The sequence below is a fragment of the Saccoglossus kowalevskii genome, chromosome 4 (genome assembly GCF_978046115.1).
Source record: "Saccoglossus kowalevskii chromosome 4, keSacKowa6.1, whole genome shotgun sequence".
Classification (NCBI taxonomy): domain Eukaryota; kingdom Metazoa; phylum Hemichordata; class Enteropneusta; family Harrimaniidae; genus Saccoglossus; species Saccoglossus kowalevskii.
In genome coordinates this window covers 30,958,910-31,069,746 of record NC_140644.1, presented here as the reverse complement: position 1 = coordinate 31,069,746, position 110,837 = coordinate 30,958,910, and the positions used below count along the sequence as shown (strand labels likewise).

General features: G+C 34.1%; 1 protein-coding gene across 1 annotated transcript; it reads right to left on the bottom strand.

Moving 5' to 3' along the window:
* Positions 1–11,534: 11,534 nt before the first annotated feature.
* On the bottom strand, positions 11,535–99,430 carry LOC100370723 (cGMP-dependent 3',5'-cyclic phosphodiesterase-like). Its single transcript, XM_085498062.1, has 31 exons — positions 99,311–99,430; positions 98,891–98,993; positions 79,014–79,103; positions 67,882–67,985; positions 52,814–52,923; positions 48,737–48,792; positions 44,550–44,609; positions 40,820–40,975; positions 40,417–40,491; positions 40,207–40,245; positions 40,052–40,117; positions 35,063–35,193; positions 32,506–32,617; positions 32,135–32,174; positions 31,102–31,165; positions 30,674–30,749; positions 23,898–23,958; positions 23,330–23,446; positions 22,695–22,736; positions 22,413–22,486; positions 21,770–21,847; positions 21,511–21,633; positions 21,071–21,264; positions 19,759–19,846; positions 19,586–19,633; positions 19,251–19,325; positions 18,039–18,138; positions 17,754–17,866; positions 17,568–17,606; positions 17,129–17,235; positions 11,535–16,761 (listed from the first exon to the last, which is right to left on the bottom strand). Exons 1-31 carry the CDS (start codon positions 99,331–99,333, stop codon positions 16,527–16,529), a joined length of 2,799 nt encoding a protein of 932 aa, XP_085354188.1. The 5' UTR covers positions 99,334–99,430; the 3' UTR covers positions 11,535–16,526.
* Positions 99,431–110,837: the final 11,407 nt, after the last annotated feature.

The window sequence follows — 110,837 nt, the reverse complement described above, 5'->3', positions numbered from 1 at the left end:
GACTGCGTCAAACGTCGACAAGAAAGTGTTACATTGTGTAAACTATTATTACGTCATTAGACGATGTATATTAAAGCTGTATTATCGGATATATTTTGTTAGTGGCATTTGACGTATTTTGGGAAATGAAAAACTTTGTCACTGTAACATTTACCCGGCGAAACACGCACGTCCAATCTTTGTCAGTTCATTTTCTCTGCAATTATTTTTTTTTTTCAACTTGTAGTTCACGTTTCACATCTGTCTCGTAAAGTACTTCTAGATGCCCCTTTTGTACCCACTCGCGCTCACTCAGCTATACTTTGACAACTTTCAAATATGCTGCTATCTTCGTCATGGGTTGTCTGTCCACTGTTCTTTTGACTTTTTAAATTGTGCCCCACCCCACCCGTTGTTAGATAGGTTACGCATGTGCAAAATAAATTGCATCGCGTCCGTCGGTAATTTCCCCAGTACCTCCGATAAACGCACTCGTATTTGGAACGCGTTTCGCGCATCGCATCACGGGAAAAAGTCGACCTAGTACATTTGCATAACACAATTGAGTACTTGGTTGACGTTCTTCAGAGTGTTTTATCAGGTATTGACTTGTCAGAGGCTGTCCAAAATATGTTGAAATATTTGAGCGAATGCAAATGTTAATCTTATAACTTAGTTCTACCCATTTTAGCCGCTAGAAACGTGAAACAAAAATAGTATTAAGACAAGATAAGTCGTAGGTGGGCAGAAACATAAATGGGCATTATCTGAACTGACAAGTTATAAAACAGGATGCTGAATAACACATATTTTCCCGGAAAAATAAGTTTATACGAGCAAACAGTTCCCATTCGGATTCTCTGTTGAACGAGGGTACTAATAAGAATTGTATTTCCTAACATTACTGGTATGTTTTGAGGTTTAATATATTGGCCAACCAGTATTCCATACATTTTGATGAGTTGATGTGTTCCGGTGACGTGTAAAAATGTACAACACAAGTTTGAATAGAGATGACAAATTTAACATAAAACAAACGTTGAAAGCACATGGGAAGAAAGCTTGTTGTGCTGAGCGTTTTCTGAAGCAGGATTCGAAACATTGCATGTCGGGATAGATCGGGTTCTAACGCGTGAGCGCATTCTCTTTCCCAGAGTTCATTGCGGTTAGATCACCATATATTCACTGTGGGCTGTCGTATATTCGGAGAAATAGAACTCTGCCTGGAAGATTGACGTGAACGCTGTAAATGCGGATTCCAATTTATGGCTCATTTCACTACACCTGTTCAAGACTACAAATAAGTTTTAAAGCTTTTAAGGTAGAAGCCTACTCGTAAATGCAAATGCCAAGAACTTGTTCATTTTCCAATAAATTGTACTTTTGAACAATACAAGGATATTGACTTAAACAAAGTTGGTCAGCAGCTTAATTTTCGGTAAAATTGAGGTTGTATTTTAGTGGATAGTGGCCATTTTGGCAGTATTATGGATTGTTCTAAAAATAGCGATTTTTTTAAAAATAGGACAAGTTTTTTTTCAAAATACGTCACTGTAACACACAAAAGAATGCTATTTCATGGTGCCATGAGACATTGGATTCACGATTTCACACTATACCAATGAACATTGTCATGCCATTTATGACTTTCTCAAAAATGAGTAGGCTTTACCTTAAGGCAGTTAATCCGAATTCAAATGTTACACAACTAAGCGTGTAACTGCACATATACGCAATGCATTATGGGAGATAACCTTTCATTGTATATATTAAAAAATGTTACTCTGAAAACCCACTAAATTGTCATTTTTTTCACAATTTTAGTATTCATGTCAGTAATACGACTTTTTCATCCCTAGTCACAGAGCAAAATGTTAAGATATGATGAAATTGCGCCATAGAAACCAATGTAAAAATGAGTTTTTACCATTTTTCGTGACATTTTGGATTCTGGTGTCTCCAAAATTTTTCAGTGACCCTGTTTTTTATACTAACTTAAAAGGAGCACCTAATCTCGCTTTAAATGTTCTTATTGCCAAAAAAAACAAAAATATACTAGTATTGTAAACAATATATTGTCCTTATTTACATCACAATGTTTCTAATTCTAACTGAATTTTCAGTTTTAAAATCTTTCTCTGTTACTTTATTACAACCGTCGACTAGAAAAGTTTACATTTCTAAGTGACGTAGCTGATTTTTATTGATACAAGAAAGATTAAGTGTGTTCATGGGATCTTGATTTTGTTTATTAAATGTATTCAGATAATTATGTATTTATGTTTTTTTAAGTTTTATATTGAATTGCTCGTTCTCCTGTTTATTTGAAATCTGAGTTTATACTCATCAATAAATCCCTTTGTTATGTAAATAAATTGTATTGTAAATGCTGCACTCATTCTTGTTATTACATTATTCCATTTGTCGGTCACCAGAGTTTTGGGTTGTGTATATCGTCCTCTCAATTGCTAGTTTATGGCACCTGATTCTAAACTGTCAGTGTCTTGATCTGTTGTCGAGTATTCTAGTGTATTTTGTTTTAAATATGCTTGTAAGTACGTAACTGGGTTGATATGGTTGCAAGTTGTAAACAAATGTTATTTACTTTGTTCTAGCGACAGACCCTCCACTTCCACCCATGGAGCTACCTCCATGCCTACCCTAAACACGAGAAGGGGTTCTCAAAAGGGGTTACCCATGAACGTCCTATATTTTTGTAGCTCGTTGTTCTTCAGATAATGAACGTCATGATAGTACATGTGATCTAGTTGCCATGGAAGTGTGTATTTTTCATATGAAACTTTTTTTGATATTTAAAAAAAAATACAATATTTGAATACTCTTATAACTCTGGGTCGGCTCATATTGCGCTTTTATTGAAGGCTGAATTTAGGAGCGGTATATATAATTAACATTCACTAACTGCAGCTGCACTTCCCAGACATCGACTGAATCGTTTGAACCTTCAACTTCACCACTAGACTGACCCGGCCATGGTAATTTTATTTTCTGTTCCTAAATCGTGGTCCGACACGAAAATACCACGCCTCAACGCAGAAGATTCTACAAACTCGTTCTAATGGAAATGTATATAACAACAAAAATGACAAGACTGGGCCAGCCTACCTCTCCAACAACGGCAGTTCTCAGGCAAAGCTTAGACCGGGACTGCGGGCAATGCATGATCTGCTGCTGAAAAAATAACTCTCCAAATAGCAAACCGCAAATATACTGAGGTTGACGACTCTGGCACATCTCTAAACGTGTTCAATGTAGGCACAGTCACACTACTAGGAGAGTGACTGTGATGTAGGGGATCGTGATATAGACTGTGATAAGATGAGGACTGCGTGTACTCGCAATGTCGTCCCGGTATGTCGTATGACAAAACAGTGAATTTTGATTTGATAACTGCAGACATGATGCACCTTGTGACAATGTTGTTAAACATTATTAATCCCAGTTAAGGATTGCACTATGACAAAAGACACTACAAGGAAATAAATAAATAAATAGTTTATCAACCTTTACATTGAAACCATCTGCTTTCATCTGTGTGTACCCCGTAATCTATGCGTGTTGAGGGTGGGCAAGGGGTATGTGTGTACCACGTAATCAGTAGTTTGTAATTGCGTGATTCTGTATTTTCAATAAATAAGACTTAATTCTGTATGGACAATGCGTGAAATGTAATCTACGAGTTTTATGTACTCGTAAACCGTAGAACGATTATACAATATCCAAGTTATAATCGATCACGTTAAAGTGTGTACGTATTAATCTTATTTGTTACTGAATGTTATGATTTCACGTGATTAATATATAATGACAACATCATATTCTGGTATAGTTTTGATTGAAAAGAAGGAATTTCGAATTTGTAAATCTGAGGTACCTTTCCCTGACGATATATGCGGTATATATGCAAATTAGGGGGCTTTATTTGTTTGTTTTTTACTGAAAATTTGCTTAATTTAAACGAAAAGTACTAGTAGTTTTCATATGTAAACCACATATCTTACCTTTCCATCAACGTGAAGTTAAAACAAATGGTTCAGGCGTATTCGGAGATACAGTGTTCGTGTTTTTTTAACCTAATATGCATAAATGTTATTAAAACCTACCATTATGATATCCATCACAGTCATTGGATCTACACAAACAAAATAATCATTAACAGTATTTGCCGCCCCGTGTGTTACCAAATTCGCCTTAAAGTGCCTGTGAAATGGCTGCTATTGTCACACCTAAAATTATCCATTGATACATAAATATTATTAATTTTTAAAAATGCGTTTTAAACTCAGTCTACAGCAACTTTATTTTTGTGTATTTTAAAACGAGGCTCCTCATTAGCTTCTAATTTGCGTACGGAAATTTACCTTGTGGCGTCAGAAGGGGAACTTGCTTGGCAGATTGCATTATTATTCAAAGACGTATAGTGTCTTATGTTTTGTCCGACATGTCGTACTTGTAAACTGTTATGATGCGAGAATAACTATGCATTTGTGAGTGGGATATTATTATACATATGACGTCATATTTGTATGATGCAATATTGGTAACAGGAGTTCAGCAAACCTACTACAGCTAAATTTGAGAAATCTGATTTGGAGGAGTGGCTACTCTGAGCAATCAGTGTATATTCTTCAATGCACGAGTCAACCTGCAAAACGTCTAACCTGCTTATGTGAGGCACAGTCCTGACTGTGTGTGAGGGCACCAAACATGTGAGGACACCAAACAAACCTGTCCGTGGAAGTTGACCTAATGGGCAATCAACGTTGAAATGTCTGAATATTGCACATTTTCTTAAAATTGAATTAAGCATTTGTAAATTGTACCCCTCCCATCCCCCTTATATCATGCTGACACTCTTGTTCATTGCCCTCTTATACGGGGGATTACGATGTTCGTGAGAATACTGTCATTTTTCACATATCCCGGTTTACAATGACTGTAAAATTACCGCATTTGAACCGTTTGACCAATCATATAGCTAATGTGCATTGCACTTCACCGTGACTGGTGACTGCGTTGTCGACCGCCATGGTCATTGGTCATTGTTGTAGCCAATCGCAGCTCTCCGTTTTAATTTGAATTTAACACAATTACGAACAGTTTGTATTTATAAAATCGAGGTATCATGGCTTGCCTGAGTTAAACAAAAAAAAAACCATGCCCATTTATAGGACACGATACATTATACTATTGTAAAAGCAGTAAAAGCTTTATACGTTTATATTCCCGCTATATGCCTCATTTCACACGTACATGTATCATCTGAATGTCAATCGTGTGTTGTACTATGGAATATTGTAGTTATATACAAATCGTAATTATACAAAAGTTATGTTTGCATCAGACGACTCTGATATAACTGCTGTATACGCAAGGTTGCCATAATTACGGATCACTTGCAATGTCATATAAAATGGAGGTCCCCAGTACATTATAGGTACTCGAGTCCAATGGAATTCGAAATATTGTAGTTTGTGTGGGATAAAAATATATAGTGTAGTGTACGTATTCTGCTGAATTGTTTGTTTCAATTTCATCACACGTGGGCGCTCACATAATTCAAATTATTGTAACATGGAATGAACACTGCGGAATATAAATATCGCGTATAGTATTTGTGGTTATAATAAGTGTTCATTTGCATTCGAATTTGCGGTGTACGAAACGTGGAATCCAGCACAGACTATTATAAATGGAGCGCTAGCCAATGATTTCAGTTCGCGGTTTCCTCTCCTTTAACAGTCAGGGTACACGTTTCGTACACCCACAGTCGCTCTATCACTGTGGTACACCGCAAATTCGAATGCAAATGAACAGTACTTAGTATTTGTTATCACCTTCTCCAACACGCATGGTCGTAACACGGCTACACAGTTTTTGATCTACTAGAAGTTGTAGTATAGTTCAGTATGGTGTGGCTGTCTTGTACCTGCTGCTCATGAAAATTGCAAAAGTGTGGTTTCTCGTTATTTCAACAGCTGTTGACAGAAGCATGGCAGAAGTAATGTATTTTCCTACAGTCACTCCACTGATTTTCATAAGAATGTGCACGTAAAAACAGGAAGTGTGTGGTAGAACCATTAACACTGGCCAATGTATGTGGTTTGGTGTGAGTAGCATCAAGGCAACGCTTTTCAATTCTAGTCATTCAAACGCAAATCGTGCATTGTTTTTTTTCAAAGCAAACCATTGTACACGTCTTTTCCAAATAGAAATATGGTTGACATTGTTAAAACGAAAAGACTTCCATTGTTGTGGCGATGGTGGGAGGAGCTCTCTGTATTTACGCAAAACTTCACATTGACTCCCCACGTGCCGGTAATTACAAGCGGCACGTGCCAGTCCGGATTACAAACCCTGTTACTCCTTTGTTTACTGTTGAAGTTACCAATATAACCGCAGATAACTGTTATATATATAATTTGTCTACTTTTCAGAATACATGTACTATGTACTTTTTGTATTCAATTCAGTTGCATCCCTTTCAGACAGAGGGTTATTGGTTAATGAAATATGATTATTTGAGAATTAGACGTCATCCAACGATTGATTGTACCGTGGAGCACAGTCCCTATAGAGGGACTGTGCGTGGAGGTAAACGACAGACTGTATTTTACCTCCATGGTTGTACAGTATGGCACAGCCAGGCGACACGCACACGTTGCGGTGTTCTCTATTGAGAACATTTGTAGAAATAAGAGTACTTTTAGTAACCGTGCCTTTTAATGTATTTCTTCTTGTTGGTATACAATCGTTATGGTATGTGTGTGTGTAATTCGTGGTCACTGTTTTGGGCGATCGCATGTACAAATGAAGCACTAATAAAACAAATCGCACGCTCTTCCACAATTAACCTTTAAACAGGCCGCCCATGACGCCACAGGAACTGTGTCAACCTATCCAGTAATTCCGAGTAGCGTACATGAGAAACCTAAAGTGTTCTAGATGGAACACACGAACTTGAAGTTTATTCGACATTACTCTATTACAGTACTGTTTGTTTTTATGGTTCCTACGTTAGTCGTATATGAATATAGCAAAATATCTCCACATGTAGTACATTTGTGTAACCACAGTCCCTGTGTAACCATGCTCCGTTAAACAAAACACCAATCAGAATATACAATATTTAAATGACACTTTACATAACAATTGTGGATAATTGTTCAACTTCGACTCGTCACTTTACAAAGTATACTCAATGGATCATTGTCCAGTCAAAAGTGCGTCCAACGCGTGAATGCGTTCCCTGTTGGATACAAAGACGGCCATCGACTGTTCAGTTAACTCTTGCAGGACATCCTTTGTATAAACATGTTTGGAATTGAAACAATGGGTAATGACCATGGAACTGGGCACATATACCGTTTGAAATGGCGTTTAACATTCAGTTTCTGAATTGCAGATGACTGACAACAAATATGGTTTGCCCATCCTTTAGCAAGGATGAAAGACTGGGCTTATCATCAATTATTCCCGTTGGCCAGCTTATGTTCTCTCGTGGAACTCAAAAGGCTAGAAACCACTACAAGACGGAAGACTTGATTAACGACGATATTGACTAATACGAGTTGTTTTTTGCACAATGTCCTCTCCCTAATTTTGGACGTTTGCGTGTCCTCATCGAAATGTTTGCATGCGATTGGCCACTGAACAACCGACAAAGCCAATCAGGGAATATAATGCTCGTTTCAACTTTCACTGTCTATTTGACTTTGAGTGTATAAACGCCTTAAACCCAATTTCACAATGAGACTATGACGGAACGCCATGGAAGTTATTTTCACGAGTGGTGCGGTGTATTCGCGAGTTAAAATAAAGTGTGAATACACCGCATCATGAGTGCATTACGTTGCGTTTTTATTACATATCACCCGGAGATCACTCGTGTTATTGAAGTATTATACTATGTAATTGGTTAGAAGCAGACACGTGACACGATGGTTTGATAAATATTACGTCATTTTGTGAATTATTGGTCTCTGATGGATGACACGAATGCGTTTCTCTACTGATGACTTATTTTGATTTTAACTCAGCAAGTTTTGGATCAGTTTCGCTTACTAATCTGTTCTCTTTTGGGATAAAAAACAGTTATAATTGTTCCTTTGGGTACGACTTGATAATTTTTGCCTAATAACTGTAATTCATTTGCGTAATATTTATATAGGCACCAACTTTTGGTGAAAATCACGGATCGGGATACAAAATCACCTTGACAATCGTAGTACAAGAAAAATCAACCCCTTATTACATGTACATTCGATAAAATTCATTAAAATCACGGTAAAATAAACCTATAATTGCCACATATCAACACAGAAAAGATACACATCACTTTGATTCCTGAAAATAAACGGGCCCCTTGCCCATTTAACCTAATTAATAGACCCCTTGGGTGCCCCGCATACCCATTGGTAAGATTCTACTCGTAGCTAAACCGGGGGGGGGGGGGGGTCACCAGAAAGGTCGTCCACCACTTTTGTCACGGGAAGTGACGTATTTTAAACACTGTCCATTGATTGGTTAATCCGGCGATCTATTCTATTTATATGCAATATATTGTCGGGCCCCAATAGTCGCTGCCAGTCGATTTTCAAACTTCTCGTTTCGATCCAGATTTTCGTTGCTTAAAAAGCTACACGATGTGTTTTTAATTTTTTGATCAATAAAGAAACGAGAGTTAGATGTGTTACTCAATTTATGAAGAAAACAAAGATTACAAATAGCAGAGGCACGTCACGGCACATGTACATCACTGTGGTTTCTACTAGTAGTTTGAGCTGTACAGGCCGTTTATGTCTAATTTGCAGTTATTTCTTCTTATTTTATCTTATTTGAATAATTTTGCAGTCACAATCTATATTATTGAGCAGGGTTATAACTATGAATGCCACAGTACATATGTAATAAATTAACAACACTTTCTAGAAACCTTTTGCCATGAAGAATTCATTTCACCAGCTAAACCACCCAAAGCTGAATTAAATCAATATTAAATACAATATTGAAAATTACTACATAACTGCAGAATATTGTCTGTGTTTCGGATTAAATAAAAAAAAAATGCTGACATCACTCCGGCGTGCACGAGTTCAGAATAAAGGGCGGTGGTCGTCGCATAGCGTGTTCGAATTTCACGCTATGAGTCGTATATCGAACAGAACGCGGCGCGATGACCGCCCCCCCCTTTAAATATAATATTAGCATTTGTGAAACGCTGAAGAAAGCTATGATGACAGCGCGAAATAACTGAAGAAAACCTGTCAACAAAATAACTTCCTGGTGCGACGCTCGTCAGTCAATGGGAAACCTGCCGATGAGTCGTCCGAGACTGTCATATCGCACTAGTACAGGGGAGACCACAGTCCCACAGTGGAGGGACTGTGGGGAGACGTATTGCCAGGATCGTCCATGTCACGTGACATACAGGCAATATAAAAGCGGGAAAACGCAAATAGTGTTCGCAGTAGTTCCAATATTTTTATGCTTGTTCATGTTTTTTGTTTTTTTTAAAGAATTTTTAAATATTCGCCCAGCAAAGGTGTAAATTCAGGGGCAGGCATTATTTGTAGACATGTGAGTGTGCGTGGTAGTTATTATTTTTACCATTATTGTGATGTGGATGATACATTAATAACAAACTATTTCGTTCAACTTCAGAATGGTTTTGCTGTATTGAAATGGTACATTCAAAATTATGACTGTCGGAATCCGAAATAATTGCACACAACTTAATCATTTACATGAATTGAAAATCACGGTTGTCGGATTTACTGAACGTAGCAAGTTTTACTGTAAACCTAATCTTAGCACTTATAAAAACCATGAAACGTGTGAACTGTTTTACGTTTAACGTGTTCTTTGACTTAACGTGTGCGTTTAACTGGTGGTCCTTACCTGATTTTGACAAAATGTCTTGTGGCTTGTATTCTCCCTAAACAAACCAGGCCAATTTGGAAATTGTTTCCAATATATGTGTTCAAAGAATCAACTTTACTATAAATGATACATTTGTTTCTATTTCTTGCTACTGACTTGAATGTTTTAGTTTAGCCTAATGGTAAATTAATTACATGATTGCATTAATAAATTGAAAAACATGATAAAACTCTAACATAACCTTTCATTTTTGTGACTTAATTGCAATAATTGACGCCGATTTCTGGGTTTTTGATTTGATATTAATTAGTGTAATAGTTAATCATGAAATTCAGATGAGCAACCTTACACAAAAAATAAGATTTGTAACATTATTGTTGATTGATTGATTACCACTGCTGCCCCAGATGATACGTCTTGTATAAAGGTCAGTCTAAGCGATCAGATTTATTTGATCACAGTAATCTGTAAGACCGCATCGTGTTAGCCGCACAATCTTATGTCTGGTCACCTTTATATCCGACATGTTTTAATCGGGGGGGGGGGGGGTTCATATACTGTGAAATACTTTATTTTCGCTTGGAATTAATTTTCGCTGAAAGAATGATTCAATGAAAATAAAATCTAGTGAATATACCTTTTTCCTGTATTTTACATTCAACTTGTCAAAAATCAGTGAAAATAAATTCCATACAAAACACCCAAAAGCCTTTTCAGTGAATATTAATTCCAGCTAAAATAAAATATTTTACAGTACTACCGTACCACCTCGTATAGCCCGCCTTGTAACGCCATGGGAAGTGCGCCCTCACATCAGGGCAATATTTTCCCGTATCACGCCCGCCCATGTGCGCTCGGTTTTCATCTATCAAGACAAAACGCTTCATTCTAAATTGTTCGAGGTCACGCCATGATAACATTGTAATTACACATATAAGGTATATGATAAAACCTTTATAGACCGGATACTGTCTTTTGTTTTGCAGCGTTATTCAATTCAAAAAGATTAATAGTGGTGGGAGTAAGGTTTCTTATTTACTACAGTGTTAGACAGATCCAGTGAATCTGTATGCACCTCTTTAGATCTAGTGACACTAGGTAGTTGTCTGAGTGTACACAATTGTGTGCATAGACTGGCGTTTCCATTCTGAAATGACCTGCTGGGATGTACCGATTCAGTCGGCTCAAGTCTATTAGAAAGTTGTGTGTTCTGCCTTGCTGGGAGGTTTTCTTCAGTTATTTCATGCTGTTATTATAGTTTTCTTCAATATTTCGCAGTTACAAATATGTTGTTCTAACCAAAAGACTCATTTCTCATGAAACATTTTTTTTCTCAGAACGTCTTTTATTCATTAATAATAAATTCAAATAAGTGTGACTGTATTTTTTTAATTACATTTTTATTACTATATTACCAGTCAAAAATAACTATTTTTAAAATGTTCTTTGTGATAAAATACATCTTGGATGAACGAATGAGTTAACATCTGTACAATGACCATTGGTGTAGTGATACGAGGGGAAAGCAAATAAATGTTTCCACAGCGCTATTTTTAATGTTATATAACCCTGAATGTGCTTGGCACCTAAAATACACACAACTATACGTAAAATTGTTGACCTGAGAAACAAGTTAAAACAAAAAAAAAAAGTTTTTAAATCAACAGGAAAGAAAGCTTTTATTGCAAATGCATAAAGATATTTTCAGATGAACTATATAGCAAGTGTGGGTAAAGTGATATGTCTCTATAGTTAATAATGTAAAATCTGTATTAGAAGCTGCGGCTTCTATTAAAATGGTACAATGCAACAGAGGGGATGCGGCTTCTATTAGAGCATCTACACATATGAGAAATGATGAATTTTTGGTTCTCAAACATTCAAAAAGAATGGGTGCGACTTCTATTAGGGATGCGGCTTCTAATACAGATTTTACGGTAATGTAATTAAGTGACATAAAATCATTTGACGTATCAATTCTCAAAAATCAAGTTCATAGGTTGTCATGTGTGACTGCCATCAAAGACCATTGGCACTCTTGATAGTCTTTACAGTACAATTATATGAAGTTCAAAAAAACATCTTTGCACGTTTCTCCAAGTTTCCTCTGAACTTGTATTTTGAAAAGAATATACAACTCAATGTGATACTGTACAAAACTTAATTATAAGGTAGATTTTATTTTTGCTGATAGGTATATGCACTAAGCCTGAAAAAAAAGGTTTTGCTTTGCGCCTGTTTGAAATCTCATTTTTGAGTACCAGTAAAGTGCGCCATGTACGACAGAATTGGAAAATGTTTGTAGATCAAAATCAAAATTGTATTCAAAAGAATTATTTGATAAATGTTACACATTGAACATATATCTTATTGTTGAATTGAATAATTTAATTAGTCGAGAAGTAAATTCATTTTTTTTGGCACAAATTAAAACATAGCTAATATTAAAATTAAAAAATAGAATGTATTCTTTGCTTCACAAACCAGTGAACTGAGATCACACACTATAGTTAGTATATATGAATTACATAATTGTTGAAAATGACAGTTCTTAAAATAATAGAAAGACATGCACATGACGTGACTGTCATAAAGATTCACCAGTATCAGTGAAAAATATGTACATATAAAATGCATATTTAAAAAAAAAAAGTTATAAAATTTAAATTCTGTATTGCTGGTTAATTAAAGAAACATGAGGGTAGTCAATGAAGTTGATGAGTGCAGGGATTATGTACGATACAGAGTATAAAAAATTACGTCATGTTCATGCTTGACTACCAGGACTGACAAACCCTAGCTTGATGAGTCAAAGTGTATTAACACATCATCATGGCTGTCATCTGCATTAGCAAAAAGAGATATCTTGATATCCCACTACATGGCTTTACTATGTTTTATTACATCATACATAGCTAAACTATAATAACCTTGCCCATCAACAAATCTTTGTATTAAAAATGGGAATAAGTATAGGGATTATTTAACTTCATGAAGATGAGAATTTCACAGCCCCCTTTTGTTCTTGTATTTTAAAGTACAACAATTTATATGCTCTGTTTTGTGCATGTACCAGTACTTTGCTGTGAATGAAATTCTTGGATTGCCAGAGTGAGTGAGTGAGTCAAAGAAAATGGCTGCTAGACAACCATTATTCTAAGTTTGAACAAAAATGAACTTAGGATAATGCTGCACACTTTTAAGGCTATTTTTACAATTAGACATTTTAAATCTAGTCAAAAATAAATCTGGAGCAAATGTAAATCTTATTGTATCAACTATATACCAAGTTTGAGAAATATCAGTTCTTGTACATCTGAGAAAATGAGATGAATAAAATGACGGAATTTAATTCATGGGACATGTATTAATAATGTTTTGTAACTTTGATAATACATTTATTATATTTTATTCAAGGTCCCTTATAAAATAACATCGCATGAAAGTTCCCAAATAGTATAGCAATATATCAAAACAAAAGTTTAAAGGTCTAACAAATATTTTATTTTAGCCATATGTTCATTGTATATTTTAAAAATTATACATGCAAGTCACACCAAAATTGAACTTGGTAGATATTTTATAGTAATTTATGAGACTCTCTGGTTTAAAGATGATCAGATACAAATTGTTCAACAATTTTAGCTTACATTTTCACAAATATCTAAATGAATTATACTAATCAATTGCAAGATTTTATACTGATTAATATGACATCCAAGTTTGAAGATGATCAGATAAGAATTATCGAGTTTATCAAAGAAACAACAATGAGAACCGAATTTGTCCATATACCATCCCATATATCTTTCCCTTCATCTAATGATATGGGCAAGGTAAAATAATCATGCTGCATAAAGCTAAGATTCGGTTGTCACTGTAAATATTATATGACTATACATGTATGTTAGTTAATAAATAATAACTTGCTGAAATGAAATTGTTGATAGCAACAGCTGTGATGAAGCGGTTAAAACAAACATATGTGTAGTAGTATTGCACTCACTTAGGATGTTATTGAAAGCCTGAGGTATTATTTGCGGCTGTTAATCAGGGCAGTGGGTTTTAATTATAAATTTAGTTTGTCAAGTCGCATCAAGCTGTGCAATCCTATGATTGGTGCACGAGTAGCTACAAGACTATGTTACATCAAGATTTCAATGCAGTTCATGGTTAAATAGAAACAAATGTAAATAATATTAACATAAATGTACGAAATGTCTTTCTTTTGAATTCAAATTAGCATTAATTCAGTATACATAGTCATGGCAACATACTGAAATATAATATTGATAGAATTATTATAACATAAATCAAAAAATAAATATAAATTCATTGAGTGCCCCTGTCCACCTTTAAATAAAGAGATAACAAGGCAATAAAAAGTTTATCTTACATATTAACATGGGCAGCGATCCCTATTTCATTTACAATAGTACTTGTCATGCAAATTACAATAATTACAATTAAAAATTAATGACAAGAAAATAATACGGATAATATAAACTTTAAAATATTAAGTACTGGGTAGGAAACAAGAAGGAGGGATGTCTTATTAAAAAACAAAACAAAAAACAATTTGGACCTTGAGTAAAGGAATTGGTAATAAATATGAGGTATATGGTAAGGTGGGAGTCTGAGACACAAGGCAGGATAAGGGTACAAATATGGATATATACATTAGCATTAACACATTGGAGGCCACACAATATTGACTCTATAAATTACAGACAACATACATTGCTAAGACTGTTGATGTGATAAAGTAGTATTGCCTGCAAAATTCTTTACTTAAAGCCTTTGGCATGTTAAGTTATAGTGTACTATATAAATGCATCAGCTACGGTATTAGCAAGATATCCATCTTGCCAAAAGCCAAACATCACGGAATAGTTCGGTAGATTTAATTGTGATTTATTTTTTTAACATTATACTGAGATGTACATCAGACTCTTGAGTTGTTTCCTGTAGAGACATTAGGTCCCTGCCTTCTGAATTTATAGAACAAATATTTTACTCATGTCACCACTGCAGACTAGCAAACTTCAAACATTACGTATTCCTAGGTTAGTTGTGTTTAGCATACTAGTACTCCCAAAGCAGAATTCAAACAGCCATGCCTGACAGGATTTACTGAAGTGAAAACAATAAATAACTTAACCAATAAACAGTGCAATGTGTCAGGTTTCGATCAGTATAATTTGGGAATGCTGTAAATTTCTGATTTGATTTTTGGACGAAAGCTCAAAAGCTCAAAATTGAAAAAGCTTTAACTAAGTTTGGCAGAGACAATTCAACTTTAACAGTTTTGCCCTTCACATGAAACTATACTATGTTTACATTTTAGACTAACAATGCAATCCACAACAACATGAAGTTAGTTGCAAGGTGCTTTTAACCAACACATCCTTGTGGATAATACAAACAACATAAATACATTTCATGAAACGTGAAATATGTTTTTGTTAACAACCAATTAGGAAATATCAAGGTTCTGAAGTTTTCGAAAGACTTTGGCATTGTGTGAAGGCTGGAAAATAACAAATAAATGAATACCATTTTGGCATTGTAACTTACAAGTGACAAATGAGTGCATTTATTACAATTAATTAACTTCAATTTTGATTTTTAATGTGAAACACAGACTTTAACCCCAACCTCAGCAGCACATCAGTCTGCCTTTGAAGCGGATGCTATTTTTAAAGTAGCCTGTCCCCATCTGAGCTTACCACACTGACGATGTGATTTACATTTTGTGGCAGGGTGATAGTTGTTCTGAATTTCTTGGGTCAGAGGTAAATCTTTTTTAATCAGCTCGTGTTAACATAACTTAGTTAAAAGTTCTAGCAAATTAATATACAATGAAAATTGGAAACCAAAATAATCGCAAACATCCATACATGCTGAAAATCATTGGAAAATGACTGTTTAAGTATTTCCCACAATTTCCACTTACTAAGACAATCAAAAATTTAAATAATGATTCCAAGGCCCTAATAAGGCTTTATGAGAGCCAGCTTTCTGGATAGTTTTCAAACATTTTGATTGAGATCTGCAGGCAATGAAAAATGTTTTGCATTTGGTAGAAAAAATAGGGTGTTCAAAGGGTTAATCATCACGCACTGTAATGGAACACAAACTAAAACGGAATTGTATACCAACCTCAGTCAAATACAAGTTCAAAATCACATCTCAAATCTGAAAGTGTGTTAATAGTGGGGACAGAGCCAACAAATAAATTATTGCGAATAATTTCAAAATACAACATGCATTGTACTAACCACATTGTCATTTTTTGACCCCTTTCCCTAACCTGGATAATAGCAATGAGTATTTGTGTGAAAATTCCTTGTGGTAAGCATAGTGAAGTCAGCCTACCAGTCATCACTGCTGCTATATATATATATATATATGTAAATAATATAATCTTGTCATAACGCAATTCAACTTTGATTGGTTTTTAAAAAAAGGCATTCTTAAAATGCCCAAACTTGTTCATTTCATCTTGTTATGCACAAAAATCACATTGCACAGTGTCTTTGCTTGTTATCACATGCACGCATGTTTAGTGCAGGAACAAAATTTTTAACTGTACAAACCAAGCCTCCTTTGTGAACAAAGTTTTAAATTGAACATTGCTAAATTTACTTTCCATTATTGACATCATCATTCTCCTCCTGATCATCAAACTGTTCTCCATTTTTCATTTTCATGATGCCTCTCTCCACGCTTTCCAGTTTCAGACGAAAAAAATCCAATGAATTGGTGCTACTCAGTTTTCTTCGCTGGGTCTCAGCTTTGACTTCTTTCCACATGGTCTTGTTGTTTTCAACAGCATCATTTAATGGCATTGCTTCAGGGAATAGTTGTCCCAGAATTCTGAAAAAAATGCAAAAAAATGTGCTATTTAGTGATAAGTTCTAGAATGGATATAATCCACTCGCCAATCACTTACCCAAAAATCAAGACCCAGAAGAGCCATTTATGCATCTCCCAATCCATTACCATTCTAATTGATTTTGAATCACTCAGGTAACTGTCTTCAGGGGAGCATTTTTAGCTCCTAGGCCATTTTCAAAAGGCAAGACCTGATTCCTTGCCGATAGAAGTCTGGAGGTATGTCACTCTGAATGTAGTTGCTCAGATATAGGCCAAGCTTGAGATCCCACATATATAATACATGTGCTGTGCCATCTATATTTATGACAACTGGCAAGCATTATATTACAAAGACATGTATACTTACTGAAACACAGGATGTGCAATAGTATCCAAGAAATTGATTTGTAACTCTGGTATACAAGCTTTCTCTCTATCCATCATTTCAATTGGATTGTTGCCCATAGCTTTCTCCTGTAAACATGCAATAATGATTGTATTTATCTTACTTAGTACATGCATAACCAGCCCAATCTATTAACTTCAAATACATGTTTATTGAAAAAGTGACTCAATTTTTGAAACCAGAAAAATGTGGTGGTTGACCAGGGTTGATGCTGCTGGTGTCAACAATGACACCATGCATAGGTTTGTTGCCTCTATACCATTCCTCCTTCATTGCAAGTACATTCATAGAATTTGTATGTTATGCTATTTTTGTGAAGTACAGAAAAGTCTCTAATGGTTATATTTAGATCAATAGGGTTTTATTTAGGACTGAAAAAAAAAATTAATGCATATCTTACCAGATCACCTTGTCTGAAAAATTCTTGATAAATGTTTTCCTGGAAAAAAATAACCAAAAAAATTATAAAAAATAAAGAATAACCTAAGACAGAGAATGAGATCTGTGAAAAACGACATCAAGTGATAATGTTATTTCATCATTAAATTAACATGGAGTTGAAATATGATTTTGTAAAATGACTTACAGCAACTTTCTTTATTGTTTGCCAGTTCTTTGTCTGGTCTGATAGATCACAGGCAGTCATAAATAAACATCTCAACAGCTTATGGCAATGTGGATCTTCCTTCTTATAACCCTCTGTGGGGAAACAACAACACAACATCAGTGCACAACAGCTCATAATAGAGAACCTCAGTAAAAGCAGCATCTCCTACATAAACTTTGATGGATGCATTAAAGAATACATATGGGAACATCCTCGATCAATGTCTACAATGGTAAGCTTCTAAGTGACATATTTATGACCTACCCACTGCCATTTTCTTCAAATCTTTGATAATGCGTAGATGATGGGCTAAATCAGTAGCTAAAATAATTTCTTGCATCAAGTCCAATACCTCTTGATAGTCCTACAAATTTTAACAGCAGATGGTTTCAGTAAAGTTTTGCTTTTATTTCGATCACCAACTTAAAAGGAACTTTGTATTTCAATTGAAACAAGTAAATTTGTGTTGTTATTCTTCTAATAGTTCACAATTTGATCTACTGAGGGTATGTACAATACATTATACAAAACAATGCTATTGAAAATTAAGAAAAATATTATCTCATTGAAATCACAAAAATTATTACATGACAAGCAGCCTGTGAGCTAATATAACTCAGCTGTTTAGATGCATAATGAGAAAGAAAGAATGAGAGTGGACATATGAAATATCGAAACAATCGGCTCGTGGTGTTCAAAAAAACGTCAAAAATATTTTTTTCTACAGAAAGTTATCAAGGTACCTACATATAAATTATCAAGACAAACAGGCTAGCTATTTTAAGTTAGTGTTCAAAAACGATAACAAATATTGACTAAAATTAGAAAAAATAAACAAATCTGATTGAGGTCCACCCAAGGTGTCTTCATATAAAATACTAGAGAATTGAAGGTATTATCATGAAATGACCAAATCTGAGAAAGAACCACCAAAGGTACATTTGTAGTGAGTATACAGCTGACCGTTTTTCAGAAATGAAGACTACAATGTATTAGCTAGGAACTACTTTATACTGTGATCTCAAACTAACCTGGTAACAAAGGTCATTCATATCAATTACCTGTTTATGGTTATAAACAAAAAACATTCTACACACTTCAAACACTAAATCACATTGTTGTTGGCAAAATGGCCATTTTCAGAATATCTCAGCCTATGGCCAATTTTTAAGATAATGGTAACTCACAACCCTCACATCCAGCTGATTGCCAGAAATCATGCCCTCTTGCAGTTAGCTTTCAAAGGTACTTTAAATAAACCCCTTTGGATTACACAATATATTTGCCTAATAATAGAGTTCCTTGTATTACATGCAAAAGCCTGATGTTGACCGACTGATTGATTGACCGATTATGGACACAGCAGCCAGAACTATCAAGCACACATTGCATGCACCATTGAGAGCGTTAAATAACTACAGTGTGGGATTAGTGTAGGACAATGCATATACTAACATTTAAAATACAACTACTTACCTTTGAAGTGATGTTCTCAAAGATATTACAGCCTTCAGTATTGAGAATACACAGAGCTTGTGAGAAGTGATGTCTCTGAAATGTAAACAATTGCATAGATACACTTCATATTGGGATATTATGCACTCATTTTTTAAGAGCTTAGTAGACAGAGGTTATTTACTAGGAAATTACTAAATAATAAAGTTTAGTTTTCCTGCACGGATATACTTGTTACACAACTAAGTGTTTTTTGCTCTTTAATTGTAAATATGTGCAACAACTATGTTTCCTGTTATATTAAGCAGAAAATAATAAAAGACTGTTGTAGTGTTCAGATAACTGTTGACTCTTACCTCTAAAACAGAACCTTCTGAACTGTATAAAGAAGCTAACACTGACTCCTAAAAAAAAATGTGATCGTCAAAACTTTTTTTTATTGGGATGTAATTTGGATAAGTCATGACATAAAGGATTTCATTGTAAGTATGAGAGGGTATTGTCAGTGAACCAGTTAAACAATACTTACTGATTGTACTTGAAAACTATTATTTGTTCCCCTGTGATCTAAATCATGACATAAACTAGCAACAAACAATCCAAGAATTTCAATCTCACTGAAAGAAAGAACAAAAGAAAACTATCAATAGATGTGATCAAACTTTCACTTCATTATTCTGCTTAAGGCCATTAGTGACATTTGGGCACATTTCATCACCCCCCCCCCAAAAATGGGGGGGGGGTGCTACCTGAAAATATTCATAATTTTACATTTTGAGATATATGTTGAAGCATGATTTCACAAAAATGAAGATTAACCATCAAAATTTCCACAACAAACTATTTTTTCATTAACTAAACAACATTTTTGAAATATGACCTAATATATAGAAAGCAATGGGGAGAGGCTCAAAAATAGATCTTACCGGTAGATGCAAATACCTGCCAAGTAAGCGAGAGAGCAACATGACCTGTTTTTGACCCTCAAAATGTGTTCCAGACACAGAACATCAGTAACAAGTCATTGAAAATGACACAGTCCCCGTTAAATTTTTGAAAGTTTTTTTCGTGCTCGTCATATTAAAGCAGAGAGGTTGTCTCGACCATGTCCTTGAAACTTGAGTTCCAAGGGGTGTATACAACAGATTGTTTATTTACATCAAAACACGTGCTCCGTGTAGTAGTAATATGGCCAAAAATAAAAACAGTCCTTATTCGGCCATCTTTGATCTGATTATGAAACACACTGATATGTCCGATGTATGTGCCAAATACGAATGAAAATGGTACATAAATTGTGGAAATATAGTAGTAAGGCCAAAAAGTCAGATGGCTGTCAATCGGCCATCCTTGACCAGATTTTGTCATGGACATGCATCCTAACATGTATAAAGTACATGTATGTGCCAAATTTGAATGAAAACTGACAGAGCACGTCCAAGATATCGCATAAAAAAACAAACAAGATGCCTGCCAGTCGACCATCTTTGATCCAATTGTGAAATAAATCATCATGGACATGTATCCATGTATGTATAATCTATGTACCAAGTTTGAATGAAAACTGACAAAGCATGTCCAAAATACAACATTTTCAAAAAACACGATGGCTGCCAGTCGGCCATTTCGAATTGAATCGCTAAACCACTGCATGTGCATATGTCCCACATAAGGTACTAGACACATGCAAAGAATGAACGAAATCGATCCAAGGGACTCTGAGATATGACTCCGAACGGACGGACGCACGCACGCACGGAGACCGAATTATAAGTCCCCGTTTTCGGACTTCGTCCGAACATGGACTAAAAACATCAACTTACATGTATGTCACAACTTACTTTAGCATTGACATGTTGTCTAATTGTTTATACAGAAGATAACAGAAATGTCCAACAGAGAATGCGTGATACCAATTATGGTAAGGTGGGTCTCGGTAGCCTCGTTTCACCTTCAGACAGAATTTGACTAACGTCCCCTTGTTGATGCGCCACCTTCTAATAAGTCCCATATCTTCAAACATACTCAAACAAGCCTGTAATAGGTGGAATGAAAAATACACATTGTAGGTGTCAACAGCTAAGCCAACGATTCACATGTACTAGTGTAAGTGTAAAGAGAATCTATTACTCTGACATTGAAATAGTAATAGGGACATACAATGCAATACCTTATATATTTATTTATTACTCATTCATAAATTAAATTATCAATTCTTGTGGCACATGTGGACAACTTGCAAAAATTGGAAAGTTGTTCATAATGGTAAGAAAGTAATTACCAAGGGTGTTTCCGATTCAGGAACTGCACGTGGTATACTGCTATACTGGGCTATATCAGCAAGGAATGTTTCGGGTTTCGGGATATCTGCTGCTATCAATTGTTGCAGTTCATCGCAGCTGATCTGAAACACAATGAATGACCAAACAAATCAGAATTCAACTTGATGAAAAAAATGTCAGTGTATAGTTAAATTCATCCTGCTATTGTTTTGGTTGCAACAACTTTCAAGAGATGTTATTTGGGAACTATAGCAATACCTGCATATGATACATCATCAGTTCATTTGACAGTTTACTGCGATACTGTGCATCTTTAACCTTCTTGTACATCAAACTCTGAAAGAATAATCAGTGAATTTTTAGATACAAATTAAAGTCAATTTGACAGTGAATATGCATTTCCAGTAAAAGTAAAATAAAGTACAGTAAAGTTTTTAACATTTAAATATGTGATGAAATTCACGCTGCTGGGAACATATAATTCAGGTTATAAATCATCAATTTTATTAATCCATCCACATCACGAGTATTCCTCTATTTCCAGAATGTGACATTACAAAATATTAGGAAGTGGTCTAAGAATGAGGTTTGAAACTGTGTCATAATGTAATTTATTAAAATTAAAAATGATACTACATGCACTGATCAGCCAAAATCAGGTTAAGTCTAGATCATGGTGCATAAGTTAAGCATCGATGGAACAAGCTTTGTGCATGGAACACATAGTAACCACTTAGGCTCATATTGAAATATCATTTTAATCTTATTATTGTTTTAATGACCATATTGATAACCATATTTTAGCCTCTGATGAAGGTCATCTGTAATTCTCCAAAATGTTAGAATATTAAGCATCATTTATGCGTAGCATGTGGGACTATATTTGCTAAAGTCTACTTACATGTACAATGCTAATCCCACAGTAGACAGAGAAGGCAAGTGCAACTTCTTCATCATGTTTTCCAAAATACGGAGCTGTAAATATGTTAACAATAATCACTAGGTCATAATTATATCCAATCGGAAATTTACAGAGACAATATATAGAGTTGCCACCTTGGAGTACTCTTACTATAGCTCGGTTAGAGTATTTATATCCAAATACCTTCCACCTGTAGCTACTCCCTGTATCAAATTGATAATGACAATACAATGCAACACATTTGTCAGACAGTGTACTTACCATTTATTTTATTGCATAGTTCAGCTATTCCAATAACTTTCCCTGTGAAGGCAAAATGAAACTAAACATTACTATAACCTGTAGAATCAAGTACTGGATATAACTGTGGGCAATATATTGTCACAGTTTGTAGGAAAACTGACATTTGATATCAGTAATCGGTTTATAGTTTGCCTTTGTTACTACCTAAAAACAGGCAATTCTTACAACTCAACATACAGAAATCCATGCAAAAAATGTGTCAGCATTTCTTGCATAGTACATCTATATTTCACGCTTAGTTGATTATCTGATGTTGTCAAATATTGAAACAGCGCCCTCAATGTAACATTCTTCACAAAACAAGATCAAGTTACAGCAGCAAAAGGTATGACACACTTTTCTCACTCAAACTGGAGTACAAAAATAACTGTAAGGAGGAAAGATATTCAATCTTATCTTATCTTATTTTTAATTCACTAGTTTGTGAAACAAACAATACATTATGTTGTAAATTTTAACAATCACTAGGTTTTAAATCAATGTGTTTTAGCAATCATTAATTTTTTTTAATAAAATCTGAGAATAATTGAGCCCTAAGTATTTTGTAAACAATGCATCATAATACTCGATGATATATTTACTGGTGAGATTACCTGATTCATCATTGATTGGAAAGCATAGTATATTCCTAGTTCTAAAGCCAGTCGTTTCATCTACACCTCTGTAGAACAGTGGATGTGAATAAGCGTCTTTGATGTTTAAGATTCTACCTGAATGTGGAAATAGTACAATTGCATATGATGAGTATATTTCAAACCTAATCAAATGATTCAAATTTACAGATTTCTATCACTTCTGATATGACCTTTGCTACTTGTCTCTTATCTGCATGTACACTTTCTCTACAATCATCACACAAACTCTGTGACTGAATAGAACCTAAAAACAGCTATTGTGAAAATGTATATAACAAGCAAAAGTCTGCTGAAATCTATATCTCAATGACTCTACATAATAAATCAATGTATATTATCATGTGATTTATGACGAGCTTTGTAAAATATTATGAGTATGCTTCTTCTACCTTAAAGACAATGCAGCTATGAGATGTTGCAAATTGAGAATAATACCAATAATTTAAATTACTGCAATCTACAAACAAAATGAGTGAGCAACTATACACATGTCAAAATGTAATTAACAACACACACAATGGCATACCTGATGTTGCTACATGACCTGCAATACCCTGATTAATTGGGATACGAACTTCACCCAGAACCTAGACAGAAAGAATAGAAGTACCAGTAAAAGTACCAGAATAAACAAATAATCATGGACATGCATCACTTAAGAGCAATAAATAATAACAATACTGCCACATTTAACACATTAACACCCATAGTGATGCATGCTTCCAATAATGTATAAAGTAAAATTAAGGTATTAAGGTGTGTGCTTCATGTGACCCTGAATAATTGGGATACAAACTTCACCTAGAATCTAGATAGAAATAGAAGTACCACTAAAACAAACAATAGAATTTGTTTCTGCAATTACAATTTACTGGAGTAAAAAACAAACATGGACATGCATCACTTAAGGGCAATAATAAACACTATACTGCCACATTTAACACATTGACACCCATAGCAACACGTAATGTATGGAGTAACATTTGTATGGCTTTCGGAATGTTAAGGTATGTGCTTCATGGAACATATTCACCACAAAAGAATACTCGAGTCTTCCTAGTTATACAGTGAACTCGTGATTGTGGGTACATTTTGGTATCTTAATTTGAATCCACTATTATGTGAAATTCAAACACAGATAACAGTAAGTTGGTGTGAGATTAATGGCACCTAGTTGTATTAAGATACTACTCAAATTGACTAAGTGTTTGAGACGTCCTAACAAACGGCGCTGGCAATGGTGAGCGTAGCCTAAACTTTTTGCTAGCTGTCAAACAACATCTAAATTGCAAGGTGAGAAGGTGCAAAAAATAAAAGTGAACCTGCCAACAAGAAGTCAAGTAGTCAAAGTCAAACAAGACAAGACAAGAAAATTACCTCCATTTGACCACAAGCTACATATAGCATATTGCTGCTGCAAAATTCTGGATATACCAGTTTACATGCAATAGCACAAATAATGACAAAAGATAATCAGAAATTTTTACTGGGAGCTCCAACAGGTCACAAGAGATATTTAATATACGAATCAGCCACATTACGTACACCATGGTCCTTCTACTGTGACCACAATATATATATATATTATGTTTAAACATAAAGCTCCTGATGAGTGAGGTACTTGTACCTTACAAAACAGTGCTGTCGAGTTTCAATATTCATGTAGTTGTGTATTAATTCCTCTATTACCGTATATATATATATATATATATATATATATCTATATATCTATATATATTTATATACAATTGAATTTCAACATTGAATTTTGGTCCCGGTCTTGCATATGCAACACATTCATGTATTTATCGCAATATGTAATACAGTACTGTAAATATCTCCCAAGCAATGGACATTAGATATTTGTATTGTGTATGCCTCCAGACATACAATGTCTCACTGTTTGTCCATTGCGCTAAAAGACACCTCTTCTTTAGTCTCATCACACTGAACGATGCATCACCCTGGGTAGTTGGCCATGGTATCTTAACAGGTATGCATGATTTCTCAAGACAGTCTGCTAGCTAAGCTTCAACAAGATCCTATAATCAAATAACTTGGCTGAGCAACTTTGTCAGCGGCTGCAGCACAATGTGGTTGACCGTGCTCTAACAGTTGACACTTTGTCTATCATTAATAGTTGGTCCAAGCTGTAGATGTAACACCTCTTGCTGCAAACACGTCTGCAAGACATGCTGTCTGCAAGTATTTCAATGTACATCTGTTGAAATAGGATCTTTCGCATATAAATTAAACATAAATGGCATCAAACCATTCCTGAAATGATAATGAGTCAAGACTCCACTATTCCATATAAACAAAGGTCAACAAGAGAACTAGGTGGTGACTCCTTAGGCAAAATTGAATTAAGGTGTGTTGTTAACGACTTAGGAATATATCAAATGATATATATCGATTACCACCCACCAAACCAACAGTCTGAAGAGATGAGGTCTCTCTGTACGTGTCTGTACTGACTCTGGTATCACAGCCTCAAGAGCCGCCATCCCCAACACACATTGAGTCCTGGCCACTGTATCAATCAAACAAACTGACTAAAATATCTTTGCTGCTGTAATTGATAATTTATTCATTTAACAAGCAGCCTATCGGCTGAGATAGCTCCGCTGTTAGCAATGCACATTTCAATTAAAGAACTGAAGACATCATTAGAAAATGAACAATATGAATAGTATCAAAGCAATCGGACTTACAGTTTTTAACAAGAAGTCGAAAATATCACTTTTTACCAAAAATTACAAAAATATTCACCAAAATAAATTAATTAGAGAATTGAAGATATCATCACAAAACGAACAAATTTGAGAGAGGTCCACATGTAGTACCTATATATGTAATATCAAAGCAATCGGACTTGCGGTTTTTAACAAGAAGTCAAAAATATCACTTTTTACCAAAAATGACAAAAATATTCACCAAAATTAGAGAATTGAAGATATCATCACAAAATGAACAAGCAGCCTATCGGCTGAGATAGCTCCGCTGTTAGCAATGCACATTTCAATTAAAGAAGTGAAGACATCATTAGAAAATGAACAATATGAATAGTATCAAAGCAATCGGACTTACAGTTTTTAACAAGAAGTCGAAAATATCACTTTTTACCAAAAATTACAAAAATATTCACCAAAATAAATTAATTAGAGAATTGAAGATATCATCACAAAACGAACAAATCTGAGAGAGGTCCACATGTAGTACCTATATATGCAATATCAAAGCAATCGGACTTACAGTTTTCAACAAGAAGTCGAAAATATCACTTTTTACCAAAAATGACAAAAATATTCACCAAAATTAGAGAATTGAAGATATCATCACAAAATGAACAAATCTGAGAGAGGTCCACATGTAGTACCTATATATGTAATATCAAAGCAATTGGACTTGCGGTTTTTAACAAGAAGTCAAAAATATCACTTTTTACCAAAAATGACAAAAATATTCACCAAAATTAGAGAATTGAAGATATCATCACGAAATAAACAAATCTGAGAGAGGTCCACATGTAGTACCTATATATGTAGTATCAAAGCAAATGGACTTGCGGTTTTTAACAAGAAGTCGAAAATATCACTTTTCACCAAAAAATGACAAAAATGTTCACCAAAATTAGAGAATTAAAGATATCATTACAAAATGAACAAATCTGAGAGAGGTCCACATGTAGTACCTATATATGTAATATCAAAGCATTTGCACTTGCGGTTTTTAACAAGAAGTCGAAAATATCAGTTTTTACCAAAAATGACAAAAATATTCACCAAAATTAGAGAATTAAAGATATCATTACAAAATGAACAAATCTGAGAGAGGTCCACATGTAGTACCTATATATGTAATATCAAAGCAATTGCACTTGCGGTTTTTAACAAGAAGTCGAAAATATCAGTTTTTACCAAAAATGACAAAAATATTCACCAAAATTAGAGAATTAAAGATATCATTACAAAATGAACAAATCTGAGAGAGGTACACATGTAGTACCTATATATGTAATATCAAAGCAATTGCACTTGCGGTTTTTAACAAGAAGTCGAAAATATCAGTTTTTACCAAAAATGACAAAAATATTCACCAAAATTAGAGAATTGAAGATATCATCACGAAATGAACAAATCTGAGAGAGGTCCACATGTAGTACCTATATATGTAGTATCAAAGCAATTGGACTTGCGGTTTTTATCAAGAAGTCGAAAATATCAGTTTTTACCAAAAATGACAAAAATATTCACCAAAATTAAAGAATTAAAGATATCATTACAAAATTAACAAATCTGAGAGAGGTCCACATGTAGTACCTATAGATGTAATATCAAAGCAATTGCACTTGCGGTTTTTAACAAGAAGTCGAAAATATCAGTTTTTACCAAAAATGACAAAAATATTCACCAAAATTAGAGAATTAAAGATATCAACATGAAATGAACAAACCTAAGAGAGGTCTACCCAAGGTACATATATACCAAGTATCAAAGCATTTAGGCTTGTAGTTTTCAAGAAGAAGTCGAAAAAGTAAAACATTGACACGGACGACGGACGACGGACGACGACGGACGACGACGACGGACAATCACTCATATGATAAGCTCCGCTCGACAAAGTCGACAGCGGAGCTAACAAATCTGAGAGAGGTCCACATGTAGTACCTATATATGTAATATCAAAGCAATCGGACTTGCGGTTTTTAACAAGAAGTCAAAAATATCACTTTTTACCAAAAATGACAAAAATATTCACCAAAATTAGAGAATTGAAGATATCATCACGAAATAAACAAATCTGAGAGAGGTCCACATGTAGTACATATATATGTAGTATCAAAGCAATTGGACTTGCGATTTTTAACAAGAAGTCGAAAATATCAGTTTTTACCAAAAATGACAAAAATATTCACCAAAATTAGAGAATTAAAGATATCATTACAAAATGAACAAATCTGAGAGAGGTCCACATGTAGTACCTATATATGTAATATCAAAGCATTTGCACTTGCGGTTTTTAACAAGAAGTCGAAAATATCAGTTTTTACCAAAAATTACAAAAATATTCACCAAAATTAGAGAATTAAAGATATCACGAAATGAACAAATCTGAGAGAGATCCACATGTAGTACCTATATATGTAGTATCAAAGCAATTGCACTTGCGGTTTTTAACAAGAAGTCGAAAATATCAGTTTTTACCAAAAATGACAAAAATATTCACCAAAATTAGAGAATTAAAGATATCAACATGAAATGAACAAACCTAAGAGAGGTCTACCCAAGGTACATATACACCAAGTATCAAAGCATTTAGGCTTGTAGTTTTCAAGAAGAAGTCGAAAAAGTAAAACATTGACACGGACGACGACGGACGACGACGACGGACGACGACGGACAATCACTCATATGATAAGCTCCGCTCGACAAAGTCGACAGCGGAGCTAAAAACAGCACATCCATAAATGGGATTTTATACACTGGATAAATAATAAACAAACACAATATAGTATAAAATAAAAATAACATTATGATTTCAGGAGATGGAGCTCAGATCTGGCGACAGAGATATGGTCATACATGCTCAGTTCACATTGAATATGGGTGACAAAGTTGATGATGGATTGAAGATTACTTTTCAGGGAAATATTACAGTTTGTACAGTTTGAGTAGACAGTATCACAGTAATCAAAAAGTGAAAAGATAGTTATATATCTTTGCCAACTTTCTCCGGAAAAGAGCAACAGCATCTTGCAAGACGTGATAATTGAAAACCAAAAACCTGCCTAGATAAGACACATGGTTGAACCATTTAACTAACCATCTAATCTTAAGCCTAATCTTGAGAAGTAGACTGTGACTCATCAAACTGCGATTGTTGGTTTTCAACAACGATAATATCGGTCAGGGGTTCTCGTCATTGTGACAGCTAAATGACCCCCATTTTCTCATTGCTTTTGCACCACAATATCGTCTGTGATGTCTGGTTGAATCGGAAATATCAGATTTTTGATGTCCAACTCTGGAATGGTGTCGGCGATGACTCTTCTTTTTTCCCACCAGTCTGATAATGAGCCATCCTTATAATGTTTGATATTACAATCTCTCTTGGTAGCAAGATGGAGTCTAGATCTTCAGACCACATCTCAGCAACATAGTGTACATGAATATTGCAACAAGAGTCTTTGGAGCAGTTTTGGCATTACTGAAAGGGCTACAAAGACTAGACTTACAAAAGTCAACCCGTAGTCAGCACAAGAACTTGAGTGGGGGATCCATCAAGTATTTTAAAAATGTCAGTATAGGAACCTGTCACACGCAACGTAATATTACCGTAATTGGTATAGTACAGGTGTGATGGTTCAAATACCAAAATGGCAACAGTAACAGAAAGACTTCCCTGGCGGCGATGATAAAATACGAACACGGAGCCAACAGATGAGGTTTCAACTGGTACTGGTATTATTATACTCTGCAAACATCAAGTACAATAACACGGTAAAACTCCACTACTCCAATGACTAGATACTTAAACTCCAATACAATTCAACGAGATCTCCGATCTGAACTCAGTGCTGAACAACTCCCCTATATATACCCCCACTGTCTATAAATGTCTATAAATAGACCATTACATCAGCATACATAATGAGTCTGGAACTTACTACAAATTTCTAGAATGTTCCATTACCTTCCATTGCCTCCTACAGTGTTCTATTACCTATTCAACCAGTTTCTAAAAAAAATACCAAATATTCCACCCAGACACAGTACGGTTCTAGAACATTCTCAGTGACACGGAAGTGGTAAATAAGTCGTATGCGACAGAACCCAACCTAAATTAACTATAATCAAATAGTGATTGTGATTGCCTAGTGACAACATAAATAATACCAAGTCAGGAAGCAACAAGAAATAGGTGTCAGTGAAAACGTTCGTTCACTGACAATATTGTAATTAAAAATCATCAAAGAAGTGCTTGAAAAATTGTATTTGCATCAAATGATTATTATGTGTACTGTTCTACCATTGCTAATATATGCACATGTAAATTTGGAGTGAGTACAGTAACTGTAAATTTGTGCTGAAATTTGTCACTGTTTCAAAGTTCAAAGGGTAAGTTTTGTAAATCCAAACCAACATATCAATTTGTTGAAATTCTACATCTGCTTTTTGAAATACAAATGAGGTGTTATGTTCTCAGAAGTTTATGTTAGGATTTCAGGACTCATAATAGAATGTGCACCAAACCAGCCAACATCAGACATACTCATGTTGGAACACAATGGTCACTCACCTCACCATTTTCTGTGACATTACCATCAAAAACCTTGGCAACCAATTCATTGTTTTCAACAAGAAACAAAGAACATCTGAAAAATAAAATATTTATACATTACAACACTAAAATAAGTTGTTTCAATAAAAAAACATCCATGACAAGATGCATGCTGCTACATTAACCTCTACCATGTCTTTGAATCAAAGTATATTATTTCAGACAGACAGGCAAGCAAATTTAACACTTTGAACACAATCATTTTCAAAATATAATTTTCAATATAATTTCTTCGATAATTTTGGATCAAATGGATAATTTATTATCGGCTTAAAAAATCTGCAGGTTCATTTTGCAAAAGGTTACTATAGTGATCAAATTATACATGTACAGATGTAGACAAGAAAATCATAACTGTCATTTTGTTGTGAGTTAGAACTAAATACCTTTCAGCATGTGTCATGTTCCTTGCTTCCTGCATCACTTCTTTTAATAATACACATACATCATCTGCAATGGAAAGAGATATAATATAAACAAAATATAATATTCATATAACATCACAATGGCTTACTGATGTGCATACTAGTCTAAACATCAACCTAGAGTTCCAGAAATTTGAATATATTAAATACAGAACAAATATATGAAAAAAGATCACAAATGTTGCAAAACTGATACTTTGAACAAGCCATGAAGAAAACAAACTTACAAAGAAATGTAACTCCAGAAGCTGGAATAGTACATATTTAAAACTAGGAAACATGATACTTGTATTAAACGAATGGCAACTAAGAATTATTAATTAATTAATATTAGTATTTTATAATAATAACTCAACTTGTAAGCCTTATAAGTATAAATACTACCTACTGGATATATCAGGGAAGTTATCTGCTGGTGGTGGTTCAGGAACATATCGTACACTTAAAGTACTTGGTGTCCAATCTAACTGCAGTGAGCTGTTCTTACTATGCAATACTGTCTGTCCCGCTTCACTATCACACTTCACTACAAACACTTCTTCAGACTGTTTACGCTCCAATGGGAACTTAGAATCATACTTATGCCACTGTTTGTTTTCTACATTCTCTACTGTGATACTACTCACAGTAGAGCCTAACACTTTTTCCTCTGTTCGTTGAATACTGGCTGACTCAATGCTTTCTGTGCTTATTTTAATATCTAGAAGTCTATCGGAGGCATCTGAAAACTCTTCAGCTATGGAGGAGTCACTGTCACTGTTTTCCACACTAGTAGTACTAGGGATCAGAACTCTAGGAACAATCTTTCTGGTAGATCGTTTGAATTTACTTATGAGCCATTGTAGTGCTGAGTTGTTTTGCTTGTCTGTCTCACTAGCTATATCATCATTATCCCTATCTTCATTGCTAAGTGACTGAACAGCTTTTACTCCTGTCTCTGGTAATTCAAATGGTGATGGTCTAATGACACTTATACATGTCAGACAATACTTACCAAGGTGTGTGAAAAGATTTTTGGCCATCTGAAGCAAAGCCTGTCAAATAAACACAAAACACCATTATATTCTCTGTAAATTGTTCAATAAATAGAATCATAACTGGAAATCAGCTGAATTTCTATGTATGACTAACTAGCAAATTGCTAGCTTCATGTGAATAGAAATGTATATACCCAGCCTGATACAATCATCTGTTAACTTCAATAAATTTTCTTCAAGTAACACCAAGTATATGTAAATGGTGGACATGGCTTGGGACACACACTAAAATGTATCCTCTCACTCTCAAGACAGATTGGAGAGCAAGATAATGCTGATGCTGAGGATGTGTTACTAGACAAACACAATTAATACTCAAAATGCTTACCTCAGTCTCTTTTTTTAACTTGTTTTCTTTTTGAAATGCTAAAGCACTGGCAATGATGCTTGAGGTATACTTAAAACAAAAACGAATTCTGGCTTCATCTTCTTCTGTGTAACTGTAATGAATGAATGAATGAACTCTCATTTATTACAAAACCTCTACCAAAATATTTTTTAGTGGCTCTGAAAGTTAAAATGTCAATATATACTACCGATATGAGCTGAGCTGAGCAAGGCGAAACAACCACTTGTCATGGACATCAATAGTGGTTACAGTGAGTGTAAAGTGATAATAGTAAGATCCTAAATCTGTTTACAGTGTACCTAGAAAACTGTAATTTATGGATGGTAGAAATATAACCGCTTGTCACGCCTGTTTTCACTGATCAAGCATGGGGATCACTAGTAGAAACTTACCAACAGATGTGTGAGGCACCCAAGGGTTCTATTAATTATGTTTCATTACTACATTTTCAATGATCACAGGGCTCCTTTTGACATTTTCAGGAATCAAAGGGGTCACATTTTTTCTGCATTGCATCTATTTACGAGTACCTCAAAAGTGTATCCGAAAATTAGTTATGTGGGCACGCAAAAGTCACTAATGTTCGCGTATTATTCTGCATGTACATTCTGAGCGAATGTAGATGAGATGGAAGTCAACTCTGCATGTACTACTGATTCTTTTCTCCTCACTATAAACAGGCTATATTCAGTTGGAAGAAACAGATCCTCTGTAGAAATAAGACTGGCCAACATTGAGAATCTATCATTATCAAGTACACCCAAAACAAAAAAATGTGGTTCCAATTCAAGTGACACTGTTTATATAATTTCAAATGAGCTGAAATAAACAACACTACTAATTTGCACTAGCGTGTATGAGCTTATTTTATGTTTATTTGACCATAAATTATGCAGATTCACTACATGATTTCATGAAATTTTTTTTAGGGCGTGTAATTCAAGTTTCGGTTCAGTAAAAGACAACCAAAGTCTATACTTATAGGGTTTGCCAATAAATATTCTCTGATTCACCTGCATTTCTAAGATTGTGTTTTGGCTTGCACTGATTCTGCGTGAGATTACAATGGTAGCTGCAGGTAATGTTAATAACCATTGAGTTTGATCACTAGTTTTTATATACAGAAACATTGTTGCACTATTGTAAACATCAAGTAGTGCTTATCAGGGAAGCAATCCTAATATTGTTACTTTATACTCATTGTTACCATCCCCAATGGTGAATATGCCGAATGATCATTACACTCGGCAGGTGCTACTGGTAGTATAAATTACCAACATATTACCACAGATGTGATACAAACACATATACACCAAACCTTTCAATCAAATCCTTAAAATCTCAGACAACTAATAAACAGACTGGCAACACGGGTATTTCTTTTGATCTAACGTGTGTCTCGTGTTTACATTTGCGATAACGTTTCAAGCTCATAAACAACTGGGGAGATAAAATATCCTCCAAGTCACGCGAAACAGCACGCCCTTGCGAGAAACTGCGGTGTTTCAACGGGAAGTGGCGCGAAAGGTGAAGTTTCATATTTTCCTTACTTAATGATTCCCACAGACATTCATAAAACAGGCCCGGGTAAACATAAAGTATAAAATAAAACAGAAAGTATAAAATTCAGTTGCAGATCAAACTAAATAGCAGTGGGAATAAATCAGGTGGAAGTAAGTAATAAGCTTCTCTCGACACAACATTGCGACACACATGTACAAAATCAAAACATCGCGTCAGTACTATTTCAAGACCATTATTTTAATTTAACTTCAATTTAGTTGCCCTGATGTATCATATTTTCAAAGGCTTTTTAATACATGATAGGCAAAATTTAATAACATAAGACAAGCTTTGATTGTAAACATGGCGACGTGAACAATCCTAGAAAAATCAAGTCACTATCAAAGAAAAATGCTGTGTTCCGGTAAAAGTCGTTCCTTTTTTTTAATTATACATTCAAGAAAATTACTATGAAGATAGTCTATACATTCAAATAATCATTACTTTCCAAAAATATGGTCAATTTTGCCTAAGAAATATAAAACTTTCGTTTCCGGGTGACCTAATCTGAACTGAATACTAGAAATGACTAAAACGTATACGAGACCGAGGATCACCGACGTGTGTACTTGCCATTTAGCAAAATTCGGCAAAGCATGGGCCACCAGAGTAACCGAGACACACGTTCATAGGGGATTAGGTCGATTGACACCTCTAAACAATAACGTTGCCAGTCTGTTTATTAGTTGATGGAGTTCGAATCAAACACTATTTATAGCCCATAGACATGCTTTTGCTGGGAATTTCTAAAATTCAAAAACCTTTTCTCATTTCAATTGGTATTTGGTCAAGATAGCTTTTATTGTATCTGCTTGCAGCTAGCTTCCACAGCCAAAACACTGTGCAGCAATGACCACTTTATGACATCACATTTTCAGACTGTGTAATCAGTGTGAAACATCAAACCACAAACAGCCTTAAATTTTATTTTGTTTTTAATAACTTTGATTCAAACTGGCAGTTCTCCACATACCTTTGGCCTCCTTTCTTGTTGAAAGCACAAACAATTGCAGCAATTTCAGTAGATTTCCTTTTGGTAAGGGGGACACACAGCATCGAGTTGATAGTCATGCCTAGCTTCTGACTCAGTTCAACAGCACTGTCCTGCAAACAAAAAGAAACATATGAAACACACCACAAATGATGTTACAGTACAATTTACTGTTTACAGAGTAAATTTCTCATATAATATGAGTTCATGCCATTCAGACACAGACAATAAAAACACACTGAGAAGTACATTGTTTTTACATTATATTCAATTTTCCTCATTACATACATGTAATCATCATGTTTTGCTTCTCCACAAAGTTGCAGACTGCACATCTACACATGAATAAGTTTCGCCAAATTTGTTCTTATTCCCCAGTTAATTGAGTATTTGTTGGCTTTTAGTACTTTCAGAGTGGCACAACCTGATTAAAATCTGATGTAGTGTATGGGCTTTAATTATTTTGGCTATAAACTTATTTTATTTTTTATTACTTTTGTTATTAATGCCCTTTTATTTTATTATTATTTTACTATTATTTTGATTTCGTGTTTTTTTTTAATTCCACCTTACATACATCTGACTATGTAACAAGATTTCAACGAGACCCACTATCGACGATTTTAGTCAACGAATCACAGACCTCCTTCTATAGCGCACATGATGACGTCACCGGGCAGAGTTAGGTGGCAAACACACTCAAATAAAATGGTGGATTATACCAACGTTAGCGACCAAGAAAAACACGGCTTTTCGGTAAGTTTATCATTGTCAAATGCAACGAAAGTCATTTTTCTGTTAATATTGTGGCTCGAATGGTTCGAATTTAGATCGTTATTTTGCGTAGTTATTCTGGGAGTCACGATTTTGTATCCACCGGTTTGACCGAACACCGGTGTCTTTTTCCAGTCGCTTGCCCTGGAGACGGGTGATGTTTTGTTGACGATCGGGCCAAAAGCATCTACGATATTGAAGCTGTAGCTGTAAATATTCATCAAATTGTATCAACATTTTGTACATTATTCAATAACTCTTTATTAAAGTAATTGAGCTGATTTGAACTGGAATAAAATATTTTTTATTTTAAACACATCGCAATTGATCAGGAAATATTTTTTTGCTCCAATTTTCTGCGTCGATGCCGTGGGCCGGTGACCGTTATACAATTTAAAATCAGTTTGCATTGTTTACTATAGCTGTTTACAGTGTCCTAATCATTACGATTTACTTATTTTTTTGCTTCCATTCTAGATAATTATGCTCAGTGTAAAATTGAAGCGATGACTGAATGAACGAACCTTGGCTGGCGAAGATGTATCTGGAAGTGTACACATTTGTTGGAAGTGAAAAAAATATTCAATGTAATGACAATCAAAGAAAGCTTAGAAAGAACTCCCATGTGCTGCGAGTATTGGAGACACATTAAATATAATTTGAAATTACTTAGCTGAAAACTAATTATGCAAATCAGAAAATTAACATGAACAAATTTGATTGTAAAACTAATGAGGTCTGCGCAATGTAACAAAAACTCTATGTACCAAGTTTAATTAAAATGTGACTAGAACCAAAAAATCATGAATTATTATGCTAATTAGGGAAATAATATGAACAGAGTTTTACCCCAAACTAATTAGGTTTGTACATTGTCCTAGAGCATCTTTGTACTAAGTTTCATTAAAATGGAAATTAGTACTTTAGATATCAGTGTGAAAGCTTAAAATTGGTTAATTATGCAAATTGGGTAATTAATATGTACAGATTTTAACCAACAATTATCCAGGTCTGTCTATTGTCCTACAGCATCCATGTATAAACATTCATTGATATGTGATGCTTAGTACCTGAGATATCAGTGTGAAAGTTGGAAATTGGTTAAATATGCAAATTAGGTGATTAATATGCACAAATATTTACCAAAAACTAATTGGGTCTCTGCATAATTCTAGATTCATTGAAATGTGATGATTAGTACTTTAGATATCAGTAGAAAAGCTGAAAATTAATTATGCAAATTAGGTAATTAATATGCACAATTATTTACCCTGAAACTAATCAGGTCTCTGCATAGTCCTAAAGGATCTATGTACCAAGTTTCATTGAAATGCGATGATTAGTACTTGAGATACCCGTGGAAAAGCTGAAAATCAACTAATTATGCAAATTAGGTGATTAATATGCACAAATATTTATCCGAAACAATCAATCTCTGCATAGTCCTTGAGTATGTAAGTACCAAGTTTCATTGAAATGTAATGCTCACTACTTATATCAAAAGCTGAAAATTAATTAATTATACAAATTAGGTAATTATATGTACTGATATTACCATAAAAACTATCAGGTCTGTGCAGTGTCATATGACATCTATGTACCAAGTTTCATTGAAATGTGATGATTAGTACTTGAGATATCAGTGGAAAAACCGAAAATTGACTAATCATTATGCAAATTAGGTAATTAGTATCCACGGATTATTACCAAAAACTCATCAAAACCTAGCATTAGTTCAGAGCATCTATGTACCAAGTTTCATCAAAATCCAATGAGTGGTTGTTTAAATATCAGTGGAACAGTCATGGAACCACTAAAAAATAACGAATTATCATGCAAATTAGGTAATTAATATGCACGGATTTTTACCAAAAACTAATCAAATCTGCGCATATGTTCAGAGCATCTATGTACTAAGTTTCATCAAAATCCAATGAGTGGTTCTTTAGATATCAGTGGAACAGTTATAGAACAGCTAAAAATTAGCTAATTATCATGCAAATTAGATAATTAACGAGCATGGATTTTTACCAAAACCTAATCAAATCTGCGCATTGGCCCAAAGCATCGATGCACCAAGTTTCATCAAAAACCAATGTATGGTTCTTGAGATAGCAGTGGAACAGTCGGACACACATACACACACACACATACAGACACACTAACTGCAAAGACTCCCATTTTGTGCTTCGCACATGGGAGTCAAAAATTGTAAAATGCTGTGGAATTTCTTTTGTAAATAAAAATATACTAGCAATTTTCTATTACCCCCCCCCCCCCTAATGGTTTATTCAAGTGGGCAAAATATAATGTACAGAAAGATTGCCCGTATAAACTGAAAAGTAAGCAACCGACAGCCTGTATAAAAGGGGGGCTGTAATTGGTTGTTACTTAGGCGAGATTTGAACGGGACTTACATAGGCGTCGGATCAGATGTAGGTAGGGCGGAATTAAAAAAAATCACAAAATCAAAATCAAAGTAAAATAATAAAATAAAAAGGCATTAATAACAAATATAATAAAAAATAAAATTAAAATAAGTTTATAGCCAAAATAATTAAAGCCCGTACACTATATCAGATTTTAATCAGATTGAGAGTGGCATGGAGCTGTTTACCTGGTGGTAGACTGCTGAGTGTGTCTAGCCATTTTTCCTTTCAGTTCCAGTTTTTGTGATTTTGTTGTAAATAGAATTATCTCTATTTTCTAAGTTTTCTTTTTATTATTGATTGCTTTGACAATAAAGGACTCATTCGTGATAGTTTGGTTGACTTGTGCATTTAGAAATGTATTTCTTTGCTGATTCAAGTTTTGCTGCTGTTAAGCTTCTAGAGAGCAGCTCTAATGATTCTGGCAGACGTGTGAGGAGAGGTTTGAATCTGTTTTGGAAATGTAGTTGGAAGGCTGCTTTGATATTAAACCTGGTGCACATGAGAGCTACTGTATCAACTCATTCATAGCCGTTTGCTTAAACAGTTAGCTTGCATGTACGCATAACTTTATATAAGATTTTGATCACTTGTGGTAAAATCTATCATGATAATTTGCTCACAGTGCTTATATTTGCTTATAAAGCAGAATTAATTTTGTCTGAGCTGATAGCTTTTATGTGCACCAGGCGTTGGGAGTTTTCAATTGTTCTAGATCAAGGTTTAATTTTGTCTGTTTGGGTTAGTACCAGCGAAAATCTAACTTGATTGTGGCACACACTAAGTGGTGATCTGTAATGTCTGGTTTGTTTAGGACATACATTTGTATGTGTTTTGAATGGCTTTCTGATAACACTGTCTGCTGTCAAAGTCAATTAGACAAGGATGGGTTCAAGTGTGATTCATACATGTTAGTTCATGCAAAGTACAAAAGTTGGCTAGCTTTTTGCATCATTTTGACCATAGATGCATTTACCAACTGCCTTTGGTGAGAAGCTATGGCGTTCACGAGCCTGCACATTCAATTTTATATATGAAGTCTCTTAGTGGTATTTTCTTAAAGATATTTTTTTAATTTTGGCATACACATGGTCAACATAATGGTCTTTTTAGTTTGATGTTGGGAAATATGTTTGGCTATATGTTATCCTGTTGAATTTACCATGTAGTATAAGGGTTACTGGTTGGTCAGATATGGATTTAAACTTCTGCACTGTATCAACAATTAATTTATGAACTATGAACCCAACTCCAGTTTCCAAAAGTGTAGAAGTAAAAATAGTGTGTGAAGTTTTTTTTAAATTTTTGGTCTCTGCAAGATCCACAGCATGCCATTTCATAGTTGAGAGCTCCTGCATCATGACATCTCTTTTGTCTTTTTTCAGATCAATAGTGTTTTGTGTATTGTATGTACAAATGGAGATGCCTTTTTTTTAAAAATATGCATTTCTCTCTGTTCGCTTGTACCACATTTATCCAGGACTGCAGATGCTGTCCCCTGTTCACATTGGATTGTGATTTTGTGATCAACCAGCTCTGCGAATTAGTTAAAATCAAGTGATACCCTAGTAATTTTTCTATCCTGGGACCAGCTCTGAGTGTCAAAAAAATCATAATTTTACGAATTATGCTTATGGCTCATCATCACTGTTATAAAAATGGTATGTCCTCGATTTGTTTTTCACCATAAAATGATAAAATGAAGCCTACATATTGTGACATTTACCATACCATATCATATAACTGTGAACAAGAGTAGGTTACTCACCCCAAGTTCATTTAATGTGGCAGCTTTCTTTGATGCAATAACATCACTTAGATTTCCATGAGTTAACTGTGAATAGAAAACACCATAAGCACAGACATAGGAAATTAAAAACTGATAAATATCACTTACAAGAACAGAATTAAAGGACAACTTACAATAACAATTTCATGTTCAAGAACTTCATTTCTAAGAACCTGAAAAGCAAAAAAAAGTGAAATAAAAGAATCAGAGATATGTGGATAAAATAAAAATAATCATTTCATTTAAATTATATCCTCCAATAATATTAATAATGGTGTTCTGAACTATTGAGCAGTAGCTATGTTAATCTCTTGACCTTTTCTTGTATGTAAAAAAACACATACCTGACAGCACATTTCATATTCCTCTTCAGCTCTTAAAAGTATAACACAAAACTCAGAATCTGTCTGTTCTTCAAGCTGTAGTCAGTTATGAATGAAAAAATAATTAGTTACAGCCTCAATATAAAATACATCAAGCACTATTACTGTGTAAGGCATAAATTATTTGCTTGGTTTTATTTTCGCATAATTGCTAAAGAAACTAATTTCAATAGCCTTCTTTAATTACTGCATAAATTTATTCAAGTTAAAATGTTTAGTATTCCAGTGATATCAAATTAAAACCAGCCAATTCTCAAATTCTCCTTTCATAGCATAAAATATCACATCATGTTATCATACTGGGCTTCTTAATTTGGAACACTGCAAATCAAATTATTGGAAATGCAACTCAATTAAGACTCACATAGTTAATAACTTTTAATTGTAACGAGGCTGCATCTCTGTCGTATAAATCTTCACATAATTTGAGGATACTCTGTGATTGTGACCATGATAACACTGATGAGGATCTTGAATATTGATAAGTTGTTCGAAGCAACCTTTGAATACACACCAGTATCTGAAATTGAGAACACAAAACTGACGTGTAATGAGACTGTGCACACATTAATTATTCACATGGTTTTAACTTTACTATATTTTTTTTTCCCTTGAGATATTAAGTATTATGGTCATATATACCAAATGCCATGGTTGGTGCATTTTCAAGATATTAGTCAGAAGCTCCCAGCCAATTGCTAAAAATTAACAAACAATTGGTTATTTTCAGCATCTTAGGGTGTCACCAATTCTGTTTATTTGATGCATATTTCAGATCATGAATTCAAATTGTCATACATATTGAACATTAAGAATGTCACAGCCCCTTTTCTTGAGTGGTCATATCATTTATATGCTCTGTGAACTGTGAACTAGTCAGAACTTATTTAGTTCCTTTGTTTATTTATAATAGTCACTGCCAGCCACTTATACTACCTGTCTCACTTCTCCAGGCATAATCTGTGATCTCTTTGGTTGCTTTGTCTGCATGAGAACTTGAGTGTCAGCACAGTCAACTGGCCCACTACTGTACAAACTGTTTATTTTCAACGCAAGGTACAATGTACAGCAATTTCACAAATTTTAGAATGTTAATATTTTATTTTTAATGTATCCTAATTAATTAATAAAATTTACAACTTTCTTTTTCAATCATAAAAATATCATTTTTCACTATAAATGATTGTGGTTTTTAACAAGAAGAAAATATCACTTTTTACCAAAAAAATTCACCAAAATTAGAAAATTAAAGATATCATCATGAAATGAACAAATTTGAGAATGATCCACATGTAGTACCTATATATGTAATATCAAAGCAATTGGACTTGCGGTTTTTAACAAGAAGTCGAAAATATAACTTTTTACCAAAAATGACAAAAATATTCATCAAAATTAAAAAATTAAAGATATCATCATGAAATGAACAAATCTGAGAGAGGTCCACATGTATTACCTATATATGTAACATCAAAGCAATTGAACTTGTGGTTTTTAACGAGAAGTCGAAAATATCACTTTTTACGAAAAATTACAAAAATATTCATCAAAATTAGAGAATTGAAGATATCATCATGAAATGAACAAATTTAAGAGTGGTTCACATGTAATACCTATATATGTAATATCAAAGCAATTGGACTTGTGGTTTTTAACAAGAAGTCGAAAATATCACTTTTTACAAACAAGCAGCCTATCGGCTGAGATAGCTCCGCTGTTAGCAATGCACATTTCAATTAAAGAACTGAAGACATCATTAGAAAATGAACAATATGAATAGTATCAAAGCAATCGGACTTACAGTTTTTAACAATAAGTCGAAAATATCACTTTTTACCAAAAATTACAAAAATATTCACCAAAATAAATTAATTAGAGAATTGAAGATATCATCACAAAATGGACAAATCTGAGAGAGGTCCACATGTAGTACCTATATATGTAATATCAAAGCAATTGGACTTGCAGTTTTTAACAAGAAGTCGAAAATATCACTTTTTACCAAAAATATTCACCAAAATTAGAGAACTGAAGATATCATCACAAAATGAGCAAATCTGAGAAAGGTCTACATGTAGTATCTATATATGTAATATCAAAGCAATTGAACTATTGGTTTTTAACAAGAAGTCGAAAATATCACTTTTTACCAAAAATGACAAAAATATTCACCAAAATTAGAGAATTGAAGATATCATCACGAAATGAACAAATCTGAGAGAGGTTCACATGTAGTACCTATATATGTAGTATCAAAGCAATTGCACTTGCGGTTTTTAACAAGAAGTCGAAAATATCACTTTTTACCAAAAATATTCACCAAAATTAGAGAATTAAAGATATCATTACAAAATGAACAAATCTGAGAGAAGTCCACATGTAGTACCTATATATGTAATATTAAAGCAATTGGACTTGCGGTTTTTAACAAATCTGAGAGAGGTCTACCCAAGGTACATATACACCAAATATCAAAACATTTAGACTTGTAGTTTTCAAGAAGAAGTCGAATAAGTGAAACATTGACACGGACGACGGACGCAGGACAGACAATCACTCATACATATGATAAGCTCCGCTCGACAAAGTCGACAGCGGAGCTAAAAAGCAGAGAGCACATTTAATTAAAGCCACTTTGGATGATATGGTTTATTTAACTCCTATAGAGTAGCAAACAATTAATATGGTGGATCCAATGTACAACTTCCACACAAATAATTCAAATTCTAATCAAGAAAATGATTAAATACAGGTTTCAATTTCCTGTCACCATGGCAACAACCGTGCTGGGTTCTTGCTGACTTTAAAATTCCAATCAGCTAAACACATTAACAAAATCACAGCTTGACTTCTGTACATGTGTATAGGTATCTAATTTTTTGCATCATAGGATTTCAAGCATGGAAACAAACGTTTTTTTGGTATTAGCAATAGACGCTTTTCCATGCACTACAAGATCACACGTTATGCATGAAATCGAACATATTTACAAGACAAACAAAGGTCATAGCATCATGAGATATAACGTGTGGAATTTGATGTATTTTTTGATGTATTTTACTTAATAATGTGCTGCACACTTTTGATGATGGCCAATTTCAACAAAGTAAGGGCATTTAAACGCAATATTCCCCTGTCAAAGATTGGCCTTTTGATGTGAGCTACAAAATAAAAAGATTCAAATTGAAAATCAAATCATTCACTTTTTGCGGCAGACGTTTGCGGCACTCACACAAGCAACCTGTCAGCTGAGATAGCTCCGCTGTTAACAATGCACATTTCAATTAAAGAACAGAAGATATCATTAGAAAATGAACAATATGTATAGTATCAAGCAATGGGACTTGCTGTTTTCAACAAGAATTCAAAAATATCACTTTTTACCAAAAATTACAAAAATATTCGCCAAAATTAGAGAATTAAAGATATCATTACAAAATGAACAAATCTGAGAGAGGTCCACATGTAGTACCTATATATGTAATATCAAAGCAATTGGACTTGCAGTTTTTAACAAGAAGTCGAAAATATCACTTTTTACCGAAAATGACAAAAATATTCACCAAAATTAGAGAATTAAAGATATCATTACAGAATGAACAAATCTGAGAGAGGTCCACATGTAGTACCTATATATGTAATATCAAAGCAATTGCACTTGCGATTTTTGAACAAGAAGTCGAAAATATCACTTTTTACTAAAAATGACAAAAATATTCACCAAAATCAGAGAATTGAAGATATCAACATGAAATGAACAAACCTAAGAGAGGTCTACCCAAGGTACATATACATCAAGTATCAAAGCATTCAGGCTTGTAGTTTTCAAGAAGAAGTCGAAAAAGTAAAACATTGACACAAACAATGACGGACAATCACTCATATGATAAGCTCCGCTCGACAAAGTCAACAGCGGAGCTAAAAATCTAGCAGTTGAATGGAAAATTCAAATTTACAGCCTAGAATTTCACTCCATGATCGTAAGGCAATATATATTAAACTGAAACTATCTTCATCCTGATACACTCAAATATTAAAGTCTGGCAGATATTTCATCAGATTTTCTTTTTACAGAATTGGATATTAATACTCACATGCTTCTCAAGTAAATTTAATTTTTTCTCATCCACCAATGTTATAACATCACATACAACCTGCAATTAGGAAAGAACAAAGGATTATATTATTTGAAATGTACATGTATTTAAATACAAACATACCAAATGATGTATCATTACAAGACTGACATTATCTTATGCCTTCAGTCACAAGAAAATATCCCATGGTTTGTAAAGCACTAATTGAGACGCATTGGAAACACTAGCATGGTGTGAAACAAGGGGCATAATCATTCAGTCATGATGAATTTGAAAATAATGAGAATATTTCACAGCATTTTGCTTGGGGCCAGTGAATACTGCAATAAAAGAAAAGTCAGTCTACTAACAGTCATTCATTTATAACATGATTGTGAACTCAACAAGATAGATGATAGGTGATTGTAAGATGACAAATTTACCAGCAGTACTGACAGCTATAGTTTAGATGGATGATTATGCAATAATGAATGGGTTAGAGCCATTCCCTAGCTGATAGAATTAAAGCTCCCCAGTTCAGAGTTTTACAGAAAATTAGACAGGAAATTGGCAGAAATTCAATACAGTCAGTTGAAACTAAATAGCATGGCGATCATGGGTTATACATGACATTCCTCCTGCTATGACAACTTAGGCTGGTAACAGCTTATCAGGATTTTACATCCTGTGTAGGGACATACTTAACACATTGCATTTGTATCCCTATTCAGGTATCACATGTAAACACTTCATCATACTGATTCATGGTGGTGCATTCACTATCACCTTCAGTATAAGTAATTGTTTTATAGTTTCTCATTTAAAGATATAGAGATGTAGAGAGTTCTTACTGCAGACCTGGAATACCAATTTGTAAGCAGGCACTGATCCTGAATGATAAGCACGCTAGCTCTATAAATAGCTGACATTAATTCTGACAACTGTCTGCCAGTATACACGCAATGATTAATGTCTTTATTACAGACTGCATATACACTGACTGGGCATGAAACACATGAAATAAACAATAAGCAGAAGAATTTTAAAAAAATACATTGCTACTGGGTTACAAATAATTACCACTATATTAAAGGAGAAACATTGACAAGATTAAGAAAGTCTTAGTCAAGAGATCATATATTAGATCAACAAGACAGATTTATCAATAATGGAAACTCATATAGTAACATACATCTATGCATTCATTTTTGGTAAATGCATGTCTACAATGTACAACTAATTATTTCATGTACCGTCAACAAATTTACCATGATAATATATAGTTGTGTTCACGTTAAATATCTTGAGACTTGCTGATCATCATGATCAAGACGACACATGTCAAAATGTGTGTGTGAATGGTAAGGACAGAGACACCACATGCCAAAAAAACAAAACAATCTCAGTCTTGATAGAGAGCTGGGATTCAACTTGGCAAATACATGTTCAAGACATGCTGAAATCATGTCTCAGTGGTGAACCTCAGAGAAAATAGGGCAGATAGATACAAGCAGAGTTAATTATTCAAGAATAAATATGGTCTGAAGCAGTAGTAAGGGCACTTCTCAGTGTCTGAAAAGAAGATGACATATAACCTCCCTGGATGTATAATGTATATAGTTAGTTAAACATGGAACAAGAAACATGTTAGTCATGAAGAACTAATTCAAACACATTGGATTCCATAATAAAAACATAGTTGAACTCTGGTGACCTTGCCCTTTGTTATATAATAAAATACCCTTTATCATAGTTTGTTTCAATATAAATATGCATTGTCATAATTAATTTTGAATACAAACAAGTTTTGGGAATGTCCTTAAAAGATGTAAATATCTTACAAAAACATTGGTGCCTTATTTGTTTAATTATTTTAAGGGACATAATTTCCAGCTTTATTCAAAGTAATTCAGATATTTTAGTATAAAAACAAATGCCTCATCGCAAAAAAAAGTGCTGCATTTAGACGTGAATAGATTCATGAAACATGCAAGATAACAGAAAATCTTAGCTGGCTTTTGTCCAAGTATTTTGTACAGATGTCTGTCAAAAATTTATGATTCACTGAGACAAATATGAACTGCCTCATTGTGTGACTACTGTATTACATGAAAAATAAAAAAAAAAACACTCTTTATGAATAGCTATCTTGTTGCAAGCTCTGCTTTGTATGCAAATCAACTTAAATAGTTAGTTGGTGTCCAGTGGAGGGAGAAGTCAACAGTACTGTTGCCTCCTGAGAATCTACATCTTCAAACACTGCAATCTTTGAAGTGCGTTTTTAAACTAGTATTATAAAAACTCTATCATTCTGTTCTAATAGCTGAAACATATTCCTATGAGTTTTCATTTGTCGAATGAACTGTTTGTCAAATACAGAATACATATATTTTAGAACAATTTTCTTTTTAAAATGTGGATGAAATGTTTTGCTTTTTATGTATTTTTTATGTATTGTTTTTGATTTGATAACTTTGAACTAAACAGATTTTCTATTAGCTTCAGATCTTGATCAAAGTTTGGCACCCAGTTCATAGGAGTGCTTATATTGATTTTCTGACATCTTGTTTTCTGTAAAGATTTTATTGGTAGGTTTGCAAATGTGTATTAGACTGTGCAATCTCTCCATGAGTTGGTTTTGAAACCCAGTATGAGATTCTGGGATACATTGCCAAGGATAGTATTACAAGATAAATCATTTGCTTCATTGAACACATACAACAATGCATATTTCCACTGAGATCAGTGACCTTTGATGTGTATCACCAGTAGAAATAGTCAAAATATTTTATCAGATTTTCTCAATTTTTGCATGATATTTTTATACAGAACATCTGTTGTTCAAACTCAGGGAAGACTTTATACTGATGAATAAGGTGACCAAGTTTGATGAAGTTTGGAATAGAATTAGTAAAGTTATTATGCACACAATAACAATTATTAACAACGACGACGACAACAACAACAACAACGACAACGCCGGACAAAATTTTTCGCTTAATATACCTTTCCCTTCCATCTTTGATGGTATGGGCAAGGTAAAAAGTAGATTTTTCTTTTCTGTTGGTGTTTTATGATTAACAGTAAATGGCATCAGGCATGTGTTAAAAACTTGCATTTTGTCTGCCATGTTTTGGACATACAATATATCAACAATGAAGATGAGATTTTGGCACAAGCCAAGTAACACATCAGTCATAAGTGAGACACCGTGAACATGAATGCAACTGTGGAAATCTCTCTGCAAACATGAAGGGTTGATAATATTTGGCACCTGCCAAGATCTTGTAGTGTAAACACATCTTATATAGGACCTTGAATTTCATCCAGTGCATTAATATGTCTATTCATTCACTAACAACTCAGTCATTTTATATACTATTACTACTATTATACTATTACATAATCCATGAATGTCTGTTAAATGATGTTGGACATGTAAAATTAACAAGCAGCCTATCGGCTGAGATAGCTCCGCTGTTAGCAATGCACATTTCAATTAAAGAACTGAAGACATCATTAGAAAATGAACAATATGAATAGTATCAAAGCAATCGGACTTACAGTTTTTAACAAGAAGTCGAAAATATCACTTTTTACCAAAAATTACAAAAATATTCACCAAAATAAATTAATTAGAGAATTGAAGATATCATCACAAAACGAACAAATCTGAGAGAGGTCCACATGTAGTACCTATATATGTAATATCAAAGCAATCGGACTTACAGTTTTCAACAAGAAGTCGAAAATATCACTTTTTACCAAAAATGACAAAAATATTCACCAAAATTAGAGAATTAAAGATATCATTACAAAATGAACAAATCTGAGAGAGGTCCACATGTAGTACCTATATATGTAATATCAAAGCAATTGCACTTGCGGTTTTTAACAAGAAGTCGAAAATATCACTTTTTACCAAAAATGACAAAAATATTCACCAAAATTAGAGAATTGAAGATATCAACATGAAATGAACAAACCTAAGAGAGGTCTACCCAAGGTACATATACACCAAGTATCAAAGCATTCAGGCTTGTAGTTTTCAAGAAGAAGTCGAAAAAGTAAAACATTGACACGGACGACGACGACGACGGACAATCACTCATATGATAAGCTCCGCTCGACAAAGTCGACAGCGGAGCTAAAAATGGAATTTTATGACAATACATAAATAGAGAAATTATTATAATTACACTTACCCCAAGAACACAAACAACATTATCTGTCTGTGAATCCACAATTGGTGTACATAAAACTGTAAGACAAATATAAAATATTACTTAAGATCAGTGGCATGCTATTACAAAATATATTCTTTATATAAATCTTGATTATGGGTTCCAAGAGAAAAATAAATAAGGGAAACCTTAGAAATACTGCTGTGTGATGAGGATTAATGGAGGCATAAATACAAATAAAGAATACCGTATTCACTATAGTAGAAGCAAATCTCCAATAGAAGTGCACATAAAGCAAAAATAGCATTTATTGTTTGCACAATCATTGAAATATGTTGTATTTTCATCACACTCGCCTCTGTCATTTACATAAGCACATGTGCTTCTAATATAGCTAATATGGTTTTTAAAAATACGACTGCAAGCAGTAATCAGGGTTGTACCCAGAGATATTACAGCATATATATATAGTCACATGATAAGTAGTCATATCTTTTGTCCGATGCCTTCATTATTGGACTGGTTGCATTGTCCTATCTGCAACAGTGCCCAGATATTAAAGCTTTGCATATTCATAAGGTCACATGACCATATATAATCTAATGTCTTCACTATAGCACGAGTTGTATAATCCTAACTAAAGCATTGCTTGAGATAGTACAGTAATACATATGATCATATATGGTCATCTGATATGTTAGTCGCATTTTTTTTCCATTGGCTTCAGTATTTCACTGATTGCAGTGCTTGAGATATTAATTAAGCATATTAATGACCTTTCAAACATGTCATGGTTTCAGCCAATCACTCCAAATGTAAATGTAATCGCATTGCTGTATTACCCACAAATCCTTGCACCAACAGACCCCTGATTATTACTTTATTTTGGTACTGATATTGACAGAATACTCAAGAATTGTATGAGTTTGAACTATGGAATGGTAACAATTTTTATTTTTACAATGTACAATTTGTGGTAAGATATGAATCTTTGAAATAGACGATGGAAAATGGAGTTTCATAGTAGTAATACAGTGATAGCAATCAAAAATAAAAAAATAGTACTGATGATTTATTTGGATTTTCAGCCCTAAAGTGAAAACACATGAGGTTATGATGAGAATACTACAAAATACAGTGGTTGTAACGACTGACATGTAGAGGAGCTTAACTCATGATAACCTTATTAATACATTTTTGTGTGATAGTTTGCATTTAGTGACAGGATTCTATTTCCATCAATTGCTGATAACACATCTACGTCTGAAGTAAATATTGGAAAGTGTTCAAATGTGACGTAAACGTAATGTATAATAACCAAATAAGCGAGACATTCGAATGGGTCCATAACACTTTCAATCACTTTCATGCAGCGTTTTAGGAATGAGTAAATTCCATTGTTTTAGGTGTCAGATGCCTAATAATACTAATTACCACATCTATTCTTTATGTCATGTTTATTTGTTTATATATAGCATGTGATGCCAATGCTGAATGGAAGAATATTACTGTTGATTTGATTTGATTTGATTTGCTTATATGTTTATTTATGTGCATTCACTGCAACCAATGATGCCACACATTTAATGTTCACTCCATGTATCATTAGGCTCTATGGCATATACTAGTACATGTACTATAACAAAATGTAAACAAATTATAAGGTCTACCATTATTTCTTGTAGGTAGGCGGGTGCACATTTTACTGTCACTATGGAAAACCCTGCACACGATTACGGTACATTTATATAAAATTAAACTTCCATCCCAATCATGGAACAACTATCAAAACAAGAAAGGGACAAAAGTTTGAAACAATTTTTTATTTGTAAAAATTCAGTTACCAGTAAGGAATTCATGAAGTCATTGAACAAAATAACCCATCTGTGTTTCAATTTGCTACCATGCCATTTAGGTAGTCAGTAGCACAGTAATGGGGTGGCAATAATCACATAACTGATAAATTATCAAATGACGTAGCAATCACTGACATTTAATATCGGTGCACCTTGTCGTTGTACACATTTATTAATTTGGAGAGGGTTTTTAAATATTTTGAAAGCAGATCTATTATTGCTAAAGTGGTTGCTTTCTCTTATAAAACATTAATCATGCATGCAGTTCTAGACAGCCTGGTGTAGTAATTATATAAATATGTAAGTCTGGTGATGCATGCTGTTGGGGTGTCCATGGATCAGTGCTGATGATATAATGCAATTACAAGCTCTACGTGGTTTCTTGGCAGTCTAAAACTACGATGTATCCTTGTCAGTGTTCCTACAAATCTCTCTCTTAGCTAACAGTGCAGTGTCTGGAATCAAAAGCAAATCTTATCATTTCAAATGTGCCAAATCTTAAAAAGATATGAATGTAGGTTTAAAACTGATTATCAGTGATAGGAGCTGAAATACTAATACTTTAAAAATGTCTTCCTTGATGGTTATTTGTATCGTTGTCACTCAGTGTCAGATTAGATCAGTAATGCAATACAGATTATACTATCTTACTGTAGAAATTGTCATGAACAAGCGCCCTCTATAGAAACTGTCAAGAAATTGCATTATAGAGAAATGTGCGGCACAAAATAAATTTACCAACAGATCATTTAATTTTTTTTTTCTTCGATATGATTTGCAGAAGTAGCATTGTTTTGTTTGTTTTTCGGAGAGAAGGAGGGGGTTCACACCATTAGGTGTGCCACACTACCAGTATTTAGTATAAACATAAGGTGACTATTTACAATTATGGATATCCTAAAAAAAGCACAAGAGTGTTTAAATCAAAAAAAAATATCCTGATGATGAAGCTGAAGGAAAGCACGACTGACATAATATTCATTGAATAAATACTATGAGATTAATACAAGTACACTGCAAAGTAAGACAGTACAGCGGGAATATCGGCCAACGCACGTATTCTTTCCATATTTGGAATTCGCGTTTCCTAATAGGGTAGGATGAAAATACCCAGTCCAATACCGCAAAATTACGGCACCCGGTAACTTATGGTGTTAGATTGACGGATGTATAATAATGTATATTACTGAAAACCACACCAAATTCACATTGAAATTGCATGCATACGATATATAATAATGATTTTACTCAACCTGGCCAATCTGGGAAGATGCAATTATTGTTTAAATTAATATTAATTTTCACATTCATTAGTGGACATAATAATATTACTTTTTGTTCACATTGAATACTTAAATACTCTCAGATAAATACTAGAAAAAAACAAATGTAAATGCGGTATCAGTGAAAAAAAATGAATAAAGATTTTAGGTATAATCATTATGATGAATCAGGCTGACTAGCGCTCTTTGTTGGCACAGATGTGTATACTGTATGAAGGAATGTGTACATTCCTACAACAAACAGAGAGCAGCTATAGTTAAACAAATTATTCACAAAACACACAGGCACTAATTGCACAGATAAGCTCTTTTTCAATGAACTGCATGGAATGAATATAATTTTCCACAGCGTCAGTATGTCTGTCGTTAGCTCCCCACGTAGATGACCTCTCACCCACACAGTATGTGAGTGTACTGACAATTAAAGTGTGCAACACTTTCTTTAAATATAAAATCATTGCAATATTTCACTGTAAATTGACTTGCTATTATAATTATAATCAAATTATTTGTAAGTTAGGGGTTGAATTAACGGTACCAATTCTCCTTCAATTTATAGTGGATGTTAGAATGCCTAGATATATTTTGACTGACAGTTTCTAATTTAGTTTAGTTTTTTTCACTGACTAAAACTGAAAATCATTTATATTCCATCAAAAGCACGATCGACTTGTCTTTCAAAAAAGGCAGAGATTCTCTACGCATTATTTCACTCTAAGACACTTTATCAGAATTGGCCATGGAAGTTCAAGTTGATCATTCCATAATCATTCTGATTGATTCACACACTGAGCACCTCATTCTGATTTTGATTTTATTAAGATACCTTCAACAATACAATACAATATAAGATTTCTAAGCACTGTTAATTAATAGTTTCACATTATTGAAGGCTATCAGAATTCAGGAAACCTATGTGGATGCATAATTAATAGAGCTATCAAGTGCTAGTTTCTTACCTGTTTTGTTTGAAGACAGAGGTTGAACTCCACTTGGTAAAAGACCACTTAATGAATCTTGCTGTGTTAGCCCATTGCAAGATATTCTCTTCTTACCATCAGCTACAGATCTGTATTAGAAACAAACAATCAGTGATTTTTAGATTATAAATACAAAAACAATGTGTAGAAGAGGTATGGTAAGATAGATGATTTTATACTAAATGTTATATGCCCCTACTGCCATTGACTTTGTTATGTTACTTGCACAAAGATTCAGCTAAAAGCCGAATAAGTACTACTGACACATTTCTGAAGTGAACTCTAGTTTCTGTAAATTTTTACGATGTATGATAAATTTTATTCCTGGACCATTTGTTTGTTGGATGTTTCGCGTACAGAAACATACATATACATAACACCAGTGTACTTGTCAACTCATTACCAGGACATACACACAAAAACTAAACTAAATGTGAAAATACAGTTAAACTATTAGGACCTTGCCACTGAGAAAGTTATTTAGATAACATACCGGGGTAAATGTTCTTGTAAGCATTATCTTAACAAAATAAAGTTATGTGTACATGTGCTGGACTCATAAGGTCCATTTCTTGTGACACAATTCATTAAAACCAGACTTGTTTGACAAATGGTAAAACCTTTGTAATTCAAATACATTGTCTTCAAAGGCATTCAGTTTTAATATAATGTAGGTTTGGACATAATACTGACATCACAAAGCCAGTTGAACTATCTGGGCAACAGTTTTACTGATAGTTAATTTATTTTTTCTTTGAGACAATGAAAGTTCTTCTTGTGCAAGAATCAAAATTATCTGTTTGTTTTGTTTGAAGTGCAACTAGTATCAGTCATAGTTATAACTTTTAGTCTAGCGAGAGGCCTGCCTTTCAGCACATCAAGTAAAAACAATTGACTACGCCAGTAAAAGTCTTGCTCAGAAAAGTGGCTTCATCTTCTTGATAAATAATGGCAGTAATAATAATAGTAATTCCTACAGGAATTGAGCCCAAAATCCAAAAAGAGATATTTTATAAAATTAACAATGTCATTACGAAACAAAGAATGACGTCCAACAGACAATCTAAAGTCAGATAACAGATATGTGCATAAATAATAAGGTCACAAAATGTTCCACCCCAAGGAAGCCCTGATGACCATAGTAAACTGAGTACTATTGACGTCCCAGCAGTCATTCTAGAATTAGATACATGTATATACATTCAAATACTAAGGTCACAAAACAATCATGTATAACATGCTCTCAATGGACATGTGGAATAAGATATATGCATAATTAAACATCCAACTCCAAAGAAGTAATTGAGGTGATGAAGTTCTTCCCAAGGGGCACAGCTTCAATAGTTCCACTATATTTCATGAATATGATGAATGAATTTACCAATACCGGTACACTACAAGGACCAGGGTTAATGTGAGTATATAGCTCTGATTACAAATTTGAACATTTTTTATTTCAGCATGCAACACCCACAATTATCTAACTGAAACCGATTGATAAATAAAACATTCCAAATTTGAATTTATTTATTAATTGATAATTACTTAAACAACTTAGAGCACTTTAATATTGAACAGAGACCAGTCGTGATTGATGTATGTGTAACAACCATGGCATAATAGCTAACGGCAGGACAACACTTTAGTTGCAGTATGTATTTAGCAGAAAGTACAGTTGACAAAGGTGTCTCCCAATAGATCACAAAACGTCAACCACAACCACAGGTGCTTACTGTACAGTTAAGTGTGTTTCAATAATGGCATGTGGTAAAGCAAATAGAAAAACATCCTGTTATTTAATAACACTTTCAGTTGACCCATTTCTCATATCAAGACTTTTCATTGTGATTATATAGGGCAGAACAAACATTTTTACTCAAAAGCTGCATACATGCACATTTCAAAATCTCATTTCATTATTATTGACACTGGGCATATTAAGGTGGGTATAACACTTATTTTCAAGAACCCAACACTTACAGATTGACAAAAAAAGTCTTCAGAACTTTAAATTGAGTGAATTTGTTATACAACTATAAGATTTTGCCATTGATCCACACAAGGCCACTTAGCTTCTTTTCTTAATAGATTTAACTCAATGTATTGACTAGTTTTCAATAATACTGTATGTGCATATAAGGATTGAGTTCCTTCAGAATACTGATGATCAAGCCGTGATATACATGCACTATATGCTATAGCAATCATGCTTTTCAAATACTAAAAGTTTTCTTTTTTTAAATAAATCATGTTTTACATTTTAATTATTATTAAGTCAGAACATCCACCCCTCAATTATTTCATGTGTATGCATGTATTTATTACAACCCAAGATTATTATATTATCTATGTAGCTATAAGTATAGACTATTGATTTGTACAGATGCATATCCACATTCAACAAATTCATGCATACTTATTGAATTTTTTAAAATACCAAGAGGCATTGGGTCTGCATTTTCTCAGACTCAGTGGCGACAAAACATTTCTCAATGTCTGATAATTCAGAGCAAATTTGTTTTTTCTTCCTTCCACATAAATATTGTGTGGAGTTATAAGGTATAACAGTATGTTGGGAAGGGGAGGGGAAGGGAGGGGTGGGTGTGTTTTTTAATTAGAAATCACAGGATGCAGATAATTAAATATAATCTGGATTTTTATTAATGATGATAATTTAATGGGCAGGTTGTATGACTGTTTTTTTAATAATAGCCTGTAATGCGTATTAACTAAATCCAATCACAATCAACTGAAAGATAACATTGCTGTAAAGGTTACGATAATAACATATCAAATCTATTCTTATTACTTTTTAATAATGTTTGTGGTTTCAGCATACAAACTGCAAGTACAGTATTTCAACAGAAAAAATCATCTGTATAGAGACACAGGGTATTTTCATTTTTTTGTAAATGAATAGATTTTTGACTATATATATATATATATATATATATATACTGTATATCAAAAGAATATGTCTATTCACATTTTATTTCATTTGAGCAATTTTGTCATCTAGGTAAAAGCGTGTAATGGATCCTGGTGAATCAATGCATGGTGAGAAAGATTTGTATGAAAACTAATCAACTTGGTTAGTTCATTAATGCAAGCAATAGTACAGCAATAGTCACATGGAAATCCAGAATCATTATGCTAATTAGTTAATTAACATGCAAAATTGTGGTAAACCAAATCTATTACTTCAGAGGAGAAATATACATGCAGTTATTAATATTCAATATGCATACAGGCAGACAAAGTACTTGTTAAAATGAATACATTTGAAAAATAAAATTGTGACATTGACATCATTTAATATCATCTTGTACATTATGCAATTCTGATGGTATGTGCAATTGAATTAACTAATCAAATCAATTAAAGTATTTAAATGAAACATCATATATTAAATTGACATTTAACTAGAAATAGTCAACATTACACTATTAAATTTTATATTTTGGTGAATTATTGGTAAATCACTATAAGCTCTAATTTAGAATATCCAATGGTACCGAAACGTGATCTTGCAGTAAACACAACTGATGACGAAGGTAACACTTCAAGATTGCATGCATGAATGCATACAAAAAATTCAATTGAAAATATTATAATGCCACGAAGGAGATGGAGAGCTCTGTACACTCCATTTGACTGATGGAAATGTTCACCAGGTAGACATTATTAAAGGAGGCATTCATAAGACTCCCTCCCTTCCCTTCCCTCGCCTAACCATCATCACAAATAAGATTTTCTGCACATAAAAAGCTACACTTGGGAAAACTAGCCGTGAGGAATGCTGTGAATATCAATGAGTGCGCTGCATGATTATAATTCTATAGCAAGCAGAGAAACCATTTTTGTCATCTGTTGGAAATAGTATTACTTGTCTCTACTAAGGGAAATGCAGGATAACACATACAGTTTTATTTCTGCCAGTGGGAATTAAGAGATATAATCAGATATATGGCATCCTTAAAAATAGAAGTTTCTGGTCAATAAAATTTTTAGCTGTAAGTTCCCTTGTATGGATGATATTCAAGATACTATTGACTCAGTATTCTAGCTCTTAAAAGACTTTTGAAAATTGGAAAAATAAAATGGGGACAGATATCAATACACACATGTATATGACTAAATACTCTTGGAGAAATCACAAAATCATCATTTCCATAGAAACAACAGTCATCATCAATCATTCAATCAATCACTTGATGTATGATGTATTAGTCTATTGCTATGCAAAATATGATTTTTTTTTATTTTTTTTAAAAATGTTCCCCCGTCTGTTTTAAGGAGAGGGCTATAACAATGATTTACTGTAAGTCAGGAACAAAAGTTTAAGGCTGTACTTATACATGCAGCTACAGGAAAAGACTTAAATAAATGCATCTCGCTGTCAGATTTTTGTACAAGGACATTTGCCGCTACAAAAGTGAACAAAATAATTTAGGTCAATAAAATGCACAGATTAATAGTGAAACTATTTTGATGTTTTGAGCAATTTCATTTAGTCTTAAGTTTATGAACTTGACAGGGAAATAACGAGTTATTAAATTGTTATTTCACATGTCCATGTAGAGTTAAAGTAGAAAGCTAAACAAAAGTAAAAATATTTCATTTTTACATATTTTATATTTCATATCATGAGGCTCAGGCTGAAATAAATGGAATAAAAATACAGGGCCACTGTACTCAATTCAGAGAAAATCAATGTACAAAATGGAATAAAAACAGCATGTTTTGTCTGTTTTGGGGTATTTTATGGAACAGATATATATAAAAATTTTGCTCGGTGACATTTGATGAAAAAAAGATAAATAGTGTCTTACAAGGTACTTTTAAATGTCTAGAATTATTTAAAAAATTACAATATTTTTTAGTGAGTAATTTATCAAGAAAATGTTTTCAATGTGGTCTATGGAAACCGCTGCTAAAATGAACCTAAAAAGTTTGTACACTGTTTACTACTGGTAATACTAAAACGAATAATGCGCTAACAAATGTGCACATGTAAAAAACTTAGTAGAGCATTATACCTTAATTTAGCAAATTTTATTTTATCAGCAAAAATAGTGAAATTAAAAACCAGTGAATAACTAATGTGTGTACAGTATTCAGAAATATTGCCAGTGTACAATCAGAACTTCATCAATATGTATTTTTATTCATCTATTATTATTCTTTTTTATTAAGAAAAGATGCTTCAGAGATTAATTTGTCAATACCATTGTTTAGTTCAGAGAATTCAAATTTCACCATTCTACTTCACATATTTCAAATTATAGGCTGGTTACAAAGGTTGAACAAATTATATATTGTAAAATGATGGGGTATTTCTTGTTGTCCTAAATTATTTAAAAATCTAGGTTTTAACATTGTGTTCTTTGGAACTGTTAAATATTAGGACAAGTTTCTAAAAATACGTCACTGTAACTTAAGATTGCTATTTCATGGTGCCATGGGACAGTAGCTCCATGGTTTTTACATAAAAATCCAATGAACATTGTCACACAATTTATAACTAACTTTCTTAATAAATATGAGTATTAGTTAATTGTCTCAATTGATGCCTCTGTGTTCAAGTTCAAGCAGTAATAAATTCTGTACTTATATAGTGAGATTGTCGTAGCTATCTCATGTTAATCTGGTCCTGTGATTTTTAAGTCAACAGATGACAGGCACAAAGCTAATAGCTTTAGGTCTTTTCCAAGAAATGCAGAATTCTTCAAAACTAGTAATGTCGTGAGCCAAGGTAACTAGGCAGCTCTATGTCTGATCTCCCTGTTCTTAGACTGACACATTAATTAACACTATGCTACACATCATATAAAAAACAAATTATATGTACATAGGGGATGTACATACCGAGTTTTTTATCTTCAATTCATGCTCAACAGAAAACCACAATCTATTTTAATGGTACTCAACTACATGTGCCTGATGGTTACACTTGTTGTGACATATTTATTTTCAACCACAAATACAAGTGCTATACAGAAACATAAGTTTAACACTAGCCGCTTTACATTTATACAGTATATTTTTGGAAAACAGGAAATAATATAGGAGATAGTGCTTCCATACTGCATAGGAAATTATTCCAGCACAGTATGTATGCACACAATCATGTGTACATGTAATAGATCAAGCCCAAACATACCTAACAAAAATAAGGCATTATGACGGCATATGTTTCAGAATTGAATTGTAACTGTAAGACATGGGGGGTATTAGGTAACTGACTTCACACATTGCTGACGTAAATGAGTATGGAATGTTACATGACATTCTTGAGTGGTTGCCGTTATGGTATATGCACTCATTGAAGAAAGTCTAAAGCAGAAAATGTTTTGAATCAGAACTAGATGAACACTTTGAGGTTTGCCACCTGGGACAAAGTGTGAAGCTATATAGAAACGAAGAAAATACGTAAGATCTGTAAATGTCATACATGTTCATGTCAGCTGACAATGTCCAGAGAAATGTATGTTCTGTCTGCAACTGAACACATGTCAGACAGTGGACTACAAAAGAGTTGCTTAGATCATCTTTTTTAGAATGATATTTGATTAAATTTCTAAACTTTAGTAAAATCTTCTGAATTATTTACTTCACTGTATGAACTGTCTAGATAAACTTACAACAACATTGATGGCTTACACAAATATATTACATTGTACCCCTCTCACTACAGCAATTACAAATGCAGAGCTGTGTGTTGAAAGCTCTATATCACGCACAGTATATAAGTTGGCTTCACATAATATTAAAATATGGAGCTGCTCTGCTAAATTGCAAGTCCTGTGAAATAAAGGCATGGCATGGCTATAAAAAATATACCTACCAAGCAAAATAATTGTCAGGCTCCAGCAAGATCATAAAAAGGTGAGATAACGGCCATCAATCAACTATTTTTAATGCAGTTCTTCAACACTATAGAAACTTGTGCAAAGTGCTCTTGTCTTGTTTGACTATGGAGCTTATCAAACGTTTCCGTCAAATAAGCCCCTTTCTTATTGAAGGTATATATATTATGAGCATGGCCACAAATCTCTGAATGCACACTTCTAACTAAAAACTTGCTGAGTGTAGAATCAAACACTCTGAAGCACATCTGCAGTGCAACTATTCTAAGCCTTCCCCTTGATTCACAAAAGTTGGAAACTCAAGTAAAGACAGCGAGCGTTTAAAAGAGCCAATAATGTTTCAATTTTGTTTTAAAAATTACAAACCTATCCAAACTAAATTTGTATAAAGTTTCACTGTTCGTGTGTATTGAGATTTTGATTTTCTAGCTTTATGTATGGAACTTAAAATTAATGATTATGGCAATTATTGGTATTTCAATAAGGATATCTCATTTATTATGCATGCAGGAAATGATCAATACCTCAAGTCAACCTGAGTCGATCTAAGCAGGGGGCTGTAATGGCTTACAGCTCCCTGATCTAAGCATGTAGGTAAAATCTTTTTTTACCTCCATGATCGAAGGCGCCTCACATAAAATATCAAAGCAATACAGCAGATGTTTTTTTTTAAAGAAGTCAAATATAGCTTTATTTTCCAAAAACTACAAAAATATTCTCTAAAATAAGATAATAGTCATCATCACAAAATGAACAAGTTTGACTGCGGCCTACCAAAGCCAGCTATCTTCGAAAAATACAAAAAATGAAAAAAAAATTCACTAAAATAAGAGAATGGAAGTTATCATCATAAAATGAACAAATCTTACAGAGGTTCACCTCACAGAGCTTACATATAAAAGGTAGAAACAGTTTTGCTAGCTGTTTTCTAGTAGAAATTGATAATAGCATTTTTTACCAAAAATGACCAAAATATTCACTAAACCTAGAGAATGAAAGGTATGAACTGATTTAACTCTTGTGAATCTGATTACACAAGATTGACTGCACAGCTGCATTTAAGCATAATCAATATCCGCTCTCTGCAAACCATAAATAGTGTAAGAATTTAGAAGAAAATGTAATAGGCTTGAAAAAGGATTAAAAAACATGAGGGAATGACAAATCCTGATAAATCAGAGCCTAGCAACTCAGTTATCCTTAATCAGTCCAATCAGCTTTATATCATGCACAGTATAGAGTTCAAACTCTAATATCAATGCAGGGATGTCAGACTGCGAAGGTATCAGTACTAACACAGCATAGATTAGCTAGCATGCCTTTACTAGAAGCACACACAAATGCGGTCCAGTTTGGAATATATCACTTGATTTCACATCTCAGCGTGACCTACCTGACTACAGTTTGAGAATTTGAATTATTTGTGAAATAATTTGGCAAAGCAACTGACAACTACACATCTAATACAAATAAGAATTCTTATCACACTATATAATAGACATTAATGCACTGTCTGAATTGGATCAAAGATTTAAACTGACAAGCAATGACAATACCAGAAATCCCTGTCATGTATTTTAATGAGTTTTTAACTTGATGAATGACTTAAAACTGGAAGTGAAATCAATTTAATTTATAATGGTCAGGGCAGACAAAGCATTTATATTGAATCTATGGAATGAGAACACTACCAGCTACACCACTATGCAATTAAGACCCATACAATTCATGTACTCCAAAAACGTGCGAAAATTTTGCTTAATATTCATTTGCATATCTAGTTTGAAAAAAATGGATAGAACTACTTATAAGATCCAACATGAAGGAACATAAATAATGGTGCATTATATAAGTGCCTGTCTCATCCACATCCAGCAAAAGCGGTAAATGTTGTAGTTATTTCAGTGCTGAAACCAATTACTAATTCCAATAGGCTTTAAATTATATTTGCATTTTATTAGGTTCACATCATTTTGTTTTTTTCCTTACTTTGGCATAATAGAACGAACAGCTTTTTTTTTATTAAAAACAGATGAATCATTTTTTGCCAATTATTATCATTGATCTTCAACAGTCTTTCACTGGTAATGTTGGTTGCTGAGCATGCTAATACTTCTTGCTTCTGAGGGCAGTGCACTTAGTTAATTTGATCACTTGGTCAGCCTGGAAATATTTGATTGTATGTAACATAAAACCTTAACTGGATGCATAACATGCAGTCAATCAAACACTTAATTTTATTGAAACCAAATTCAGAGACTTTACAATTACACCGCCAATCTGCCAGCAGGTCTTAAACCATTACAGCGCACTCATTTCAGACACGTAGTATAAAAAGCAATCTACTCAGAGCGAGTCTTATCACAGAAAGACTTGAGATGGAGTGGATAAGACAGTCTTTAATACTCATCGTTGTACAAGCTCATCAGTGTCTTCGACAAGATTAACATAAAAGTTCATTGAACACAGCTCAAAGGCAAATGTTTTATTACAGTCTGCTCACCACGACACTTAAGTAAAAGTGCAATACACAATTCTGTTAAAAGCTATCCTCCAACTGGTACAGGTGCTTAAGTTATCAATTGATGGTCTAAATGTAAATTATTCGATGGAGTGGCTACACCATTTTTTGGTTCTCTAGTTGTTGGACTAATATAGGTGGGTGATAGCCTAATTATAAACAGTTTCAAGGGTTCTCATTTTTCTGGTCATCATGCAGGAATTTGACTAAAACCATTTTAATTTCGCAAATTTTGTAGCAGTGAAAATTGCTATCTAACTGTAAGACTGTCGCTGATTGGCTCCTGAATTGAATGACGATTTTGGTTTCAACAACACCCTGCGGGGAAAGTGTTCTAGGTTCTTCATATAATTACGTGTTCGTATGCAAGGAATTTTTCCCACACAAAATCGAAAAATTCAGCCGAATTTTGTTAGCGGTTTGGCTTAATATTACTCAAAAAAACGCATTTCACAACTTGTCTCTTTATTTAGTTTAATGTCGTATTCAAGATGGCGGCCCCCATATAGTAAATATTGCATTTATTTTATTATAACTTCTGTGTCAGCTGACTGTGTTCACGCAGTGGTTAAATAACTTTTGATGATAGCTTCGCTAACAGCTCAAGTAATAGTTGATGACTGAGTGCATTCAAACATCTAGTTAAAAGTAAAATTCACAATTGATAGGACTTTCTAAACTGTTCATGAATACCATAAAATCATCATATTGCAAAAATTCCTAGCAGTGAAAATTAAGCAGTTTATACATAATATACATACATGTATTTCATTGGGTTTCAAGTTCACAAACTTGGCAGGGAAACAACGAGTTATATTACTATATTACACGTTCATGTAGATTTAGTTTAGCAAATTGTACTTATCAGCGAAAATAACGAAATTGAAAACCAGTGAATAATTAGTAAATGCATTTACAGTACCACTGAGAAGCAAAAGTCTGAAAAAACTAATAAACATACAAACTTTAACCCTTAGAATGCCAAAACCAACTTTTGCCATCATTCACAAAATAAAGCAGCAACATTTTTTCAGTACCTTTCAAAAATTATGCCTATTCTGTCCAAAATAAACAAAAAAACATCAAGTCATGTCATGACATGATAGAGCCAATTTTGTTCAATAGTAAACAAATCTTAAATGAGTCAGCTATTTTGAATGAGAACTTGGAACAAATGCATGTCAATATGTGACATGATGTACAACATACCGGTACAAATGTAGGTGTCAAGTCAAGATACAACTCTAGAACAGCATTGTTAAAACACAATGTCTGTCAGTTGGCCATTTTTAATTTGACAAACGAAATGACGTGTATGAAAGTCTCATTATGTTTAATGAATATACTAAGTGTTAATAACATCCAGATCCAGACCTAGAATTAAGGCTCGATTTTGATGCATTTTCAACATTAAAATAGCAGCCATTCAACCACCTTCAATCAGATCATAAGACAAATGCATGTAAATGTGCTCTTGAATAGCCTATATTAAAACAAAATATCAATCAGTCAGCCATTTTGAATTCAATCTGAAATACAAAATGACGTGCATTAAGAGTGATCAAGTTGAATCAAATCAATACAAGTCAAGAAGTCGGTAATAATTCCCTATACATCAATGTACACTATAACATTACTAATAGGTGAATGAGTTGTCGCTTGCAAGCGTTTTAATATATTTTCACTAAATTATAGATTTCTGTCGGCATGCATGAGATCAACACTTTGATCATGAGCAGTTCAAAGTAATCACAACAACAAATCTCTAAAAATATTAAAAATTACAGTACTATGAGATATAGAGGTGATGTGTTTCCCATGAAATTTTCCATTTTTCCTATAACAAATTATGCATTGCAAGAAAACTTTAAACAAACAGGCACATTTCAATTAAAGAACTGAAGATATCATTAGAAAATGAACAAATCTGAGAGAGGTCTACCTATATGTATAGTATCGGACTTGCGGAGTTCGAAAATATTACTTTTTACCAAAAATATTCCCCAAAATTAGAAAATTGAAGATATCATCATGAAATGAACAAATCTGAGAGAGGTCTATGTGAGGTACCTACATGTATAACATCAAAGCAATCAGAATTGTGCAGTTTTCAACAAGTTGAAAATATCACTTTTTACTAAAAATTACAAAAATATTCAAGAATTAGAGAATTGAAGGTATCATAAAATAAACAAATCTGAGAGGGGTCTACCTGTACTACCTATATGTATAATATCAAAGCAATTGTATTGTATTTTTACAAAAAATGACAAAAATATTCATCAAAATTAGAGAAGGTATCATCAAAATGTATTATCACAAAATGAACAAATCTGAGAGAGGTCTACCCAAGGAATATATACACCAAGTATCAAAGCAACAAAGTTTGTAGTTTTCAAGAAGAAGTCGAAGAAGACAAAAAAATAAAAAGTTGACATGGATGACAACCACGGAGAATGATAAGCTCCGCTTGACAAAGTCGACAGCAGAGCTAAAAAGATTTTTTATTTCTTTTAATTCAAGTATTAGTCTGCATTACTTGTTTTGAACTCAAGAAAAGGAACATATAAAGTCGAACTAAGCTGAACTGTGTACTAGACAGCTTGAATAACCAGGGGGATGAGTGTTATATTACATATGCAGGTATATCCTGTATTAGAATGGCATGCAGTTTTATACACAAGTGTTGTGAGTATCAATGTGTCAAATATCTGTCATAAAAGGTGGGTATAACTATTGATAATGGGAAACATATTGTGTTTCCTGCTTATACACACACTTTTATAATATGGTATTTCAATGCTTGGGTGTTCACTTCACACCCCTTGGACCTGTCTCATTTACAGAATAGGTGCAAGCCCTTTCACCAATGTAGACAGTTCAACTTATTTCCAGCAATACTTAATCAGACAAAAAAATTATAGCTAGCTGTTTGAAAATATTTAATGTTAAAGGGATGACATGCTTATTTGACTTTAGTAGAAAATCTTATTTTTCATTTTAGTATAACTGGAAGGATTATATGTAATTATATTATAGCATTATCAATACCAGTGAATTTTATGACGTCATTGCAGCATATTATTCGCGATAATGTATCCCATTATTGAGCATCAAGGCCTTGTGCCATGGATATGAATACAATGTTGTTTTCAAAAACGAAATAAAGGAGAAACCAAGAAGAGAAATTGTTAGATAACAAGCATTGAATATTAAAATCGTTATCAAATAAAATGGTCCATTACCAATCACAGCGGATTTCAATATTGAAATCAGAAAATTTTGTGAGGGCATCGTTGTTTGCTCTGTACGGTAAAGTGTGTTCGGTCGAAATGTTCCATCTAGTACGCGCACTACTAGATTCCCCAACTGATGCTTCTGTTGTCCTGGTGGCCTCTTGACTAGTTCGCCCTATCGTGTTGATGAAGTGAGGTTAATCGAGGGCGATTTATCCAAGCAAATGTGATAAACGAAGTGGGTGTACAATGTATGTCTACGAGTACAGAGAGACGAATTTGTTTTGTTTTTGTAGTGAGTAGTACCACACAATTTGCATAACGAGATCGACGATGACCAACATGATTTGTATTTCCTCAGCGCTGGCTCCCATTAAATGTCACAGTCCGGACACAATTTGCATAAGCAAAAGAAAGTATCTGTGTTTTCAGGTGTGTATTTTTTTTATTTATACAGTCAGATTAAACTGACTATTTATTCTCCTTCTAGGATGGCTAACACCCACCAGTTTTCCAGCCATGTTCGTTCTCTTGCTCGCTATGCTTGTAAGTATTCGTCAAATCACCGGCCTCCCGTACAATTAGTGTATCCTAGTGCAAGGCCATGGTGAACACCGATATGGCGCACCAGTCACTGTGTGCCGTTTGCTGTGGCGATCACTGCAATGCTACTCCACACCACACATCATTCACTCATTCACTCGCAATGTAAACGAGTTCAATACAATACTATTTGATGGATTAAAACTAGTTTCTTTTTTAGTTTGTCAGATGAGATTGTGGAAACAATTTCCAGAAAGACATTTTAAATTATTCAGATTCACGGGCCAGTTACTGTGAAACTCTCCCATTCACATTTTCTCCAAATTTTCTGCTTTTTAGAGGCAGCAAATCTACTGGTATTGACAACGCTACAAAATAATAACAATAATGAACTCCCCGACAACCCATAATGGACTCAAGCTCACTTTGTGCTCCACATATGTACTCGGCTCACGCCTCGTACATATATGTTGCACAAAGTGAGCTTTCGCCCATTATGGGTTGGTGGGTCGTTCATTATTGTTTAAATATACATACACTGTACTTCTACTTGGTGCGTATATAATTCAAGCCATTTCAGTTTGTTATACTTCTGGGTAATTAGACTTGCATACAGTCTCTTGTTCGTTTTAATAAAATGAAAAATCAAGAGTCTAGAAACAAGAGTCTTGCATTACCGGTGATGATTCACCGGTTTGGGGTTCAGTGTGTGATGCAATGATTGACAGGCTCATTAATATTCCACCAATATTCCAGCCAAAATTGGAGTAAATTTTTCATAAACAATTATAGTTTATTAGAAATTGCGCCAAACCTGAAATCTTGTGATATGTATATTACGTGAAATTTGTGACATCATTGAAATTGCTCTTTGATATTAATAGCAGAGGACATTTGTTTGTTTCAATGTATACCTGGTTGTTGCAGTAACCCTGCTCTTGCCATTTAATACACTGACATAATATTTTATTTTATTGAAAAATCATCAAAAAACAAACAAGAGACTGTATGCAAGTCTAATGGGTAATTTAATACAAAGCGAATGTCACGTAATATTGTAATTATAACTTAGTGGAGATTACCAGAAAAATCATGATTGAATCTTGGGTATATAAGGCAGTAAGGTAGCCTCTATGCACTCCATTTCACTCAATTTGTAAAAATGAATTCGTGACTATGCTATGTGACCTCCCACGGATATTATACTGAAAACCCAAACTAATGATTGCATGATTATGTGTTGTTCGTTGCACTAGCTTCACATGAAAGCATTTGGTCTAGAGAGACGTGAAGAAATGAAGAGATAATTTTCTTTACTGACCAAAGATAAACCACACCCTATGATCTATTAACGTTTTGTGGTTTTACAGGCAGGGTAAGGCCACAGTTAATCCTTGCAAGTGAAAACAAAAAAAAAGCTTGCTTAATTTATTTATATATTTCAATGTATACCGAATGTAACTAGATAAAATAGCCCAATTACAGATATGGAAGCCCCAGTGCATTACAGAAGGCCTACACATTAGAAAGAAGCCAATCATCCTGCAGGAATTTCATTCACTTTGTGTAGATACCTAGAGTTCTGTAATTTGCACAGACAACATCTATCTAGACTGTTTTTACCCGTCTTGTACTATGACACCCCCAACCTCGGCTCACTTTTACACCCAGATAAAATGCCAGTATCCCAATCTTCATTCTGCATATTTAGTGCTGTGAGTGTTTATACTGCTTAGTGTACAGTTAGATAGAGGAAACAAACCCATTATCTCTGATAAGAGGGGACCAAGGTAAACCACTGGACTGCAGGCCTCAGGTTCTATTCAATTGTAACATTATATAAATAGTGAGAAGAACTATGGGGATGAGGAAACTTACCTGGCTAAGCCTGCCTTGGGTAAATCATGTACAGTATTAGTAACCTGGTCTTTACATTGAAGATTACTAGATAGATTATCTAGTATATACACAACACTGTCTGTCTGCAAAGTAAAAGAGATAACACATTATTAAAGGTAGGTTACTCATCCCTTTATCTGATCATCAAGACATGTGTGGGGAAAGTTCTTCATCACATTTCAATTCAAAATAAGAGCTCAAGTAGGTCATGGTACAAGTGAGCAATATAACAAACAAATTTAGAAATGTAGATAGAATCATGAATCTGTTTTGTATTTTTCTGATGTATTATTTACAATGAAGCTTGTATCAAAAGTGTTTCAAAATGAGTTACCAGTAGTTTTCATAGAAAAGCTAAGTAAATGTTTTAGTACAATAGTACATGTAATATGCTCAAAAATAAAGTGAATGTTACATTTGATTTAAAAGTTGTCAAAAAATAGCAGTAACCCACATATTTGCAATCTATATGAAGAAACGGATGATTCATATCCAAATTCACTAAAACAAAACTTTTTACAATAGTCAAACATTTTAAAGTGTGTTGAGTACTTCTGTGGAAGGTATTCAGACACAATAGCCACATAAATTACAGTGTATGTCAACCCAAATACTAAGAGTCTATTAAAGTCATTTAAATGCTTAGTTAATCTAATTTTTCTAATCAGAATTTAACTCACCTCCATTCCATAACACAATATTCTGTGTTTCAGTGTGCCCACTCCTAAATTAAAGGTTTGCCTAAAAGTCAGTTCTACCTTTCAAGCATTTTGAATGGAATTATAATAACAAAGTCAATTTAAATTTAATCAAGAATAAAAAAAAACAGGGTTTTTGATGTGTGCAGACTTAACTGCTGCCTGGGCAACTGATTCATTAAAATTATAGCTTTATTTCAAGTGTATTATGATACTAACAGCTATGCATCATTATTTTCTCCTCAGTGACTGTTAAAATGTATGCAAATGTAATACTGTGAGTAGCCATAGTACATGACTAAAATATAAAATATATACCCGGGTATGCGAGTGCATGCTAGTAGTCATGATCTACTGAGAGAAAACAGTTTTTATTAGCTGCTTCATAAAATAAATTAATAACATCGCCAAACTCCTATTCAAGATGATTAGTTTTGCCATAGACCTTTGCACAAATGTCAATTTTTACATGCACCTGATTGGAATATCACACACAAAAAATATCGGTAGTAGTTTAAACGCATCAGTGAATTCTATAATTTGAATTGTGAATACAAACAAAAGAACATAAATATATAAACATGACTTTTAGTAGTATGTTGATGTGTAACTGCAAAAGTATGTGCACCTTTAGAGTGACCACTAAAATTGTCAATAATGTCAATGTTTTTTGATATTGTATCGGTACTCTGAAATCAGCAATGTAACATTGATGAAACTCATATGTACTGTCACATATCAAGGGTGATTGAAATTGAATCAGCCATTTATGAGAAATGGCAGAGAACACCTTAAATACATTGATTGATTGGTTGGAATAAAACATAAATTCATGTCCACATTCTTTAATGAGCTTAAGTTTGATATGAATTAGATGAGAAATTAATCACAGAGGCAAATGCATACAGTTTAACTTAAATTTAAACTTTTTTTTTTCTTTTAACACTAATTTTTAACAACCCTGACTAGCAAAATATGTGTTCAGAGAGATTTGATGGCAAGAACAATTTCATTGAGTCAGGCATTTTGAATCTCTCCAATCTCAATGAGATCTCTTGAAATGCATGATGTCTTTTGCTGACAATCTCACCATTTATCATCACAATATACTTGATTGCCTGAAGATGAAGTTGTTCTCTAGTTTATTTAACTACAATGCTGACAGACTAATTACATAACTGTGAGGAGCTTACAGGCGACAGACTGCTTTCTAATCAAAATTACAGCACTGTATGGCTGGTTTAATTAAATCGTCTCTTGCTCTCGCTTGATTTTTGTAGACGAAAAAGAACTAAGGGACCTTCTATAGTCTTAACGCATTTCAATTGTATTTTTAGCAGAATTGCAGAAAAAATTAATATTCTTGTTGTGTTTGATCAAAATTATCAAAATAGTTTGATAATCTTCAAATTCAGCAGTTCAAGCTGAATTCAAATTTTGCACTCAAGCACGTTACTGCACACATATGCAATACATTGTGTGAGATTTACTATTATACATGTAAATTATATACCAACTTTTTAATATTAGGATTCATATCAATAATAATATATGACCTCTTTCATTCCTGTCCTTGACCAAAATTTTGACCAGTGTAAAAATGCCAATTATAACAATTTCCTATGACATTTTGGATTCTTCTATCTCTGTTTTTTTTAAGTACGACTAACTTGATATATAATCATCAATTTGTCATGAACCTCCTTAAGTAAAGTTATGACTCAACGAGCTGCATACATTGTTAGTATCATCGTTTTCCAGCAACCAGGTAATATGTATTTGATTTGATGTCTTACTACTGAACATACCTGTAGGCCATAGATCTAGACTGTAAATATTCTATGTATACTAAGGAATGTGGACACAGATTACTCAAGTCAATCTCAATGTAATTGCATTTCCTACAAAATCCATTGCATAATTATCCTGCTGAGAATTGTTAATTTATGTTATTTTATTATGGGCGTTTGTGCCCTCTTGCAAGCCAGGCAAACACCTGTATTTGGCCAGGAACAGATAGTAATCAATCCTGCATGGTTTTGACTTCCCTTAAAATTTTGTACATGTATCCCTACTTGTTTAACTGGCTCAAAATTTGTTGTAGCCAAATGCCCATATGGCTTTTAAATTATATAAACGACTGAACTCATTTTTGTTTGTGCATATTCTATGGTGAAATTTTTTTTTCATATCTCAAAATTGTCTTTTGTCAGACTGAAACGTAATCAATTGTTAAAGATACAAGTCCTAATACTGTTGAAAATACAAAACATTTCTTTGTATACCAGTAGTGAGTTTCCAATGTGATATTTTCCATGATATTCAATGGGAATTTATGTACATAAATGTCTGTTCAGTAACACTGAATACATTGCAACAAATGTCCAGAATTCTGGCTTTTTGAAGCATGCTAGTAAATGATGTGATTTGAAAACATTTGAAAACTGTCTAAACCAGTTTTGTAATACTGCAATAATGTCTCATCCATTCAATCTATCTGCTTAGACTCAGATTTTGATGGATCTACAATTAGCATTTCTAGCATATTTTTTACAAAGTGATAACAAACGAAAAAGATATATATTTACAGTGTGATTAGATTATAAGCACTCATGTCAGGTAACCAAGAAAAAAAGATTGAATCATGATACACTGTATGACACAGTTCCTATACAAGTTCATAGTCAGATTATATAGGAATGCATGTGTACAAAGTTTGCATGCCTGAGTTCTGATTCTGAAATGAAAGAAATGCATTTGTGCATCTCAAGCAGAATTAAGTATGTATCAAGTTAGAATGTAATTGGTAAATGCATGACATATACATTTATGTACATTTATATCATGGCTCTGAAAGGGCACTTTCAACAACAAAATGGCCACCAGAATGGCAATTGTAATTCTGCTTTATGTCACAAAATGATATACATTGTATGTACTAATTAGTACCAAGTTTGAGCAAAATCTATCCATGTTCAAGATCTGGTATCAAAAAGGCTTCGCCCATGAAAATACAGCCACAGGATACACCGCATCACTCATGACAATAACTTACACACCCCACAAGTGTCAGGGCAAGGCATTCTGTCATATTAAAAAATAATCTCAAAGCATAATTTAAAGGGTTTCAAGATGATGCAATAAATTCCCTTCATATGACATAGGGTGACGCATGATTTTTGTCATATTGCATGAATGACAAGGTGTTAAATTTGCACTCACAGATGGTTCTGTTAGATTTATTGGGGTTTTGACAATAATAATACACCTTTCCTACACCCTCTAACAACAAAACATTTCTGTGACGTAAATAAGTGACATGAAGGCCATTCAAAGCATCAATATCATTTTGATCTGTAGTTGTTAGTCAGAGATTGTATTATAATTCTATGGTATATTGGGAAATACATTTAATGGTGGGAAAAAGTACAAATTAATTACCATGTTGAAGCTGAAATGATCACTAACATTTAGATGCACTGAAAATCATTCATGTTTGAATATTAATGATGTATTTCCCATAATTCAAACACATTCATGCCATCATATATGCCACATAATAGATTCCAAAACACCAATAAATATAAAAGTATAATCTCAGTGCCATAGATCTAGAGAAGTTTAGAACAAAATTGATAAAGTAGATGAAGAAGAACTAATTACATGCAGTCATGAGTAGTTCAAAATTTGTAAGCACAACTTGTAATTGTCATTAATATGAGATTAATGATGTAAGGGATAGAAAAGCTTCCATACAGGAATTCAGAGTGACATAAGCGTTGCAAATACCATTGAAGATAGAATTTGCAATGAATTGTTAAAATACGGTGAACATCACTTATTAGATGCAATACATAAACTCTTTAATATTGTTTATAGTTCAAATAACTATCCACATTCTTGGAGCACTGGCCTGTTGGTACCAATCCACAAATCTGGGTCGAAAAATAACCCGGCCAACTACAGGGGAATTGCCATCTCTAGCTGTCTTGGCAAGTTATTCAATAGTATTCTAAATATTAGGCTGACATCATTTTTAGACTCTAATAACATTCTTTCCAGTCGACAGTTTGGATTCAGGCATGATTGTCGAACTACAGACAATCTTTTCATACTAAAAACCCTGGTAAATAAATATCTCTACAGTGGTAAGTCAGAGTGCGCCAATAAACAAAATAACACAAATATTAAAAAATCAAAAAAATTATATGCCTGCTTTATTGACCTTAGAAAGGCCTTTGACAGTGTCTGGCATGATGGTCTATTCAAAAAATTAATCAAATATGGTATAACTGGAAAAATGTATAAAACTATCAAAAACATGTACAGTAAAGTAAAATATAAAGTTAAATGTAAAGAAGGCTTAACAAAACAATTTCAGTCCAATATTGGTGTTAAACAGGGATGTAATCTTAGTCCAACTCTCTTCAATCTTTTTTTAAATGACCTGCCCACTATTTTCAATCCTAATACCTGTGATCCTCCTTATTTAGAAAACTCGCATGTCAGCTGTCTACTCTATGCCGATGATATTGTGATACTTTCTAAAACTAAACAGGGATTACAGACATGTCTTGATAGTTTGGCATTGTATGCTAAAACGTGGAAGCTCTCTGTCAACACTGACAAAACCAAAATTTTAATTTTCAATAAATCAAACAGACGTTTGAATAATGATACATTTTTTCTTGGAGGTATCGAACTTGATACAGTTAAATCTTATAACTATCTGGGACTAGTCATTAGTGCCAATGGTAAATTTAAGGATGGCCTAAAAAACCTTAAACGTAAGGCTCAAAAAGCTCTGTTTTCAATGAAAGCAAAGCTTGGCTCAATACAAAACATAAGTATAAAAGTTTCAATTTCCCTTTTTGACAAACTCATCAGACCTATCCTCATTTATGGTTGTGATGTTTGGGGTGATGAGTTCTCCACTAAATCACCTATTGAAGACGTTCAATTAAGTTATTGTCGGTATCTACTGGGGGTGTCACAACACACACCAATTATGGCCATGTATAGCGAGTTAGGCAGATACCCCCTAGACGTATTTATAAAAAAACAAATAATTAAATATTACAGTCGGGCCATGAATTCTAATAATGCGTTACTCAAGGAAGCTTTTGTGGTTAACCAAAGCATTAAAAGTAAATGGTATCTAGAAGTGACATCATTATTAAACAATATCCAACTATATCATTCAGTTAACAACGGTGATAAACTAACCTCGGCACAAATGAAACAAATTGATTTAGGCATCAAGGATTTATTTCTAACAAGATGGAAAGGTGAGGTCTATAATGATAACCGCACCAAAGCAAATGAGAAAAACAAACTAAGAACATATCGGCTAATCAAATCAGATTTAAAACTTGAGCCATATTTAGTCAAGCTAAAAAACTTTGAACTGCGTAGTGTGCTTACCAAATTCCGTCTTAGTGACCATAGTCTCAAAATTGAAATGGGTCGTCATAAAAAAATCCCACTAAACAACAGGGTTTGTGACATGTGTAACAAAGGTCTAATTGAGGATGAAATGCATTTTCTGCTGGAATGCAACAAATATAATGAGTTGCGTGCCAAACTGTTCAATAAAGCTAAGGATATGATCCCAGCATTTGAAAATAAACCTGCAGAGAAAAAATTCATGGAATTGTTACAGAATGAAAACATTATTATACCAGTAGCACAGTTCATAAGTAAAAGCTTTGAAGTCAGGAAGCAGGGTCTTACTTGACATCTTAATGCCTGCTGTCAATTTTGTAATTTTATATTAGATTGTATTTTAGAGATTTTGTTTTATTTAGTAATTTAGTGATTGTATTTGTTATTTGTTTTTTAGTATATTGTGTTTTTGTTTTGTTTTTTATATATATATATTTCTCCTTGTACTTTGTGACCATTTTCTTTCCCTCCGGGGATTGTGTAAGAGTCAATAAGTAAATAAATAAATAAAAGTCAATTTGACTATGATTTGGTACATGATAAGATACCACACACAGACATGCTCTAGTGAGCAGATAACTGTCAATTTTGAAAAAAGTATACATGATAAATTAGTAGTGTTATTTACAGTGGCTATTAGGTAAAGTACATCAATATATAAGTATTAAAGTTAACTGACATGTAAACCCCAGTTGTTTATACTTGTCAAGTGTCAGTATAATAAAACACTTAGTGCAATGTACATTTTGATAAGCTAGGTGCTGACCACTATAATTATACACATACTTTTGTGTATTGGGGTGGGGTGTATCACTAAGTTTTTATTTAATGCATTTGTATATTGCGCATCAAAATCAAATATTGTTCTGTAGATAGCCAAAAAAACACAGTAACAACACGGATTAGTTGGCAATCACACAATCACTGTAAGGGGTTCTTTATTTGTTATCTGACCGAATTCACTTCATTTGAACAACTAATAACATATTGAAATAGCTTATAGATTGAATAAAACAAAATAATGGAATGAAATGCAACAATATCAAAAGAAGAAGATTGTTATCAGCTCTGGTAGCACTACAGTACCAGGTACACAGTCATACACAGATCCTATCAAAACCACAAATAATCTGCATCACATACGCAATGCTTCAAACACATGCCTAGCAACACAATCCTAACCCTTACATAAAGGTTGGTTACAAACTATATTATCTGATTTTAAACAGTGGTGAATAAAGAGGTCAGTTACTCTAGATGAACTATATTGAATTTGAGACTACTCCCTTCTATTGAACAAAATTTTCAAAGTAAGTATATTACAATGGAATATAAGACCAAGCAATTAGGTGATTCATAAACCAAAAAATGCACACAGCATACTGAATTCCATTTTCAAAAATCAATTTGTGATACCATTATTTCCATTCCTGTCACCTAGAGAGGAAAGTATGTACAAGTATCTCAATGCAACAAAGTAGCCCAGATTATTATTATTCAGGATTATAATACTGTGCGCTGCCAATTATTTAAACAACATTGCTTTTAATTGCTGATCAGTAACACATGCTGCCCAGTCATCAGACTATACAACTGTAACTTGACAGAATTGAGGTCAATACATACTTGTATTATGATTCTTTCACATAAAGAAATCCTGGCCATTTTCATCTGGAGAATTACATATAAGCATATACACTACATATCATTTGGTTGTCTGTGTTCTACACATAACCAAAATGCAAGCATCTTCAACACACTAACCACATTTGTTATTTTTCCTTCTCAAACCTACCACTGCATGTGTATTCAATTTCACTTGTTCAGTCATATTTATTTTACCACAATTAGTAATGTCTGTAAAAGGCTGAAAATACCTTTTTGAATTTCTCAAGACGTTGAGGAGAACCAGAATGCTCCCCCTCGCCTGTGATGGAAAGGTACTTACTTATTATTGCATTTGTTTGAAATGTTTCTGGTGGGTATGTGCTATCTTGAATTTGTTTATTCTATTTATACAAATGTATTAGTAAGTACAAGTGATATTGCCTGTATAAGAAATGCAATTTTGATGTAATTTATAACATTTTTATGAGTGCACAAGTAAGTGCAGGATATTGCCTATAATCATGAGTGCAATTGAGATGTAAGTTGAGAGTGCATAAGTAGTGCAAGTGATAAGACTTGGTCTGACTCTCCAGGGTTGCAGGCAAATACATGTATTTCTGCATCTAGTTATCTTGATTCTATTGGCAATGAGCCGCATAGAAACACAATAATACTGAAGACTGGGTTCAGCAGCACCCTCATTACAGAGCACTGAGGAGGTAGTAACTACAATTGTGTCATTTGTAAGTGGGCCTGTGTTACACAATTTTAAAACAAATGAGGTGGTGCGCAACATGTTTGCTAAGCCAGAGCATAGCAAGCCACTGGTTGTTTCATTGATCAAAGAGTGACAGGGTCCACCAAAGAACTGGTAAAGCTGCTAATAGGTCTCAGACTAAGCCCTTGAGATATACTGACTATAGCAGGACTAAACTGGTCATCATGATTTCAAGTATCAACCAATGCCATTTTGCCTTTGGAGACTACAGTACCGGTAAGTGGGATCTACACTACCAGATTATCAGTGACCAGCCCATCAGGGGCGGGGGACTCCTCAGAACCACATGATGTAGGCCACTTATGGACCCAGAGTTGCCTTTGAGGAAAGCTGATGTTTTCTTTGGCCAGGTATTTAAAAGTTTTTTTCATAGAGACATTTGTTCAACAGGAGTACTGGTATTTTAAACTGAAATCTTGTGATTGGTTAGGACTAAACTTGTTTGGACCACTGCCGCCGGGGCAAGCCATTCACTCTTAGGGCCTCATATTTTAGCGCAGCCATACGTATCACGGAGTATGGTGGACCAATGATGGCTAGATATGATGAGCATTCATTTCCACAATCACCAATCTGGTCGAGAGGCCAGTGAAATAGTGGATAGTGAGAGTGGATTGACTGGTTCAGTGTAGGTGCTCTTAGGATATGTCTTCCCAACAATCAAGATTCTGCATTTTTTTGGTTTCATAGTAAATGCAAATATTACGAATCCCTTTCCAGAAATTAATGTTTTCATGGATTTTGACATGCATCTGGGCCCAGTTAGGCCAGTGCCAGAGCAATCTTCCGAACTAGTCTTGTTTCACTCCAAACCAATTGCATAGATCAGAACTCGAATGAGCACATGTAAGATTTAGTGCACGAGACAGTTTTCAAATTGCGCCTGATTAAGATGCTAGTATTCAGAGCCTAGCAGTGCAGGTCACTGGGGACACAAATAGCATGAACACAGCACAGCTGGACCAGCCCCCAAATGGCAGTTGGTTTTAACTTAAAGATAGGGAACACAAATCAATCCATCAACTCCAGCCATAACACTCGCCTCAAAGTAGTATGGGGAGCTTTCCTCATGAACAAAAGAATCAGGGGAGTGAGCTGCAGAGACAGCAGTAGTCTGCGCATACACTGTTGATAACTGAGGGAGCAAGCCACAGATAGTGTCATTATTCCATTTTTACTTTTCTCAGCAACTGACAATGACCCCTCCACATTGGATGAGTCTAACCGCTAAAATCAGCGTCGCTCAAACATTTGATGCACAAGACAGTGTTGTTGCTTATCTGGGCCTCAGGTAGGAGGCAGAGTGAGATTACAGCCTTGGATTATTTATGACACAAATCAACTGTTGTTGATATGCTTGAATACAATTATCTGTAAACCAAGTTTGGACCTAATCGGACTGCATGAATATAGAGATATAAGCCAAAATGGATGTAATTGGACAGTGTAAATTTTGAATATAAATGCAAAAAAGGACAAAAACTTTTGTTAAACAAAATGGCTATCAGGCAACCATCTAGAATTGTTTTGTGGCATAATCAACTTTCAGTGATAGCCTAGAACACAATTATCTGTGAACAAAGTTTGAACGTAATTGAACAGTGTGAATTTGAAGATAAATGCAAAAACAGACAAAAACTATTGATTTTCATCAAACAAAATGGCTACCAGGGGACCATCTTGAATTGGATTGTGATATAATCAACTTTCATTGACGTCTGTCAACAGGAACAAGAAAAGCAGGATTTGATGCAACTCCCAATATCATCTCCAACATGAGGAATTGCTGCTTTGTTCAGTCAGACCAGTGAACAGTTACTTTTATTGAACACATGACATCATGATTCTGATGGTAGTGATTTATAACAATAATTAACCTCTTTTTGGAGAAGAGCTTTGTCGCACACATTATCTTGCCATAGGCCCTTCTCCACATACAATGTGGCAGTGTTGGGTTTCATAGTTGTTTAAATACAGATAGTATCCAAGAGTAAAAGAATTTGTTCTCAAAAGGTGTTTTTTTTTGTTATTAACATCAGGAACGAGTTTTATTCAAAATTCATATACTATAGAATATGCAGCTGGTTATGTTATAAATGTTTGATTATCTATTATTATATTTTATGACAACCTTGTAAATTAATTTCTACCATAAATATGTGTGGTGGGTGAGAAGCCACATAGCATTAATGTAATATTCCTTACATTATAGCATACTACTCCATTGTAAGTTATGTTTTATGAAATATTAATAATTTCATATGGAGAGAAATATAAAAATCTCTGATTTGTTTTTAAGGTATGGTATTTCTAAAGAGAATTAATTTTCAGCTGAACTGAGAACAATGTTTACAGGAACCTTCCCCCATGATACCCTAACTTCTAACATTAAATATTGATTAAATTTGTTCTCTAATTGAATTGAATTCAATTACTTTGCATTCTATGTTGTGACTCCTCTCAGCACAGTAGTGTATATAATAGACAGCAGATATCAACAACAAGGTGGCGGGTCTAGCATATGGAAAGAGATAACAAACCAAAATATTACATCATGTTTAGTGATTAAACTGTATACTCACCACATTGGGAAGGCAGTCTTTCAAGACATTTTGTATGACTTCATTAAGAGATTCCCAATCCAACACAGCACAAAGTTCCAACAAAGCATCCTGAAAAGAAGGGGAGAAGTAAGATGACTGTTATAGGTCAATTTAAAATTCATGCTTGATTTGAACCTTTGTTGGACATCCATAGCATGAAGACACAATGGTATCTCACTGATGTTGATAACATCAAAGCAGTCCAGTCAAGCATTTTTTTGAATACCTATTGAAATCATGGTATACAAGTAGAAAATTCATTTCTTGTGTTGCGTACAAGTAAAATGTGTACTTGAGCATAATGTATTACCAGTAGCAAAATGCCTTACAAGTAATGTTAAACGCTACATTCTAAAGAAGAATTTACTTTGACTGTCAAATGTGTCATAATACTCATCAACCCTTTGCAATCGGTTTGCAGCACAGTGAAGCTTATGTAAATCTTAATCAACTTTGAGAAGGTTTTGACTTCAAAAGAACGTAATATACTATTAAAAACTCCACATACATTAATTGTAGTTACAGTATCAGTAGCCTAGATTACCTACACACAACAAATATTTACTGTGATCATAAATTATAAAAGTGATTCTGGTCTAATGTTAAATTTATACAGTTTGTAGACCATAAGACCAACTTGGCAAACAAAGGTGAATATCCATTTTTCTACTGATTTCTTTTTAAGCTCAAAAGGGTCACATGATGCACGTACACTGCTCTATTGTTCTGTTCTTTGGTTGATCTTAGAGAGACTGTGGTCTTTACCTACATCAAGCATTCATTCCAATGCAATGTGGCTGTCAAGTAAATATACATAAATACATGTATACCAAACTGTTGTAGTTGTCAACAGACATGATCTATGGTGATCAAGCCTAGCACTTTGCTTGCTTTTTTGTAAATTTTTGTCAGGAAGTGCGCATCTGTCTTCTAGCTCTCAAAAAACTAGTTGTCTCAACAAATGCAGCAGTAAACACAGGTAACAGTGTCTCTATAACCTAACAACTCAAGGATATATTTAAAATAATATCTAATCTATTTTCTTGGGATTATTCCTACTATTTCTTGATGTGTGCAACATTTTTCCCTGGGTAAATATTTATTTTCCCTGTAAATGTATTTTCAATTGGCGCGATCATTGACAACCGTCTTTGTCGTCAGTACCAAGCACTGTCAAAAATATATCCATTTTCAAAATGACAGACAATGTACATCTTTTCAATACAATGAAACAAGAAAGTTACATTTAGTTGTTGATGATTATGTAGGTTTATATATGCCAAAACAGGGCTTGAATTTCAGTATTGTGAAGGTACTCATTTTCAAGGCAAAACATTTTGAAAATGCCTTGATCTCATTCAAACTATGTAGTAAACATTTAGGGGCACCAAGTTTGAATGTAATAGACGTGCATTAGAGATAAAAGTTAAATTGTGCAAAATAAGATCAACTTTCATTAATGTGTAAAGGTGTACCAAATTAGCCTGATTTACTTTTAACATGCGTATGGCCTGCCCAAATTTTTTGTTTGTTGAATAAACAAGATTAAAATATGATTCGTTTTCACACAGTCAAAACGCATTATTTAGGTGGGCTTTAAGCTCCCTCTTTTTTTTGGAATGCAGATTTATAAACTCCAAATTGGTGTTTCCCTCAAAATTTTTCTGCATTTGAGCAGCAAATCTCGACAAAGATTTGGTTTGCATCATCGAAATTGTGTCTTAAATTGTCTAATTTGAATCTAGATGGCGGGAAAAGAGTGGGCACAAACGATCAGTTGAATTTGGGATATGGTTTGCTTTGAACTTTTGAACGGGAACTCAGCTACAGTGGCTTGACTTATCTGGACACTAGAACAAGACAATAATCGGTGACACAGAGTTTTAAGGACATGGGGGAAAAAATGTCTTTCCCTTTCAGCCACTATGATTGTTAAAATTCACTGACAGAAGTATCAACTTTTCACTTGCGCTCACTATATCAATATCTTCTAAACGGGCTGTGATCTTTGGAATTGTCATCTTTCACATTCTAATACATGTAGGATGAGCTGATTGGACAAGAGCTAGTCACAAGAGATGGATTAAATCACAAACCCTCAGTTTATGCAAATTGAGACTGCGAAACATAGGCCACAAACCTAATTTGCATATTTAGTCAAGAACAGTGGCGATCACATACTCTGGCACTTGTTCATACTGTTAGGCCGGCCTAACTTGGGGATTAAAAATAGGGCCTTCCCAGGCACGACTTATTTAGGCTGGCCTAAATATTTAGCTTTGTGTTCGTTGACAACAAATGTTGCAGTGTATTGGTAACAAAAATTGCATTATGTGACAGAATGCAACATTTGTTGTTAACTTGATTCAAAATGACAGAAGAAGATAGGTTGCTATGGCTCAGTGCAGTGAGTATAGCAATTATTCTATTACCTAATACAGGGTATTTTAAACATACCATCATAATATTATACATCCGCCTATTAACTATCATCCTTACAACTTCATTGAAATTTAAGTCCAAATAGAAATATAACATTATTTTTTCAATCAAATATACTCTAGTTCATTAATTATATTATAGGTGAATCATTCATCAATCCACAATACCTATATAGAATAGCACGACAGACTTTACATGTTGTGTCATAATTTCATTGTTACTGGGGGCTGATTTGTAGTCTGCTTTCTACGGTCACATGACATCAGGCTATGTATTGGTTGGTCACTGTCAACCAACAACTGTATCACTTTGCAAGAAAAAGAGCATGTCTCTATTTCAATCAATCAATTGTTCACAACAAGCCTGCAATGGTCAAACACAGGTCAAATACTGTTGTCAACAAAAGTTGCCTTATGTACATTGTATCACGCCTTATTTTCCAATGTGAAACCACCTATTTAGACCTAATTGGACAATGTAAATTTAAGATGAAAGCAGAGATTTTTTTATTGTAAGTGCAGACATTTTTATCTCATTATTATGCAAATTAGGTAATTAATAAATGCAGTTTTCCATCTCAGACTAAGGAGGTCTGTTGATTATCCCAGATAACCAATATGTAGCAAATTGAGTGGTTCCTGAGATATCCGTGGAGCAACTAAATATTGGCTAATTCATGTAAATAAGATAATTAATATGCTTGGATTACAACCAATGTAATGTAAATTATCCCCCAGCATTCATATACCAAGTTTCATTGAAATCTGTGGAGCAGCTAAAAATTGGCTTACTAGTATTTATCATGTCTGTGTAGTAGCCCAGACCACCTATGCACAAACTTTCACTGAAAGCTGAACATTCTTGAGATACCACCGGGAAAGTTAAAATTTGCTAATTATTAAAATCTGATTCATATTGAAACAGCTGATGCAAATTTGGTAATTAGCAAGCAGAGATTTTACCCCCAAAATTAATCAGGCCTGCACATCCCAGAACATTGAAATCTGATGAGTGGAACAGACATACACACACACACACACACACACAGACAAGCGGTGAAGCCTAAAGACTGTGTGATTGTGTGCTTCGCAAACAGGAGTAAAGCTGTCACTCCAAGTGTAACCAATCTGAAATGAATTGCAGGCTTTCAGTTTCAAGATTAGATTTGAGCAGAGTGAATGCATACTGCTCTAGAGCTACATGTATTACTCATCACCTACGCATGTGACAAACAATGTGCCCAATTGATAACTTTGATATAAAGCCAAGGGGAATCTGTCAATGTTCATTAGCAAGCCAATTAGCACATACTGTAATCTATTTGTTCAAGAATCTGTATGGTTGATTGGACTTTTAACAGTTAACTGTACCATGGGATAATCATGTAGAAACTGGAATATCCAGAATGGTGATCATCATCAGTAACTACAAGTACCTCAAATGGAACATACACATTTTTTTTGGTGAATTTGTGCAAGTTTATGGTTTACTGGCACTGCCATATTGTTAAATACACCAAAACAGCAACGTAATTACTAGTTATCTGATTGGAACTAGTTGGGTCAAACCAACATCAAAAGGAGACATCAAACTAATACACACAGAATATCAATTTCCCTTTTACATGTAATTTATTTTACCTGCCACATGACGAATGGCGAAAAAACAAATAATATGTCAAATAATTTTAATAGTCTACATTGCAAATTTGACTTATCCCAGATAAAAATCTCATATGCAACCCAATATGTATTATTATTATTATTATTATCAATTTGACTAAAATCAATCAACAAAGTCATATCTGATAATCAGTACTGGACACATTATATCAATAGACATTAGTTTATATCATTTTTATGTCAAAAAATAACCGTCAATCCGCTATTTTGACCTAATCACACTACAAAACATTGTAAATTACATATTCCCTGTATATTTTTAGTAATTGTCCTTTTTGTGTGAAAGAATTTACTTTCCTACATGGAAATTTACTAATTGGATACAGATAGTTTTACTGGACTATCAGGCCATACTGTTTGACTGTGTAACAGGATGACTATGAGCTGGGTTGATCATGTTCAGTTTGTTCATCCTTTAAATTTGTGTGCAGTGTGTTTTCACAAAACCTTTTGTGACAGATATAGTAACAGGTCCAGTGATATTTAAGCATTAATTCCCCGCTGAGGGAGAGTATAGTACCAGATACATGTATAGCACAATTCACAACATATATGGGAAGGAAAGTACACAGTAGCATTCAAGAATTTGGCAGGGGTTATTATTATTATATCAGCATTATTTTCGTAACTTCTAACATGCTGCTGTTGAAGTTATGTTTATTTCCATATTTTATTTCTTTGCAGAGGCTTGCATAGATTTGATGACATCATAATAAACAAATTGATGAACAGCATCATAAACGCCACTACAAAGCACAGACTGCGAATTGATGCTCGCTTGAGTAAATTAGTGCAAACAAAAATGTATTATCTATTATCATTCGCTTACTGTACTACAGTAAAGTCACTTTCACCTCCCCATTAACAAACTGTCTATATTTATCACATTGTCCATAAGTGTAGTTTGTATTCCTAGAATCAAAGCCAATTTTCGAAAGATACTGATTTAGTATCAATATTTATTATTCATATTCTGGGGAATAACCATAACACATGGATAACAGTGCATTAAACCATTCTTTGCATGAACTAAAACAAGATATTTTTTAACAAGTCATTGAAAATGACAGTCCCCGTAAAATTGTTGAAAGTTCTCCTTGTGCTCGTCATAATAAAGCAGAGGGGTTGTCGCGAGCGTGTCCTTGAAACTTGAGTTTCAAGTGGCGTATACAACAGATTGGAACACGTGTTCCATGTAGTAGTAATATGGCCAAAATTAAAAAAACAGCCGTTATTCGACTATCTTTGATCTGATTATGAAACGCACTGATATGGATGATGTATGTGCCAAATACGAATGTAAATGGTACATAAATTGTGGAAATATAGTAGTAAGACCAAAAAGTCAGATGGCTGTCAATCGACCATCCTTGACCAGATTTTGAAACAAATTGTCATGGACATGCATCCTAACATGTATAAAGTACATGTATGTGCCAAATTTGAATGAAAACTGACAGAGCACGTCCAAGACACTGCATAAAAAAACAAAAACAAGATGCCTGCCAGTCGACCATCTTTGATCCAATTGAGAAATAAATCGTCATGAACATGTATCCTAACATGTATAATCTATGTACCAAGTTTGAATGACAACTGACAAAGCATGTCCAAAATACAACATTTTCAAAAAACAAGATGGCTGCCAGTCGGCTATTTTGAAGTGAATCGCTAAACCACTGCATGTGCATATGTCCCACATAAGGTACTAGGCACATGAAAGATATGACTCCGGACGGACGGACGGACGCACAGACGCACGGACGGACGGAGACCATTTATTATAAGTCCCCGTTTTCGAACTTCGTCCGAACGGGGACTAATTACACTGGTTTAATATAATAATATTATAGTTCTCTTCCTACATGTAGATGACAAATAATGATAAATGAATTAGCAAAAGACAAAATGAGAAAACCGAGAATGGCTTGAAACATCAGTAGAGCATTAGAGTCATTGAACAATTTACCAGAAGTGTTTCTAAACATATTAATTAGATGCAAATTAAATCTTCAGTGAAAAAGAGATAAAAAGGCCTCACAGTCGATCATGTGATCTGATCATGAAAAAAATACATGTTATTCTCAAACCTCCAACCAGAGCATAAATAATTCTCTGCTTGGTTCATAAATTATTCATTTACAAGACATACAATCGCCTCATTATACAAGCAACTGGAAATTACTTGATCTTTTCAGGCAGAATATGTATCTGGCAAGAAGTCAACAAAGAAAATGTGTACAGTTTGCTAAAACCTGCCACTTTGCAAATTATTTCAAAACCGGTGTACAATGTACATACACTGAACCTCAGCCCTGCAATTTTCCAGTTAATTTAACTGATGTCAGCAAATTACCATAGCAACAAGCCGAGGTCAATTATTGGAGTGACGGTACTATATAGCAATTACTGTATCCATTTTTTTTTTTTTTTGCATTGGTTTTTAAGAAGCAGTAATTTGTGATTAAGTTGCCATAACCAATACTGTTATAGTACATTGTAGAATAAAACAGTATACCAACATGCTGTTAACAAATGTGATATGTAAAATATGTATAAATCAGAAATTATGTGAATTGTATATATATATGCAAGTAGGCTATCTATTATCTCTGCCTTGCAGTAAATCAGGGCCAGCTATTTCAATCATTTATCTGCATATGGGTTCATTACATGTATTTTCCGCCATCCTGAATCTGTCTTCTCACAGTTACAATTTCTTAGAGTCATATGCATGTAGGATAGAGTGTGTTAAATTGATTTTTAGAGGCTTTTCAATACAGCTTTCCAGTAAATATATATGCAGTCAGGTGGATGAAATGCTCAGCTCCATATTTTTTCTAGGAAAATTCATCTTTTATGTCACTGCATGTTAAATTTTCACAGGCAATATTAATAAATATCAGGCCTTTGTATTAAGTCTCTGAGGCATGAGATTTGAAATGAAGCCATCACATGGAAACACAACTCTATAAGGATTACTGTTGCAATTTTTTGTAAAACACAAATTCTTTCATTCCAATGGGGAAATATATAATAAAACATGTTATTACTAGAATTCTAGTCAATAACAGATTTTAATACACTGCACTAGCTAGAAGCAAAATGGGAAAACAATTTTTTTTTTATATTTTAATTTTATTGGGGCTTTTTGTTATAGTGCAATGTTGTGTACATGTACATGTATATGGTACATACAATTACTACGTTCACGTTACGGGAACTCGGCACGTGCCGAAATGTTTAATCCTTTGTGTTTGCAGAGGGATTACAGCAGTTACATTCACGTTATTCAGGATCCACTTAGGACCGACTCGGCTTGTGCCGAAATCACGCCCTCATTCGCCGATCTGTTATTTCACCCAAACATGAAAAACGATTCGCAGACGATGATAATAATAATTGCTATATTGAAATTATATACATTTGTTGTTATGGTATTTATTACGAGTCATCGTGCACATGAACGGCAAAGACGATTCGAAAAATAATTATTTTTTCACATCAATGTAGCATTGCAGCAGTACATAAATATGCATCGCTGGACGACGATTTGCATTCATTTCATTCATTCATTCATTCATTCATTCATTCATTCATTACTACAGCATCCGACCATATATACTAGTATGTTTACCATCAAGGGCATGAGTTCGGCTCATGCCAAGTGGTCAGGCAGCAAATCTCGGCATGTGCTGAGTTTCGGTTTCAAGCATGTATAGAGACTGAGATCAAGTTTTTTTCGGCGCGTGCGGACTCGGTCCCGACCGTTCACACACAAGTTTAGACACATGCCGACTCGGTCCAAGTCTTGGCACATGCCGAGATCTCTAACGTGAACACCACTAATGCATTAGAAGGGGCCAATGCTACAGACTAGTATTTTTAAACTGGCTGTTCTGCCTTTCTGCTAGCTGAATAAGTCTGCTTCTCAACCACAAACAAACAATTACTACTGAGGTTTTAATACTACCCCCCCCCCCCATAAAAGTACTTCAATTAGGGAATCTAATATCTATAACATTCATTTTCTGAGAAATTATAAAACATATTGCAGTCAGTAAAATACATACAATTACCATATTCCTTTATTAGACATGCAACTCCAATATCTACTCAAAAACATATTCATTGCATAACAAATAGAAAACAAAAACAAATGTAATAATGCTAGAAATGTTATAAGTGGTCTAAACATTCATACAGTGATTAGTAGTAAAAATGACTCTCATACTAATTGCTCTATTAGAACTTTATCTCTAATAGAAGTGTATGTAAATGAACAATTGCATTTATTCTATACTGGATTATAAATTAGTATGACAAGTATAAACATACCTTTGTCATTTATGTCAATAAAGCAAATATGATATGACCAAAACCAAGAACAAACTTTGGTACCTTCCCCTATATATACTGAACAAGCAATTTTAATGGGAAAATATTAACCTTAATGTTTGATATTCAAACTGGAAAAACTGGGCTCAACCTACTTGGACATGATTATGCAAGTGTTTATTTTACAAATGTTTGCCTTTATATTTGTGAGACACTGCACAATATATAGCCTTGAACCAAGTGATCAATGGCCTAATGTTTTTACAATATTACAAATATGCAGTGATTAATGTTACTATTCAACTGCCAAAAGTTCTGTGCAAATCTCATGTAAAAATACTAATATTATTACATTAGAACTAACATGAAGAGTATAGGCAAGACTGTTTGATAATAATCTTATGAAAAGGCAGCTTTGCAGACAATTATCTAAGGTTTCTTTGTTGCATTATGTAAAAGCAACCCTTGATGTACTTATATGAGTCTGTACCCAGACCTCACTCAATTGACATTTAGATAGTGAATTAATGAATCATGCTATGTTTTATAGAATAGGTACATGTACTGTTATTCATTAAAAAGACGAGTTTCAGTCTAAACCCTTAAACTCAATTAGAAAGAAGGCAATTTTAATCTGAATACTGCCTGTGAAAAAAATTATTATTAAAAACTTATTATTTTCACTCAGAATTTATTTTCGCTTATTTTTGCTGAAGTGAAAATACATTTTTTCCTAAATTTTATATTTGACTCATCAAAAATCAGGTAAAAGAACATTTATGAAAAACAACCAAAATGTCTTTTCAGCAAAAATTAATTCTAGCCAAAATAAGTATTCTACAGTGTACACAATAAGCTACAATTTAGGCCATTACAGTTGTTTTTTTAAAAAAAAAAAAACAATTTTCACACTTTAATAATTAGTATTTTCGTTGTTTTTTTCTTTATATATGCTATGTACTGATATTTAACAATGAATCGACAGCCAACATTTATTGAAAAGGAGAAAATATCAAAGTATCTCATAAGCAACAGCATGGTACATATCGTTTTGCATATTTATACTTTCCTATAATTTTAGACCAAATTTGTCACTGCCTACATTTTCTGATCAATTTTTGTAAAAAAAATATGCAGGTTTATGTTCATGTTGATGAACTTTGGCGTTCAAATAGGGGTAATTGCACATTAATTTCTCCTAAGCCTATGGCTTAAGATCAAACATAACTCTGGAGGCATTACTCAACCGAAATGAAAATATCGTTAAATTATATATTTAAACCACATATGTTATGTACAAAAGTGCAACTACATGTATGTTTGAAAGTGAGTGAATGAACAGTCATGATATACACCGAATTTGACATTTAGGTGAAATATAGTTTAGGTTTTAACTGTAACTACAATCTCCAATGATAACACTTGCGATTTGAAAGACTTTCCAAAATTCCCTGGGGAATCATTAACAACAAAAGTAGAAAAGGAAAGGGGCAGAATTTTGACATTTGAAATGGAAAACCACAAAATTTAATCAACAAAGCATATGTCTAAAACAAGGAGTGTTCACAGAAAGAAATAACTAGATAGTTCTCCATGCCCCCAGCAATTTTATAAATTGCCAATTTCAGGTCTGAAGAAAGCTATGTGTTAACACTCCATGACCTCTGCCTACTGCAATCTCCTTTCCACACAACAGTTCTGAATGCTAGACTGAGTTTACCAGATGACTGAGTAGTCATACAGTTCAGTTCCAGTGCTTGATATCTCAGCTGACAGACTTGATACGAAAAAACTGCATTAGTAGATTCAATACAGCAGCATTAAACTAATCAATATATGAATGTTGTATGATTTTACCAGCAGATCATGCAAAATGGTTTTACATACTCTGAATACATGAACACCAAGCCCATAACATTCTATCAAATTTATGTATGTTTGAAAGTTTATTAATGGGAAATACTACACAGTTAGCAACATTAATGGTGCTTTCTAATACATTATATGTAACCTATACATGTACAGCAAAGGCTTGATCAACATGTTTGCTATGTAATGTGTATTGATTCAAAAGTCACTTTATGTCAGCTCATTTATCTATCTATTGTAAATATTCCAAACGTTATTCAGTTTAAACAAATTAGAATACAACTGAGCTGATATTTGCAAATATTGATGTGTTGTACATTCATTTCCCATATTTGCATACTATTTTGCATAATTAATAAGTGGTACAAATTAGTATACATGTAGGTACATTTACATTCACTTATTCTGGAGCAAAATCCAGCTAAATACTTTTCCTTATTTTTAAAATAAAAATTACCTTACACACACCCAAATTACAGATTTTAGTGAAAATTAATTACAGTTAAAACAAGTTAAAAATAAAGCAAGTTTTTGGCAAGAATGAATTGATTTTACTTTTACTTTAAGTATTTTTCACTGCTAATTTTTGAGTTGACTATTCAGCTTAAATATGAATTGTTTCTACTGATTTCATTGATACAAACTACTTTATTATATCTTTATTATATATTTGCTTTATCAAATGCATATAAACCATAGCTGGCATTTGTTGTATACTGAATCATTAAAATATTACTTTAATAGTTAGATTATAGAAACACCTCTGAAACACTGCTACTTAGAGTGCAAATTAGAATTGATCAATAGTTTGACAAAGTATATTACATCCCTACTCACACTTTTATGTAATATGGATTTCTGATTAATAATTTCATTTGATCATTTCATAAGAATAAACTTTCATGAAACATTTACTGCCTTTGTTCTATTAACAGAAATACATTTATCGTGTGCTTCATCATTAAATTAACTTATTTTGTCATTTACACAAGTGGATATGCATGCTACAAAGAGAGCAAATACATTTGTACATTAACACTACATTTATATGTATTACTAGGTTGCAACCTACATGTTGAAACCTTAATCTAACTAACATTGAATGAAATATGTACATCCACCTTAAAATCAAACAACGCCCAACAAGGCTATCCCTTTAATACAGGGAATTACTAAAAACTGAATAGCCACAACACAAGTCAGTTTGAAAAATAAATTTGATTTTAAAAAAATCAATAAAAAAAAAGTCATCAACAAGCAAACATGTCCTCACATAATTGAGTTCAGGCTTAACGGGATACCATGAAAATCTAGAAAGCTTTAAACCACTACAATAATAAATTTCATGGTAGAAAGCATCTGAACAGCCTGCTATGTGTTCCCCAAATAAAGGACAAGGACAGTAACCTGCTAGAAAGGACAATGTCCTGATTAACTTAAGAATAAATACATTCCTCAAACAACAATTAAACCATTATTGGTCATGACTTTGACTCCACTCATTTCTATCAGTGACTCCATAAATAAAAAGACATAAGACAAAAAAAAAAAGTTAAAAAAAAAAAAACAATTTATTTTTCGGATCTCATTAAAACTACTGATGCGATAAGTTTATTTCAACAGATGTGGCAAATAACAACATTGTGCTCTAGATTTATAACAAACAAATTGGTATGCATTGTTAATGGGGCTACAGATGTTGATGACCTACTCATTGTTCTCAGCTGGCTCGATATTCTATTTATACAGCAGGCAACAAAATAACAAACCACAATACTAGGTACTAAAACCCATTCCCATAAGAGTGCATAGAGCTATGAAGACTAGAGAATGCAAAGTCCCCTGGCACTATTAAAGCTACACGTACTGTCACCACTATTAGACAATTACTTGAAAATCAATCTGCTGTCCTCCACCAAAGCCACAGAAGCACAAAGAACATACTACCTACTACCTACTACCTACCGGTACTACCATGGTATAGCAGATAAATGTATTGGCATTAGCCCAAATCCTTTGAATCCCCATGTTTGATCTCTGTATCATTTAATACCTCATACTCAACATGTACAGGATTTTACATTTAATCAGTTTATCGATAAAAAATTACTTAGTCCTCAAGTTCTTAAAACCAGGATTACCTGGTATTTCAAATGCAGTTCTGCATCTACCGGGCATACTCCGAACTAGAAGCATCTGATTCATATCTGGTCTGCAATTTCAAGTATATTGAGAATTTTGTTGACACTGGGGGATTTGTTTTTTGTAATCAGATATTACCAAATAAAAAATTTACTGTATTTCTGAAAAAATTTCATGTTAAGTTTCTTATTAATATAAAAAATATACTTTTTCAAATATAAAACCCATTTATTTTGAAACTCTAGATAATTATTTTGTGTTTGTTGAAAATAATATTTTTAATCATAAAAATAATGGGTCACTGACCTTTTTTCAAAGACATGAAGTATACATGAACATGTATTTTCATTTGAAACAATTCTGTGCACACTAAGGGCAGCATTCTCACTAAAATGTATAACTAAGTTGACAACACCTCCAAAACATGTGTTATCAAAGCAAATGCACTCTAGGTATTTTTCCCTTATTCTCTGAGCAGGAATATATTAAAAAGCATTCATATTTTGTGGACGATTGAAGAAGAGTATCAAAATGTTCATGTCTATTTTCACCAGGACTGCTACAATAAGTAAATCTGATTCATTCGTTATTAACTAACTTTCGCAATTTGGTTGGCATGGGTCTTTGACCAGTGTGGGGGGAAAACCATGTATATTTCTGTTCACCTACAAATAATGACGACCGGTAACTAAATTATTTCTTTTTTGCTTGAGCCTTAACAACTGTGTAACTAGTAGCCTGTTGGCTGATATAGGTCCACTGTTTCAGATGTATAATGAGAAAATATCGGTAATATTAAATCTGAACAGAATTTCCACACATAGGCAATTTATTGTGACATAAAATTACTTTTGACAACCACTGTAATATTCATAGTCACATATACAGTGTATATATAACCTACTGGCCAACAAAAACAATTTTATCTCATGAGCTTAGATTTGCACCAGCAGGGAGTATATGTGTACTATAGAGCACACATACAGCATGAGTACTGGTAACTATTGAACATTACAACTTTACTGGTCATTGATATAACAACAAACATTTACAAGTTGCTATCAAATTTTATGAGATGGGAAGAATTAACCTTTGCCACCTGCATTTTCACACCCTATATTATATATATATAATGAGATGATATTCTTCTTAGACATACTGGATATCACACACATATAGTCAGAGTATGCCATATACTGTATTTGCTCTATAGTAAGCATTTCAATGATTCAACAAATAAGAATTTCTTTCATGAGAAACAGTCAAGCACAAGCCTACTTTTTTACATTGTTGAGTTTCTAATTAAGCATAAAATAAATCAGTTTTACACATCTTACATGAATTTCTCTTGGAGATGCACTACAAAGTACAGAAAGAGTGATATTACAAGTCAATTAATAATTTTATTTATTCATTTCAAATTTTCCACAATTTCAATGATAATATCTTGTAATGAAGATCATGTCAGGCGAACTTGTTGCAAAATAACCTTACAATGCTTATTGGTGATGCATTTATGGTTTGTGTATTTTGACCAATCATGGATGAAATGACCACACATAAGCAATTTATTGTGGCATAAATCACTTTTGATAACCACTGTACCGATAATATTCTTAGTCACATATATATTCAATGTAGTAACCTAGTCACTGAACAACAATTTTGACCAGAACTTGATGTACCAGTAAGCTGTTTACAACATCTAAATACCTGAAAATGGGCTTTTAAATAGACATGTACCGGTACTCTTCAATTTAAATTTTGTCTAAGGCTTATTTAGAATTATTCGCTCAATTCAATTTGAAATATCTTTACCAAGTAGAGCAAAATTTCAGCAATGAGCAGAATCAATACATAGCATATGCTGAGCATTAATGTGTTGTGTAGCATGAGACACACACAATGATATACATGTATGAATATTACAGGTATCAGCAATTCACATTTAGCCATTTACTGTTTCATTTTTCAAACTGTGGAAACATACATGTGATGAATATATAATCCCACATCTTAGTTTGACGTCAGAAGACACTAATGATTACCACCAGAGTAACCTTAGGCTTGGATTGACACAAAACTCTGGCAGTAATCACTCGTCTCTGTTGACGTCAAACTTAAGAGAAGATATCATGGGATTATACATAAATATTTTATGTGTGTCAAACTTCAGAATGAAAGCTAGGTAGTGTTATTGAGCTACTGTATGCAGCTGCATGTAAACTTAGCAAGTTTAAGAATTTTATATTCACTTGCAAATTTTCATTGAGATAGGTGGTTGCAGAAATTGGATTGCCTGTCTAGGTTGTCAAGACAATCAAGAAGTTTCCACAACTGACTTACTGAATGGGAAAAAGAAAATCCAATATCTCATTGAAAATAGATTTAACCTTTACAGTTTTCAACTGTATACATGTATGTATGCAATTTTACCATGATATAATAAACCCAAAAACATTGAATGAAATTTTTGCACATTTTGATTACAACTGCCAGTTCAACAATTGGGACAGAACACAAGTACACACAAATCTTTTTTGACAGACAGGTGACTTACATATATTTTAAATTTCAGCACCTGAATGTACATCTGAGATTCTGAGCAAATGTGATCAATAAGTAATATAACCCTGAATGAAATTTATATGCCAAGATGCAACATAGGGAATGACTTGAGATGCTGACACACATATATATCTACCTAGCAATATAAGGCAGTCAGCTTGCAAGCTGTGCACATTCCAGGCATAGATTTTTTAGTTAGCCTAATTCGGGCATGAGATGTCTACCATAAATTACCCAGCATGTTGTGATTCCTGGGTCTCACATTATTTGCACTTGCATACATGTGATGTTACATGTACACGGTATCGCAGATAAATGCAATACCAGAACTAGCAACACTGTTTGCTAAGTCATGGAACAATGAAATGGCAAAGAGTACTACACATGTACATATATGCATAGTTACACATCGAACAACAAGCTGCACTGTTCACATTTACCTCATTTCAATGACAACATTATATTTGAGCCAAACGACTGGAGCCAACAAAAATTCCTGTGTCAACACATTTGACTTGAGCCAGCTCGACTAGAATTTCGTTTTGATAAATCTCAGGGTTGAGTTCAAATAAGACTGGGCCCAACCATGTAAATGCTGTGGGGACAAAAATTATGTCCTCTATTGTCTGAGGGGCAAACATTTCTAGCTCAACAAAGAGGTACACATTCTGATAACAATTTGGCAGAGTGAAGAAATATTGTGACAGATTGACAGCTCAACTAGGAATAAGAAATTTTTTTCAAAAGTATACAATAAAAACTTTGTGACTTGGGTTTTGAACAAACAAGTGAACAGAATAAACTAAAGAAATTGATAAGAATCAAAGAAGTGCTGCAACATGTTCTTTCTATGAAGAGCTGAAAAAGTTTCTGGGTTAGGTATAAATACACATAAAATCTGCTTCTGAACTTGGTACTATTGAAACCTTACAACATTAATTGACAACATTACCTGAATAAGTTATAACCCAGATTTGGTGATTAGCTGGGAGAAAGGGAGATTGGCAAGTTCAGTTATTTTGACACAGAGCCAAAGAGTCATGAAAGTTGGCATGCTTTTGGTACGTCATTCAATATTACAGTTAAAACGGGGGAGTCGTCACCTGCGCATGCGTCAGATGGCCATAGTGTGTCATTGTTTGCAAACAAGCATTTACCCATGAGCCTTTGCATTTTTAGCGTGTGTTGTTATCGTCGTTTGGGACACAATTCCTGCGCTTGCGCGCAGGGAACAACCCTACCGCTTTAAGCAAATATGACTTGGTAAGTTTATAAACAAGTACTGTTTCTGCCTGTGGTATATCCATCAACACGATCCAAGTGACAGTTTAGCATTCAAGTTGTATTAGAATGGCAAAACAACAACTGCAAAAACATTTCAATCAGCAAAATACCATTAACAGTATATACATATTACTAAAAATATGTATTGGAATGGGATTTCATCACTGGTGAATAATCAGACACTGTCGTTTCAATTTAACAATTCTCAATAAATATTCAACAGACTGAGTAAATGAGCATAATACACTCACACACTCTCTAGCATTACCAAGTGTCAACCCAGAAAGGAAAGAACACAAATTTACCGAGACCACTAAACTAATTAAATCCTTTATAATTAGATTTGAGTGGTCAACCTCTAATTAAATTCTGAATCCTGACAATTTGTCAGTTCCATTAAAGGTCTATTGGCTATGTGCAAAGAATTGAGACTGCAAGTTATAATGCATTACATTTTTTAGTTATAGGTTCTACTCAGAAATACAGACATGAGTGTGCAGATATTGATTGACGATGTAATATAACACTATATCTCAAAATAATTGTATGTGCCTGGTAATATATATTACTTTGCGTAATAAATGTATATTAAAAATATGTTACAACACATCAGTGATATTGCATTCCTCTACACAAGACAGCCAAATCATGCTGAATTGAAAAAAATGTTCAATAGCTTTGAGAAGCAAATAATTTCTTTATCAAAATTTATAAAGTCACAGGTATTAATACATGTACACATTTCAGTGAAAGTGAGGAAAAAAAGTGTGATCTGAGATGACAGGAATGTGATCAATATACTCATGGATTTAATTCTGTTACTGTATAATTAGTACAATTTTAATCATGAAGATCTAATCACAATTCTTACATATCCTGGTTTGCCCACTTTATTTTACTGAAAAGTGATGACCTGAACAGACCATTTTTTTGCATTCATGGCAGAAACTCGGTCAATAATTGAAAAAAACCTGCAAAGACTCATGGGTAATAGGCATTACCAAAAGGTTTCTCCAGCCAATAAAAGCCTCTTCTTTGGATTTGAATAAAGCATAAACATTTTTTGGAAAAAATGTTTTATAAATATTTACAAATGCCCATAAAACAAATTCACGCCTTCCTGAAACCTGTATAAAGTTCTTGATTTAGCATACCGGTAACTATATTACTACAAGATAAAAAAAAAATTATTGATGACTTTGTATATTTTTGTGTCCCACAATCTTGTTAATTAACTAAATAGCTGTTGTTGGTAAACTGAAAACTCACACGGCAGGTATTTATGCTTATCAGGTTAAATCTCAGTGATGAATGATTTATACCTATAGCGCCCCACTTAATATTAGAAGCTTTATTTATTGACCCCACACATCATTACATTTTACCTTTTATCATCGTGCACCATATACAACCTGACTAAAGTTCAAATGTGATGATAGACTTTTGACAGTCCAACATCAAAATTGCAAAACCAATGAAGTACTTGAGGGTGTTGTTAACTGTAGCTTATTAATAACAAGGGATTCATGTCTGCTGGCATAACGGGCAATGTAAACAAGTCATGAATGTAATATCCTACTTCAGGACTCCCAGCTGATTCATTATTTTCAATTATTTTTTGGAATGAGAAAAGCATGACACAGATCAAGTAAAGCACTTTTTTTTTTTTGCAAAATAAAAAGCGTTATTAAAGTCATTGAATTATTTCCAGCTGAGCAAACTTTTTTTGAAGATCTCTTTGTCGTATTCAATAACTTACGATGAATCGTATGATATTATAATTTCAAATTTACCTTACTCAGAAAATTGTCTCACTACATGTTCGGAAGTATATTACTTAAAATATTGTTCAATGAAACAATTTGCGTCGTCATTCAATTCTTTATTGAATGGTTTTGATCATGTGCAAATTCTCGATGCAACAACGTGCTTTGACCTGTTAGGTCAAATATGCCATTATTAACCAATGAGAATGCTGTGATGTACCAATGCAATTATCTGAGAATTATGATTACCGGTATTTATTGATGACATTTTGGGGGAAAATTAATGTTGAATTGTGATCTGTTAACAATAACTTCAGAGAAATAACAACAGTATAATCACAGAACAGTAATGGGTAGGTACTTCGGTGAATGTGACCATGAATATAAAAATTGTGCAAAAAAGGGAGTGGGTGCTTGACCGGACATGGGCGGTAATATGGTCAAGATTGGTATGTATAATTAATCACAATTTAATGGACAGGAGGGATAAGCATAAATAAATATTGTATAATCCCACAAAGTTTTCTCTCATTAGTTTGACATCAGCAGAAAATGCAGTAATGAAAATTTTTTGTATTGCGTGAACAGCACAGTCTGTCACAAAAATTTTATGTGAGAACAACATGGCCTGTTTCTGTACAAGACACAATACATATGCTAGGGTGACATTTCGCGACAAGTAAAAATGCAGCAAACGATTTGTGACAATTGCCACTGACGAACAACACTCATTTTCATGATCACGGGTGCTGCACTTCATTCATCTACAGTTTCCACACAGAAATTAAAATCAAATCCTGAGATGCTGTGATTGGAATAGAACATTATTTTAAGAAGGCAGTGGAGGGCGTGATTTTGGCCCGATGATTTTACACAGTCAAGCAATGTCAGGCCCAGCTCAACCCCACGATTGGAGCCAGGCTCGGCTTGAGCTGACTTGAGACGAACATTTACCGGTAATACACACAATTTTTTGCTGGCTAGAGCCATTGAACAAACTCAAGGAATTATTTTAAGCTCACAACACATATAGTTGAAAAGGGGTAATACATATGTCTTTGCTAATGTAAAACTAACTGAAAGTATTAGATAAAAATGTAGTCTCACTCTGATTTATTATGTTTAACTGACACCACAGAGGTAATCTATTTTTGCTGCTGTGCCTAGAACTATAGAACTAGTAGAGTGTTTCAAATTTAATAGTCCAGTGCCCAGTTGTGATTTTGCCTAAAGGCATTTTAATTCATTAACTGACGTGTCGATGCTATGTGTTGTCATTTAAATTAGTAAATGCAGGAATACATTGTTATCATTGTACCCCAAGCAGCCTGGTTTATAACATCAACAAAACATGTCACATTTGAAGTCAATATCGAATTGCAAATATCGATCAAGACTAGACGGCAGACAGACTTTAAAAAAAAAGATGGAACAACAAAGTAGGACGACTGATTATGCATGATCAGTGTCACAACAATCATGATAACGATGCGCTCTTTGATTTTGCAACTCGGTCACCCATAACACCAATTATCGTGTCTGGTGAATGATTTCAAAGTCAATAGCACTTCTCACAATTCAAGAGAGCAGAAAAGAGGACGAATGCGTTTAAAAGAAGGGGGTGCTGTGATAGCGAGGTGTTTTAGTATTTGTACTACAAACATCCAAACACCGCCAGAAGGAGGCATTACATTTCTATTCTGGATGTTCACGGTTGAATAATTATGCATCAATATTGGAAAAAGAAGAGACGGAAGATACTCACCTCAAACGTTTCTTGTCGTCTTCGATCGCTCATCTCCGCTGTCTTGTCGTCGACACTTTTGCGACCGTCACTCGATAACCTCTTCACAAATTTCCGTCGGTCCCTGTAATAGAAAAATGCAGCTGCTAGCACATGGTAGAGCACCAAAACCATCTTCTGGGCTCAAAATCCCAACCATAAAGTTGCAATCAATATGAATTTGACAGCGATTTGTGGGTCAACATAGCGTAAAACTGGTAGTAATTTGCAGCTATTGATGTTGATAGTTTACTGTAATTTCATTGGTTAGTTAAAATCAACGCCCTCTAGCGGTCAGATTGACCCCCAAATAGAACAAACAAAACAGATGAAGGAGCTCTGATCAAACCCAAATATGTATTTGTCAAAATCACCGCGGATAAAACACACAATTATATGTACCTGCTCGGTGTTGTAGTCGCCATGTTGTTTTGACCAGCAAATCGCGGAGGCTAATGGGATCGTGTTAATTTTTAATCAGCTAGCTGGGAGGAGTCCACACAGCTCGGTTCAGTAACTCAGACGATCGAATGGCGGATTGATTTTCCCCAAGCTTGACTGACTGAGAAACCGATGCCGTTAATTGGACAACGGTGTGATTTATGAAGGGGGGGGGGGGGACAAAAGGAGAACAATTCATTGTATCTTTGAATATGGAAATAAAGTAGAGTTCATTGGACCAGCTGAGTGTGCAGACATTGTTGCAGAGCAGTGAAAACGTATATGGACGAGCGCTGTTTGTAATAAGTGCACGAGACTGCAGCAATCTCTCAGATTGTAGTCAACTCATGAGCTCGGAGTGGACTGTGGTACTATGATCCCGGTATAAAGTTTCCATAGCCAATGTTTTCCTGATGACACGAAGATGGAGGACAGACTGGGTTATATACGTCACAGATACGCGATACTTTGAATACACTGGGATAATGGACAATTTACAAAAGCATGTTTAATTTAACTCACATGTCCTCGTATTTTCTAAACTACATGTACTAGTAAATTAACACGTATTTTCTGCATGCGCACTGAAAATCTCTCAGGGTCCGCGAAGAATTGTCTTCAATTTAGTTTTATTGTTTTCCGACCCAGTAATTATTTGTTATATACAGTATCCAAGGGTTTCAATACGGACTCGTTAAAAGTGTCAGAAAAAATATAATGGCAACTACAAAAGCAGCAATAAATTCCAAGTGAGTGACTGTGTTCCAGAGCACGGATACACATTTCTTTAATTAAATGAACCTGTGTAAAAGAGTATTGCCCTATTCCACTAATGAAATCAACATGGGGTTGATATAAACTCGCCACATAAATACCATAGCAACGAAAGTGTCAACGTCTTTCAAGTCGTATTTTTTTACCAGTAAGTATAGAAAGTCTTTATTTTGTGTAAATTAAACAAAATTTACAGGCAAGCAACAACTTACGTGGCATATGTGTCTGGAATCTTACAGTGGTCTAGGTCTGAAATATATGACCCGGACCAGATGGAGCTGCAATTATCATGAAAAAAGTCCACAATGGACGTGTATGACTAAGCAATTCTTTTTTACCCACCCTATACGTGGCTGTTCCAAAATATTCAAATTAATGACCCCCTGAATCACAGAAAACGTGACTAAAGTGTGGAAGTGGGACATTTGACAACCCCTTCACGTTTGTTACCCCGGCGATACTCAATACTTTTCACAAACTTATGCGTTTTTTTTAAACTCTTAATATGGGGGCTCAAAATAGTTACTTTCTCTAGAAATCGGGAACACGTTAGACGACCCAATTTTGATTCATTTGGATCAGTACTGACATAGTCACAAAATACCCCTCTCTCCGGTTATGTCAAAAGTCCCTTCTTGACGCATGTGCAAAAAATCGAATGACCTAGTAGCTTATGGGTATGGGTATGGGTATGTAGGTCCCGGTCCAGATCGGGTTTCCCGGAACTCCAGTAAAAAACGCTTCCCATCGGGCACATATCCTGGAGTATAATAATTGACAATTACGTAATTGCGAACGATGGAGTCGTCGCCTGATTTGTTCCAGGTAAATGCTAAAATACTTGTTATACGTGTGTGGCCTTTCACGTAACTTTAGTAAATCTACATAGTACATGGGAGATCTTACTCTGTTGCTGTCCTGTATATATAGTGGTGGAGTCCACCTGACGTCACTATGATACCGACCATGTATAATTATTTGGTACATCTGAAATATATGAGACGTCCTTTCAACCAGAATTACATGTTAATAGGAGGAAACAAAGAAACCATGTGATTCTCATAACCACACTACATGGTGATTACTTGTTTATTTATATTTATAATATTTATTATAAAACTGGAGTTTAAATTTCACTAGTTTGATCTTTTTTACTGGGTTTTAAACTTGGTATAGAAACAATAAATTGTATTGTTATTTTACACCTTGAAGTTAATTTAATTTAGCGGATTATACATATCGGTGAAAATAGCGAAATTAAAAACCAGCAAATAATGAATACAGTACTTGACAACAGTTCTAATAACCTAAACCACCGTCCCTAAACCCAACAGAAAAATAGGGGGCTCGCGTGCATAATATACTTTACCATATGGCCGACGACAGCGGACAGGCGTGTTTCTTTTACCGTAGCGACGATTTTTAGCTCTTTTTAAATGACGAGAATGGCTATGTTTTCCGACACTAATACATTGGGTAAACGTCCACGAATTTACGATGTCTTTAGTTAGTTATTAAACAACGGATCTGCTACTCAATGGTCGTGAAGTATGTAACACATGCAATGAAAATACAAATAGTAAACATTGTAACGTGTTTAGAACCATGACAACGATAGACATGGTGAGGTATAGGTGACAAATCAGGTTAACTTACTGACCCGGGACACCATGGAACTAAAACACAGTTTTAGAGGGACACTGACCGACATTTGAGGCACAGAAAATATGTATCCATTTATCCTGACGAGCATTGTACACACATCATGTGTGATGGTCACGTATCCGTCAAAACGTTATTTCCCAGTTTATTCATAGAAATAGATTGCATGAAATGCGGAGGGGTCGTCACCTACGCATGCGCGGGAATTGAGTCCCAAGCGACGATAACAACACACGCTGAAAACGCTAAGGCTCATGTGTAGACGTTTGTTTGTAAACATCAACACGCTATGTCCGTTTGCTGCATGCGCAGGTGACAATACCCCCGCTTTAAGCTTGACCACAATAATTGATTACGTCTGGCGAGCGACATCTGCAGATGAAAACACCGAATATAAATTTCCCTGAAAGTGAGAAGACAAAAGATTGTTTAAAAACTCATTTAGTTGAATTTTGACCTGCTGTTCAATTTAAAATTGTCAGTTGGGCTTAAAAATTCATTGTTTTTTCCACGGAAACAAGTTCCGAGTTAGGTACCACCGTCACTCAAGTTATACGCCTTTCCTCGGTAAATCTTGACATGATATCAATACGCGATACGCAATGCATAGCAACTAGGGGCACAGAATGATCTGGATAGGATTATTTGCAAAGACGTCGTTATCGCATTGGGTATTTCGTGCATATGAGTAACGAATTTCAGTCAAATGTCTAGACTACAGTAACAACAGATTGGCCGTCACTACCCGTATCTTGTTGCACATCTTCGCTCTCGTCATAAACTACCCTGATCTGCAATGTCTAATCGTATTCTACTACTAGGTAAAAGTATAATCGTTACAAACTCATAGTTGGGCGGAATACAACATTCGCACCTGCACGCAGATATTATTTGATGATTTGGCCCATAATTTCACCAACTTTGTATCCAGAGTAAGAGTGTTGGCGCAAAAAACTCAGTAAAACCACAGATCTTAGAAAATGTTCCATCATAATTCGTGTCACCCACAGTTTTAAATTAAAATTAGTTGACAACCCTGTTGTACAAATACAACATGCTGCACACACGTTTGCCATATGTGTTCCATTCACTGCGAGATCTCGCACAATGCGTAAAGGCGCGGACCGAATGTCTGCTGCAAAAATCGAATGATTTGATTTTGAACTTGAATTCTCCCTTTTTATAGTTTAATATTGCAATGCCGAGGCTGCAGTGGAGAATATGACATTGCGATATACTTAGTTCAGGAAAATTGACCATGATCATCAAATGTGTATATGCGTGAAAATACCTCGAAATGCTTTCGTGTCGAATTCCACGCGAAGTGTTGTCATTACTACGCTATGAATATGACGTTTGTAATGTTTTTACTTCCAATCTCACAAATAACGCGGGATCTCACGGTGGACTTTTGGGTATTATATTATATTACAAAATGTTCAGTAAAATCTTAACATAATTAATAACTGCCAAAAATAAAAGTGAAAACTTGCAAAGAAAGGGCCTAGACATGAGAGCAATGTCTGAAATTAAAATATAACCATAACGTCAGAACGTGCCCACATTACCGGAAATTGACGAAACTGTTACCAAGATCTTGGTGTTATATAGAAGCACGTGTTGAACTCCCGCGTCACCGACAACCTATTGACCCAAGAATTGGACATAAATGAGAAAATCACCAATAAACCAGTCTTTACAGTGAGAGAAGTGAATTCCCTTTCACTAAGTTCAAACCGGCCAGTTCACAACAAAGACATTGTAACACATAAAACGGTGTTCAATTAAACTTAACTGAGAAGCATGTTTTTATCAATAGAGACTGGGCGAGACCCGCCAGTATTGGGGAGCGAGTCGTGACAAATGCCGCAAAAAAGATCATTAACTACTATGGCAGATTGTGTTCCCTTCAAATTGGGGTTCAACTTTAATATAAGGGGCATCACGTATTGAACACCCGCCCTTTTTCACGAAGACATAGTATCGAATCTTTATTGCCGTTAATGCACGTTTAAAATATAGAATATGTCTTCTCTTACAGCATGCAGTTACACAGAATAGAAAATACACCACATTAATTTCATTGATTTGAAACACCGCCGTAGGAGAATTTTCTGTGTTCTCGTTAACAGTGTGTACTCAATTAATTATGCTTCGTACCGCGTTCAGTCAACTTTAACTTTAATAATACTACGACTCCAACCTGATAACAAGAAGAAGAGTAAGGAAACGTCCACTGCGCATGTCGGACACACTCAGCATGACCGACCGTTACCGAAATGTCGAGATCGTGTTTTTTATGACAAAAAAGAGCTTAAAGACATATCATCGGTTGGAAAAGGTTTTCTATAAAAAATATAAAGATTTGCTTTTTCGTTCGTAGCGAATAAATATGTGGTTAGTCTTGAAATATGAATGTGTTCATAGTTTTAATTACATATGATACGTGATCATGACCTTAAAAATCAGCTGTATAAACGTGTATGTAAACATAAATAATTTGGACAAACAGAGATGTCTTACTTTGCAAATATAGTGCATATTATATTAATACCCCGGAAAACTCAAAACTTTGAGCGCACACGTCATCGCTGGCAGACGAAATGTAGCGAAGCCACCCGTAATCACGCGTGAAACGGACGTTCATAATTAAATGTTAATTTACGTTCGATGTGCAACATTGTGTATACGAAAACAACATTCGTTAGCAGTGAACCATTTCATTTTGCACTATCCATATGCGGTCGAGCTCGTCGATATTCCGCCCGTGTTTATATGGACAGTCCATTACACCATAGGATATATGGTAGTTGGACATTCTCTGCTATAGTAATAAATACATACCATATTGTGAATCTCCTTGTACGAAATATATTCTCGTCTTTGGATTTTAACTGTGCGAATTGGCAGCCGCTGGCAAACCTTCAATAATACGATTACTGGCTTAGACTCAACCGAAAGACAAATTGCTCAAACTGTACATGGGAGGAAATATATTTTGCTTGGGTTTGCGGACTATTGTGAATGTTGCATTATCTCTCCGACTAGTAATACTAGTCTGAGATTATCTGATACATTCAACATCTTACAAACTAGTTTCGACTCGCCGGAGTATCATTGGTTGCTAAAGAGGATTTATCGGTCAATGTAGCTTTGGTTGTCTATACATGAAATATGGTCAATCGACGTCTACCTTCACCAATGACCTCATGATCGTGAGAGACTAACTTGAGATGGCGTACATTTGAAATCTTATTTACTTTAAACCGCAAGCACCACTGGACACAACAGAAACCCACATTTTTTATTTCGCTTGAGTGCGGCTGCATTTTACGTCAAACATCTGAAAGAACCGTGAACAATCTTTATTTATCACCATGGAAACACATCTGTACAATTACGTTCATAAGTTGATCCTCCACGCACTTCGTCGCCGCCACGTTAGCTTGGCCGACGCCAGTGTGAATCAGTGACAATACATCAAACAGGCAAACGGATCGATACTCTGAGCTCCACTTTGTCTTAATGCATCTTTGTACGATGTGACATCTATATTAATGCATGTAAACCGCAGTGTAAAACGTGTGTAAGACGCGCGTGTCTTTATGTCACCGCACTAAAGGAGGATAACGTGAAGGGGTGTTGCGTATTGGAAATATCTCGTACGAGTGAACACTGTTAGAATGCGGTGAATTCAGCCAGCGTCTTACACTTTAATCTACTACATTAAAAAAAACACGTCCCCCTCCCCGTTTTCATTCCCGACCTCAACGAGATTGATGGGTTGCTACGGATACGGCTGGTGGATGTGACGCGTCGCCGGCGTTGCTAGTGTTACTCTTATACATCGCCAAGACGTACACCTACTCGGCAGAGATACGTCAATAAGGTAACATGTCCATTAATTCCACAACAAACGATTGTTACTCACCTGTGTGGTGTCCACCATTGAGGAAGCTCGTTGGACAATTCAAAGCGGTTGCCAATGGATACCGGCTATGAATAGGACCGACGGTGATAATATTCCAAAGTAATTTAATCGCAGTCGCGAGAATCAAGTCGAAAGCGCGTTTTACCTCCCAAAGCATCCGTAGCTAAGTCCGACGGGTTATCTTATATGCGTGCGTACTCAGTGCAGATGGATTATATGATTGTATGGAACTGGCTATCCTACAAACGACGTAGAGGGCGCGCGTTAACCTTCATACAAAAGAGGGTTTGGACACGATATTCGCCAAAACGTGACAATTTCTGCAATTTTCAAAACATACACACAATGTACAGCAACGCAGTATTAAAACACTTAATAATCCAGAGTAAGTGCGCATTTTCTAATAGAAAGCTATATCTGGAACTGAATTAATTCTGAAATTTTCGAGATTCGCTGGTAAAGGGGGAGCTCATTTGATGGCACGTCCAAGTTTAGCAGTACAATTGAAGTAGGTCCCCGCAAGGGGGGGGGGGTCTTACGTAAACATGATTTCGCTAATGGCCACGTACCATTATCGGACGATTTCTTTGCCATTTTGGCGAATTTAGGTCCGGCATTGCTGATCGACATATAAATACTAGAGCACATACACGAATCTGAAAGAGGTCATCCATATTCATTAATAGCAGTCTGGCTTGCCGTGGTTTTTACGGTTTTAGCGAACATCATCGTGTTTTACTGAACATAAACATAACCATTGCTTGCCGAATGAAAAAAAAAATTGAACAAATAAACAAATCGAAATAAACACGAAGACAAATCATAAATAATAATTGTGACAACATTTTTAGAGAGAAACCAAAACTCACCCCTGAAATATATATATATATCCTCGGGGGCGGAGCTACGTCACAAGACGTTCCACGTTGCTACGACGCTCACCACTGTACATGCATTTCTATGGGCTCTGTGCGCGCTGCTGTGGAACGCCGGTCGAGCCGGTGAAAATTCGAGAAAACAACACAAACTCAACTTTGAAGTAATCCCGAACAACCAAATTATATATGTTACACACGTAGGGCTAATCTTGTTACACTGTTCAGGGGAGTCTCAACAATCATCCCAAAGTACTGTTTTCTGCGAGTTTTGGGCCTTTGTTTTCACCGCCGCGGGTTGCCAGGCGGTGAAAATGCCCGGATGTCCGCCCCCCCGAGGATAGTCTAGATGTGGGAGTCGATTAATCCAAAACAAAAGTGCTCAATACAAAGTATATGTAGAGCGGATAAATAGAGCGGTAATAGTGGAATTAATACACAACTACATGAATATTTATTTAAACTACAGTAATGTGTTGAAATATTAATATATATATATATATATATATATATATATATATATATATATATATATATATATAACCACGTGATCAAACACATTAGGTACGTGGGCATCGAATACGACGCGGTGGTTTGAAGTATGAAGAAAATTATTCATGATCAAAACAAAGTAGAAAATCAGAGATAATTGCCAGGACATTACTAACTCAATCTATTTAATATCAGATGGTGGAACACGCATTACTGTTGATGACGACCATCAACATGTCAACAGTCACATTAGTGACTTCTATATGTCATCACGATGATGGCACGAGACATACACATACGAGTTAGTTCATAGTTGTGACTTACATATTGCAGAGCTCTGCCATATTGTTATAATATAGGATATAGTATAATTGATCTAACTTATTAAATACTATTGTTGTAAAACTACATATGCATAATTACAAGTGAAGGCCCATTTAAATCAGCCACTGAAATGCATTGCCACGTTCGGGCCCAGGGTGCTAGTTTTTCCTGGAAAGCTGTAAATAATCTTCATACAGTCAATTGGCTGAAATCAGGTGTCCATTCCTTATGCATGTTCTCCATGCCATACATTGTTACCATCATTTCAGAGTTCTAAGTCGAATATATCGTTGACTCTACGTTTAGATCTACGTGTATCAAAAGGTTCCTATGACAACAAACAAAGGATCTCAAAGATCACTCTGGTATCACAAACAATACATTTCAAAACATCTGTATCCATTGTTAGACATATCAATTTGTCAACCCGACGTTGCGGATGAACGTCAAACATATTTTTAAAAATGCACATTGAAGCCACACTTATAATAAATGAAAACGCAGTCCATATTCACGAGATGGCGTTAGTGTCAGTGTACACAATATCATGCAGATAAAAACCAAAGGATATTTAATAATCCATACACAATTCAAGACGAGCATCCCGTATCAACGGTTAAAATTACGCCCTCTACGACAATAACAACTACATATTCGAGAAATATTTTTCGTATTTGCTGGGTGGATAAAGTGTCCGCCTTCTTCATCAACACTGAAACACATGTCAACCAGCAGATGATTTTAAATGTTTATGCATGATTTCGAAACACATCTCGTCTTTTGCCCAATATTTAATATGTTCATTTCAAGTGAGAAGCTGACGAGGATGTTGATAGTTTGCGTCTTAGAAAGTGAGGAATAAAATGCACTGTACATCTGCTTTGTACCTGCCTTAAAAAAAACGTCAAGAGAAATAACAATAATCAGGGAAACCTCTCCCCAGGAACAAAAGCAAAGTAAATATGAAAACATGACATTAGAGGGCATACTTTATGATCGCAATGTTTTTATTTTAATTTGTACAGAGAACAGCAACATTGTACATTTTATTGACTAAAATTCACACAGTTCATTGCACTATTGTCATCAGCCAAGATAAAGTGATATGTAAATTAGATGCAAAGTAGTCACCAATTAAATATAAGGCAAGGCATTATAACAAATTTAATTATAAAGTCAATACAGATGCCAGAGTTTCAAGATAATTAGTGTAGTGTAGTGTAGTGCAGTGTAGTGTCTGAAAATGAATTTCCCATCTTTTCCCACAGCAGGCACAATAATGATCGATTAGAACAGTTAGAAATGAAGATATTGTATAGACAATCCCCATCCAGACACACAGGAACATTGACTGCAAGAACAAATTATGCATACACATTCTAAAATTGTGAAGAAAGGGTAAACATTTCATTTTTTTCTACTGAACATTAGTGATATAAATAAACCTACACTGGTAGGAAGTGGTCTGGTTCACTAGCAGCCTGATGGCTGATACAGCAATGCATTATGACAAAAGAATATTAAATCACTTGAGATATTCACTAAAATGAGAAAATTGAAGTTATCAAGACTAAATTACCAATAATCTGATATAAAAATGAATCAAATCAATCTGAGAGTGGTCCATTTCTTCTTCACAATTTTGAAATGTGCATAAAAGACCAAAGTTTTAGAGTGCTAGGATGAAGACTGTGTGACTATGTGCATGTGAAAATAGACTGCCTTGCTAAATAAGAAAACACAAAATCAGTATTGATATACATCTCCAGACTTAATGTGTGTGTGTGTGTGTGTGTGTGTGTGTGTGTGTGCATGCATGCAATGCACACATTATTCTGTCCTTGGCTGTAAAGCCAAGTACCGTATTTGTTCTATTAGTAGTGTATGCACTTACATAAAATTACAAAGGTATTTCTATGATCAAAACAAATAATATTTTGATAATTCAGTAGAGAACAAATACAATTTTTGTTTTGGATATGGAGATGCTCTCGTAATAGAGCCAACAGTATAGAATATATTTACATATGTTATAGTTGCATTCACACTTGGTAAGATTTGTAAAAAATCTCTCACTGACCCCTGCAAGTATCACACGGAGTGGCATATTTTACAGTTCATGAGAAATGTTACCCAACAGAATATGGATATCAAATGTAGAAGTCTTCTAATTAAGTTTGATTTGGTGATTACAACTCACAACCTTCAGTGCTGGATTGCTTCATTGTTTATATATTTCAATATTTCAGGATTTGTAGCAAAATCAATTGATTGTATAAATGGGATGGTGGCAGGTGTCCTGCATATAAAAGAAATTGGAATTGCAACTTTAATTCATGTTTTTTTGTTTCTTTTAAGCTGCTTTGTTCATACAGAATTCATGTTACTATGACGATAGGATTTTCTAAATCAGCAGAGACGTGCATGTTATTCAGATGATTGTTCATTCATAGACAGAAGGCAAAAGGAAACATTAAATTCAGTTAACAAACAAATTGTACTGTATCTCTTGCATCCAAGGCTACATTCTGGTCTGTGGTTCAATACAAACCTTGAAATACAAATAAATTATATTTCTCTCAGTACAGTGCATACACAGTAGTGTGAGGCCAGTGCTAAGCCAGTGCTAAGCCAGTCTACTCACTACAGATATACCTTATTTGTTAAATTAGTAGTGCATGTAATTATGTAAATGACATACGTGTGTCTATGCTCAAAATAAGTCATATTTAAATGATACTGTATACAATAAACACAATTTTTAGCTTATATGAGCTTCTTTTAGAGCAAATACGGTACAAATCTTTACAACAATTAAAACTCATTTGACTCGTAAAAATGCTATTTTCTATAATTTGTAATCTTAAAATGCATGTTCAACTAATTTTCTAATAATAAAGATAACTGACATGAAAGTCACAAGATGGATTATTATTACATTACTGAATATTGTTACTAGACTATTTATAATGGCAGTCAAAAATCACATAATTTAAACATGTTTCTATAAAAATGTCTACAATGAAATACAATACAAGTTTGATTCTGGTTTAAATTACATTATCGTTATACACAAAAACTGTCAAACTGTCATCAAACTGAAACTGAAATATTGCAAGCACATAATGCGACTCCACCATGATTTTATGAGCACATTAAATTGTGTCATCAAGTTACAAGCACATGTAACTGTGAGTTATGATTTTACAAGCACATGTAACTGCGAGTTATGATTTTACAAGCACATGTAACTGCGAGTCATGATTTTACAAGCACATGTAACTGAGTTATGATTTTACAAGCACATGTAACTGTGAGTCATGATTTTACAAGCACATGTAACTGTGAGTTATGATTTTACAAGCACATGTAACTGTGAGTCATGATTTTACAAGCACATGTAACTGTGAGTCATGATTTTACAAGCACA

Bases quoted from the DNA above. Each gene is read 5' to 3' on its own strand.
- LOC100370723 (XM_085498062.1), bottom strand. From the start codon at position 99,333: ATGGCGACTACAACACCGAGCAG. The intron at 40,246-40,416 runs GTATGTGTTTTT...TTTGCTTTTCAG, and splicing joins AATATGAAATGTGCTGTCAG to GTTCTTAGAAATGAAGTTCT. The intron at 30,750-31,101 runs GTATTTAGTTCT...TTTATTTTTCAG, and splicing joins AACATGACACATGCTGAAAG to ATGTTCTTTGTTTCTTGTTG.